This window comes from Larus michahellis, chromosome 3 (genome assembly GCF_964199755.1).
Source record: "Larus michahellis chromosome 3, bLarMic1.1, whole genome shotgun sequence".
In the NCBI taxonomy this organism is placed as follows: domain Eukaryota; kingdom Metazoa; phylum Chordata; class Aves; order Charadriiformes; family Laridae; genus Larus; species Larus michahellis.
The window spans coordinates 61374682-61476315 of NC_133898.1; the positions used below are offsets into that span (position 1 = coordinate 61374682).

The window sequence follows — 101634 nt, forward strand, 5'->3', positions numbered from 1 at the left end:
GACTAAGTAACTACTTTGCTTGACTCAATGCTATCTGAAACAGATACCCAAAGGCATACTTGAAGGAAAACGTAAGGCTAAAAGAAACCCAACATCCTCAGCTCTTTTTAACCCAATGAACAGAGAGTTTTGCATTCATTGAGAAAAGTTGAGGGTTTTGAGTTATAACCTTAATCAACTTGCATGTGGACTTCTAAGAAGCATGGTGTTTTAATTTGCCAGATCTTCTCAAAATGCCTTTTACCAGGGAAACTAATATATATATATATTCTTTGCTTACCAAACCGATACTCTGTTTCTCATTACACTCATCATTGTATCTAAATACACTTTTAAGCAATCTAAATTTTGTTTAAAATCTATTAAATTTGGATTAACTAATACTATCAATATAGTTAGCTGGATTATTTTTTCACACGTTCCTTTGTATTAAAATCAATTATGTTGTGGTTTGATGCAAGACCTTTTTGTTTGTTTTGGTGGGAGAGGCAAAGTCCAATTTCCTAACATGCCAGTACAGTTCTGGTTGCTGAAGACAAAGGGTGGGAAGGAGGCTGGTGGAAAAGATGGCAGGGGTAAGTGAGGTAAGAGGTGAGGGGAGGAAAAAATTGATTTAATAAAAAATGAGTAAAGAAACTTTAAAAAATTGATATAGGTTTCACATTCAGTCTAACAACACTGCTTCCTGCTCCTTTTTGATGGAGGCTAACACTGCATTATCAGTCTCTGTGGCTTCTGTGTCCCCACCACCTAGCAGAATGGAGCGATCTTCTTCTAGTGTAAAGACAGAGTTTTGATTTTGGCACGAATGTTTGACTACTTCATTGGGAGTTGAAAAAGTTTTGTCGCACAAGTTACATTTGTAGGGCTTGTTGGTCTGTACTAGCATGTTGTCCATTTGACTGCCTTCCTCAAAAGTACAGAGTTCCAGAGTCTGTTTGTCCACCATCGTGTACGTGTCCATGCTCTGGTTTAGGCACACGTGTCTGGCAGCCTGGTTAGCCCTACAAAAGCTTTTGTCACAAGTGCTGCACTTGAAGGGCTTGCCGGTGTGTATGTACATGTGCTCCCTCCAGTGGCTTTTCTGAATAAATTTGCGACCACAGATGGAACATTCGTATTTCCGTCTTTTTACTTCCCTCTCTTGATCTGCCTGCTCCAAGTTGTCTATGTCTGCGATATCGGAGGGGGGCGGTGTCTCTGACTGCTGCTGCCCATCAATTATTGGGGAGTCTGAGATCTGCTGCAGCTCGCTGTCACTAATCATCCCTGCTTCAGGCACTTCCACGGCATCTTTATCAGCTGTGTTGTTACAGAGAGACAAAGAAATATTACTTTCTCCCTGCTGGCTAGACGTGAAGGGAACTCCCGTGTGGATCTGCAGGTGCTCACGCAAACTGCTTCGCAAATTGAACCGGCGACCGCAGAGGTGGCAGGCATAGTACTTTGGGAAGCTGCCATTCCTTTTCATAATGCTTGGCTTGACATGTGCTATTGTGAGTGAGGCAGGCTGTTCATCTGAAGAAGATGCTTCCATGTTGGCCTCTTCTCCTGCAGGTGAATTATTACCAGCAGCAGACACCAATTCTGGAGACAAAGAAGATGGCAATGGGTCAGAAGTGGACATATTTGTCCGGGTCACTTGTGGCAGAGTCGTAGCTAACTGCGAGAGCTGTGAGCCTTCGGAAACCTGCTCTTGGTTCATCCGTGATGTCTGTGGCCTTGGTTCTCGCCCGAGTTTGTCAGTCGCTGACGTAACCTTAGTGGGATGTCTTATCTGGTGATCTGCAATCTGAATGCCATATAATGAAGATGCTAATGGAAAAACTTGATCCGGGTGAGAAAAAGTTCCCTGACTTGCAAGGCTGGCCTCTTGAATTAGTGGATATGCATGCAGAAACTTTATTCCTTGTTCTAGTCGAACTGGGTCAATGAGTTGCGGTGCCATCTTCCCAGTGTACATCAAATGCAAGAGATAACTGAAGATATCTGGCTGTATGTCAGTCGCTTTCAAACGGACACATTCACTGAAAAGTGAAACAAAATGATCAATAAGAGATAAGGAAAATGTTATTCAAACACAGATAAAAATTAGAGGCATCTACTTAAATTCAAAAGACAGAATCTGCAATAAATATAGAGAAATACTTTAACGTAAAAGAGCTAATTTTGTTGCCTACTTGAAAGATGACATTTTTTTCCTCAGGGAAGTAACTGGCTTGAAAGACAAAGCTGTCCCATTGCAATCTACACCTTTCTAAACTGCTGTTATGTTATAGATCTGTTGTCACACAATAATATATTTTATAAATTGCAAAGATATTTCCCCCCTTTTTTTGGTTGGATTCAAACCCGTCCGTAGCTAAATTAAAATGTGCTAGCACTGAACTCTACATTCACAATCCATTAAACTTTTCCTTGGTACTCAGCCCTGAAAACACATAAAATTCACCCGGCAACGTGCTTGTTTGGCTTCTATGACTTACTGCTGTTTACAGCTATAGTTCTGCAAATGTGTGGTATCACCTTGCCCCAACTGCATCACGACCCAGCAACCATGCAGGACAGGGTGTGAATCCCCTGAGGGACCTGATGCAACAGCTGCAGCCTGGGCACATCTAACCCATGGAGGATGGGCTCCTTACGAAGCAGAGTGCTAGCTTCTTCCCTTGAATAGGGAGGAAGAAGGCGTACCACTGGTGTTAGCCTTAGTCAGCCTAACAGTCCCTTGGTTACAGTGCTCAACAAAGGGAAACCCTGTGGCTCTGATGCCCTCTGCAGCCTAACAGACTGAAGCCAACACCATCCTCCAGCTGAGACCATGCCCTGCACATCAGCCTTAGGATACTTTGGACCGAAACACACATCACTCCTCTGGCTGAAGCTGGATCTCTGTGCAGAAAGAGAGGCAAGGTTCACATAAGAAAGAAAATCAGGAACATCTTGGTTAGGCTAGTTAGCTAACAGGAGATGATCTGGGATTCTCATTGTTTTTCAGAGTTACTTCTAGCTCTTACATTAAACAAACATTAAATAAAAGACAGAATCCAGAAACAGATGTGACTGCGGACTGCAGTATGAATGCTCTAAGCACAGTAGGCTACCAAGCCGAGGAGGAAATTATAGCCAATTCTTCCATTTCTTGAGGTGTACCCTTCTTGAACTCTCTCTCTGACTGCTTTTCAATTCAGATATATTACTCAAAAGTAAACTTTGCAGTGCTGTCTTCCAGGAATGACTGCGCACTCTTGTCGGAGCATCAAGACTGATACATCTGCCTGCAGTCCTGTCTCAGAAGTGTAAATGCACTTCTGTCCTTGATGTTTACTTTTGGCTAAGAACTCTTAGCCAAAGAGTTAAGAGTTTCACTCACTTAACATAAACTTTTTGAGATAGTTCAAGTAATTATGAAAAAGAAAAGACCAAAAAAAATCTCTTTAAAACAGTCTTACACTTTTGTTATCGTTTTAATGCCCTCCATGTAAGACTGCCTGCAAAAAAAAACCAACCCCAAACCCCACAAGTTCCCTTATTTTCCAGCACTATATAGTATTTTATTACTTAGCTGACTTTGGTGAACTGTAAAAAAAAGTGAAACATATTAACCTCTTTTTATAAGTGCATTTCTCAAAATTTCCTAGCAAATACTTATTAGGTTGTATATAATGTTACGGAAATGTCAAGAATAACACCAAGACAGAATAGAGGATAGTAAGTGGGGGAAGGAAAGTGCAAGAGCAAAGACAGTGACTTGTGCTAAATTATACCATTAGTGTTAATGAATCACAGTTCAACTTTAACATGTTTTAAACTGAGATTCTAGTTTGCAGATAAGACTGGATTCCATATTCCATATGTCACAGCAACAGGCAAAAAGAACATTTTCATGTTTCAAAATGTTACTAGACCCCCTTACCTTAGCTAACTGAACAACATTTAAACAGTGAACCTTTTTATAGTTACCTGGTTTGATGAACAAATAACATCTTGAAGTAGTTGGAGAAAGAAGCAAGGACTGACTTGTGTGCCTTGAAGTAGACATCACCAATGGCAACTGTGCAGTCACACAGGAAACCAAACTCTCTCTGAGCATTTAGTTGCTGCAGCAGAATAAGTCCATGGTTGGCCAAATCCATTTTTTTACACTCTGAAAAGCAAACGACTTCCATGTAAAACTTGACAGTAGATGCACGATGCAACAGTAACTGTCTTTTAATAGATAGTTTTCTCTAATATCCTCACGTCATGCTTTAGTAACACCTCTTAATCCCAAGCTACTGTATAAATGATATCTTATGCACAGGCAAGGATCTCTGTTCCATGACGGGCAATGCAATACACAAAGGTGCAAGTGATTTGCTGAGTCTTAAAGAGCAAAGCAGTGCCAGGGCTAAAGAGTTCGGAAAAGGCATGGCAGGGGGACTTGCATACAGAAACATAAACAGCTAAAGGACAGGAAGAAATATTAATAAGTAATAAACACATCTATTTGTAATTCAAAGAATGATGTATTTTGGCTACCACTTGTCTGTTCAAATGGGAAAAATAAATCTCCCTTCTGGTATCAGTCACCCTTACCTAAATGGGTGGGAGAGACAAGAGCAGAACCCAATAAAAGACAAGTTAGATAACTTTTATGTAAAAGAGAGAGATACTGAAAATTCAGGTTAAAAGTATATGTCCATCCAGCTGGATCCAAACCCAACAATAAATAATTAAGCATTTCTGATGGTTATGCCCTCTCTTGGGAAATACCAGATACATATCTGAGTCTTCCCAGGCTGAATCAGTGAATTCATTCCAGCTACTGGGAAGCCCTTTGGACTATCAGAACAGGAGGAGCCAATCTTTTCACACAACAACTATTTGTTTATTTATTGAGATCAGCTACAACAGCATTCTGTAAGGAGCCTGTGTGCCGGAGTGCCTTGCGCTCGCCTAGCAAATCAAGAAACCTGACGGGGGAAAGGTGCGGTTCCGTTCATCAGCACAAGGTAGGTGAAACAAGGCCACCAAGCTGAGCCCCCCTAAACCAGAGCTTCCGCAGCCCCCCCCCGCCCCCCCCGCGCTTCCTTGTGCCAGCTGCTGGAGGCTGCCCTCAAAGAGCTACCTAAGAACTATACATTTTTTCTCAAGGATTCGAGGGCAGCCTTGGAAGCAAAAATTGATAACTTGGGGGGGAAAAAACAGCCAGGGAAACACATTAGGGCAGTTGCATACGGTTGGGTGGATGAATATACAGCTAGTAAGATCAACAAGTGGATATAAATTTAACCAAAACAAATAGAGCTTTGGGCAGAAAAAGTGAAAGTATGAAGTAATGTAGGTCTGTACATAGCCAGGTATAACAGCAAAAGAAGTCAACAAGATACCTAGGCACCTTGTGCCCGGAACAGTGCAGATGCTCTATGAGCAGAAAAGAAAGAGAAAGTGAAACCAGAAGCGGATCAAAAGTGGCAGATTTATGAAGAGCCTTGGTTCCCCCCCCCTCCCAAATTTAGTAGGAAGTTATCAAAATTTTAGGTAAGGTACAAACAGCTTGTTTCTTCTACACAGTAAGAGTGTGGCTTTTCAGGAAAGAGAATAAAAGCATATTCCGCATATACCAATATGTTTAGTCATTGGAGAAACAAGTATTTCTACTTGCTGGAGAGTGAAGAATGCCCTCATATTTAAACCAAGAACCAGGCTGACCAAACGCGTTCCTTTACATTCACATGATTTAAGGTACAGTAGATTGTTTTCCTACAGTTAGTAAGAGAAAAAGACACAGGTTCCAACTCTCTTCAGGTCCATCCTCTCCTCCCTAAATTACTGTTTGAATAATTATGTTCGTAGAAACAATATGCTAAAATCCTCTCCCTCTCTCCAAGAGAGGGAGCACTCGCTGTCAGCAGTAACAAAAATCATGTTTATCATTATTTAATCCTGCAAGATGCTCCATGCAGGTAGACTCTGTGATGTTACGGAAAACACACTTTTTTTTTTTTTTGGTAGCTTTAATTTAGATTATTCTACATGCTACATTTTTTAATTCATTGGTGCTGAGTCTCGCTTGTACATGGACAGCAAAGCTTGTCAGGCAGAGCAAACCTTTGATGTGAGGGAACTCCACGCCAGAAAGGCATTCTTTCTAGTTATTATCATCCCAAGTTTGTTTATAGTTTAGCTTATAGTTTCACCCTTACCCAAACAACAGCGGAGGTGGCAGCTGAAGCTGTTACCCTGCCTCAGAGACCTGAATTAATCTCTTCCCAAAATGATCCGGTGTTTCAACACATGCGCAACACTGAAGTTTTTGTGTGTGTTTGAAAGATGGTTAAATGCTATGAACTGGAAGCACTGGATGAATTACACTCTAAGGAAATTATATGGCAGAGGAAGAGAGCAAGGGAAGCACTTTGCCTCCCTCTTTCACATAGAAGGGTACGTTACAGGCATGCCTATGTTCCGGAATTTTACCCTTAGCTGAACAAAACGATGACCAGCACCAGCACGGGCGTATTTTAGTGCTGTGTAAAACACTCCTTGCGCCCCCAAGCCCGACGGGGACGGCCCTTCCCTCGCGGGGATGACCGGCCGGCCCGGCTCAGCCGCATCGCAACTCTCTGAATTACCTAATTTTGCTCGACGGCGGGGGAAAACACCACGCGAGGCCGAGCCCGAGCCCGTTGGGAAGGCGCGCGTTTGCCTCGGCGACCCCGGCGGGGAGGCCGGTGGGCGCCAGCCAGGGGTGAGGTACCGCGAAAGGGCCGGTACCGCACCCCGGCGGCGAAGACGCGGCCCGAGGAGAAAATCGCCGGCAGGGCTGAGGGAGGGGAAGCGCGCAGAGACCGGCACCGCCCGGGCGGGGGACGCCGGCCGCGCTGACGGAAACCAGCTACCGGGCCCGGCCCAGCGCTCCCCGCTCCGCCCTCGTACCCCTCGGCGGACGCCGAACCTCCCGCCCCGCCGCCCGGCAGGCCCCGGAGCCCCGGCGGCGGTCGGAGAACCCGCGCTGGGGCCCGGCCCGGCTTCGGCCCCAGACCCGCCCGCCACAACGGGACCGCGCGCGCGCGCCGGCAGCGGCAGGCGGGAATGGGGGGGCGCGCGCCGCCCAGGCGCTCCCGCCGCCTGCCGGCGCCGTAGCGCGCGGCGGGAGGGGGGGGGCGTGGCTTGCCGCCCCCCCCCCCCGCGGAGTCACGCTCGGCCTCTGTGGCACACAGGTGACGGCGCCCTCCCATTGGCCGCCGGGGCGGAAGGCCGGGTGGCCGCGCGCCGCTCTCACTGGCTGCGCCCCGCCCCTCCTCCCCTCCTCCCCCCCCGCCTCCGCCCTCCCACCCCCATTCCCCCACCCTCCCCCCTCCCCCCCGCGCACGCCACGCGCGCACGGACGGACGGAGACGGCGCGAGACGCAGCGCGAGCGGAGCCGCCAGGGCGCGCGAGACGGGAACCGCCGCCGCCGCCGCCGGGGCCGCCCAGCCTCTGCGAGGAGAGAGAGACAGGCGGGGCCGCCCCTCCCGCGCCGCGCGGCGCCCTCCCCCCTCCCTCCCTCCCCCGCCCCGCCCCGCCCCGCGCCCTGCCGGATACCGCCGGACGGGAGGGGGGGGCCGCCCCGCCGCGGGCGGGAGGGCGCGCGGGCCCCAACCGGCCGAGCCCGGAGGCACCAGCACCCTTCCCCCCCGCCTCCTCCCCCTTCCCCGCACCCTCGGCGCGGCCCACCTACCCCCGGCGCGGCCCTCTTCCTCCCCCCCCCCGGGCTGTGTCCCGGATGGAGCCGCCCGGTCCGGCCCGGCGCGGCGGGGGTTTGTCAGGAGGCCAGGCAGCCCCGGCGGCGCCAGGCGCGGCCCCTCCGCGCCCCCCTCAACCCGCCCGGGCGCCCCTCACACACAATGAGGAGGTAGGGCCCAGCAGGCCCCGCCGCGCCGCGCCCCCCCGCCCGCCCGCCGCCGCCTCAGCCCGGGCCCGCGGCCGGTGCGGCGGGGCCGGGCGCACGTGCGGGCGGCGGCGGGGATCCCCCCGCGGGTGGCGGCGCGGCGCGGCCGGTGCTCACCTGGGGGGCGCGGGCCGCCGAGGCGCCTGGTGCCGCGCGGGCCGCCGCCGTCTCCGCGCCCAGCAGCAGCAGCAGCGGTAACAACGGAGTCAGCGCGGCGGCGGCGGCGGCGGCTTTTCCTGTCCGGTTACGTTAGGGTCACATGACCGAGAGCGGAGCACAGAGGCTGCAGCGAGGAGCCCCCGCCGGGGGGGAGGGGAGGCGGCGAGCGCTGTGGCGGCGGCGGCAGCAGCAGCAGGAGCCACCCAGCCCCCGCCCGCCCCTCCCTCCCCCGCCCGCCCGGCGGGACCGGCCCCGCCGCCGCCTCCCGGGCACCCCCCCGGGCCCGACAGCAGCCGCCCCCGGCCGAGCGGGGCGCGGGCGCTGCGGCGGGCGCGCTGCCCCTTTAAAACTCCCGGGGGGGCGGCCCTCTCCCTTCCCCCCTCACCCCCCCCAGCACCGCGCCGCTCGCCGCCGGGCGGGGGCGGACCCTCCGCCGCCAGCGCCCCCTCCGCCGCCCGGGCTGCGGGATAACGGGCCGGGCCGGGCCAGGCGGCTGCCGGCTCCTCAGCGGGGCCCGGCTTGGGGCCGTGGCGGGTGCGGGGACGGGACGGGACGGGGCGGGGCGGCGCTGCGCTTCGCTCGCCGCTGCCGCCTTCCCGGCGCCCTCGCCGCGGCGGCAGAGGCTGCCCGCCGCCGGGGGCGCCCGGCCTCGGCGCCGGGGGATACCGGGTGGCTGCTGCCGGGCGGTGCTTGGCGGCCAGGCGAGGTTCGGGCGGCGTGTGGGGGGACGTCCCTCGTGTGTGTCCGTCCCGTTCCGCCTCCCCCCCAGCTCTCCCGGGGAGAAGTGGCGGGCGCAGGTGCGTCCCTCCGCTTCCCGCCGAGCCAGCGGGGATGGGGGAGATGGAGACGAACCGGCGGCCGTAGGAGGGGAGCGGAGGGGAGGGGTAGCGGGACGCGGTGTTCCCGGGGCGCTCGGGCACGAACTTTGTGAGCGGGTGTCCCCGTCCCCCGGGCTTCTCTCCAGGTGTCATTTATAGCGCGGTCTTCGCTCGGGGCTGCGAGGCCCGGCCGGAGCTGTCAGGCGGGAGGTTACGGGTTCACTTGTCAAAAAGAGTCACTCAGGGCAGAAAAGTGGAAAGCTTGGCTTGGCTCGTTGGCAGTTCAGGTGGGCAAGTTGTTTGAACTGGATGTTTTTAACTCGTCTGTTTAAGGAGGGGATACATAGCAGTCTTCTCTAAAAATCCAATCTGCAGTTTTGGGCAACGGCAGATTTGGGTTGCAGTGGAGCACCGAGGGAACGTGGCTGCAGTCAGGCCTCGTTTTTTCCAAATCTAAAGCATGCTATCGGATTCATGGGTGCTGATAAAACTGCACAAATATATGCGCTAACGGACACTGTGATACATGAAAAAAAAATTGTTGGTCTTGCAAAAGTTATCGACTTAGAGTTGTTAGTGTGGAGCAGGGAGGCAAGAGTCTGGGAGTCTTTGGCAAGAGGCCGGGAAGTCCCTGAAGAAATGGAAGGGTGAGCCCTGCATGGGGCTTGAGCGCGATTTCTCTGAGTCAGAGGGTCGGTCTGGGCACGGCCCGCATCTGCAGCGTGTTGTAAGGTGACATCTGCTCACTGGAGCAGTGGCGCGGGCAAAACCATTTTCGGAGAGAAACTTTGTTGTTGTTGAAAGCCCTGTAGGAAGATACTTGGTCAGCAATAGTTAAATAGGGTTCCTTTGCACCCCCTGCCCCAGGGGCCTGCTCCTGCTGTCCTTAAGTATGCTTTCTGTTGTTCCTTAGGAACAGCATATGCTACAATGTCAATTATTTGAATTAGGTCCAGATTATTATTACCTTTTTTAAGGTACTTATCTAAGCAACTTGTGGGGGACTAGCTGTAGCTGGGACGATGCACAGTCATTAAATAAGGTGTGCTATGGAAAAAAGGCCCAGATTCTTTTAATTTAGTGTCTTGACAGCAAGTGTGCTGAGAGAGGGAGGAGGAGTCTTGTATCTTGTCTGGTTTGTAGATCAACAGATGATTGCAGTCATCCCAGGCTATTGTTATTTTTACAGGATCTAAATTGATCAAGGAGTAGACCAGTTTTATGTGAGTCTGACTCGGCCATCTCCCGCCGAAGTTAATGGAAGTCTATCTTGATAGACATAGCTTGAGTCCTTTTGCATTGTATAGCTCATGAATATTAATTTATTTATCCAAGTTAAGCTGCACTTGAAAACTAACTAGTTAAGTCCTAAAAAAAAAAAAACCAGCCTTAAAGCCCAGCAAATTATTTTTAATTTCAATGGAGCTGAAAGTCTGTTTGCCGCTGTTGCCGTATTTTGAATAAAGCAGCTGAACAGAAATGCATCTTCAGGACCTGCCTCGAGTACCTGTGATGTGCTGAACTACAAGGGACGCGTTTCTAACAGCTCTCTGAGTTCCGCTATGTGAGCGCATGGCAAAAGTTTATAGCCTGTATTTAACCAGTCGACTTGGCAAATTTTTTTCTTGTACGTTTCACTTGCATTTCAGCTCTGCAAACTAAATACAAAGTAAAGACAGGTAGATGGACATTTGAACTTAAGTCACTTTAGTGGTGGAAGATTGGTCTCATTCTCGTGGAAGATGGTGAAAGTGATATAATTTGTAATTAAATTGAGCAGACTATTTAGGAAAACCAGTGTGTTTCTGGCAGATATCTGGCAGGGTTTGTGGCCTGTTTTTTCTCCTCTGTGTTGCACTTGAGTACTTCTGTGTTGGCATTCGTGTGGGATTCTCCTCTGTGCTGTCTCTGAAACCAGAAAAAATTAACTTAGTTATTTTTTTTTTTATTAATAGCTCATAATTCAGCTTTAAAGCACCTTGGTTTGGACCGCAATACTTTAATCCACCAATAATGCAATTCTTAATTTAAAAGTATCCTGTCTGATTCAAGGTCCATTGAAATCTGTAGGAAGATTTCTGTGTTGAGTTTTATGCTGCCGAACTTCACACCTTCGATGCTGACTTACACCTGAGACATGTCGTCCGTGTCACAGGGAGCGATAAGCAGTTCATCTGTTGCATTCTGGACACCTGACTTAAGATGTGAATCTAAAATTTTACTTCCATCTCATCTTTTGAGGTATTTTTTTTTTTTTAACGTAGTTACAATCCATGCAGCTGAAATTGTAATTAAAATTTATCCTTGTCTCATTAAATGGTATTATTGTGCTTTTAGTGTTTGTATGCTGGGTTCCCCCCGCCCCTCCACTTTCTTGAGGTGCTTGTTTAGGACTCTTTTCCTATTTTTATGACTTCTTGAAAGGATTGTTCAGACTGATTCAGATATTGCCACGCACCTGAGAGCATTCTTAGTTGTATTGCTGCTGTTGCTGATAGGATCAGTCCCTAGGTTTTTGGTTTTGCTTTGGTCTGCACGTACCCAGATTAAAGGCAGAGTTTTGTCTGGTAAGATCATATTTTGCATTGTAAATGAGCATACTGCTGATGATTTAAGTGTTAATAGGATAATGAAGGTGTCTGCTAATCTGAGTAAAAAATCACTCGAGCAGTGGGAGGAACTTGATCCAGACAGACCCAAGTCCTGTTAGCATGTCTTTTTGGTAGAGTTCAATTGAAATCTGGAATGGAGTAGTAGATTTTTACTGTTATAGTCAAAACCTTAACAGCTCTAGTGATGTTAATCAGGCTCAAACTGCTTAGGTTCTCAGTGAGTGTTCAAACTTGACAGCATTTTTGAAAAATCAGGGAGCAGAGTCCCTGCTCTGAGGAGCACTTTGCTCACTGCTCTCTGCAGCACTGCTGACCCGCTCCTGCAGGACCATTGCTGGCTCTGCCAAAGCTGTGGGGAGCTGGGACCGTCTGTCCTAGGCAATGGGCAGGAACCCTTCCCTGAAGGCGTGGGGCACCGCTTCCACGCTGGTACAAGTGTAGTAAAACGTGAGTTTGTGTCAATGCTGTACATCTGTTTTATTAGTGCAGTTGCCATTTCTAGCACTTCCACTTCTGATGCATGTTGGCGAGAAGGCTCGGTGGGAAGCGCCACAGCTGCAGTAGCTTCTCGCTAGATGAGTAAATATTGTATCTCTGATAGTCTCCAGCCTTTTCATACAAGGCTATATCCTCCCTCCCTGTTAGAATTTTTCACACGCTCTGTCCAAATCTCACTCATCTTTCACACAGATTCGAAGCACAAAGCAGGCAAAAGTGATCCCCAGGAAACCCCTTGACGTGCGTACAGGCACAGCAGCAGTTGTGGAACAGCTCTGCTTTTTCTTGCCTTGGTTTCCTTGGCATGGGGAGGCTGTTGGGGTACAGTTGTGACAGGTGAGCGGTCAGCCCCCAGGCAGATCTGAGCTTTCACGTTGTTGTCAGTAGGTCTGGCTGTCCTAGAGGTGAAGGAGAACTATGGTGTGTAGCCACTTTTTGTGTGCGCTGTATAAGGTAAAAAAGTGAAGAAATAAATCTTTGTCATTCTGGAGGCTAGCAGCTGTTTTTCTAGTATCAATATGTTAACAAGGAATTGTTTCTACACCTGGTGAACAAAGCTTTATCAACAGCTAGTGAGTAGCTGCAATTTAGACCAGGGGAAAAGTAATAATAATAATAGTAAAAAAAAATAAATCATTTGCTTGTACAATGTGTGTCATCTAAGGAAATGTTTTAACTCTATGTATAGAATTTTTCTTGCTAGGAGTCTCATCTGCATCAGGAATTGTTGGTGTGACTGAACTGACGCAGTTTCTGCAGCGTAGATTAGCCCTCGACTTTCTGGCTTTGCCTTAGTCCCACATTAGCCTGTTACGTGGGCCCTGCCCGCTTGTAACTGGGAAAGTTCAAACGTGACTATGCATTCTTGGCTGGAGTGACATTTTTAGTTGGAGCATGACTGTAAAGTTATAGTAATATATGTGCTTGCGTGTTTTTTTTTTCCTTGGAAGAAAGGATTCAAACTGCAACTGTAGTGAGTGCATTTTTAAAGCCTGTGCAGCTGAGGTATTCTGAGGAGAAAGATGCTCTAAGGGAAATAGCATTGATACTTTGTTCACGTTACTATGTAATATCATCTAAATGGTGGCTTTAAGCTCATGAGATACTTAATATAATGGTTTTGAACAAATAACAATTCGACAGCATTGACTCAAGCTTAGTTAGGAAAGTTAAAAAGTATATAGGGGGCGATAGTAATTAGCAGTTACCATCATTTAGTAGTCATATTTCACCAGTTTGGAAAATGTACTTATTGAGTGGCTGGAGCTTGAAGATGGACATCAACAGGGCAAAGCACTAACAGAGAGAAACGGTGATACTAGCCGTAGCTGTGATGCCTTCAACAACTCAAAGTAGAGGGAAAGAAAAAAATGCTTCTCTTTGTTTCAAGTTTGTTTAACAAAGTTTGTTTAAAGAATCAGAAATGGGGGTGGTTGTCACGCTATGCGTGCGAGGAGAGAGGATTTTTTTTGTTCTTTTTCCCCAGTGCGACTAGGTCTGTCTAAGTCTTACTCCGACAAAAAAGTTGGAGGACCCCAAATAGTTGGAATTGCTTAGTTTTCTGAGATTCAGGCAGCTGGGGTTTATGTGTAGTACTGAGTTACACAGGGGATGTCAAGAAATATGTCACTGGCAGGCACTTTGGGGATGGGAAGAAACAGGCTACCTCCTACAGCGTATAGCTACGGCAAAATAATTTTCTAAGGTTAACAAAGATCTTTGCTTTCCTGCTGACTGTAAAGAATTGCAGTCTCTTAAAAATCCTTTTCTCAGCTGGGGCTATATACATTTCAGGACACTCTTCCCCCCTCCTAGATAGTTAAGACAGATAGTTAAGCTTTTTTCCCCCCAAGACAACATGTGTTTTGGGCAGTGGTTATGGTTTTTAAACCCCATGCATATCACTTGCTGTATCTGAGTACCTCAGACTCTGCATTTCTTTTTGGTAGTTGTCACGCTAGTATCATAAACCAGTTTGTAGACAAGGATAATGAGACTCTTGGCAGATGTTAAATTCTGTCCGGTGAAGGAAGGTGGTACGTCACAGATCAGGAGCTACCAGCCTGTAGGCTTTCCTTGCACATTATCTTGATGGTCTAGGAAAGTGCCTGAGAAAAGTAAACTGGCAAACTCAGTAAACCAGTGCCTCTTGCAATTTCAAAATTGGCCTACACATGAAGGATCCATAGAGTGGAAAAGGTTCACCACAACCATCATCACTACGGAGGACATACAGCTGTGTCTTGTCGTAATGTCTGGTACAGTCCTGTACAAGGCAACTTTGTTACTTAGCTATGGGCAAATAACTCATTTAGTGGGCACAAAGTATCTGTCTTGTTTTCCCCTTTGGAAACTTTGAGCTGAAGTTTGTTTGGTTCTTAGGGCTCCGGTAGGATGGGGAAGGAGAGAGACTCTTTCTTACATGTTTTAGTGTTCTTGTATTTTTGTTTCAGGCAGGTGCTTAAAGTCGGCGAGAACATCATTCTTCTCATCCAAGCTGGTATGTGCTGGCTGGACTGAATATACCTTTTTTTTTTTTTTTTTCAGAGAGAATATATGAGTTTTTCACAGGGAGATGTCACGTACATGCAGTTGCTCATCCCACCAGCTGGGCTGATGTGCTGAGCCGTGCGATTGAGAACAGGGACCGACTCTGCAGCCACTGTAGCTGTTACCCCACAAAAATAGTAGTGGAAGTCAGGAGTGCCTACTCCCAGCATTCTTTGCTGTTTTACAAATAGCTAGTCTTAGAACAACTTTGTAGCAGATCTGCCAAAGAAAATCATCTGTAAATTGTCCTTTACCTCATCTGATGGAAAAAAGCACAGATAGAAGCAGTCTGCGCAGCTGGGATCCTTATAAAGGATGGTCTAACAAGGTTCCACATGAACAGAATTTTGCCTTAACAAACAGTCTTAATTTTGTTAAAAAGGTTAAAATTTTAGAGTTCTAGGTATACTAGGAGTCTTCGGTTTTCTTTGTATAGTCTGTATTAATTGCTATTGCATCTTTGTTTTTTTTTCCCCTAGGTGACCCTTACTGGTTAGAACAGACCCATTTTGGTGAGAGCTCAAACTGTGCAAACTGTGTAGTGAAGGTGGTTCTTTTCAGTTACGCGATGAAGGCGTGTGGTGGACGAGGCAGACAAAAGACAAGGTTCTCGCAGCTCAGGCAGTTTTGGGCTGCTTCTGGAACTGGAGTCTCGTCTTGTCTCTGCCATAGAACTTCTTCCCGGTGAGGCCATGCATATACTTGCACAGGGTCCCCACAAGATTTCCTAAGTTTCCCTGAGTTTCCTAAGTGCTGTCTGGTCACAGGAGCGCTCTGCTCTCTGAGTATATTGTGCTGTGAAAGCTCAAGTTAGGTTCTTGATGCGCTCAACTTCTCAGCTTGGTCTTGGTTCTCTATGTGTAATATCGTGAGAATATTCTCACTTTGCAAGAAGTTTTACGGTTAGTTGTTAGAGCAAAAACCCCTCAAACTGTGACACAGCTGCCACTGGGTACATTGTGAAAAAGATGGATACAAAATCTTAATGTACAGTTGAGGCTTAACTGCAGCTGCAAAACTGTGAACAGCCACTCAACACAGTAAATGGGGTTGGGGGCTTGGTGGGAAGAGAGACTGCGATTTTATGGCTACGATTTAATGTGCTGATATAAACCGATTTAAGGTTTCAGAAGTAACCGTGCTTCTCTTGTTCTGAGGTGTTTGACTTGGTAACTCTTAAATACAGTCCCAAGACACAACATCTGAGGTAATCAAGCCTAGACACTTTATGCTTTTAAAGAGCATCTAAGGTCCTCAAATGACTTCGTTAAAGCCACTTTTCCTGATAGATGCAGTTGGCCTGCAAATCTATGTTCTAGCAATTTAGCTGAAATACTGAAAAACATTCAATGTGAGATGAATGGGAACTTATGTTCTTGAGCGTAAGTATTATACTCAAATGGGGGGGAAAAAAAGCCTATTTGTCTAAGGGGTGAAAAATGTTTGCTAGAAAAATTACAATTAAAATATAACCTAATTCTCTGTTACTGGAATGAAATGGTGCTTGGCAAGTTTTTCTACTGCATAAAGGATCTAATGTCCTGTTTCTATAATAACGCTGTATAAACCAGGAGATGAGTGATGAGGAGCTGCTCCGCAGTGTAGTACTCCAAGACTTTTCCACCAAGCTGTTCAGTTGACTGAGTCACTTCCCTGAGTGGGGGTGATGGTTCAGACCTCAGCAGGTCAGAGCTGTAGCAGCCACATTGTTCCAGAACCAAGGCCTCCGGGTATGACCTGTTCCGAGGAGACAGCCTACTCTGAAGAGGAGCTGCTGCTTCTCAAGAGGCTCCCGTGGCACTGGTAACGTAACTTACGGCAAAAGGATGCTTTTCCTAGCTCCTTCCCTGTGAATGTGTTTGATGTATTCAAGAGGAGTCTACTATCACATCCAGAAATACTGCTTTCAGGTGCAGAGACAATAGTAAGCTACTGCAAACATAATCGCACTTCTAGCCTGAATTTAGTCATGGCTCATTTGTGATGCTTCAGGAGGTTTTAACAAAATTCTTCGATTATGTTCCTGAAGCAATATACTAGACTAACCTGATTTTGCAAAAGGTGATAAAATAGCAATTGTGTAGTAGCTCCTGAAAACACGTTTAGAAAGAGAAGCTGCTGGGGAAAAAATTCCCTTACCCTCTCCTAAGAGTGGTGGAGATAGCAATCTACACTCCTCTAGCCTAGGAGTAGACTGAAAACAAACAAAAACCTTTTACCCTAGAGGATAATTAAGATATCTTACCCTATGCTAATTCACTCCTTGTAACTTGTACTGGTAAGAATCAGGTAATAGGATAAGACAGACAGTCTAGTAATAGAGAAATTTTGTGAACCTTACTTTAGTTTCTCATTCTGCTATAGCTTCCTCTGACAGATAAAGTTCAGCTAGTTCCCCTTTCATATAAATATCTTCTAAATAAATGTGTTCCCATACAAGTATGTAAATACCTTTTTGTGATGGGGTAGAACATAATATTAAATATATCTGCCAGGTATATTAAAATCCTGCCAGGTAACTTAAGGAGAAGAAATAGCAGTGCAGTTTCCAAGCTTGGGACAAGCGTCATGGCTATCCAACAAGGAGCTGGGGAAAATGAGGGAAAACATCATCAGTCAGAAATGCACAAAGTAGCAGAGTACTCAGCATCTTTTTAACTGTCAAGGGGACAAGGTAGTAGGGTCCTTCACTGAATTTATACAGTCAGCACAGAAGGGGTCCATCCTTCCGTCCTTGCTTATGAAGGAGACAAAGCTAAATCTCTCCCTGGATCAGTTCTGCATGCATCCAGGACTACTTCCCCTACAAATACGTTATTAATATCTCAGCTTTATACTAGCACAGCCATAGATAAAGAATTCTTTAGCATCACCAATACAACAGTTGGGAATAATGTTCACGGACCGATTTTTTTTTTTTAATTTTATTTAAGTAGAATATGTACATAATTACCAAGAGACACAATTAGACTATTTTCCAGAAGCATATGATAGACAGGAATTTTCTGGGCCATACGGTCTTTATGGTTTTGTCTGTTTTCTTTTTCCTCAGTTTCTTCTGTCATCAGAAAACTACCCTTGCAAGTTCAAACAGAACCTGTGGAATAGTAAACACATTGATACGAATTTTTATTTGATTTAATAATCCTTAAAACAGCTTACACTGTAAATGAGATAATCCGAAAAATTAACTATAGCTGTAATTCAGAAGTTACTTTGAAAAGAACTGAAGACCAAGCCTCTTGTACAGTACATTTACATTAATAATCTTGATTCTGAAATTATGAAGTATATAAATTTCACTTGTTATTACACTTTCAGTGTGATAGTGGAAAAAAACCCCACCAACCTCTATGGTGATGAGTATTACTATCATCCACTCGAGGCGCAGAGCGTGCTTTTCATTCAGGTGATTTCTCATTAGGTCTGTCAGCTCCATGCAGTGCTGAAGTTTCTCATTCATTACCTGCAAGAGATTCCAAATACACGGGAAATCTGGATTCCGTAAGTGGAATGAGATCACTAATGCAATCCACAGAAGGGCTCACTGAACAGAACTAGAAAGGTGTTACCCCTTTGCTATGAAAGAATAGAACATAAAGTCCTGTAAGGCAACATGCACAAGCAACAGCAGTCTCAATATAAAGGAGTCTGTTATTTCAATAACAGGAGTTTAGATGTGCATCTGCAGGTATTAAACTGCTTCTGGGTGATATCTACTCATGAAAACAGCCATAAGCATAAGACACAGCTTATCTGAACACCTGAAACGTAACTAAGGTTGCTATACCAGAAGAGGTAGTTTTTGTGCTTCTTACTCTGATTCAGCAGTAAGCATTATGTTGCCCTTCAATGAACTGACCTGAATGACCATGTCAGTAAGAAGACTGCTCCGCATCTCATTTTTTTTAACTTGTTTTCTTGCACACATTTCAGAACAAGAATTAAATCTCCTCTTCTTATAACTATTTAAAGCCTAATTTAGTGGCTTGGGAAATAGGCAATCCATTCATGTGAGGCAGGGTTGGTAACCTAAGCTGGGTAAAAGATGCAAGTGCGTTATGAACACGTGGAAAAGGGGATAGTGTACAGGATCCTATTGTTCTTTATTCAGTTTCTACAGTTAAAACAGACATTCATGGAGCAGTCTGTAACCCTGCTGAGCCAAAGACAGCTGATCTGAGTGTGGAAAATTTTCGTAAGAATAAGACGCCTACCTTAACTCTGCGATTAATGTTGAGAAACTGGCAAGTCTTGTCATAAAGCTCTTCCAGTTTTTCTCTATCCCAGTAGAAGTCCGGTGTTATTAGCAGGTCTGAACTCAGATTTATACGGTGTCTAAAAAGAATGGGTACTACAGTAGTTCAAAGTTCCTTTTGGTGATTATAGGACCAAATATTTACATAGCAGTTAAAAGAAAAAAGAAATTTTTCCTGTAAAAAGTATAATATGAAAAGAATCTAATTTCATAATAAAAATACAATTGTAGCAATTGTTTAAAATTGGTCCCATCTCCTGAAACTTTTCTGAGAACACTGTACTGTATAAGTTTTGAGCATAAATGACTTTTGCCTTACGGCAGAACTGCCTCCTGAACTTGTCACCTTCCTTAACTTTTGATAACTGCAGTGAAGTCCTTGACTATTCTAGTAGCTTGCTGAAGCTGAAGTAGTACCTGAATTAAAAGTTACTGGGGAGCTCCTTAACAGCTTGTTTATCTCCCAGTACCACATGCTGGCTACATGGACATAAGCGCAGGCTACTGTCTCAACATTATAAAGCCAAGAGCTGAAGTCTCCCACCCTTAACCTACTCCTCACATACATCTTTGGGCAATTAGAACATTGTTCATCACTGCACAGTTCTCCAAGTAGGGATATAAAATCCAATGTTTAAAATAGGAATTGTTTTTTTAATTTACCTCTTTCCTTCCTCAGTTTTTTTTGTAAAAGAGCACGTAATGCTCTGTATTCCCAACGGTCAAGTTTCACTTGAGAGGGGAACCCCCCCCCCCAATTAAATTCTTACAGTGTAGCAGTGGTTTCTGAGTAAGTCAAGGGAAGAATGGAACTCGCAGAAAAGTCTTACTAACTCTAGACTGTAGTTAACAGTTCCACCTACCCCTGTGCTTCCTCCTGGTATCCTTTGCATACTCTAGTATCTACTATAATTAGTCGTTATGAGACATATGTTGCTGGACCCAGGGAGGGAAAAGGGTGTGGAATTTGACCATTTGCAATATGCTGCTTAATGCCTGTCTGTAGTTGAGCTGCCACAGTGTGAGTGGTGAGACAGTGGATCCTCTGACTAACATAACAGCACACACAGTCTCCAGCCAAAGGAAGGCTGATGGAATTCCCCCCCACCCTGCTCCGCTATGTTTAGTGCATATTCTGGTCTTTGTATCATGCACAACTTAAAAATGAAGTTCTGTGTAATACAATGTTTTGGGTGTAACCAAAAAAGTTACCTTAATGCAAAGAGTTCTCCAATTTTCTGCATTACATCTGCATGGGACAGTTTCACCTTCCTTCGTGACTTCAGTATCTGCAAAGTAACAAGTTTTTCACTGCTTCATCAAGTAGCATGTACCAGAAGTTAAGTAATCTGGAGTTTTACAGTGTGAAATACATATGAGTTAAAATCTGAATGCATAACGTACTTATAAACATTTGAGTTTTGTTTGCTTAGTGCCTTGTTTATCTAGCTTTGTCAGAGTATCACCATGCAACTGTTCAGCTACGTTTTTCAATGAATCACTGAGTCGTCTAAGTATTTAGACAAAATCCTGGAGCATTTCTATGAATGATTTCCTGAACAAGAGATCATTTGGTTTTTCTTCCAACTATTGTTAAGTCATGACAGTGTTCTTTTACCTAGCCACAACTTAGCCTTTTTATAGACTTTTTCTTTACAACAATGCATTACCATTTATTTCCTTCATGAAAAAACAATAAAAACTATGTTTTCTCTTTTGAACCCTACGCATCTCATTTTTATATGCGACCTCATATGGGCTTTGTACTTTAATTAAGTCTCATGAAAAACTGTGGTTTAAGTAATTCACTCAACGTCTTCATTATATTCAAGTTAAAGCATGCTACTTTCAGCCCAAGCTGCCACACACTGCGTTTGGCCCGGTTTTTAAATGCTGCTTGTCCTGTTATGCATACACATTCAACAGTGGCAGGTGACAGCGGCGCAACACGGGAAACATTATTCCAATGGAGAACCCCACTCCCAACCCTTTAAACACTGATGATTTCTTGTCCCACCACTTTGCAGGTGTTCTGAGTGTCTCTACATTGATGGCTTTACCACCAAATGTGTTAAGCATTCAGTTGCTTTTTCCATATCCTCAGCTGTGTCTAGGCTGATCCTTTGCAAAGCAGAGGAGAAAAGGAAGGGAGAGGTACAAACAAGACCTCACCTCAGGAATTGACTGGATAGATTCCACGAAGTTATCCAATAACGATTCCCAAATAGCCAGCTTTACTGCAACACAGAGTCAACAAAGCAGAACACTGTGAGAGGTAAATATGCTTTCAAATAATCATAACTTTAAATCTGCCAACACGCTGCTTCAAGACACATACAAACATTATTTGCAGCAAGTTACCATTAGTATTCTACAATCAATGTTCATACATCTACGGACAAATCTGGGTTGGGCACTGACACAGCTCTACATGCAGAACCACCCCGAGTTCAGCTCTCTTCTCCCAGGGATCAGTTCAGATCCTGCAGAGTTTTTGCTTCAGCTCAGAGGTAGTGTGTTTAAGTGCTCTACTGTATGTACGAAGCCTTTGCAAACTACACTCCAAGAAGGCTGGAGAAAATGAGCTGTGTGGAGTCAGGCTGACTTCATGTGGTGCCACTCAAGCGTCTCCACTGCATTTCTAGTGTCCTGCAAAATTCTTGTTCTTCATTTGTCCAGTACTTGATGCAGGATGCTCAAACCACAGCGAGTTAGCTGTGTAGAACCACCCCCGTACTTGTTGAAGCTAACGTCAAACTTACACAACCTTCTTATTTTGTTTTTATGTGACTGTACTGTTCACTGAAGATATAACTTCTCTTCTATGGACACTGTTCAGCACAGGCAATGGCTGCACGAATTCTACTATGCCTCAGCTTGAGTCTGGGAAGATGTTTCTACAGGAAGAACAGGCTTTTGTTCTTTAGTCCGCAGATTCCCAGACAAGAATGATTTAGCAACAGATCAAAAACCAACCCCGTTCACTCAAAAAAGTTAATTAGGGAAGATTTTATTGTCAAAATTAACTCTTTCGTGTTATTTTTTTAATATTTTTTATATTATATATTTTATATTTTTATATAAATTAACTGATAGCATCATCTAGTCAGGACACTGATTCTAAATCCAATGCCAAGCATTTTTCACAGTCATCTTTTGAATAGAGAGGCCTAATCCAAGTCACTGACTTAAATGACATTTAATTTAGCCCTTGAAAAAAAGCCAATAGGCATTTCAGCTATCACCAATTATTTGACAGAGGTTGGCTTCTGCTGTGTCATAAATGTGACTTGGACTGTACTTGCATCCTTTATTTTTATTGAACATTATTGAACTGTTTTCCTTTATGATGTGCATGTCTCACACTAATATAAATTGGTACCAATTATCTCCTGAGAATAAATCGCTTGCTCCATTATATGTGGCAGTACTCTTCCATGCAGTGGCTCTATGAATATGAAAACTATAGAGAACAAAATATTTTTTTTTATCAATAGCTCTTCTTTCAACAGTTAAGAACCATTTAGTTATGCTGTACTCCTTGATCAAATGGTGCATCACTTCAGGCGTTCTGTTTCTTGATGTCCCTTCTGTTTAAAGGTGTGCTTCCCCAAATACTACAGGAATCCTGTAATTTACCCTAAAAGCAGTAGGGCTAGACAGACCAAATTTCCTTTAAAGGTCTTTTCGAGGACGGTCTTACTGCTGCTCGCTTCTACTCCCACTTCCTACCTCATTCAAGGTCTGAAGCAGCGGAGAGGTGTATTTCCTCACACAGCAGCACCACTGCTGAGCCTGACTTCTTCCCACTGCCTCCTGCTGTTCTCCTGCCATGGCTAATAAGCTTGGAAAACACTATCTGTGACTCCAGTCCACACCTTTGATACCAGTACACCTCACCACCTGGGAATCACTGCTCTACATTACTTCTTTAGCTGGCACCTGACTTTTTCTGTTAGAGGAAATGATGTCAGGATGAATTACCTCAGATTACTGACAGGTTTCTAATACTGGACTCTACACTTGTTGCTGCCCTAAAATAGTTCTCAAGGGTGGGGAACAGGATGCTCGGTAGAATGTGTACCTTTTGCAAACTGTCTCTTACAGTGCATTGTTCATCTTTAAGACGATTTACATTGAATGGGGTAATTACAATTTACAGAAAATGAAGTAAAAGCTTCGAAAACAAATCCTCCCACTGAAGCACAATCAATCTTTACACAGTTTGCCTTTATCACTGTACAGCTCCCACTTATAATGACATTTCACAAAGTCTGTAGCACAGACTGACAATTACAAAAAATATTAACTTACCAGAAAGACAAAGGGCATTTGAAAAAGCAAATTTCTGCAGAACGACTTCATCACTGTCCAGCTCAGAATTTAACAAGATTTCTCCTTTATGAAGCTTTGACTGGCCTCTGTAAAACAGGATTGAAGCATTTTCACTGACTAAGCCACCAGCGAAGGAACATTTGAAGAACAATCAACGATGCAAGAAAGGCTGGCTGTTTATTTATAGAAAGCATGCCATATCTATATGGATATAATCCCCATCCTTCCATTTTACTTACACTCAGCCTGACAATAACTAAAACAATTGACTGAAAATTAGTTTCTCAGTTTAAGACTAGTATTATGACCAAGTTTTCTAGGTTTAAATGAAACTGCAGCAAGCCTATGGTGGTAACTACAGCATTACTTATATACACACAGATAATTCAGAGTGCAGGAGAGAGGCCAGCATCCTGCTTACTCTTCCTCCTGTATTATGTTTCTGTTTTCCTTTTCTTCTGCCACTTTTATCAACATCACTCCCTCCCTGCTAAGATGTTACTTTCCCTGAAACCTCTGTTGCATAGGGGGCCAGGAACAAGGAAAAGGGGGCATGAGAGTCATTCAACTTATCATGTCAATCTCGCTCTGCAACTTGCATAAATACAACGGAATATGTGAGGAAGCATAAGTTACACAACTGGACAGTACATGCAGTTTTCAAATGGCCAGGAAAAAACAAAAGCCTGTCCTCTCATCAGATTACCTTAAATTAGCTCAACCTCATTAGCTCAGCTCCTAGTGTGATAGTGTCCTGTCTACGAGTTGGTTTTCGGTGCTGTTGGAAAATTACAGATAATTTTTGTAACTGTTCACATTGAGAAATATTTATGTAGAGATTATTTGCTCCCCATGATGAAAAAACATTATTTAACAAGGCAAGACAACTTGACAAGTTTCTCATTCCACAGTATTCAAGTTGTAACTTTCCTAGGAAGTATGTGCAGAATTACATCTTTGTATATGAATCTAGATGGCACTAAGGAAAGCTTATGCAGAAAATCCTCTTTAAAATCAGATTTGTCTCAATGCATATTTACTTTTTTCTATGAGGTACATAGTTTCTGTTTGGGATTGCTGAAGAACATGTTCAGCTGTGTGGGCACGGAGCTTCGTAATTCACAAAATCTAGTGCATAACCAAGTCACAAAGGCCATTACTTGCAAGTTTAGCAGCTCAGCAAAATTTGTCAATTTAGATTTACTCTTTTCTCCTTTCCTCATTGTACTCATTTGAGAAAGAGTAAGGAAAAGTGTATTTTTACTAGCTGCTTTTGCTTGAATTTATTTTAGATGTCTATCAGCTTTTATATCAAGGGTGCCTGAAGATACTTACTCTCCTATTCTATAGTTCATCTCTTCATTCTCCCAATGGACTAGTGCAACTTCGTATGGCTGAATTTCATGCTGCTCCAGCACTCGCATTATATTCTTCATCTAAGAAAAAGACAATTGCACACACAGGAACAGTTACCATGGAGTATACTATCACTCCACAAAGATTTCACATATAATAGGTTGATAAATACAACTTTCATGCTGAAGTTATTTAAATAACAACGAATAGGTGTGCCAAGTACAGATGTGATTAACAACAGTTTACTTCTGAAGCTATCTGTCGCTGTGTGGAAGAATTTGTAGCTATGAACAACTGCAAGGAATCTGAAGGCTAAAATGTCATTTAATGTCTGCATATATGAAACAGGGTAAAGATTAACCACAGCAGCAGTAAAGACAACGCAGACGTATTCAGTATTATAACAACGAGCTGTACAAGATTTTTGGGGATGTCTGAGTGTGGAAATGAATCTTTAGGATAAGTACATCAGGTGACTGTTTCTGCCAAAATTACTGGTTTGCTGCTAAAATCAATAGTTTCGTTTCAGCTAGCAGAGGTTGGGTTATATTACAGAAATCCTTTACCACTACAGAAATCTGTAAAAATGGTTTCAGCTGCCACATTCAACCCTGTAAACAGTTAAACATGCAATTTTACTTGCAGAAGGGATCTCATTGTCATTTTATACTCAAGCACACTAAAACATGATGCAGGAAGAAAGAGCCCTTTTCTCTCACAAAACTTTCTCCTCTGATACCTGATTTAGGATCCCTCATCCTTGTTCCTTTCCATGTGCTACAAGGCTCCCCTCATAAAAATCATTCTGCAATTAGAACAAATTCTGAAGTAAAAAAAGCACTCACCTACAGGGTTTTGAAAGGCATTTAGCTACACAGCAGCCAATAAAAAAAATCCAAACACACCACAATACACTTTTGATGCCTAAATTCTTTAGAGATGATGAATCTTCTACTACGTCATACTTAAAACACACTCTTCAAAATAATAGATAATAGTTAATCTTTCAGTGCAAAACTGTATGCTAGTAAATTGTTCATGAAGCATATTCTACAGGTTACACACTCAAAAAAAAATCTGTTGGATCACCTGCAAGAGGGATTTTCTTTGCAGTGCTGGCTTTCTTCATTACTTTCAAGAATTTTGGGTGATACTATTTTTGTAGGACACAATAACATTTTTCACTAAAAAAACCCAACCCTACAGCTGCAACTCTTGTTTCATAATCCTGAATTTAATATTAGCATGACTAGTACCTGCCATATATTCCAAATCTTGTGGTATACGAAGGATATGAAAAATTATTTTCACTTTTTAAGCAAGGCAGTGTCAGCTGTTAGGTCAGTCAGCCCGGCCAACCAGCTATGCTGTGTCCAGGGGCAGTTCAGCAATGCAAACCCCACTAAAACAATGCCAGAGTTAATAGCCAATCCATAATGTAGCATGCCAGACTTCAAAAGCGTGTTCACTTGGATCCAAGTCCTCCAGCTGGCTTTGTGAAGTCATTACTAATACAGTAATAATTATGCTGTTAATAGACTAACAGTCCCTTCCAGAACTACAACCAGCTTAGGCTTCCCAGGGCCAGTACAGTGCAAGATTTAACAAAGCTTTACAGACCGTAACCGATTCTGTGAAATTCATGCGTCTTGTAAGATGCATACTTCCAAAGCTCTTCCATTGCTCTGGATAATGAGAAATTGTACTTGAGTCATAGCTTTTTTATCTATTCAGAGGAATACAAAGGCTTCCACTGACTGATGTGAGTTTCATCAAGGCCCAGCCTAATTTTATAGAAGGCACTACCTGTGACACGGTACATTTCGTAAGATATGTTCTGGATTCACTAAATGCAAATTCTTGCTATTACAGGCAATCACGTCACACAATTTCCCTTTTAAAAAAAAAAAAAAAAAAAAAAGAGATGACACTCCACCTCAAAGCTAGCTTTGCTTTTTGCCCTTGCTATTTTTGGTGGGGAAGCTGTTGCACAACCTTCCTACGCAGCTATTTGAAAAGGGTATTTTACATTTTAAATTCCTACTCATGATCAGTCTGTAGTTATTACTTCTTCTGTTAAGTGTCCGTTAGTATAAAATAGTTTTTCTTCTCCTAATAGTCATTCAGGAGTACTTTTAAAAATCATTCACAGTGATTCTCTACGTTCTGTTTTACTGAATTACTTTCAATTTCTGTTCTACAGACCAGTTTGAGTTTGTTTGCTTTTTTTTTTGTTCGGTTGGTTTTTTTGTTTCATTTCATTAAAACAGGTGCATAAAAACACATCCTCTATTTAAGCAAGTTGTTTGGAAGTTAAAATTTTGACTCTGATTTCAGTAAGCAGAAAGAGGCAGTTTTCCTCTCCTTTTATAAATAAAGCTAGCAAGGGACCAACTAAAGTAACTAGTGCTGACAAGAAAAACGTGGTATCAAATTTTCAAAGGTACTTAAGCATGTACAACAAATGAGATTTTTCAGAGTACTCCAGTGGGCAGAGGTGCCCAAATCGTAAAAATCAAGATGAGTTAGTCGGCTAGTCTTTGGCAATACCTGTGAATCAGTAGCGTAGTTACAGCCATAGCATCCTAAGTGTGCTACAGGCAAGGTTTGAAGGGAGAACTAGTATCTTTTTGTAGGCCAGCTGATATACTGAAACCCCCCAAAACAGACAGGAAATCAGGAACATTTCAGGTCTGAAACAGAAAAAGCGAACTTGAATCCAGAAATTGTTCACGTCTGGAAACGATTGCTCTGTATTTTCATTTACTTTAATGAAAATCCTCCTGTGAACTTCTGTGCATCTCAGTATCATCTATTTAATACACCATTTAATTTCACATAATCTACCTGTACACAGATAAGCTCAATACTTTTTCTCTTTGCATCTAGAATCCAGTTTTATTTAACCATTTAAGCAATACGTTAAAAAAATTAAAATAACTATAAATATATTCATAAAAATAAATATGCCTGTGGCATACCCTTCTTGGGCAGCAAAAAGCACCAAATTATCATAAGGGATATGTCATTTCAGTATCAACATATACTAACAATGAAAACTTTCAAAAAACCATTCACAGGTTGATTTTTCTGATCTACTTCTTCAGGACACAGAGCTGCCAAGAATTTTCTGTTTGTCAATCTCACTAGATTAATGCTTCAGAAAATGTTATCCACTTGGTACGTTACACACGTATTTGCTAATTTTGGGCAACAAGTCAAGTTTCAAAGGTGATATATCAGCAAGCCACACACTTGGGGGCAGCAGCAGGCGAGCACCTGCACTCATTAAGGGACGAATCAGTCCTTTTCCTTCATGGAGAGATCCAAGCTCCCAAAGCCCAAGTAGGCTGAGCTTTGTGGGACTGACAAAACATCCACTTATAACATTTTAACAAACAGTTTTACTTTACTTACACTTTTCTCTTCCACATTCCAAAACACAACAGCCCCTTCCCTGTGAATTCAAGGAAAAACTGAGGTGTAATCATACCATTTTAGATGTTTTTCAATGCAATACTCACTGTATGGTGGCAATTTTTGTCACTGTGACTCAAGAAATTTAATACTATCTTCACAAAAACTATGTAATAGTTGCTTTTTAATCATAGCTTAATGAAAAAAAAACACAAGAAGTTATTTTTTAACCATTTAAATAATTCTGATTTTTTTTCTAAAATCATTCTGATTGGACAGTTATTCCTTGAGTTTCATGAGGTAATACGATGCAATGATCTAACAAGTTGCAACACTTCTTTCACACCATTGTTATTATTTTATTAATAACATTATTTTATTAATGTTTTGGGCATGATTTATAGCTCACCTGAAGAAAAAAATCATGCCAGGATCATCTTCTTTTGCAGATTTCTCAGTACCAATCACCAAAACATTTGCAGCATCTAGTTTGAAACAATTGAAAAAATCAAACAATTAGTCAAACTTCTAAACATGACGGCTATAAGCATATAATTCCAGGTTAACAGTTACATGCAAACATGTCAGTCAGTCCCTTATTTTATTTGCCTGATGGAAATGCTTGCCAGGAAACAACTACAATATCAAACTACACCGCTTCTCTGAAGTGTCACACTCCATAGACGGACTGAGCCACTATGCTGAACTTCACTGGTATCTTTAGTTAGTGAAATATAACAGCTTTGAAGAACAAAAGACTTAAGGGAAAACCGATGCAGGGCACAGTAAATAACCAGCAACAGAATGCAGAAGTGGACACGCAATGCGAGTGAACTATGGAAGCTGCCCACAGAGAAATTACCATTGAAATCTACCTGCCCAGAAGATCTTTCTCTTTTCTGTATAGTAAGGGACTCTTCTGCACTCAAATTGTGCTGACTTTGTTTTGACAGTCAGAAACTTGAAAAAGCATATCCCCAAGACAGGAGTGGGTACATCTGCACTCTCCTTTGGATCAGAAGCGTGCTTTCGAAACAAATCTTCCAGACACCCTCATTTACCACACTTCTGATGTGCATTGGAAAACAGTGTCAGAGTACACAAACTGGATTTTTTTTTTTTGCATTAAATTAAACTGAAAGAGGAGCTCCAAAAACGCACCTACGGTACTCCAACTGCTAACGGGCATTTGTACAAAGGACCAAACTTGAGCTAGTGTAGGAGAATGCCCCAAAACTTACAAAATGTAGACACCGGGTTCTCAAAACAGAGTTTGTTTTTTTTTCCTTACAGGTCCGCCCCACTGTACTACTAACGTAGACAAAGTTTTAAGTTCTGATGTGGTTTTGACCAAAAAAAGATTACTTTCCAGCATGACTAATTTTGTTGCAGAACTAGTGGAAATTGGATGAGCAAAAACCCCTACCTCTATTATAAAGTGAGACTCTGCAAAAAGGAATTTGCAGGGCCTAACACCTAAGCCTTAAAAAGTTCAACCCCTTTGCAGAAAGATCACAAGTCAAGTGACAAGGCATCAAATTCAGCCTGTGAACGAATTCCACTCTCTGCTTTCCTGCTCATGCCATAGAGGCCAGGTACACCAAGGCAGCAGAAAGAGATGACTAAGTATCAGATAAACTTTTGCTAATACCTGAATTGAGACCACACAGCTGGTCTGTATGAACTCTTTTAAGACTTTTCTTTCACTTGCTATTCCAGTTCAGAAACACATGCTTTGATGAATCACTAGAGCAAGTTTTGGGTGTGAAGTTTGAGTTCACCATGGAAGAAACATTTGTCTGCATTTTCCATTTGCTTTTTCAAATATCACCCTTCTCTTTATTCATCCACTCCAGCCAAAACATACGCAACTGAAAAGAATTTGCTCCATTGTAAGTAGAACTACAGGATCTGCCTCTAAAATGTTTTTAAAGAGATCAAAAACAAGAATAATGCTTAGGAAGAACACTACAAACCAACAAATCCACAGAGTAACTGCTGATTTAGATTTCTACGTGCTAGTATTTTTCGATTTTCCAAGATTCCATGTTTGAGTTCGTAACCAACCACTGCTACATGCACAAGCCAACCACCACAACACATCTGCTGGCACAATCCAACATCCTTTCATCACTGCTTCCTCCAAACTTTTGATAAACAGAGTATCTATTGTGAGGAGTCAAAAACACACCATAAAGAAATGAAAGAACTGACAAAACCCACGCTCCCAGGGTAAAATACCAGCAACATCTGCCTTATGGTAATTCAGTCATGCTGGAGACTGTACAAAGTTTCTATCCCAAAGTTGTGAAACCAGTGTTGGTTTTAATACAAAGAAACAACAAAGGAACATGAAGCTTATACTCTACAGGACCGTGTCTATCCACGTTCATCTTTCTGAGCAAGATGATCATTAGTAAATCTTGTGTTTGAGAGAGACCCACTGGAGCATTACTGCATTTGGATTATGAAGTTTTTGCGAGGCAACCAGATATTTGATAACCTCCACTGAAATGCCCATAAACACTATCTGTCATTGTCTTAGCTTCATATAATCTGTTCATTCAAAGGGGAAAGAAAAAAAAAAAAAAAAAAAAAAAAAAAGGCATTCTTTGCCAACGTATGAAAATCACAGCTGTTCTAGGGCATAAGGTTCCCTAAGCTATAAAAAGCTCCATTTGTTTTTCTCTCGTAGTATACTTCAGCTATTTCCAAGCCACACTTTCCCAGGTCATCAGAGACACTTTGTATGGAAACCAGGACCAATTATTTTGCTGAAGCCTAGTTAAGTGTAGCATTCAAGAATTGCTAAGATATATTTTGCCCAATTAAAAAAAAAAAGTATAAACTGCACTCTCTTTACTAGAACTAAGCATTTATGTATATATCTTTTTAATTTCACTTAGTCAGCAAGATTCTCTCTTACATGCCTCCTCTCTGACCCTCAGTGATTTACATTAATAGAAATGTGTGTATGGAAAGAAGATGCAACACAAATAACAAACCTGTTTGGACAGCTGAAGCACTACGGTGCTTCACATTACTGAAAGATTAATTAAAATAAAGAAAAGTTTCAGAATTTTTTCAGTTAGTGAACTTCTATTGGGATTATTTGTATCAGAAAATTTCCAAATTTATTTTTTCCTGCATGTATCTAATTTTTCAATACTTCTAGTGTTATTGTAATTGTGGGGAAATTTATCATAGGGTAACAGTAAGTGCTGGTTATACTGCTATTCTGAAAGGTTTAGTTGTGGTTTTTTTAGGCAAATGGAATTTTTTAGCAAAGCAATATTTTTATAGGCAGTATTATATATTCCAGAGTATTACCAGAATAAGAATACACGAAGTTATAAGAATTATGTACCTCACCCATATTTCATTTCCCAAGGTATAACATTGCTTTTAATATGTTTCAAAAATCTACCTCTAGGCAAACTTGTTATTTCAACATATCCATGTGAAGTCAGGTCATGACACAGATTACCAAGATGATATTCATCTGCTGTTGCAAAGGCTGTGCACTGCATCAGATTCTGTGCCAAAGGAATAAAGATTTCAGTTAGGGCAAGGCTGAAGCAAGATGTTCATAAGACAATCGTTTGCCTCAAATTTATCATGAGTGTGACATTTTTCATTTATTCACTCTATCCTACAATATCATTGCTGTGCTGCCAACCTGGTGTACAAATACTATCGAGATTACTTGCTCCCTGTTAAGTGGGAAAGCAAATCACAGACTGAGATGAAATCAGGGGACATGAGTAAGTCACACCAAAAAACTTTGTGATAGAGCAACAAAGTGAACCCTTCTTCCCTGAATGCCGATCAAATGCTTTAACAGTAGAGCTACACTTGCTACTGCTCTCCCACCCTACAGTTTATGACATACTTGGTTGACCATTGAAATCAAAAGCAAGACACCCCTAATAGCAGCTTTAACATTCATATTTTAAAGATAAATGGAGTTCAACAATCCCAGCCTGCTTGTCAAGCAGAAGTTCCAACACTAAACATCATGTTTTTCCAAGCAGAAAGCTCACTGCCCAGGTAAGCTCCAGGGTGTGAGCCAGCACAGCACCGCAGCACAGAAAGTCTCAGATCTTCTGGGACAGTTGTAGGTGCTGCAGATCTAGTGTCCCCCCTTGAGCTGAATCTTGCACTGACAACATAGTCCTGACTGACACCACAGTCAAACAGTCTACAACAGTCAGAATTTGTCTCAATATCCCACAATCATACATAACTAAAATGCCATATTGAAACAAATGACTGGAAAAGTGATACTGAGTTGCAATGAAACTGACTCATGCATGGCAAAGAAATCAAAAACTCATCTGTGTAAAGATTTTCTTCATTAAACAAACAAGTCACAATAAACTGATCTACAAATTCTACTACTCATTTTAAGTGGATTTCTTTGTTCTGATACCATGTATGTCCCACGATAATGTTTTTCAGTACAATGTAGTGGAAGATATCCAAAAAGTGATGTGTCTCATTATGGATCAGTCACTTCCCAGCTTTTTGTAACTAATACAAATGGGGATGTAACTAACAACAAACGAACAAAAGAACTGTGCTCATCTGCAAGCATTTATACCCACAATACATTTCAACTTAAAATCCAAATTATATTCTTGCAACACTCATACACCATCAAACAGCAAGGCTTAAAAAGGTGTTCTACTCCTTGGGGGGCTCGTTACCAGCCACCAGAATCACGGCCACACATTTAAACCTTCTTTTTTTATGTTAAAATTCTGTTATCACTTCCAAAGCTATGCTTACACATCATCTTAAATCAGTGATCACTAACAGAAAGTAAACTTTAAAAGTAATTACAATATTGTAGACAACTACAAGCAATTTTGTAGGCATATTTCCACGACTGTGCTATGAGGCTGAGTTTAACAGTGGAAGAGAACTGTGTTTTCAGTTCCCTTGCTGCAGTACCTTTGAAAAGTTGCATTATCGCAATTTGATCTGTATAAATCCATTCTCAATCTCTAAACTGCAAATGCAAATTATGTACCTCAGGTTCTTCCAGAAAGCTCTGGTTATTAGAAGTACTCATGCTCTGCCATGAAACTCTTCTGTCAAGAGCTAAGGGGAGCAAACTTATCTTCTAGCTAGTATATAATCTGAAATTATCTTGCTCTATGCTTCCCATAGTTTATTACATGTGCCCTTGTTCATTTCAAGGTAGATACACCACAGGACAGATTTTCTGTCTTACTGCTGCAATTTTAGTTTCAACATGAACACTTTACATTTAGTTAGAACCAGAAGTTTGCTGCTTAGACTACATGCCTGAAACAGCATTTTGAATGCACACTAGTTTGTCCACAGGCTCTCTTGATGTCTAAACTCCCATGATAGCTGGTGAAGATATAGCCAACACGTCTGTACTCTAATGAGTGAGTCAGCTAATCCTAAAATAGATGTGTTAACTGGCCGGTCAAGATTAACGGCATGCTTTCTGCTACGTCATTTTCACTTGCAAACTTGAAAATAACAGACGACAAGATCTGTACTGATGCTAGAAAGAAACTCCAGATACTCAACACCTGGCTGAGGCTTCACTGAGATTCTATTCAGAGCACCACAACAGCTACCCTTAGGAGTAGCCATCCTAACTATCTTAACAACTCATTTTCCCTATCATCACACCCCCAACAACTGCACAGGCTCATGGAACCACAATTCTGCTTAGCCCACCCCTTCCACTTTAAGCATACAAAAATTTTTAAGAAAGGAAACCTGTGAGATGAACTCAAATCCCCACATCACCACAGGAATCAGTCTTTACCTTAAGCATAGTAAATACTATATACATCTTTACTTGATTTTCAAGCTTTTTCTAGACTACATGGCTAGAAATGCTATACATTAAAAATTAGCTCAGAGGCTTTTCATGCCATCAGACTTCACAAGATCAACTAAACTGAGTAGTGATGCTATTCACTGATGAACTAATTACAGCTGTTAACTGCTTTCAAGTAACTCCTCCATCTATCCTGAAAAACTGGTCTTACGACCCTTTTTATCACTGCTGGTGCTCAGCACTCTGCCTGTAAACAACATATGAAGACCAGCGCTGGGGAGGAGTGGGAAGGACCTCATTCACTGACTTTTCTGCAAAGAAAAGTGTCAACTGTCAGGCCCTTCCAGACAGAAACTACCAGAGATCGGAGGAGCCTGCCCCTAGGTTAACTGCCCTGGCAACAGGGCCTGCATTACTGGAGGGCTCTTCGGCTGCCTCCACACATGCACAGGAAAGTAGCACCAGCTTTTTCGTAACACCAGGATTTACAGAAAACCAACAGCACGCTGAAAAACCTCAAGGACTCATCTTGCAGAAATCAGCCACATCTTTAAGTTATTTCTCCATACCACATATCTATAAGGAAGTACACAAATAAGTAAAAAAAAATGCTTATTCCAAAATACTGCCGGCCTGCAGTAAAGGTGACAGCCTCTCCATACCCCTGTAGATGGGGCTGTGTATCTGACAAAACCACATGGGGTTTATTCCAAAATAGCAAATGTTTTTGTTAGGTCTGAGTTTATGTGATTTCTGGCACAGCATTTTGCCATGTGGAAGCTTGCTCGGAAAGTAAATTATTTCAGTATATCAGGCAATATTTTCTCCATTTCTTCACAATGAAAGAAAGTAAAAATAGCAGTGCATATTACTTGCATACATATATATGAAAATGTCAAACAAATAAACTGTTTGCTGCTATTTAAAAGCCTCGACAATCTAAAAAAAAAAAGTCACTCCAATTCACTCAACAACAAAAAGAAGCAACCTCTGAAAGTAACGTCACAGCATGAATAACAAGCTTGAAACATTACATGGTTTTTCAGAACTAATATTCTTCACTTTGTTTTTTCAAAGCAACAGGAAAATTCAAGTGGGAACTAAATTGTCTATAACGGAGTCTTTATGTTACATTAAAGCATACTCCTGCCCATCACACAAAATATGAAACAAGCTTAAATTACGAGAAGGCAAGCATGTTTCTGTGCTCACATTCAGTAAATCATGTAACAAGACACATTTTGCAATGTGGAAGCTATTTCTGAAAGCACAATACTTGTTTCAGTCTCATCTAGAGTACTATTTTATTAACAATACCCTGGAAGTCAGTTGTAGCTTGAGGAGAACAGTAACACTTCTGACACCAGGATTTTCCTCGGAGATCTTATATTCAAGTATGCTTAAGATCTGCCTTGGATAGTATCAAGGCTTGCACAGAACTATCTTAAGGAGAAACAGCCACAAGTATGCAGTGTTCCACTTAATCATTTCTCATTTTATTCAAAACAGTTTGCTGCTGCAGTTACTCTGTAGGCCGAGGAGCCTGGAGATCTACACATGGAATAATCTTCCTCAAGTAACACCGGCTACATCTGCACCTCCATTTCCCATCTGAAACTTAACCTGAATATAATCTTAATACGGTTTGCTTCCATCTTGATTTCTGTTTGAGTGAAGCCTTAAAACTGCGTAGAACTGGACAAGCAAGGATACCTAGGGAAAATTATTGTGAAAGCTAGACTTTGTTTCTCAATATTAATGTGATTTGAGAGCACTGGTTAAAATTATTTTTAATTGATTTCATCTTTCCGCTTTGATAACCACTTATCTTCCCTCCACTTTTGTTTCCACATCGCTAGTAAATTTCCATTTTATCTTCAAAATACCAGCCACACCAGTTTCTATCAAGCTTGTTTCTGTTTACAGAGTTCCAATCTCTCTGTGGCCACACTAGGGTTAATAATGAAATCCTCCTCACCAAACAAACATGTTAATTTCATTAAAATGTTAATCTAAACACAAACCTGAATCTAAATTAAATTGATGAAGTTCCCTTAATGTTATGCAGACTGTAAATTTTATACTTTACCTCCATGTCCGACAGTAGTGGCTGGTTAGTTCTGGATGGCTGCTTGGTCCTTGGTGCTTTTGGTGGCCTCTTAACTGGCTGGTTACTGTGTTTTGGAATAATTTTACCAGCTGATACAACCGAGTAAAATCTTGATGATACGTTCCAAAGCTTTTTAATATGCTCTGTATTGAGATTGTAGTTTTCCGTCACCGCCACACCAAAACGTTTCCAGGGTGGAAAAAAAACCTCCCCACTCTGATAATAAACATTTTTTCCCAAAGCCGATACATTTCCTTGGAATAACTGCCAATTCTTGACTTGCACACATTGACTTGTCAAACAAGGGGAAGCAGTCTTCAGAGCATACAAATTCCAAGATTTTGCTGTTCGTTGAGCTCTTCTGTCAACTTCATTATTCAGCTGTAATAGTGGACATCCATTTTTATTAAAGCTTTGGCATGTTGTTGTTAAAGCATGGAAAGATCTAGTCCGAAGGCGCAGAAGTTTCAGTCTCATTGCTTCCCTCAGAACTGTATTTAAAACAAACAAACAAATTCATCCATCAATGCTTTGGAAAGAAATAATATTATTTTCCCCTTATCTAAAAGGTGACCCATACTCCTTTTGCATGTGTTAGTACTCCTAAGCACATAAACACTGTTAGGATTAAACGGCTTTTTTTTTCAACACTATAGAAATACACTTAATTAAGATCAAAACACATTATTGAGCTGTGTGCTTGCAACACATGGTGGAAAAGTGAAATTGGTTGCTATGTCAATATGTAAGCAGGCATCTTTTCCCTCCGTTGCTCATTCTGTGTAGCAGTCTGCACTCTCAGTAACCCCACCGACAAAATTACTCAGGAGCAAGCATGCACCTTAAAGAAGACATCAGACTCTGAGAATCATTATTTTATACATAATAAAAACAACAATTAGATTATTACGTGCTTGTATGGGAATGTCACCTACAGAATATCCACACTGATCGGCATCAGCTCAAACTGCTGTACCACAAACAGCCAAGCATGGATCCAGCTCCGTTCATCTGTCATGAACGAAGTGAGAACCAAGTCAATCAGATTACCGTCTTGATCCTGTTAGTACATACCAGTGTGCAACAGGGACCACAAGGCCTGCTTGCAGATCTACTTGTGCCGATGGAAACATGACACAGTTCTTATTCTGTTATTTCAGACTAAGAGCAAGCTTATTATATTTATGCTACATTGTATGAGTTAATCCAATAAACTGCAGAAGTATTCACAGACTGAATACCTCAGTGGGTGTCTTTCACTTGCTGAAAAATCAGTGTCAAGTCCCCGCCCCCATCTGCTTTTATTAATGAAGACCATTTCCCTCATGACACAAAATCCATCTTCAGCAAATTAACCAAAAAAAAAAAAGTAATTCAGTTGTACAGATTGAAAGAACTGCCAATTTCAGAGTATTTTTCAAAAACTGTGTAAAGAAGGATCCTCGATACCACCCCACACATTTAACATAACAATCCAAATCAGCATTTTCTTGTGAAAACAAATCATTGTGGAATGACTGGAAAAAGCCTTTCATCCTGACGAAGATACCTAGATGCTAGCACAATACATGCATAACTTGAAAAAAAACCCAAACGAAACCTCACCCTGATATAACTTAATGGAAAGGGAGCACACTAATTCTGGTGAAAGAGGCATACAACTCCAGGGGGAAAAAAAAAAAAAAAGACATAAAACACCTTTAGAGTACCACAGAATAAGTAACTGATATTGGGTATAATTTTATATGCTCTTCACTTGTAGCTTTTTACCCAATTTGCAAACCTGTTATTTGCATACTTATCAGAATAAATCAATTATTATTTTCATTTTAAACTTGTACTGGATTTAAAAAGCAGCCCAGAAGAGTCTGCCCAGAACAAGGCACATTTGCCTTCTTAAAGGCTTGTCACCTCTGCATAATCAAGAGGGCTGAAAAACTCAGTAACTGCAACCCAAGGTGGCTGACAGCCAGGGCAAGGGCAGAAGTCTCTGGAAGCGTGGGCTGACAAGAGGAAGGAGACTCACAAATGCCAGGCAGATCCATACTTTCTTAGCCAACAAAAGCTCGTGTCGAATCACAGTGATCCCAGATGTGATTTTTCAACTGTACAAGCTTAGGGCAAGTTACAAGGAAGCAGTGACCGTATGGACTTCCACCCAGGAGCCTCGACGCTAGATGCCTGGCAGCAAAGGCACCTAGCCGGCGAGGGCGGAACTGAGCAATATTCTAAATAAACGGGATAAAGCGCTACCACCACAACAGCAGGCGCCATCTCCGGGCGGCAGGAACACATCCGCCCTTTATTCTCCAGCGCCTCCTTAACACAAGACACACTTTATTCACACCCGTTCTTCCAGCTACGGCCAGCCCAAGCTTACCGCGGCAGAGCGAGCGAAATGGGCGAATAAGCCGGGCCCACTCAGCCAGCGGCCAGGTCAGGCCTGCCCGGGCCCTCGGAGGCCTCAGCCTCCGCAGGCGGGGAGCACCTCCTCCGGTATGTGCGGGGCAAGTGGTGCAGCCCCGCTCCCATTGGCTGCCTGCCGTGACGGGCAGGAAACAGGCCTCCAGGCAGCCAATCGGGAGGCCAGAGAGACCCCGCCGGTGGCGGCGGCCCGCGCGCGCCTGACAGGCGCCCCTGGCGGGCGCAGGGAGCCACCACCGCCGGGCCCAGCGGCGGCGCGCGGGGGGTGGGGCGGGTGGCGCGCGCCCCCTCCCCCCGGTTCCGTTACACTGCGCCACCGGCGAGAAGCGCGCAGCCGGCGGGGCCGCGGGACCTGAATACGAGGGGGGACGGGGAGCGGCCCGGCCGCCTTCCGGCGGCAGCTCCGGCCGGGGCAGCCCGGGATGGGGTGGATGGGGGAGGAAGGGATGGGGCAAGAAATCAGACCCACCAACCCTCCCGCGGGCCGGGCTCCTTCTCACCCTCGAAACCGGCTCCCCTAGCCCGGCCTGCGGGGCCTTCCCACCAGCGGCAGGAGCAGAGCCGGCGGGGAGGGGGGGCCAGGGCCCACCTCCTCCCGCGGGCGCTGCAGCAGAGCAGGCCCGGCCCGCGGGCCTCCGTGCCGCCGTCCCCCCTCCGCTCCGGGGGGTGCCGGCAGGGACTCCACAGCCCCCTTCCCCCAACACAATCCCCCACGCAGCCCCGGGAGCCGCCAAGGGCCGCCCCGCGTCCTCCCCTCCCCGCGGGCCCGCCCGCCCGCCGTCGCCGCCGCCGCGGCGGGAGGGGCGAGGCGGTTGCCGCCGCGCGCCAGCACTGACCTGGGGGAGGGGGGGGGCGCGCCGCTCTCTCCGCCGCGCGAGCCGCCGGCCCCGCCCACCGCCCGCCGAGCTCCGCCAGGGCGCGCGGGCCGCCAGGCCCCGCCCGCCCGCTCGCTCGCGCGGCCGTCGCCGTGCTGCGCGGCGGGCGCGGCTGAGTCAGCAGTAACGTCCGGCCGCTCGGCCCCGCTTCCGGGGGGCGGCACCGCCGCCTAGCAGGGGCGGAGCAAGATGGCGGCGGTAGCGGCGCTACCCGTCTCCCTCTCGGGCAGGTTTAAGGGGTCCGTCACGGCCTGTCGCGCTCGTTACCGGCAGCGGGGTAGGGGGCAGGAGGGAGCTGAGGCACCGGCTGGTGACAGCCCAGCCGGGAGCGGCCGCTTTCGGGCGCCGGGGCCCTCGGTCGGGGCCTCCGGCTTAGCGGTAGGGGCCGGCTCTCGGCCTTCTCGTTGTCGGCGCGAGCAGCGCCAGCGTCGCGCCGTGGACGAGGCGGTGTCGCCGGGAGGCGGCGCTGTGGGCCCTGGGCTGCCGGCTCCGCGCTGCCGCCGCAGCCGCAGGGGCGGGCGCATCTCCGAGCCGGTGTCTACTGGCCTCGCCCCCGCTTACCGCTGCTGTTGTCCCGACCCGTTACTGACCGGCACGGGCCGTGGGAGGGTGTAGGCGGTGTGTCTGTATTCCCCAGGTTTCTTTGGGTTCTCCGTTGGGTTCGGAGTCCCTGAGACTGGGGCTCCGAGTGACGGGATGGAAACCTTCCAATAAAAATAATTCTTCAAGCGTTCTGTAGGGATGGTCATGTTTTGCTCGCTGGCCTTCTCGTATATAAACAGTGTTCTGGGAAAACGTAAATCAAGTATGTAGTGGAGAGCAAGTAGCGTGGATTTTGTTGTTGATACAGGATTCACTTAAACTTTAAACAAATCTCTAAACAAATTTTCTTGACTTTACATCTGGGTAACAGCAATTGGAGAATGCATTTTAGCCTAGAATTAACTGCAATTTTCACTCTTTTGGCAGGGCCAGTCACTTAGCATTTTCTTCCCTGAAAAGACTGGTGTTTTATCTTTTTCTTCAAAAGTAGACCTAAGAACCTGGGCAATTTGAGATTTGTTTGTTGGTGGTGTCCACTGCTTTAAAGGCACATAAACTTACTTTTAAGACCTAGCATTTATTTTAAAAAATAGAAGATATTTCATCATTTCCTCTCAGTAATAAAAATTGGATCCTCTCCTTTTTAGATCCTTTGCATATTTTACAATTAAAGACAGACTGCCCCAGATCCTCACAAGAGTTATTGATACTCTGCATCGACATAAAAATGAATTTTTTGAAGAACATGGTGAGGTAAGAGTAAGGTATCTTTTTGACTGGGATTTCCCACCCCACACCTCACCCCCCACCCCGAGACCCCTTCTCTGCCTTGATTTTGCAATTTTCTTTCTACAGTCATTACTTGTCTGCCTTAATCTTTTTGTCTCTTGTTTTTTTTTGTTCTTTATAATTTCTTTCTTGTAGCTATTTTTCATTAATTGTGCAACTCGTCTTTCTGTCTAACCTTTTTCTGATCTATCTGTTTGTCCCGCCACTGAATGAACAACACTGTTCTGCAACTGCTTCACTTTCTCAGGTTTTTGTGTTGATGCAGTGTAAGAGACTGTAGCATCTTCTAACATGGCAATGTTTCAATTCTTTGTTCCCCTCTAATAAGGAAAAAGTCCAATCTAAAAAGAAATCCCATAAGCGATTCGTTTTAGGATGTTAGGTGGAAAGTGAGCTTCATTCACCAAAATGTGTTTGGTTGAATCAAGCTCTGATTTTTTGGGAACTTCTATTTGGCAATTAAAACGTACCACTTATTTCTTTCATGAAAAATTGATCTGTGCGTCTACAGGAGTAAACGTTCAGAATAGGATCTTCTGTTTTCCACTTATTTCAGAAAGGTGTTGAAGCAGAGAAGAGAGCTATATCTTTTCTCTCCAAACTGCGGAATGAACTGCAAACAGACAAACCAGTGACCCCTTTAGAAGATGAGCTGCCTGATGCTGCACTGTGGAACCAATACCTAGACTACCAACGAAATTTATCAAATGGAAGTGGAGAACCAAGTTGGTTTCAGTCCCCATGGTTATTTGTGGAGTGTTATATGTACCGAAGAATTCATGCAGCATTAGCACAGAAGTAAGTATTTACTAGCTTGGTTCATTACTCTGCAAAACATTATTCTTTCCCATTTTTATTTTAGGAGAAAGGAAGAGAGCTGGGGAGTAAGATAAAGGAAAATCTTAAGCTTTTGCCATATTCCTTTTTCCCCTCATGTCGCACCTCAGATTAAAATTAATACTTTTTCTGTGCAGCAGAATTTGAAGCTCATTAGGTTGTTTTATTCTTTAGTTTCTGTAACTTGCTCTATGCAAAAACTCTTAAGCTTGACTGTATAGCTTGACCTTCTTGCAGACTGATGTGCAATGAAATATGAAAGTTATTTAGCATTTCAAAAAGGTTTGTTAGTCTAGAATTATCTCTTAAGACATGTTGGCCTGAAACACAGAATGTGAGAGCCGCTAATCTGTTGGGCATTCAAACTTGTTTTGCTTGAAATCTGAAATTACCATTTGAGAACTGTTTCTTAGAGCAGTAGACCCAGCTTAAGCAGCCCCTGTTGTTCATCCTACACCATCTTCTTAGTTACAGCAGTGTTTGCAGACCATATGTTGCATCGGACTTTGGGAGCTGATCCTGGTTAAAAATAACTTGACAGGAAAAACTTCAGCTGGTACTATGGAGAGGTGCCAGTACGATGTAATGGGATAGGAATCAGCAGTTCATTCTGCTGCCAAAAAAATGGAAAGCTTCATGTGTACTGGATTTGCCCTTAGTTTTACAGTGATACAAACACAGTAATGGGACTCTGCTTCTGCTGGTATATTGTGTAATTTGAACTCTTCTAGCAAAAACTTCAAATATGAGATGGATCTGCTGGATTGTACTTAAAAAACTGAGCAGATATGTTCCATTAGTAAGCTTTAAGTTTCTTGATCTCCATTATTTAGCTGCTCTTAAGCATATGCTTGGGTGGAAGTTCAGTCATTTGTCAAAAGGTGTACATGTCGATATGTCTCATAAGATGAGTGTACGTTTCTTATGTTTTACAAGAGTTGAGTTGTTCTGTCATCTTTGTCATGTTAATTTTCTAAAGTCCTAGTAAAAAAACTTTCATAGGAATAACTTCATTTCACTGTAAGAGACTTTGGTATGGGAAGTACACTTCAGCACATATAAACATGCTTAAAATGGGGCCAGCAATTCACTACATCATTAGTTCATTTGTATGTTACATTTTAAATTCTCTGTGTCTGAAGACTGGCGTTCAAAATTGTCACTGTATGCGCAATTCCCAGGATTGCTGTGACTGAACACTTGCTCACTTTCAGAATATATTGGTAGAAATATAAAGACGTCTTATATACTGTCTGTTTCAGCGAGATACGATATCAGGCTGTTACTGAGATGCGTGAAAATCTAGTATGACAAATTAGAAGTGGAAAACCTAACTGGGGCCCGTAGTACGGCCTAAAAAAGCTGAGCTTCGAGCTTGCCCTTTCATCTGTGTTTCATATGCTGTCATGGAAAATGTGGCAAGTATGTTAATATATTTGTTCTCCTGTTTTTAGCCCACCTATTGACAACTTTGACGTATTCAAGGAAGGAAAAGCTCAAAATTTCTTTGAATCCCAAGAGGCTGTTATTACCTTATGCACTCACTTTCAGGAACTTCTTAAAAACATCAAGGATCTAGATGAAAAGCAACTTCAGGAGGAATTTTTTAAGCTATTGCAGGTAAGCTAGTAGTGCCTAACTTAAGAATTTAAACTCTCTCCTGTGTAACAAATAAAAAGTTGAGGTTATAAAGAATCTGAACTTCATATGGAAATTAAAATATAGCTCTTTTGTTTGTAAAAATGTGATGAAATCCTGACAGCCATACTGTATTGCTGCTGGTTACTTGTATTAAATGTGACATTTTAATTACATATTTTCTTCATTATGTATTTGAAAACCCAGCTTATTCTCCCTCAAAACCAGTATCACTAAAACATTTTAAGTCAAGTTCCAGATGGCCTTTTTGTTATTTAACTATAAAATTTTAAAACAGTTCATTTTATTGACACTCTAAACATTTTTAGACTTCTTTGGAAAAAGAGTTAGAAGTCATTCTAGGCCAGAAGTTATTTAAAAGGCTTATAACTACATTATTCTTGGAAAATAATGTCTTTGAATAGAATACGAAATATCATAGGATTATAAGTAAGTCCACTAGCTGGCAACAGTGCACACCAAGTATTTGAGGAATCTTTATAAAGACCTCATTAGTGCGTACTTAAAATACAAGTTCTTACTTGGCTGCATGTAATAAAAAGCCAAACCTGCTTTATTACTCCCTTTTCTATGTTTCCACTGATATTTTCTGGAATTACATTATGAAGAATATTTGTGTTTTAAGCTTTGTGAGGAGTGTATTTTTGTTGATCTAAATCTTCCATCTCTGTCACTTCTGATGCATGATTCTGACACCTGCAGAAATACAGAGCATTGTTTGGTTTCTTCCACAAAATCTTGTCTATATTAACACTTCTGTACAAGAAGTTGAATTCTGTTAAAGCTTGGAGGAAAATGTGGAGTTAAAGCCTTCATGTCCCTAAAATAAAAACAAACAAACAATATCTTTAGTGTTTGTGAAGTTTAGAATGTAACTACAATGAGACTTACCAAATGTTTTTGTTTTTTCCTCCTTCTAGGTGTCATTGTGGGGGAATAAGTGCGACCTTTCTTTTTCAGCTGGTGAAGACAGCTCTCAGAAATCTGGTCCTTTACAATCCCTGGAAAACATGATACCTTACATCTTAGTGAATGATATGGAAGAACTTTGGTCAATACTTGTAAATGCCAAAAAAAGAAATACAGAAAAAAGTAATGTTAGGGTTGACATAATCCTGGATAATGCCGGATTTGAACTTCTAAGTGATCTTGTGTTGGCTGACTTCCTGTTATCATCAAAGCTAGCTGATGAAGTCCATTTTCATGGAAAAGGTATTCCATGGTATGTGTCAGATACCACAAAGCATGATTTTAACTGGACTATTAAACAACTGCAGTCAGCTAATCATATGTGGATGTCTAGATGTGGGATAAACTGGGAGGGCAATTTGAAAAAGGGAGTTTGGGTTTACCATGATCACATGTTTTGGACTTTGCCACATGACTTTTCCAGTATGGCTGAAGTTGCTCCTGACTTGTACGCTGATCTGCAGAAGTCAAACTTGCTTCTTTTCAAAGGTGATCTAAACTATAGAAAATTAACAGGAGATAGAAAATGGGAATATAGTGTTCCATTTCATCAAGCCTTGAACAAGTTTCATCCTGCGCCTCTCTGTAGTTTGAGAACACTGAAATCTGACACTCAGGTTGGCCTAAAACCTGGACAAGGTGAACAAATTCAGGCTTCTGAACCTGAATGGATGGTAAGTGGAAAATATGGGATAGTTCAGTTTGATGCTGCTCGCTAGTTAAACGGTTCCTAATATTCTGAAAGAGAGATTCAGTCTGAGTTTTAACTACTTTCTCTGTTCCGTGGTTGGGCTTCGGCAAAGATTCTATCTTGTTTGCACTTTTTCCTCCCAAGTGATTTGTTGTTTCTGTTCCACAAATTACTTTAATGTTGTGCAGAAGTTTACAAACCGTCTTTGTAAAGACAATCTGCATTTCAATATATTTTGTTTTCCTAATGTCCAATGTCAGGAGATGTTTAGGATGAACATGTAGTTGTCCATATTTTTTTTTCTTCCTGAGTGGGTATGAGTTTATGGCTAACAAGTGAAAAACCTGCCTTAGGAACCATTTTCGCAATCCCACATTAGCATGTATTTACTTATTTCAGGATAATTTGTGCTCTGTACGCCATGCATTGCATGAAAATTAAGTTTAGAGAATGCACAAATTAATTCCAGATAGATTCTTTGCAACCCATTGCAGGATCATATTTTAAAACTGTTATCTATCGTGGTAATTCTCTTTATTTGTAAATGTATTTGTTTTTTTAAGAAGGATGCCACAATTTTCATGGGAAAAATGCAACCCCAGTAGCACTGAGAAATATATGCGAGAGAAACATACGCTATACAGGTTGCTGCTAACGAGTTGTTAGATGCCAATTTCTTCTTTTTTACCCTGGTCTCAAATTACTCAGAGTTTTGGGGAAAATTTAGGGATATTTTAGTCGTTTTTCAGAGTGAAGTGAAAGGAAAATGGAAATGCACTATCAATTTATAAAGGAAAAATTAAAAATAGATTCTGTCAAGTCTTAAAGTACTTCTGTGAGTTGAAGTAGGGCCTTCCATAGGGGACTGATGCAATGCCAGTGATAACCACAGGTTTGTTAGAAGATGGTGGCAGAATTACCCATAGAGTCTGACTGAGTTATGCTTTTGTCTAGAGCTGCTAAAATGAGGTGAACTTGCCCGTGGTAGCCAAGGTGGTTATGTTGTAGGCAACAGGAGTAGACAGCAGAGAAACTTTGTTTTGCATTTTACATACATCTTACACAGTGAAAAGGAGGGCACAGAAGTGGCCTTATTTGAGTATGTTCTGGAAGTGGTGCTTATAGCAAGGGAATTTAAATGACTGTGTGGTAGAAAGTTGATTTAGAAAGACTTTTGTGCTTACAGTTAACCTAAGACAAGAGTAAGCTTTGGCAGGCCAAAAGAAGTGGGAGGGCGAAGATAGGACAGTATTTTCTACCTATTTCAGGCTTTGAAAATGAATCTGGATTCCCCTTTTGGTTGGTGAAATCACTAGCAAAGCATGTCTTCTGGAGAGAATCAGCTGCAGCTTGTGGTGTTTGTACAATAAAGATCTATACAGTGAATAAATATGCTCCAGCTGCTGATAACTTTCATTATTTGTGTTTATGTTCTTCTTCTTATATCTGAAAGTATATTACTATTTTAAAGTTGCAAGGTCAGGTATTCAAAAACTAAGATGCTACGAATTTTGGGAGGCAATGTGATATTGTAGGTAGGGCTCTACTTTTGAGACCTGGGTTTAGTGTTCTCATCTCCTTTGTATCTCTGGCTTAGTACTGCTAAAGGATGAATTGTTGCTCATCCTAAAGCACCTGATTAAACTGCATAAATTAGAAATCCAGTCAAGAGAGTTGAACGTCTCTTTTGACTGGGCAAGAGCTCAGGGGGCCTCCAGCTTTGGTGCTTTGATCAAATACATAAACAACACGATGAATCTGGGCACTGGAGCATCAGTTTCTCCTCCGTGAAAATGCTGTTAACTTGTTTCAAATGCACTTTGAAGCAACAACTTTGGGTAAAGAACAGAGGGATGTAAATTGTGGAATACGTGCAATGAAAGCTTCCTGCCTTGTTCAGAGGGGCAAAATGATTAGGGGAAGAAATCTGCATTGCCTGTGGACAGATTGTAAGGTGCTGACTTAATTTGCTGGAGAGGTTTAAAAGTGTGTAATGGACAAGAAGAGAAAGGATCGTTTCACTGTTGAGGCCAACCTTGAAGAATAGATTTGCCTCTTACACAGTCCTTATATATGCTGAGAAACTTGGTTTCATTTTTCACTGATTGTTAATCTGTCTCTCTGTGCCCAGGTTGCTTTCAAGCTGGGAACTCACAGTGCAGATCATTGAGCATTAATATTCTGAAGTTATGATAAATAGAAGCCTACAAAATGCTAAATCACTTAGGAGATGCAGCAGTATTCGCTCAGTATTACTTGAGTCATCTCATTGGAGATTGTTGCAATAATGTTTGTGAGGAAGTAGGGTGGTGATTTCATGAGTACCGTAAGACATGGAATTCTTAGATTAGCATTTGGATGGTAATATAAGACATGATGTCACGCTGCGGAAAAAAAAAAGAAATAAATTAAATTAGTTCTATTCTCCAGTTGATTAAGTGAGCACTTTTCATCTTTTGCCCCTCACAAAGTTTATATGGTAATATACAACTACATAGTTATGTGAGGAATGCACATCTGTAACTTCCAAATACTTAATTGCTTGACTTCTGTAGCTGTAACTGTAAAGTGCTATTTATAGACAAAACTGAATATGCAGCATACTTTTCTGTTTGTTAATTCACTATATTTTTGTAAAATTTGGATTGATTCTATGAAAAAAAAAAAAAGATGCTGTAATGCCAGTGTTATTTTCTTCCATGCCACAAAGTAGTAGTGAAGACAGATATTCCTACAAGGCACTGTGCCCTGCTGTTGGGTTAGATATGGTTTATTTGGAGATAGGGAATGCTTTTGTAGGTACTCAGTGTTAATTACTCATGTAATATAGCCTCATGAAATGGCAGCTTGTGCCTACTGCATTTAAGTGGAATTTACTGTTACACAACCTAAAGCATATGTCATAACAATAGCATATGCTATAATACAGCATAATTTTTTTTTCTTGAGTATTCAAGAAAGTTGCTTCTGTACGTCTGTGTTACAACTGATGCCCAAAATGCTTGCACGGCATAACTCAGGAGCTACTGAATTGTATACCTAAATTCTTCAGATTTTCACTTTGTGTGCCATTTGCATATTTATAACTAAAAAAGAGCATTTTCAGTGATTCTGAGGACCACAGCAGAACATCTTCTGATTTCTATTTTTTTTTTTGTTCTACCTTTTGAGCAGCTGTATTTGTGAATCAGTTTGATGATGAAACAGGAGGAAAAGTAATGTCACAGGCACAGCAAAATCCTGTACGCACATCTGTCTGAATACTTCATAATTCATTAGATAAGACTTATACAATAATTCTGTAAGTATATAAGGCTTCTGAAAATAAACTTATGGGGAAAATAAGTTGATTGTATGACTGGAAACTGAATATTGAAATAAATGATACAATTTTGTGCAAAAGTCAAACATCATTATGTGATTATATTATTTCAGACACTGGGACAGCCAACTTAAAATAATTCAGGTCTTAGTTCTTGATTTTGTTTTCTTTGAAACAGAGTTTATACAAAAACCTGTAAAGCATATTTATCCAGTGAGGTTTTGAAAGATACAGATGCAAGAGATGGGTATCATAAAGTGTTCTTCTTCATCAAGACAGGTCATTATTAGGGCAGTTTCTGCCTTGTTACTCTACCAATATTTTTGTTTGAATTTCAAAACCTTGAAAAGCATTGAGAATGTCTTAAAGTTTATCTGGTAATTACTTATTACGGTTGGTGCAGTTGATGGTGTCATTATCAGGATCACTTCCCAAACTGATAGATACTTCATGTGTTCTCAGTAAAACTGAGTGGTTTAGTGTTACAGCAAGTGTAACACTAAAATATTTCCAAGTCACTTTGTTTTACACTGCTTACTGATGTCCCATAAACCCTAACTATTGTTGTTGAAATATTTCCTTTAAAGTTTGTTGTGTATTTGTATTTCATGGTGTGACTATCGATAGGGAGAGGCGAGGAAGGAGGGGCAGAGACATTGCCCTCTACATCAAGAAATGGGTAGAGTGTGATGAGCTGTCTCTGAAGAATAGTCACGAGGAAGTTGAAAGCTTATGGGTAAGAATAAGAGATGGAGGCAACAAAGGGAACCTTGTGGTTGGTGTCTACTACAGGATGCCCAATCAATGCCTGTTGATGAAGCCTTCTTACTCCAGCTACAGGAGGCATTGCGCTCTCAGGCTCTTGTCCTGCTGGGGGACTTCAACCACCCTGACATCTGCTGGAAAAGTAGCACTGTGAGCTGTAGGCAAACCAGGAGACTCCTGGAGTGCATTGAAGGTAACTTCTTAAGCCAGGTAATAGCCTCAACAGAGGAGAGGCGGTACTGGACCTGATGGTCACCAATGCAAGTGAGCTAATTGGTGATGTTACGATTGGAGGCAATCTGGGCTGCAGTGATAATGCACTGGTGGAGTTCACAGTCCTGAGGGATCTGGGTCCCTGAGGGACTTGAAGAGTCAAGTTGTGACCTCGAATTTTAGGAAAGCAAACTTTCAGCTCTTCAAAGTTAGTCAATAGGACCCCCTGGGAAACTTCCCTCAGGGGCGAGGGAGCAGAACGGAGCTGGCAGAGCTTTAAGGACACTTTCCACAGAGTGCAAGAGCTCTCGATCACGAGGTGTAAGAAATCAGGAAAGGAGGGCAAGAGAACGGCATGGCTGAGATGAGATCTGCTGGCCAAACTACGGGGCGAGAGAGATGCACAGGGAGTGGAAGCAGGTATCCCAGGAAGAGTATAGGGACGCTGCCTGGTTGTGTAGGGATGATGGGGTCAGAAAAGCCAAGGCGCAGCTGGAGCTGAACTTGGCAAGGGACGGAAAGAATAATAATAAGGGCTTCTACAGGTATGTCAGCCAGAAAAGGAAAGTCAAAGAAAGCATACCCCACTCCTTGATAAGCAAGACTGGCAAACTGGTAACAACAGACAAGGAGAAAGCTGAGATACCCAACAACTTTTTGCCTCAGTCTTCACTGGCAACCTCTCCCCCCACACCTCTCGAGGGGATGGACCACAAGGCAGGGACTGGGGGAGCGAAGTCCCACCCATTGTGAGAGAAGACCAGATTCGTGACCGCCTGAGGAACCTGAACATAGAGAAGTCTGTGGGACCTGATGAGATGCATCCCAGAGTCCTGAGGGAGTTGGCTGACATAGTTGCAAAGCCACTCTTTGTGATATTTTAAAAGTCATGGCAGTCAGATGAAGTCCTCGGTGACTGGAAAAAGGGAAACATCACACACATCTTTGAAAAGGGTATAAAGGAGGACCCTGGGAACTACTGACCTGTCAGCCCCACCTCTGTGCCTGGGAAGACCATGGAACAGATCCTCCTTGAAGCTATGCTAAGGCACGTGGAGGACAGGCAGGTGATTTGAGACAGGCAGCGTGGCTTCACCAAGGGCAAGTCCTGCCTGACCAACCTAAAGGCCTTCTGTGATAAGTGACTACATCAGTGGAGATATATATTGTGAAAAGGTTTTTTATTTACGTTTCTTTTTGAAGTTTGGCTCATTTGGCTTTGTTTCCACTGGGAAAGAAATATAAAATTCCTATTCCGTGTATGGAAACGGCTGTACAGAAATCCCGTGTATTCAGCGCAGTGCTGCTGAATGCTGACACAGGGCGCAGGAACATCTCCAGGCTGTCACCCCTGAAGTTCAGGCACCTGCGGAGAAAGGCTTTCTGCCCCCTTACCTGTTCACATGCAGAATACTGTGCCGGAGGTAATCATATAGAATTTCCTTAAAATAGCTGAGCAAGGCTCAATCTTTCAAATGCTTGTGTATATGAAAATAATGCAGCAGAGAAGGACCTGCAAACTGGTAAATCCATGCTTCCCTTCAGTGGTGGTGTGTATAGAAAGGTTGTTCAGGAAACTGAGACCCGGCTTTTAACAGCCATTCATGGCCTGGAATAGGTTTCAGCTCTTATCTCCCACCTCCCAAGAAAATGTCTTAGCTGGCGTAGATGAGGAATTGTACTGGGTACAGGTCCTAGATGGCTTGTATACATATAGAATTGTTATTTGGGTCTAGAATCTGTGTTTGTAAAGTACAAAACAATTCTGGAAAGGGGTTAGGGTCCAGGAGTGCTCCCTCAATCTGGCTAAAGGATCCCTTCACCTGCTCTTCCTTCTGTCCAGCAACTCTTGTGTTATCTGTGTAACGGCCCTATTCCCACCCAGGGAGTACGTGTACCCTTGGCCTAAGGTCAGGGAATTAGGAGACATAAAGTTCAAATTCCTCCAGGCAGAGAAGGGCCTAAAACTTGCTGCAAGGGACCTAGTATCTTTACATGAACAAAAAGTGTCCCCGTTTCTCTGTAATTGGCTGTGTTCTTGATTTCCACCAGTTCTGAATTAGAGCTTTTGGGACGTGTTGGATATGCAGTTCTGACGGCACCAGTGGTGTTGGATTTGGCCCTTAGAGGTTTTGCTGCTACTTTTCTGGATTCTGATGGAGCATTAGGAGGAGCTGGTTGCCCAGTGCAAATCAAGGAGTTTCCATACATATGCGGAAACCTAAGTTCCACATACAGAGAATTTCCAAAATAACTGCATGAATTGAGTTTAGACTCTCAAAGACTTTCTATGATCTGGTTTACGTTCCCGAAACTGAAAATTACCTAATATGTAATTGTCCTGACTTCCTTTTTTTTTGTTGTTGTTTTTTTTTTGTTACCATACTTGTGTTTTGATAGCTGCAAGTATCATTTAATGGAATGTTTTACCTTTGCTTCCGTTTAACATTGTGCACTTACTGCTGATGCCCTGAGCTGGGAAGCAGCTGTGCAAAGTATTTTATTCTGTGTCCTCTCTCTCCTGTGTCTCCATAAATAGATAGACAGAGATATGTTAGTCTGTGCATAGAGCATTTTTAAACAAATATTTGCTTATGTGGATATTATCTTAGTACTCCTCTTGTTTCTCCCTCACTAAAACATAGGTTGTTTTTTGGATATAACACTTGAATTTACAAGTAAAGAAGTTCAATTGTAATTTCCAAAACTTCAGAATAGATTTTTTGGGAAGCGTAAGTACAGTGTGTATTACACCATTTTCATTATTGCTGTTTGCGTTGTGTTTCAGAATTAACTTTTTGTTTTCAGTCCATGGTTATTCTGCCCTTACAAGATAAGAAGGCATCTAATAATACTACCATAAAAATGTTTGATTACTGTTTTATCATCCAAAGATATTTAATATCTGCCCATGGGCAGGCTAAACTGTTTTATTGCTACATAGGAGATCTTCAGGAAAACTTCTCCAGAAGTGATTTCTTTTTTCCCTGGGAAATGGCTTGCTCAAACATGAAATATGGGGGGGAAGTCATACTTAAACAGATTCTGTGTTAAAATCTCACTTCTTTCCCAAGTCTGATTAGTTCCCCCATGTGCATATTGCATTTTCTCCACCCCATTTTGTCCCAGTGGGGGAATCCAGGCTGTAAAACCAGCTGGCTTATTTCCTTCAGAAGAGTTACTGACCCCACAAGATGTATCAATCAGTTTAGCCGAGCTGTGCAAATTCACACGGGATGAGGACAGTGTTAAACTCAATGTTTCGGGGGCGGGGGGGGCAGGGAAGGACTCCCATTTTAGTTAGGCAGAGAGAGGAAGAGCCAGACTTAATCAGACTAGTTAATCCTTCTTAAGCTTGTCCACTATCAGATTTACAATAGTAATTGGTATGACGCAATTTACACACCCACAATTTGCACACATGCACATCTTAATCATATTAGTGATATTGTCTCTCCACTGTCCCATATGAGCCTATTTTTTCCTGATAATATAATTGCATTAATACATTTCCACCTTGAAGTCTGTAAATGTGTGATGAAATTACTTCCAGAGAGGCAGTACCTCCCTTTGCTAACTGAAGTGGTATTTTCCAGCATCCCTGGAAGTGTTCCAGGCCAGGCTGGATGGGGCTTTGAGCAGCCTGGTCTAGTGGGAGGTGTCCCTGCCCTTGGCAGGGGGTTGGAACTAGGTGATCTTTAAGGTCTCTTCCAACCCAAACCATTCTATGATTCTATATGTTTAGGATTTGTACATGAAATCATCTGTCACTGGTCGTGAGACGGACTTCTGCGTCAGCTGACAAAAAAGAAATTGGAATAAGTCCCGTCTTGATTTCTTCATTATTTTTGGAAGTAGGTAAGGTGAGGATGAGGCCCTCCTCAAGAAAACTTTCTGTACTACAGGATGTGGTACCAGTGATTTGAGGGGGGCAGCGGAGGAGCGCAGCTTGGTGTTGGGACACACTGCACTTCTGGAGTTGATACCCTCCAGAAGGCAAGCAAATGAGAACCATGGCAAGTCATGCCCATGACTTTCATGCCAAGTATTTGCAAAAGTGTGGCTGTTTTAGTTATTCTAGCTAAATTTGTAGATAATGAAGTCTCTTTTGGACAAATACATTTCATCTTCGTTTTTAATGTTGCTAGTGTACAATTCCATTCTATCTCATCTCTAGCTGCCTTTAGGTAATGAGTGTCTGAAATGGGCATAAGCATTCAGGAAATCATTTGGAATTCATGTGCATGGTAAAGCACAAGTACTTTACCTCCTCAATATGGTGTTGATGTCGATGGCTTGGGCTTAATAACAAAGCTTTTTTTACAGTGTTTGTAAAAAAAATAAATGTTGTTTTCAAAAAGAATATTAAATGTTTTGATTTGGTCTTTTAATCAATTGTTATGATGTATTTTTTAAATTACAAGATCTGTGAACAGTAGAATTAATGAAGCAAAACTTCATCTTCCCCCTGAAGACCTGGTAGTTTCCCTCACTTCCTGATGGAGTATTTGGAAAAAACCAACCATCCCCAAGCAGAAAAAACAGCAGATTATAATAATACACGGAAGTGTACTGCAGGCTTTCCATACAGTTGGAGCATCTCAGTGTTCATTCTGTGCTTGGCAGTCTGTATTTCACAATATTTGCAGGAAGCTAAGCATCATTCTGACTCAACCTCTCTCAGATTTGCTTGTGAATTGTCAAGGACTTGGGAAAAAAATTTGCTAAAGAAATATATGTCCGCATGCTTAAATACTATGATTACACTTGGTTCTTTTGAAATTGTGTTAAAAATACAATGCTGAAAGATGCCTTTTTTCATAGAGATTCTTGGGTTTTGTTTTTTTATTAAGGAAAATATTTAAAAGCAATTCAAATAATAAAAATAAGAGCTGACCTTTCATTGAGTTGATCATTCCATTCTTAAAAATGGGTTTGGCTCTGAGGACTTTCTGAATCCTTTCTTGAAGAAATAGTATTTTAGGGACCTCTTTCCTAGATCAGGTCTACTACAATGTCCGTGCAACTGTACGTTTCACTCTTGCGGTGCTCCTGCAGGCCCCAGAAAGCTGCTCCTTTTTTTTTTCTTTTCTTTTTTTTTTTAAGCGGTGCTCTTTTTTATGTTACACGTTTCCTTTTTCTTTTTATTAAGTTCTCAGAAGTCTGCAGACTGATATGCTAGCAAAATGCAGATATTGACACAGAAATGTCATTTTAGCCTGTGGCATACTAAGCACTTTGAAAGGCAGTCTAAACTAATTTGTGTTGCTTGGTAGGGAATCTGGTTCAAATGTCCAGAAACATGGGACTGTTGGGGTACTGGGAACAATTGCTCTCCCTCCATCCATCCATACCCCACAAGATACAAAGTACATCTCTTCCATGGAGTGAGGGGAAAGCTATCCACACCATCACGTGGCTTTTATCTCTGAAGCTATTCAGATATGTCCATTCTCATTTACTTACAGAAAATTCAATTAGGAGCAGCTATTTAGGAACCTGCAGATCTACCTGAATTGTTAGGTCTTATTTTTGAGTGTACTGGCTACAGGAGCTGGGGTTTCACATCCCAGATCAGTTTTACTATCCTTCCTCAACACTGAGCTCTTTCAAGGAAGGGAAAGACTGTAGTAATTTTTTTAGGTATTATTTTTTGTTTTAAAAATTAGAGTGACTTTATTAAGTACATAGATTCAAAAGATCCTGCATCATTCTTTGGTCAGAAAGGCTGAGAACATCCTGTCCGTGTATTTTCTATGACACAACATGAAGAATCTCATTCATGATAAATGACTCCTTGAAATTATTTTTAACTAAAAATCCTGAAGTAATCCTTCCTAAGTAATTATTTCCTGCCCTTGTTAAGGAAAAAGAAACATGGAGTCCTTTTGAGAACTCTACCTGTAGTATTTAGCAAACAAGCCTAAAGCATTTTTAAGTGTTAGCATCCTGTAATAAGGTACTTTGTCAAATGGCTCGAAGAGCGGGTATTGCACCCCCTCAAACCACCCCATTCTTTTTTGGAGTGCTATATGACATTTCCACTTTTCTTCATCCTTTTTTTTCTTGCCCCTTTTGTTGTTACTCTTGTAAGAGTTCCTCAGATTCAGCATTTTTTTAAAGCCAAATAACTTCATAGATGCATGGTAAGAAACAGCTGTGTAAGTATTCTCTCCCCACCACCACGGCTGTAGAAGTGGCTGAAGTAAAGCTCTTGAACCATCCGTGGCACTGCAGGCCTAGCGATGGGGAAATGCGCTCAAACCCATGCTGAAGAAAGTTAGGACAAAGTTTCACCATCATTTAATCCTGCATCTGCACGCTGCTCTGGTAGTGGGACAGATTAGACTGCAGTCAGATGCTGGACAAATCCGGGATGATATTTTTGTCCAAATTTGCAGAAAACATTAAAACTTGTGCCAAATTTATGCTGGTTTTATGTAAGATTGCCAGTACAAATTTAACCTGTCAAAACTACTTAATAGATTTGAATTGCAGAATGAGTTTACAGTGGATCAGCATTTTGCAGCATGTGGTGGTAACAGTTTTGATCCAGCACACTGAGTCCCATATTTGAAATTATAAAAACTTTTGGTTGGGCTCCCAAGGCATCAGCATAGTATTTCTGGTACCTCATGTAATAGAACAGTCACAGACAAAGAATTGGGGAGAAAAAAAAAGGTCAGGAACATTATCCTCGTAAAACTATTAAGGCTTTGTGTTAATGGAGATTTGTATCGCTTTGGAATACACTTTGGCTTGGGAACTGAATGGAATTAAACTGGGAGCTAGGGATTGCCTGGGCGTTTCTCTCTGAGCCATATGGAAACAGCCTGGATGCACAGTTCCCCTCTGGCCAAGCTCCCTGCTCTTTTCCTCTGGCTGCTTTCTCACTTGGGTCCTTTTGAGAGTTTAGCACTGCAAAGCTAAGGTCTTGTCTCCCAGGCTGCAGCCGCTGGGCTCAGGGACTGTCTCCCTTCAGAGACGCCTGCAGCACATGCTGCTCGCAGCTACCTTCTCTGCACCCCCATCCGCTCTGTCAGCACCAGATAATTTTGATTCAGAAATGCCCCACTGGTTTCACCCTCTACTATAGCAACAGAAAGACCCTTTATGTAGACAGTCCTCAAGAACAACGGTTTTCATAACACATTTTTATACCCCCTATGCCCTCCTGTGTTGCTTTGCCTGTGAGGATGAAGTGGAAACATGCCATCAGGGAGCTTTTGTCACCTCATGCGCTGATGGCGATTGCATCTGTCCCCAGACGCTCCCCGAGATGGGGGCCGGTGGCTCCTGCTGCCTGTGCCTGCACAGCATCAGCCCCACATGGGTCTCCATTTACCCCGGTCTCTTCCCAGGACTGCCTCCTTGCGTTAAGCAATTTTTCTCCTTTCCTTTATGAGTTTAGAGGCAGATTCCAGCTGAGGCATGGCATTGTCTAGCTCTGTGCTTTAGCAATGTAGCATTTTAAACAGGGTGATGATCCACACTGGCACCCCTCTGCTCGGGCAGGGCTCTTCCCTGACCTCGGCAGCAGCGGTGAAATGGCATCAGGCACACAGAGAGAAGGACCAAAAAAAAAAAATCAATTAAAAAAATCTGTACCATCCCTAGCTTTTCCATTTTCTTCTCGGCAAAAACAAATAAGCCAGGGTTCCTAGGAAAGGTGAGACACTTTTTGACGCGTGGGTGAGTACAGACATGGCATCAGGCTCTGGGGCAGGCCTGGGTCAGCACCCACACACCTGGAGGTTTAACCTTCTTTTACCGCGACCTGCAGTTCCTCTCTTCCCATCTTTATCTACTTTATTTGGAAGGGACGCAGGAGAAGCAAGAGGAAAAGGAGAGTGTTGTCCCCTTCCCCTCAGCAGCGGCAGCCGAGGCGGGCTGCCCGCCCCCGGCCGCAGGAGGGAGCTGCTGGGCGGGAAACCCTGCTTGGGTCAGAGCGCGCTGGCCTTCGCGTCTCATCTTGCCTCCGTTTTGACTTTTTTTGAGGAAAATTTTGAGGCAGTTTTCTCAGGTTCATGAAGTTTTGCTGTGTAATGGCTATTTGAAAGTGGAAAAAAAAGTTTCTGTGAGCATCCCTTTGCAGAGACCGTCCACTATCAGGCACCGAGCACTGTCCCCGGCTTTTCCTAACCAGGGGACGCCATGGCGACCCCTAGGCTGGGAGCCGTGCGGCCCGGCCCAGACCTGCCGCCCGGCCAGGGGAGGGCGCAGGCGGTGCCGCCCGCTTCGCGTTGCCGTGGGGACGGCGGCACCGCGACGGCCGCCATGAGCCGCGGCGCCAGGGCCGGGCCCCGCTCGGCCTCCGCCGCCCCTCGGCTGGCTGACAGGGGCAGCGGCGCGGCGGCCGAGGTACCGCGGGGGCTGGGGAGCGGCCCGGCCCGGCCCTGCGGGGGCGGCCGTGGTTTCTGCGGGCGGGAAGCCGCGGCCCGCCCCGGCACCGCGTCCCCGAGGGAGAGCGCGGCGGCCGGCAGCCCGGGCGCGGAGGAGGGGTGCGGCGGCGGCTGCCGGGCCTGGCGGGCTGCCCTCGGCCGGGCCTGGCCGCTGCAAGGCGCCCGGGGGCTCCCGTGAGAGCCCCCGAGGCTAGCTTGGCCCGCCGACCGGCACAGGGCAGAGCTGGGCGGTAACAGAGGGGAAGGCAGAAAGGGTACAGGGGTTTGGGTTGTTTTGGGGGTTTTGTTAGAGAATAAACCCACGATTTTGGAAAAATCCCGCCCCCCGCTTCACTTTTCAGTAGCTTTCTGTCGGCTGTTTCTGTGGAGGGTGACTGAGACTGGCTGTAAGCCGCCCCTGCGAGTTACCTTTTCAATTTTAAATATAAGTAACCTTTTTTTTTTTAAAAAAACCCCACAACTTTTGCAGCTGCAGAGCTGTGCCCGGCAGTTGGTGTGCGCTTCAGCTGCAGCTCAGTGAACTTCAGCTGATGGTTACAGCTTATCTTTACACACTCAAGGACGAAAGTTTGTGTTTTTTTTTTCTTATTAAGTGTTGCAGAAGGGAGTATCTCTCATGGGGCAGGAATTTATAGTTATCTTAAGAATTTCTTCTTTGCATTTCTTCTTCCTTTGAAACTGGTTTGCTGGCTTTGATGTGAATTTAAAGGAGACGCTTGGGGATATTGCTTAGAAGGATCAAACTCTTTTGTACTAAAGATACAGCAGAAAACTTCTAATGATTTTGTATTCCAAAGGATAAACAATTTATTAGTGTGTGAACAGCTCAGTGTCTCTTTAATAGTTAAACATCAATTTAATAATTATGCTGTATTGAGACAAAACCTACAGAATTTTGGTAGTTTGTTATGGCAAAATCAACTGCCATTATATTAAATGCACCTGTTTTGACCTGATCACAAAGTTTTTGTTAGCACTGCTTAGGTACAGAGTTGACAGCAACCAGCTCCACATGCAACTGACCTGAAGTCAAAGAATTGCTGAATGCTACTTTCGTGACTCAGAAGTACATTAGAAGCTATGTGTAAAATGTGGGTTACAAACGGTAAATCAAACTACAGCACTAATCAGTCTTAATTGTGTATATACCACCACAGTTAAATATATCTAAACTGTTTGCCTTTCATTGACTGTAGGAAAGTATAGTAGGCATCGTACAAAAATTGCAAGAGTGTTGACATTGCATGATGGTTTGTTTTTTAAATCTCTCATTTAAGCTATTCTCTTACAAAATTTATTTAACTCTGTTCAGCACTGATAGATTAAAAACAGTAGAACAAGTGGTTTGCAACAATTCCTGCATAAGCACTTAATTTTGTCACATTTTTCTCCTAAATTTTGTCTTAGCAATTACAGTGTTTATTATTTTGAGATTAAACACATCAGCTCCTTCTTGTTATTAATTTTGGAAAAGCTGTGAGACAAAGCATCAGGGGAGATCCAAATTCCTTAATTTAGCCATACAAACAAAGGATGAAGTAAAACAAAGAACGTGTTAAGTAGCATTTACAGTAGGTGGTGTATCTCAGTAATAGCCTTGAGATGACTGCTGTCCTTCATCATAAAAGCATTTATTACATTTAGATGCAAAGTCACCTCATCCTAACAGGAAAATGAAAGATGAAAACTCTTTAACTGTTGCTTGTAGTATTAGAGGGTAAAACTAAACTTTTGATGATAATAAAACTTTCATTTGGGCCCATTAATCAAACTTGAAATTGGCCTTTTCAGTAGATGAGCAACACCAGAGAGTGTTTTTTATCTTTCAGTAATACCTTTGAATGAGTACTGCAAAGGGAGGAGAGTAGAGCTAAGCAGTACCCTTCTGAAAGGTATTTAGAAAATCTTTTTGGTAATTTATTTGAGCTGTTGGGAATACTTTACTTAGTTTTACGTGTTTCTGGAACAGTACACTAATGCATAAAAACTCCACAGGCATATAACAACAATAAAAAAAGAACTTTTGAATTGCACACACAAACTGCAAGCAATGAGTTGTGCCTAGTTACAGGCAGAAATCATAGAGGGGAAAAGGGGCTTTCACTGAGTGGGGAGTCATCAAAAGTATTGGGTATTTCTGGCATTTTATAATGTGAAAGGGAAACTGACAGGACTGAATGGTCTTGAAATGTTACTTGCAAATTTCAATTTATGCTGATAAAGCATTATCAATGCAAACATTTTTAGATCTCTGATAGGCAAAGTATTATCTAGAAAGAAGTTAACTTTACCCAAAATACATACAAGTGGGTTAATTTGTGAATAGCTTTTTTTCCCCTAAATGACTCTGATTCATTTTAGTCTGGTTTTGCATGTATTACCCTGAAAAGAAATATATTCTAAAACTTGTATATCTTTATAGTAGATAGATTATTTTGCAAAATAAGATAAAGATTGACTATTGCCTGCATGCTGAAGTAGAATTTTCTTTTCTTTTTAAATCAATTTACATAAGACAGTTTTGGAAATGGCCTTGTTAGAACATACTTTGATTATTTAATCAGAAAATTAAGCCAATTAGGTTGTGGATGGCAAGAAACTTTTAGTATTAAGTTTCTAGCGGTAGTTAGAATAGTTACAATCAAGCATAATCTTTAAGCTGCCTTTCCCAGCAGTTTAGCCCATACACAATGAATTTCCCTTGATGCCTGTTGTCCTGAAAGGCACCTTAGCCTCCCACAGATCCAATAGCAAGGTTGTGGATATTTTCTTGTGATTTCTTAGGGAAATGAATTCCGCGTGGAAATTTTTCAGCTGCACATTCTTCTTAGTACTTCATGTTGGATGTCATCTTCATTCTGGTTGCAGCAAATAATAATAAACTATGCTACTGCATTTTATTTTCAGAAATTAGAAGAAATTTTTTGCATGTATACACCCATGAATATTAATTTTTTGTAGGAAGAAATATTACTGTTTCAGGATATCTCATTGTGTTTGTTTTCGGAGTATGAACTGTCATGACACTGGGATTTACAGAAATTATTGAATAGCCGACTGAGTCCACCCAGTGTAGTAAATCCTATATAAACATGTAGGTAAAAAAGGGGCCACTAGTTACCTTAACATCGGCGTAGAAAAAAAGATGTAGTTCACTTAAGATAGATCATGTGCTTATTGCACAGGTGTTTTTTGTTGTTTTTTTTTTTTTAACTTATCAGTGTAGAAGAGATGCAGGATAAAAGGGGAGATGAAATAAAAACTTGAAGCACATGAAAAGCAGTGGCAAAATTAAGTGATTACTGCACAAAGCCAGACTGCAGCTGAACCAGTGAATGTAACCCAGAGAAGTCCAAGTTAAGATGTCTGTTTTAGTCAGATGTGGGTTTGAATATTGTGGAGTCCATCAAAGCTCATATGCTACTAGAGAAGCTTTCCCATAGCGTTCTGCTTTTATGCCAGTAAAGCAGGTCTGTGAAAAATTAATGTCATGTGTCATCATAATGCAAATCTATTTAATTTTCAACCTCTTCCCCTTTCCCCCCCCTCCATTTGTTCTGTAGAAGCAAAGGAAGAACGGAGTTAAGAAAGGTTTGTGAGTCATTATTTTTGGTATGCCAACCGCAATGTGCTTAGGTGCTTTGGAAACAGAAAGAAGAAATCCCTGCCTTGAGTAGTGTCTGTCTACTGTGAGCAAGGGGCAATGCATTGGCAAGTCACTCAGGGTAGTGGTCAGTGCCAAAATGCTTACTGAGGGCTTTCTGTTTCAATAGAGATTTTTAAAATATATATTTTGGGAAAGGGGGGTCAGTGGCAGTAGTAGCAGCCTTTGGCGCGGGGTGAAATAACAAGGAAATAAAAGAAAAGCTGAGAAAAGCAGATTGGGAGTGAGTGACTTGAACAGTTGGCCAATTTCAACGTATATGGTGAGGTATAAAACTACTGAATGTTGTTGAAGTTCTGTTGTTTCTGAATCAGGTGAAGTTTGCCAACTACAGGCCGGATTTCAGGGAGGTGAAAGTAGTTATTTGGTAAAAAATGAAAACAAAAAAACCCACAATAACAACAATGACCGTATGTTGTTGATCTTCTAAAGAATGCCTATTGGTCCAAGTAGATATTACTCTTTAAGTATTGTGAATATAGGTTTAGCTTTTGTTTAGCATTTGAAGTGAAATGAAAACTTCATTTTGTTGCAGGTAAGTTGAACGGGATGAAAAAAGTTAATAAGATGAATGGGAGAAACACCAAAAACCTAGATTATTTCGAGCCGATTGAGGGATAATATATGAAAGCTTCTCGTCTACTGTCTCTTTTAACACTTTCTTCATTCTATTTTCTTAATAGTAATAAGTATAAACTACATAGTACTCATGAAACATTACAAATCTGAATTTTTCCAGAGATATAGAAGTGCCATATCTGTATCACAAATTTTGCCCCGAGTAATCATGCCAAGTTAACTGCATTGTTATAGGTATGATTAATGATCAGACTTGTGAATGGCTGCTGGCAAGGCTTAGAAAATTATTTACTTAGATATTAAAGCATGCACATTCCCTGCTAAAAATACGATAATCATACTAACTTTTCTAGCATGATGTCAACACATATGATTAGCTTCATATTTACTTAGGCACTGGAGGATGCAGAGATCTGCTTCTGTTAATCTCAGTAAGACTGTAAATGAGTGAAACGGTAATTCACATTGGCTTTTGCACCTGGCTTCATTTAAACCTCTTTTAAATCATTCTAGATGTGTAACTGCATGTTTAAAGTGGTCATCATTTTAAAATCTAGATTTGTATGACAAATGTAGGTTTCAGAAGTTCCAGCTGTAAAGGGTTTTATTGTGTTGATTATTGCTGCTGAACAGAGGGCTTCTTTCTTCATCTATGCTCTGAATTTTTTTTTATTTTGTCAGTTTTTAGATGTATTCCTTCTTTCTGTAGAAGCATAAGTGTTTTGTTTATTTAGGGAAGAAAAAGAAAACATACAGCAATACAGTAATATAATAACATACATAAATAACATACACAGTGTTACTTTTTGTGAGCTCCAGCCATGGTTTTGGAGCCCTGATGTATTACAGAATGAAAAAAAACTCTCTACATCAAAGAATTCCATGTGATTGTACAATGTGAAACAAGTGGAGTAAAGCAAAAAGAAAGACAAAGCAGCAAAGAGATGGCACATGCCTTCTCTTACTCCCTCAGAATGGTGATAAAGTGTTGAGAAAATTAGCAGCCCTTTTATCTCAGAGATTGTGTGTTAAGTTGCACATGGCCATGAGCTGTACCACATCTATCAGTCTGGCTTGATGAGACTGGCAACTCCTTTGTGAAAGAGCCCAGCTGAGTGTCTGTGAGGGTGATGAATGTGATTAAACTTGATGGATCTAATCCAGTGTGTACTAGTGCATTACAGAAAGATTAAAGAAGAGAGCTGACAATGTTGTAGAAAGTAATCTGAGGTAATTTATCTCTTGCTACAGTCCAGACCAGTAGTTTTGCCCAGGGATTTCTGTGTGCGTTTCTTGGTAGAGGCTTCTTTTGGTAGATGTTCACCTATTTAGAAAGCTGTTATTTTTTTTTTTCTATTTAGAATGGGTAGGACCTGAACTTGTAATTTATCTCAACCTGGAGACCAATTCTGTTGTACGAGACCATGAAGTGACGACATCTTATCTCTGTCTCCGTTGTAATATCTTGTTTCCACAGCGGTCATTAGCTGGAGGAGATTTGCATTTTGTAATGCATACCTAAATGCACTAGGATCGCAGTTTTGTTTGTCCTGCGGGGGAGCTGATGGAATAAAAATCTCATGTTCTGTCCTCTGCCATGTGTGCTCCCAGCATCACCTTGTCTTGTTCTGAAGATGTTAAATTTCAAAATTTTGTAGTCACTGTCAATTGAAAACAGCATTCTGTCTAATGAAAGTCCTATCAAGACCTCAGGTCTGAATTTTCATATTGAAAGATTTAAATAATAAAGGCCAAGAAATCCAATGCATTTCTGCTGCACTGTGGAAGAGCAGAACCACCCAAGAACAAGAAAGCTTACTATAAAGAATATAAAAGGGACAGCTAAAAGAATTGTACAAGTGGTGTGAAGGAGACTGTGCTAAAAGCACAGAGCCCCTGCCTGCCATCTATCAGAAGGGCTTGAAAAAGGGTGAAAGGAAGTCAGTGTGGTGATTTCTGGGGACCAAAAAGCATCATTCAGAAAGCTGAAGTTGCACACAAGTGAAGGAATTCAAAAGAACCTGTAGCCGTGTCAGATTAGAAGTAAGAGTGCAAATGGGCAGGCCAGAAAGTGACTTTGAGGAGCAAGTAGGAGTGTCTGAGTAGGCATGGACTCTTCAACCTGGTAGAGAGACAGTGAAGGTGAGATATGATAGAAATCTGCAAAATCATGAGTGGCACAGAGAGAATTGGTAGCCATTGCTTTTTTTTTTTAACCATTTATTGCAACGTAACAATGAGGGAGCATGCAGTGTAACTGAACTCTAAAACCTGAAGTGTTTCTTTGCATAAGAGACACCTGAGACCTCCCTTTGGGTTAAAGTTTACATGGGTTGAAGGAGTGACCAGATAAGTTAGTAGAAGAGGGATGTTCTGAACGTTGCTAAACACATTGAAACAACTTGAGCTGAAAATAGTGGGAGGCCATGGGATTGTTGAGGGGGGATACCTTGCGTGCCAATATACTTTAGCACTGATGTTGCTGGGTGAACTTGCAGATGAAAGTGGTGACTGGTAGAAAAGTAACTGCTTATCCTGTTTTCCAGTAAGGGTTGGGTACTCTGGTAATAACATATTTGGAGTTAAATGCCCTTGAGCAGCTTAATCAAAAAAGCAGTGAAACAAAAATGTTCTGAAGAGTCGATGTCTAATGGTTTTGTTTTCATGCTATCTTCCCAGGAATCTCATGATCGCGTTCTCTTGGATATTCCTGTCACTAGAGAGCAGATGAATCACTATCGAGCTGCAGCTGAAACTGCTCAAAGTGAACTTGCAGCACTTTCAGTGAAGTATGATTGTGCCCACTCAGAGGTACATTTAAAAATACTACTAAATCCTTCTCCAAACCTGAGGATTCTCTACAGTCACTTTCTGCAGAGAATAAAAGTTTGCAGAAAGTCCAGAATTTCTTGCTTTTGATACGGAACTTATGTTTCTTATAACATAGAATTTCTATACAATTTTTACTCTGCTTTCTTCTGTGCTCAACAACTGATTATGAGCTTATATTTGAAACATTTGAAGCAGTCTAGCTTTTTATTACCATCTAACTGCAATCTGTTGTAATTAAACCCGAAACTTAATACTTCTAAATTGTGGTTGTGTAGAAGTTCTGATAGATGTCCTCCTGTTGCTAGTGAGTTAAGATATAACTACCTATCCTCACCTATTCCTCCACTTTTGTCAAGTTACAGCTCCCTAAATTTGTTTTCATCACCAGTGAAGTTGTGATGGAGCTAATGAGCTTGATTGTAACTAGAGAGGCTGAAGAACACACATCCATCTTTTTCTGCTGTCCTTGCTGTGGGAGTGGTGGTTCTTCAGAGAGAGGATTTATTAGAGGATAATTTTTAGAGTTTCTGTATTTTCACACTTTTTTTTTTAACATATGACTGAAAAAGATTGATTTGATCCAGTTCAGCAATGCAGGCAATGGTCAGTTTTAAAATGGAGTCAAATTTGCCTTTAGGAGATATGAAGTGCTTACATTTAGTTACATACATAGATGTAGGTGCATACATTCATAAATATTCATAGGTACGTACAGTTCGATTGGAACTTGTGAACATTTATCCAACTAGTACTTTAAACATCTGTACCTTTTACAAATGTGTATTTCTATTGCATGTTGCAGAGTACTTTGCAATATACTTGCATAGCACATGAACATTAAAAAAAGGCTCTATCAATGAAATACAGTTTCTTTAATTGTGGATAGCTGAATATGGGAAAAAGCAAGAACACGTAATATTGTATGAGAATGAATTGTTAATACAATGTCCAGTCATAACTATGGGGGAAAGTGTTCGTCATCTAAGCCTGAATTTGACCAGTTGATCCTGAAATTATTGCAGAGTACCTCTACGTTTAATGGCTATCCAGGATCTGTACTTTACATTTCAATTCTAAAAGGCCATACGGAATCTCATGTTCTGATAGAAGGAATTTATTACTGGAAATGTTGAATGGCTTTATTGCCAGCAAGACTGACTGATTTTATAGATTCCTTCAGCATTGTGCTTGCAAAAGTGAAAGAATAGTCAAGAAAGCAGCTGTTCGTACTCTTGTTAATAAGACGTTCATGACCCAGCTGAGGTCAGAGCTGTGTTCTGCTGAGTGCTCTGTAAAACTCATGATATGGGATTATTCTTGCTTTTTCTGCTATTGGAACTAACCACAAAGACAATGGACAGAGGAAAAAATATCACATTTTGCAGATGGGGAGTTGAACCACAGAGAAATTTTAAGGTTGTGAATGCTTTCAGCTACCATAGCTTGGTCCAGCTGCCAAGCAAAGCAATCCTATTGTTCCTTTAGCTGCTCATTTCCTTCCCCACACTGTCCCATCTCTATCTCTTGTGTTGGCACAACATATGTGTAGTTTTATGGTGCGCTGTGTTGTTGGGGAACTGATGCAATGGAAAAATAAAACCTCTCCTCGTGGGTTGTTTTTCAGTCAGATCAGTTTTCCAATCATATTTCACCTCATAGCAGTCTAGGTGCTTCTACTAGCACAAAGGGTGTGGAGTATGGAAATGAAGCCCGTGAGCCTGGGGCAAGGCAGAGCAGCTTTTGTCAAAATCAGTGTTGCTTTATGGCAGCTCCAAAGTGTCTGATAAACCAGCACTTGCAGGTGAAGCATCAGCTCATCAGAGAGTATGCTGCTGCTGCAAGAGTGATCCTTCTACCTGACTCCTCGGTGTTAGCCTTTTATCTGTGACGAGGCCAGCTCCCCTTCCTCCTCTTCCACTGTAGAAGGTGAATTCTTTTCTGTCAGCTGCATTAGTTATGTTGTTTGTGGAGGAGTCAGAAAAATACTAGAGTTGGTGTGAAGGAGAGGACAGGCGTGCATGGCTCAGAGCAGGAGAACCAGGGCCTCCCTTTTGGAAGGCAGTCACCACTCAGTTGGCTCACCAGCCTCCTGGAATTTCTCTGAATATCTTGGGTTTGGTCACACTGGAACCTTCTGTCAGAGCCACGGATTTCCTGACATCCTGAATTGCAGTTTAACGTCTTTAAATATTTATTGCCTTAAAATGTTTGCCACAAGTTAAAGGCCCTAGCACACTTCATAAAGAGCAGTTAATGTGGCTTAATTATTTGCCTGTTAATTTTATGTAGTAGGAGATAAATGTTTTGGATTGCATCTTGCTGTTTATGATCGGGATTGTCAGGAAAACTGAAACATGCCTTAATGCTTCTTGTGACAAAAAATCCACTTTAAATTACTTGTTCCTTTTAACAAAACAAAACACACTGAAATTTTATGCGCCTGGTGTGTCTGTCTCAAGCTCAGTGTTTTAGAGAAGTGTGTAGCAGAAATAGTTCAATGGAAAATGGTATTTTTAACTAAAAGAGAGAGGAGAAAGTAAAGAAAAACAACTGAACTCCATGAACTATTGGGAAGTTCTAGCATCATCTCTGGAATATGTTCTTGACATTTGGCAGTGATGTCCCTCCTCCCACCCTTCCTTAAAAGGCTCTCTTGATGTTTCTGTGTAAATCCAGCTATATTTTTTGCTCTGATAATCCAATAAATTACTATTTGCGTAAGATGAGAAGAGGTTGCTACAGCACAACTCTCCAAAAATTTATTTGCCTCTGAATATGCTGCAAATCATCAAAAGGGTCCACCCACATAAAACAGGATGCTTTGCTATTACAACTCCCTGCAGCTATAGATTATCTGTGGAATTGTGCACCAGAACCGGGAGCAGGGAGGAGGCAGGCAAAAAAGAGGGAATAGTGGTGTTAATTACTGTATTGTAATGCAGATGCATAAGAGAGGCCAGTTAAGGCTGTGCATCAGAATTCAAGGTGGGCTTTATCTAAATTATGAATTTGTAAATAAATTTATCTTCCTGTAAGAGATTATCTTGAAAAGCTGTATTGTATTACACAACAGCAGCTTCTGGTTTTACAAACCCCTTTCTTCTATTGCTTTTTCCTAGTTATATGAAAATAAAGTTGCGTATCTCCACTCAGTCTTGTGATAGAAGACTCTTAGTCTCTTGTTCCAAAATGTGTTTCTTGCCACATTACTGAACTTGTAATGCAGTCGTGTATTTCAGCCTGGGCAAAATTATTCTTCCTTTTTTAATGAGTTTTCTCCTTTTCTGTCTGTAGCTTCTTGAACTCAGGTCCAGAATGGTCTCTAAAGAAGCCTCTTTTCAAGAGCTGAAGGCTAGAGCTGAAAGCTACAAGGAAAACAATGCTAGACAGATGTCTCGCCTCCTGTCTTTGCAAACCCGAGTTCAGGAGATGGAGGAAGAGGCATGTGTGCTCACCAGTTCTAAAAATCAGGCTGAACTGACAGCTCAGGCAGCATTCAAAGAAAATGGGGAGCTGAAGGAGGAGCTTCATGAACAAAATGCCAAACTTAAGTAAGATTCACGTGAGATGACAAATAATTTTTGTTTGGGATGACAGAATGGTGCAGTTGTCAACACAGAAAAATACGTTGGTGGACAGACTTTATTGCAGGTCTGAATTCTGTTACAACGCCTTGCAGAACTGTTGTAATTAAGTGTGTGGAAGGTACTGAAATTTGAATTTTGGTCTGACTTTTTGACCCATAAATGGGGTTTTGAGAGTTTTGTCTTTTGACAAAAGTCAAAAGTCTTATGAGTCAGCTTGTTGTAATCTCATTGTTTACAAAAGATGAGCACAGAGGGCTGTTTGTCTGAAGACAGTAGAAACCATACGTATGGTTTCCTCATTTAGGTATTTCCATGTATGGCACTGAGGCAAACTTTGTGCCTTTCATAGCATGCTTGTGATGGGCAGTACCTGCAACTATGGGTTACTGCCCTGGTCTATCCTTATCATGTAGCATCTTTTAGAGACACTTACCTGTCACTTGACATGCTGCATGGGCCATGCAGTGGTGACTGTGCTGCTGCACCACTCCAGTCTCTTTTCCCCTCTTCTGTGTCATAGCTGGAGCCATAACAGTGCCAAGTGAATTTCTTCCTTAGCATAAAGCTGTCCGTTAGGTGCAGCGTAAGAAAGAAAATATGGTATAATTCCTAGTTAGTAGCATCCTGAAGGGAGCATGTTACTGTTTGTTCAGCTTCCAGCAATGTTAGCTTTGTCTGTCTTTTCTTCTGCTTTCTTCTGGACATTGCTGTGGGGGATTTGTTTGTTTGTTTTTAACGTGCATACTGATTGTGTAAAACTTTCAATAAAAGGTGGTATCCTTAGCTATGCTGTTAATAGCATAGTGGGTCAGAGCACTGATTCATCAGTTCTGCGTAACTGCTAATATTTTAGGACTGTGGGATGGAAACCCACATAGCAACGTTGATTATGAACAAAATTGATTGGTGTGAAAATATTGTGAACTCTAAAATTCCAAAATCAATGTCAGTCATAGTATGTTAATAGACACCTTATGACTTTTATAATGGATTTTTCCCATCATTACGAGGCTAGTATCCCTGTCTCTCTCAATATTGTCTAGTTAAAAGCAAGGTGAGTGTTCACCAGATGTCTGTATTTCCCAAATCAGTGTTTTGCACAGCTCCTCCAGGTTTTGTGTGTTAGAAGTGGATGATCAAGTTTTTTTAAAATCTAGAGAAATCCATTGCAGTGCACTTGTCTATTACCAGCTGATTTGCCAAAAGCCCTGCCTTGGAGAGTGCTGATGTTGATTGCCAAACATTTTAGATATGATCCCAATATAAGCGATATAAGAGATAGTTAAGCCAAGAAGTGTATTATGCATCCTAGCAACATAGAAAACATCACAGTCTCTGAGATAATGCTTGTTAAGATTCTTTAAAATGCTACTTCTGGGGAGAAAAAAAAAGAAGAAAAAAAGGAAAAAAAATCTCCTATCCTGACTCACTGGGAGAAAACTGCCAAAATACTGTTTATCTTATTAGTCTGTTGTTACAGTGGTATGACTGATTTTATGTGTCACAAGTCTGTGCTGTCACTCCCAGTGCAGTCCTGGCTGCTCTGATTTGCCCATGACACTTGTGTCAGCACTTCTGTTTATGTTGCTGCATGGTGATCAGGACCAAGGAGCTGCTCCGGGAGAGGAGCGAGCCAAATAAAAAGCTTAATTTCCTGCTCTACCAGTCCCAGCTCCAGTTTGCTGTGTGCTTGGAGCGTACCACCGGAGTGCTGGCAAAAGGGAAGGGACAAATGGAGGGTGAGTCTGCCCTTCTGGAAGAAACAAACATGTTGGATTGGTCATGAAACTACGGTGTATGCTTTCAAAGCTTTTTCTCATCCTCAGCTAGTGGTTACATGTGTCACTTAATAGCAGTCAATCTATTGACTTATTGAACTTTAGTTTCTTGGTCTGGCCGCCTTAGTAGTACATGGCAAATGACTGGTCTTATTTAGCTCTTCGAGAAAGATTTTCACTGAAAACCACTAATAAAAGGGAAGATAAAGCCAATAGGCATGAAATGCACGTTTGCATTCTATACCTAGGGATATAGTAAAAAATGTTTAATGGATTCTGTGGTTGGTTTCCAAGATGTACACCTCTCCTATTGAAAATGATGCTTTTCTACTTAACAGATCTATTGCCAAGGTATTTTTAGAGCCTGAACTGTGAAAAGCTTCTTTTTTTTTCTTCTTTTTCCTCCCGTTCTCTTTGCTCATTAGTTCTGAAGAGCTAGCAAAACTGTGAAAGAGATGCATTCTACTTTTTTTGTACCTGATTGGCAATTTTCTAGGTGCTCACACCTTTATGGCCCTACTAGAGGTAATTAGGTTATTCCTAGAGTTGTCAAGTACGTGCTTTGTACTTCAGATTGTTTATTTTCAGAAGCAGGCATGGTTCTTTGTGTGATGTGCCTTGATTTTTTTTTTAGAGCCACAGAACAGTTTGCGGAGTTGATGGTCAATCTCATACAATGTTCTAACATATAGGCAAGCATGTCTGGAACCTCATACCTTTTCACTTCTGACATACCCCTTCTCAGGACAGCAATTTAATGACCATCTCACAGCTTAGTTTTGCTGGGACTATAGAGGGGAGGAAGGTGCCCGGAGGTGAGGAAGCTGTGAGGCACTTATTTTCTGAGGACCAGCACCTGCTGCAGAAGGCAGAGCTCTTTTGGTTCACGGTGTGTGCTATGCAGTAGTACGTGGAACTATCCTCATCCTGTCCAGAGCAGTAATTAATATTTTCCATTCCTCTGTTATTTTTCCACTCTCTTCCACTTTGCAGCATTTACAGCCACCATGCTGATTTCCCTCCTAAGGCAAAAAACATCTTAAATTTTTTCATGGACCATCTCTGTTGCTTAGTGATTTATAACCATTTAATGTACTATGTTTGCACTCACTGTGCATTTCCTATAGGAGTATCTTGCTGCTTTTTGATTATGGAGTGATGCTCTGTTGCCTGTTTGATTGCCAACCTAGAGAGGAAGAAATCAGAAATGGGAAGGAGTGAGTCCAGAAATGACTAGCATGCCCACCTTGAAAACAGAATAGTGCTATGCTCTGATAAGCAAATGAGTTTCAATAAAATATTTGCTCTAGACAGCTGTTTGGTGATATTTCACGTCTCATTTTGTTCTAGTCTTCAAATCTTTGTGAAGAACTTGATTTAGAAAGTACCTTGCTTCTCAACTGGAAGCTCAATATTTTGTCTCTTGCAGTCTACCACTGAGTACCTCTCTCATGGGTGCTATATCTGAGAGGTATTGGAGTTGATATTTGGATTACGCTAATGGTCATTTTGAGCTTTGTTGGCTATTTTTGTTAATCTGTTTCTTTGTAGTTTTTCAGAAGTGATGCTCAGCATTGCGGCATCATGAGCAAGATTTGAATCTGTATGTTTGCTACCTATGCAGACTGAGGCAATGCTTGTTTGCCTGGACTTGTCTTTGTCCCTGGCAACGGGAGGGATATAACCACATTTATGCCAATGAGTTAAACTGACCCCTCTGTTATTTGGTTGGTTGTTCTTATAGAGCATTTACAAACTAATACCTGCTGTTAAAGGCTGACAACAGATGTTTCACGTGGGATATGTGTCTCCATGATAGGCACCTTTTGAGAGTTATGAAACTGGGGACAAAAGCTGCTTTTTCTTCATACTTTTTTGGTAGTTCCTTGATATTTTCTTTTTCATTTGATTCCTTTCATGGGTAATGTTATGCTGCAGAAGACGTATGTACAGCAAAGTGGTGTCTCCCATCTCTGCTTCTGCTGCTAAACTTCCCTTTGCAGGTACTCTGGGTGTCCTACACTTCTATTAGTCCAGAGGGACTTCTCTTTCCCCGGAGTTTGTTGATCAGCACTGTCAGCTTCGTTAGAGATGGGACGTGAAGTGCTTTTAGCATATTTTACTATAATTTGAACACTCTCTTCCACTTTACTTTTTCTAAGCTTCTCCTTGTAGCCTCCGTGTCTAGTATCTTGACGGCACTGTTTATTGATGTCACCCAGTTCGTGTGTTTTATTGAAATCTTGTGAGAATGAGGTTGGGATCATAGAAGATTCTTTGAAGTTCTAGCCGAAAGCAAAGATGAAGAAATGTTTACACATAAGGCAACAATGAAAATTATATATATTAAATAACAGATAAAGAGAATCATATGTAACTTTTAAAATTCATTTTGTGGTATGCAGAAGCTAGCAATAATCTTGGGATAATGTCTTTTGCCTAGAATTCTGTTTCAGAGAACATTCATCCTGATGTGTGTATTTTTTTTCTGCCTGATTAGTAAATATTTGAAGGAGTATGAAGAAAGCATGACTCAAGCTTCTAAAACCAGCAGAAAGTATGAAGAGCTCCTTACACAGCTTTCTGGATTCTTGGACACAGACATCAGTGAAAAAGAGAAACCACAGGAACATTTAATGTCAAAGGTGATTATGTGTAGGCAAAGTTTTCTGTATAGCGATTTAATAGAAGAATATTTGTTTGTCAAAGAAATAAAGTGAGTGATGAAGACAGAAATATTTGTGTTAAATAATGATTTGCAGACAGTGCTATCGTTTAAGACGGACTTTTTTTTCATATTGGGCTGATTTTTCAAAGCTGCTGAACACTAATAGACCTCAGTGAACTCAGTCTGCTCTTGTCTGCATAAATATTTTATCAGCCTGTAGTTCCCAACAGCCCTGATTAGATAGTTGGTTGAAAGCTTTCCTGAAAACAGTAACACTGGGAGTCACTAGTTCATGTGTAAACGGTACCACTAGATCTTAACACTTATCTCAGCCGATGTATCATTAAATAGAGAGATCTGAAATGGCATCCTCTAAAGCAACCTTAACTCTGCCCTGTAACAAAATGCTGTAAATAACTGTGTGGTGTTTTTGAGACTTAATCGTAAAAACTTTATTATTTTCCTTCAGAATACTTCTGAAGTTCCAAAAACTAAACTGCCATTTAGGAAAGAAAAATTTTTTTATATTCTTTTAATCTTTATTGATGCCACTGAAGGGTATTTTGCCCTAATTTTATGCATTTTTCTCATTTTCTGCCTCGTCTTTGCTATCCCTATTTTTATTTACTTGGGGGCATACTAGGTATTTTGGGAAATTCTCTTTCATTATATTCATATTATTATGAGAGTTCTGGCTATAAGGAATACTTAATTAATTAAGATTATCTATGTACGTATCTCAGTGATTTCTTAAAAGTACTTGCCCTCATAATATTACAAGCATATTGAGATTGTAATAGATACTCTAACAAAATTTGGCAAGCTGTCATTAGAGGCAAAGATGTTTGTATTAAGCTGTAACTCTTACACACTTTAAATTAAGGAAATAACTGAAGTTTAAAAAAAGTATATGTTGATGTCCTGTTTTAATAATGTAGTAATAAATCTAGTTGGGAAATCTAATTTGTGCTGAAACCTGTGGGCATTAGGAAAACTTAGCAACTCATTTTTCTGTTTGGGGTCACGGCACGTCTATTTAGCTTCTTTTACACATTATGTTTTTATTTAAGACACAATTGATCTGGCTTAGCCTTAACAAACGTCTTGACTGTAGGAGTCAGGGTACATTTTTACCTTATGCACTCTTTGATGTGCCCATATTCATCTATTCCACTTCTTGGAAGTAGCGTAACGTACCAAAACAGCCCAAGAATCCTCCTGGAATTGACTCCTTTTCCAAGGTGTCAGCTGCTCAGAACAGCAGCCCACCAGGTATTTGACCCTGCCCTTGAAAATGCTTATGAAACAGCTGTTACTAACCCAAATCTCCCCATGCCTAAACAGTTTCAAGCATAAAATGCAGCTTTCAGTTTCTTGTTCCAAATAAAAGGCATAAATCTACAAGCCAAACTGAAATAGTCTGCTTTTCACATGAAGTTAGTTGCATGATCTTTTTTTCATTTTCTGACTTGCTTCATGTCAAGCGCAGATATGCAGCGACAGTAGCTATCCACCTGTTTAATCAACCATAGAGATGGCGTGGGAGTAAATCTGAACCACATTACACTGAGGTGCGGGTTTCTGGTGGGAATATGGTTCTCATTTTAGTTGTCTTTCTACTCTTTTTAGAAAGGAGTAGTAGAATGCAATTATAAAACTGACCTAGGGGTCACCAGAGATACTGTGTCTTTATTGGCATGATTAGGAGCAGGTATACTGGGATGAATATATGTCATTGTTAAGTGCTTTAAAAATGTTACTAATATTTGAATTATTTCCAAAGGTCTCTGAAATATGTAAAGAAAATCTGACACTAAAGGACCAGGTTGCTGCTCTTCAAGAAGCTATCAACATCCATGAGATGGAGTCCAAAGCTAGTAGAGAAACTATCATGAGGCTTGTTTCAGAAGTGACCAAGGAGCAGAAAAAGGCATCAGAATACTATCAAGACATGGAAAAACTTAGTAAGGTACATAATTGCATGATGTGTATGTTTGTCTAGTTTTCAAATGTTTTCTCAAAATTTCAAAATGATTTTCAATAAGAGTTTATGAGGGGAAAAAATGCTTCTGAAAGACTTCAGGTGATTAGGGTCTTTCCTAAAAAGGACATTTTTCTAAGGTTATTCTCAACTCTTTGAAAGCTTGAGAATATATGGATATTAAACAATAACATTGTGTACAATAGATCTGATTTAGATTTGGTGTCTTCTGATGATGCTTGCAAATTTGTATTTTTGCTTCCTTCATATTGTAGCCTTTGCTGTGCTTGCACAAACATGTAAATAAACAGATGTTTATAGAGTTAATGAGTGTATCTGAGGCATCAGCATGGAAGAATGAAAAAAAATGTTCTCTTAATAATATTTATGTGATATTGCAAGTTTCCTGAGGATTTTTCTACTCAGTTTCTTTAAAAATTCTAATGAGAAATTGAAAGGAATTGGTAGGACACCGTTTTATTCTTTCTCTTAAGGAACTGGAAGCAAAGTGTCTTGGCTTCCAGACACCCACCCCACATTATCTGGTTTCACTGCGTTATAAACTTGTATTTCATAACTATAAATACTCAGTTGTCTCATACCCAAAAAGTTGTAATCAGTAGGAAAGTACTGATTTGCTGTGGGGGACCCACAGAGGAAATCTGTGCAGCAGGAATGATGCCGAAAAGAGAAATGTGAGTTAAGTTTAAGACAAATATTCACTAAATTCACCCAGGTATGATTTGGAAAGGAAAAGGATATGATTTAAGGATTTAATTGCTCTAGGAGAACTGACCATTAAGCATTTTTGTGCATTGCAAAGCACGGAGGAACAAAGTGAGCTTCTGTAGCAGTTTTCCTTATTACTTTGTACTTTCATTGATAACTGTGGAAAGGGAGCAGTTTACTAGAACCATAATGAACATTTCACAGGTACTAGAGCAGTGTGGATAAAGCTGATTGCCAGAACTTAAGAAAATAAGAGAAAAAACTTAGACTACCAAATATGTAGCTGAGTTGTGACCGAGTTTGTGGAATTTTTTAACGCAAAGGCAACCATGTGCAAGTAAGTTTTCAAATGTAATATGACATTGTCCCTACCCTCCTGGCATTACCTTTTTCCTGAACAGAAGACCACCACCATACACTTTAAAGGATATGGTGTTCTGATTTCGTTGTAGGCAAAATACTTGGGAGATGAGAAATAGCTGACAGCGTGCTCTGGAGAAGAAAGAATTTGTTGTGGGGAAGATAAATGTTACGTACCACAAGGGTCATAAATTTTACTTACTGATGAAAATACTTCTTACTAAGCTGTGTAAAATTTTCTAAGACTCAAATGGGACTGAGAAGCTGCACCAAAACCTTAAACAGGTCTTTTTTGCAAACGTTTTGTTCTCATGCTTGACTTCAAACACAGGTGTGTAAGAGCAGAGTGTAGTTTGCTCACTAAGTAAGCCAGAGTCAGGAGATGTTTTAAACCAAGATGAGGACTTCATTTGTGACTTGTTTTGCAAGTTTGCTCTGACTGCCAAAACATTTCCAAAGTTGAGCTAGTTGTATGAAAAATATTTTCCTATCATTGTTGTGCATATGCCAAATACATAATTTATTTAATCCATTTTGCAGAAATGTCTTGGTAAATTATTAGCATTGCCTTTCAAATGAAGCGTGTGCCATCAGGGCTTATCTAGAGGCTGCAGATTCCTCCAGTGCTGTTTCAGTCTAACTACTTAAATTTGCAGATACTGAGTAAATCTGTTGAGAAGGTTTTGTGTTCACAAAAGCATATTAAGAAATCCAGTATTGAAAAAATAAGTGAAAAAAAAAAAAGCTTTAAATTAACTTATTTAAAGGAGGATATATGGCATCCCCGTTCCCCTGATGGGTGTCTTATTAGTTTACAAGCAGGGCATCACTGATACCAAGTCAGTTTGACTTTGTCGTATAGTTTGCTGCACAGTTTAAGCACGTGAACAGACTAGCACATGTTGTGACGTTCTCCAGTAAAGGTCAAAAGCAGAAATCCATACTGTTCCTATCCCAGAAGACATGCACACACACGGTGGCTGATCCTAGATTGTTTTCTGAGCTTCAACTAATGGAATTGCCTGTAGCAGAGTTTATCCAGCACAGACTGAGTACAAGTGACTCTTGCCTGCGTTTGCCTGAAGCTCCCAGGGCCAAACATATTGGCCATCTTCTGTATTACAGATTAAGATGGTGGCCCATTTCCCCCACTTTTCTCTCAAAAGTCTTCTAAAATGTATAGAGGTGATCACACTGTTCTGTCAGTCTTCTCCAGCAAGCCTCAGCCACCGCACTGTTCCCTGACATCTCTCTGAATCATTGTCAAGTTTTTCTTGCCAGGTGTTTCTTCACTTCTGCTCCTTGGTATTTCTGTGAACTCCCTGTCTTGACCAGGTGCATTTCTTTACGTCCCAGGAGTCAGCAGCTATCTAATGAAAAATTAAACAGATTGTAGATTTCAAAATTCTTGATGAAGAAAATGAAAGCAATTTGGTTAAGTTTTAAGGTTAATACTTGAGAGTAATTCAGAATGTTCTTTAGTATATTTGATACTTGAGTATTTGTTGCAGTTAGCTGGTTTTCATTGGAGGAGCATTAACAAGTAAACGATAAATTTATCTGTTCCCCTCTCAGCCTCACTGCATCACAATAGCAAACAGCAAACTAATAGCGTCTCAAAACTAGTATAAGTAACAAAAGAAAGCCACCAAGCTTTTTTTGTTGTAATGTATTACTTTTCTTTTATAATTCTGAACTTCGTTCATTTCTGACCAAATATTGCAAAAGCTTGCTCCTGGAATTCTGTAAATATCATGCATACCTTTATTCTGGCAGCGCTAGATTTCAAATTTGCATTTGATGTAAATAACTTTTAAATGCTGCCAAGATTTCTTGACTGAGAATCAGAATACCTGGTATTTCTTTCTGTATGTCCAGACAGTGATTGTTGATTATTATATAATAATTACAGAATTATAAAATTATTTGAGAATGTCTGTAGGTCCTTAAGAAATGTCTTATTTGCTCTAACCAACTTACTTTCTAGTGTTTAATAAATTCCTATATAGTATTTATTTAAGCTATAGAAGAAGATGCATATATTATTCTTCTTCCAGATGAATTTGCCTTTCATACAGCATTGCCATTGGTAAACCACAAGAATTGGTAAACTGACTTATTCTGTTTCACATTTTCACTGATGATTCAACCTGGAAATATTTGTAATTCCCCGTGAAGTGTTATTTTAAACATCTGTTTTGCAAAGATGTGCACCATGCAATGTCTTTAAAGAACATTTTAAAAATATAATCAAGCAATTTTAATTAATATAAATATATCTGCATGTACTACTGATGCAAAATTAACCAAGAAAATACTCTTTAGTATTCAATACTGACTTGTGTTAAATTATTTTATTAATGAATAAAATTTATCTAAGTAGCATCTAATCAGTATACATTTCTTAAAATCAATTGATTGTGTGAAAACATAGTTAATTAAAATGAAAACTTATTATTTAAGGAAATTGATTAAACTTGAGAAACATGCATATGTGTTGAATATACCCAAATACTTTTGTTGTAGGAGACACAACAAATGATTTTAGCTTTTTCTTGTCCCAATAGATAAATAAAATAATGAGATTCTCAGTTCGAACCTGATTTATTTTACTTTATAAGATGTCATTAAGAAAATACACATTAGGGACAGGTTTCAGCAGGCATCACAAATGTTTCCAGGCTGAATCATCAGAGAAGATGGGAGATAAGAGCAAGCTAGTTTACAGGCCTTGTGATACAACAGTGGTAACTGGTACTGCTGGTGTAAGAATTCACTTGGATACCTGCATTTTCTTTTATACCTTATTACTTCTGTTAATGTAATGTGGTTTTATTTGTATATGTATGTGTGATTGACTTGTGTAACGTGTAATGAGACCCTGATGCTGATTCAGGTGCCAGTATTAATAGAACCATAGAATCATTTAGGTTAGAAAAGACCTTTAAGATCATTGAGTCCAACCGTAAACCTAACACTGCCAAGTCGACCACTAAACCATGTCCCAAAGTGCCACATTTGCCCATCTTTTAAATACCTCCAGGGATGGTGACTCAACCACTTCCCTGGGCAGCCTGTTCCAATGCTTAATAACCCTTTCAGTGTAATTTTTTTTCCTAATATCCAATCTAGGTCTCCCCTGGTGCAACTTGAGGCCATTTTCTCTTGTCCTATCACCTGTTGCTTGGAGAAGAGACTGACCCCCACCTCTCTACACCCTCCTTTCAGGTAGTTGTAGAGAGTGATAAGGTCTCCCCTCAGCCTCCTTTTCTCCAGGCTGAACAACCCCAGCTCTCTCAGCTGCTCCTTATAAGACTTGTGCTCTAGACCCTTCAACAGCTTCGTTGCTCTTTTCTGGACCCGCTCCAGCACCTCAGTGTCTTTTTTTGTGGTGAGGGGCCCAAAACTTGACACAGCATTTGAGGTGGGGCCTCACCAGTGCCAAGTACAGGGAGACAATGATTTCCTGAGTCCTACTCACCACACTGTTCCTGATACAGGCCAGGATGCCGTTTGCCTTCTTGGCCACCTGGGCACGCTGCTGGCTCATATTCAGCCGGCAGTTGGCCAACACCCCCAGGTCGTTTTCTGCCAGGCAGCTCTCCAGCCACTCTTACCCAGGCCTGTAGCACTGCATGGGGTTGTTGTGCCCCAAGTGTAGGACCCATCACTTGGCCTTGTTGAACCTTATGCAATTGGCCTTGGCCCATCGATCCAGCCTGCCCAGGTCCCTCTGTAGAGCCTTCCTACCCTCAAGCAGATCAACACTCCCACCCAACTTGGTGTTGTCTGCAAACTTACCGAGGGCACACTCAATCCCCTCATCCAGATCATTGATAAAGATATTAAAGAGAACTGGCCCCAATAATGAGCCCTGGGGAATACCACTCATGACTGTCTGCCAGATGGATTTAACTCCATTAAAGTTAGGTAAATGAGCAATTAAATTTGTGTTTACTTACAACCATAATAAAATGTTACAGCACTTTTGGGATGTGGACCTGTTATGTTTTGTCTGAATCTGCTTCAGTTGTGCTGGTGGTTTTTTTTGTTGTTTGGGTTTGTTTGTTTGTTTGTTGTTGTTTGTTTTTTTTTTTTAAGAAGGGAGAACTAGATGAGGTAATTCAAAGCCCTGGAACACTGAGTTTGACTGCCTGAATCACTTTGGAGTAGGTAGTGTTCACTCAGACATTCTAAAGAAATTCACAGAATCACAGAATGGTTCGGGTTGGAAGGGACCTTAAAGATCATCTAGTTCCAACCCCCCTGCCATGGGCAGGGACACCTCCCACTAGACCAGGCTGCTCAAAGTCTCATCCAGCCTGGCCTTGAACACTTCCAGGGATGGGGCATCCACAGCTTCCCTGGGCAACCTGTTCTGGTGTCTCACCACCCTCGCAGTAAAGAATTTCTTCCTGATATCCAATCTAAATCTACCCTCTTTGAGTTTGAGGCCATTACCCCGTGTCCTATCATTACAATCCCTGATAAAGAGTCCCTCCCCATCCTTCCTGCAGGCCCCCTTCAGGTACTGGAAGGCCGCTATAAGGTCTCCCTGGAGCCCTCTCTTCCCCAGGCTCAACAACCCCAGCTCCCTCAGCCTGTAAATTCAAAGTTGAAATAGATTAATTATTAGCTATACTATGTAATCTGACACTTAAAAGTGCCTCAGAAATAGTAATTAATTTGACTGGTATCCACTTCGAAAAAAAAAGATTATTGGATGAAATGACAGACCAACAGACCTTATATGTGTATAGGACATGTTAGTTGAAATCTTGAGAAATATGAAAGAATAGAGTATATTAAGGAAGAGATATCACAGCTTTAAAAAATGCATTGTAGATATTGAGATCAACAGAGTGAGAATATGTATTAATATGTATTATTACTTGAAAGATCTTATCCCTTCTTGTTTACTCTGTTTCATTTGTCTGCCTCTTTAATGTGATCATATCTCCCTCACTTTGTTTTGCAGTGCTAAATGCAGCTCTTTAGACATTCCGTATGGAAGAGTCCCTCTCTTTCTCTGCTTAAAAGGGAAGCAATTTTCTCCACCTGTTACAGCTTGAATGCATTCTCTGTGAAGGCAGCTGACCTAATATTGAACACATGATTTCTTGTGAGGGAGGCCTTGCCAATGTCTTGTGCAATGGTCTGGGTACTCTTACATCTTTTCTAGTCTCAAGCAGGTAGGGTGCTAGTGGGTGAGCGTGGGTAGGCTGTGTCCCAGCCTGAATGAGTAACTTTAAGTACCGCGCTGTGCCATATGTGACATTTTGCTCTGGTCTCGGATAGTTGAAGAACATTTGGTGCTGCTTTCTACGTCTGCAGGTGAGCACGGCTGTGATAGACCTCCTGCATCTCTGGTGTCTAACAACGCGTCTAACAATGTGTCATTGACATGGTCTACCCAGGGTAAATCCACCTAATGTCTAATGCTGTTCTCTTTGAACATCAGTTCCCATAATTATTCCTGTTTTCAAAATTTGTTGTGTGTCAGTGTTAGGTAGCTTTTTTGACCCTACAAGCTGGGTACCAAAACCTTCATATAATTCAGAGCTATGGGACATTAGCCATAAGCGTTGAGGAGGCAAAGAGGAAACATGAGCTGTTGCGGTTCCATCCTTTTAGTCTTCTGTGGTGTAAATTGTTTTATCCGCTTGCACTGATCACTTAGGCTCTTACAGGTTTCCTTCTAGTTGGGATACCACCTTTACGTGTTGCAGTCCCTAAATTTCTGGATACCATTCAACATTCAGGCTGCCCTTGCTGAAGCTAGCCAGTGTAAATGCTCTCCATTCAAGAGAGGTTTCAAGGAGGATTGTTAAAAATTTTAATTTTTTTAATTTTACGGGTTTTCATTCTGTAAATTGCTTGTGGGTTTTTTTGTTTGTTTGTTTGTTTTTTGTTTTTGTTTTGTAATGTTTGGGCATCAACAGGCTTGCAGTTCCGTATTTTATACCTTGATCTTTTGATTCAACTGTGTTTGTTTGCAGATGTTCACAATTTGAAACAAGATTGTAATTAGGTAAGCTCCCTGGTACTGGCAAACTACTTTTGCGGTGTCTTTCTGAAAGGGAAAATACAAACTACTGAAAACTGTCATTGAAAAAAAACACTCTTTATTCTTTGCTCTAATTACCATAATGGAATTCTGAGCACAGGTGGGAATTTTCTATTAATAGGACTTGTTTAGACTGAAAAAGAGAAAATGGCAAGGAATCATGCCAACATTTGTTTCCAAGAGAGTTCTACAATTACTTTAGAAAGGGGTAGTAAAAAATAATTTCCTAAATGACAGGGTTTGTTTTGGTTTGTTTTCATTTTGTGTTTGCATGTTTGCCTTTTTGAAGCTATTTAAAATTTTTAGTATTTTTAGTATTGTATATTTATATTTTATTTCCATGGGTGACTCCCAAACTCCATTTTTGTCCATCCCCACTGCTGATCTACATAAATACTCTCAGATTTACTACTTGATTGGCATATATTCCATTAATACAAATGACATACCATGCTACACAGCAAGCACATGTAGACCCTGAGAGACCCCCGAGTGGTCACCATATTCACAGCTGCTCTGAAACAATTCTCCTCCAACAAAACTCCAATGTACACAATCTTAGTTTGTATCATTCCACTTATTGAGCCTCTACTAAATAACTGAAAATTCCAGAGAAATTTAATCACTCTCTATAAATACGCCATCCTTTGGCATAATTTTGTCTTGTGTGAAGTAATACTCTTTCCCGTTTGTTCCTATGAATCAGTTAATACCCTGAGAATTTTTATTTTATTTCACTGCAAATTTTATTCTTGTATATGAATGTGTAAGCACTCTTAACATTGGTATTGTCGGGAGAGGAAAGAGGTACACAAGTTGACTGAACGAGAGATGATTTTTTCTTTATATGTAGATGGGTTATTTTTCTTTCATTTTTCTATCATCATTTGCTTTTGCGTCATGGGTCAGGATACACAGTTCTGTCTGCCCATCCCATCCCATTCGTTCCCCTCTGAGGATAGTACTTCGGCTTTATTTGTGTTACATCTTGTTCACCGTTTGTTTTTGAAGTCCATATTATTTGAATGAAAAAATAAGATAGCAATAGTTTTACCAAAAAAAATTGTTTTTTGTTTACTTGCAAATTTTATTCATGTATTTCTTCATGCAGGCCAGTGCAAGAGGTTAGTCTATAGTGTGATTGCAGCAGACTTTGGGCTTTCATCAATTTCAGTGGGTGTTCTCCTATGAAGCCCTGATGTTGAGCCCATAGGAGCAATATTGGGTCCTAATTTCTCTACCTGCAGTACCTGCTTCTGAGTTATTCCCTGCTTTGTGAGGGGAGGGATTATAAGAAACTTTAAAAACTTGGTTTAATCTTTCATGTATTTTAGGATCTTGACAGTGCTACCATAGAAAGACAGAGTTTGGAGAAGAAGATCAGAAACCTCCAAGATAAACTAAGTGCTAATCAGAAAGCTTTGGATGCCTCGAAGCTGGAACTGCACGATCTGAAGAAATCTTCCAGTGAGCTGGGTGGAAGCTTGAAGAGCAGCAGAGAAGAGGCCAGGACTGCTCAGAGCTCTTTAGAGGCTTTTAAAGAGCAAATTGCTACCCTACTCGGTGGTGGATCTGCAAAAGTTAAACCTTCCGAGAAGGCCATTTTGGAGAGGATCCAAGAAATAAATTGCAAAGAGCAGAGTAAAGAAATAGTAAGTTAGCAACTACTGCACTCACCCAATGTGTGTATTTATTCTCTTTGTATTCTTTTTCATTTTATTTATCTGTTAGAGTGTTTGTTCCCTGTGCTTAGGTTTTGAAATTGCAAAGCCCTTTCATTTTGTTGTCTATTGATTTGAAATAATAGGTGAAAAGCATCTATGTTTTATTAAGTAGGAGAAAGTCAGAAATGAAATTAATAATAGGTGCTGTTAACAAGAAAATACATGGAATGGCCTTTCAGTTAAGACATAATTTTGGTTTTGTGCCACTTAGCAGACATCAAAAGTGGCTGCATGGTCGCTATGATTTAGTGGAACATGTGAACAAGTATGGATTTGCTGCTAAAATAGTGACTTCAAGGACAGACTTGTTCCTCAAAGCAGACATAATTGATGCGTTGCCCCAGGCAACTTCTTTCCCTCCAATCGTCAAAACCTGCAACTAAAAAGAAAAAAAGTATTTTTACAATTACAGTTAAATATTGTTGAAACTGTTAACTGTTCGCCATCTAGGAGAAAGGCAATAGGAAGGCAGCTAGGTGTGCTAATGCTCTGGCTGGATGCAGTTTGGCTGGTAGTGTTTGCAAAGGTGTGCTTGCCTGTACGGGCAGAGAAGGGACAGCTCAGGAGGAAGGTGAACCAGAATATAGTCTGACCAACGTCAGTATCCCAACACTGCACTGAAGTTTCTCACTCGCTTACATGAGCGTATATTAATTTTGCCAGTGAGGACTATTATATAATTAAAAGTCACACACTAAATCAAAAGCTGTTTTTACTGAGCCACTGAAAAACAACTTCTGTGTCCTTGCCAGATTTTAAGATTCTAGAATCTCCTGCTGATGTGATAGTTTTTTATGTTAGCAAATTTTTTTGTATTCTGACCAAAATCAGAAATAGGTCTTGAAAGTACCCCTGTGCATTCTGATTAAATATTTTGTTAAAAAACAGCTCCCCCATACCATAGTTTGAGAGTTAATATGCCAAATTTCAATGAAAACAAACTTTGTGAAAATTATTAAATTTGAGAGGGCTCCACTGAAGTGGATGTGTGGCAACATCATTTTAATATAGAAGCTCTTTACAGTTTTGCTATATGTAATGGAGTGTTGTTTCCACAAACAAAAAGCTTTCAAATTGAAATCTAATGAGAATTTTATGGGCATGTGTGTTTGCACTATTTGTTGTTTTGGCATACAGTACACTCTGTTGAGATGTTGATTATTTTGAGAACTGCTGAGAAAGGGAAATTTAAGTTGACTGGTAGCTATTGAGTGAAAAGGTTTTGCTCCTGGGAATGCTTTCAGGTGATCTGCTGCTTTTGTAAGATTCATCTGCGGCTAAGTCCATTTACTTAACTGCATTGAGCAACTATTGGTCTCTTTGTGGATATACTACAGTATATGCATAGTGCGTGCTACTCATTTCAGTTCTTATTGTTCCTGATATTATTCCTTCATATTAGCTTTACATGCTGGCTTGCCCACTTGATCATCCTGCAGACCGGTGATATTGGGGAGGATTCAAACTCGATATTTATTTTGTTGCAGATAGGAACTTTTCCAGCTGCTTGAGAGAAATGCGACTGGTTCTCCAAGTAACAGCATTGCTTGGAGAAGTCACGTTCTGTTGCAGAGAACTACTGTAAAATATACAATAATCAACTATTCTTTTTCTAAACAGCTGTGATTATTCTTATTTTAGAGGTAAAGATACTGATGTTCAGAAAAACAGGTAGTTTTCTATAACAGTGTTAAAATTCATTTATTTGGGTGCTATGCTCTAGCCTCTCTCTCTCTCCTAGAAAGACCTGCTGACTTTTGCAATGCAAAGTAACTCCCCTTTTTTTGGGCGGGGGTCTGAGGATGGAGACTGATTTGCTTTTCAGTATTATTGCTATCAAGATGAAATATGTGTGCTAAAAGGAAGCCTTTATTACTAAGGCAGCGCAGGTATCAGCTCCAATCTGCCACTGCCTAAATCTGTGCTTTGGAACTAAGATGCTAGTCTTACAGTTGGCAGCTTTTGTTTGTTTATTTTCATATAGTAGAGGAGCTATGTCAGGTGTGTCTAGTGTAGCATTCTGCCTCTGCTAGGAAATACAGTAATTGCCTGCTATACTTGTGTCAGTACTCCTCCAAAATGCTAGTCCTTTCTAAACAAAAAAAAGTTGACTCAGTTTCCTGAACCATAAGTATTAGCTTTAAATTTAATACTGCTTGGTGAATTTGGTGGTTGTAGTTGAATGATGAAGTTTTGTGGATCATTGTATTTGCTAAGTATGTTAAGTGGTGAAATTTTAATGTTTTACTGCTATGACTCAGTTTGAAAAATTTATTTGCATTGCCCCAGAGTGAACTATGTTACTAAAGTACTGCTGGCATCTATTCTCAGAAGAGTTTCTACATTAAGATTAGGGGCTTTGAAATAACTAAGTTAAAATGCCAATATGGTGCACCTGTGAATCTGTTTCTAGTAGAACATAGACTGTCACCAAAAAGTTGTTTTTCAGTGAGCTACTTTTCTTTCTGCAAATCAGAATTTAAAAAAAGCATTTTCTAAGGTTCCATTTGTAAGGAATATACATGTTGGTATCTATGTGTCAATCAGATTCCTATTGCATCTCTGGGTGAATTTCTTTCCAGGTTTGGATATAACATCAGTGTTAGGATATGCATGCTTTACTATTAGTCAATCAAGAAAAAGGTTAATTGTCTTCAGATAGGATTTCTTATAGACTTTTCAGTAAACTGTCCTGCCTTAAATAAAAGACCCATAAAAGCGAATCATTAAAGTTCTTGGCAGGGCAAATTAGCCTGTAGCATTGCTGGTGCCCAAGTTAGCTTGTTTTAAAACACCCCCTTTGTGGCTGCAATCCAGCAGCAATGCCAGAACAGCTAGGGGTATGAATGTCAAGTGCTTGCTGATGGAAATTAAAAATGTGTGAATAAATACGCTAATGTATAACAGCAGGAAGTTTACAGTTAGGTCTTTCCCTAAGAAAAGATTGTTTCATTTTTGACAGGGTATTTCTGCAAGCAACTTGCTTTTGCAAACTAGATTAGTGGGATCAGGAAAAAACAATGCAAGAATCTGAGAAAGAGGACCCTCCCTGATTGAGTGTTTTGATGCCTTCTCTAAACAGGTTTTGGTTTTTCATTTTTAAATCATCACTGCAGCTTCTCTGGGAGTTTTGTGTATAGGATCATATATACCAGATGAACTAGCAAAAAGTTTATCTTTACGTCCAAGCCTTGTCAGCTATGTCTGGCTTACCTCTGCACATGCACCTGTCAAACAGAGCTGTGAAAAGTTTAAATTTTAAAAGCCCTGTGAGAAAATTATTCACTGCAACTGCTATAGTCAGATTTTCTGTGAAATCTGAAATTCTCTTGAAGGTTGTGTCTCCTAATTACAGTGATTTTGGTATCTGAAGGGCATCTGAGTTAGTCATAGTCTGTATATTAGCCCTTAGCATTAACATTAGCAAAAATCATAATTTCATTCGAAAAAAATCAGCATATACTCTGACAATGTCCAGTGATAGCTATTCTATTGCAGGATGAAGAATCTGCTTTGAATCAGTGTCCTAGTGATCTCTTCAGCAGTTATAGTAAGATGTGTGTCATCTGAATATGTTTGGACAACTCTTGAGAGTTTTTGTCATTTATTATTTGTAACATACCAGAGGAGTTCACGGACACCTGGAGTCCAAGGCAAGCAAATATTCTCAGTTCATACAGAGCTCAGCCCTAGTTATGAGGTCGCTGGGTTCCGGTCCTTTCTGTTTAATAAATTTTGTTGCGGATCTGTTGCAGCAATTTAAATTCATGTGGCCAAAAACGTTTATCTTGACTATCTACAATTCATCTGATTGTAGATTATCTTAATTTTATCAGGTTTTGTCATTGCATATTGAATTAAATGCCAAAATTGATTAGGCTTTACTGCTGCTCCCATTAAAATCTTCTGTTCTTGTTTCTTGATGATTTTTATGGTGATGTCATAAGTGCATACTTAGCTTTAGGGATTTATCCTCTTTATCCTTCCAAACAAAAGAATTGAGTGGAAAACAATTTGTGAAATTAAATTAAACATTGATAAAAGCAGAGTAATATACGTACTGACTTAGGGCTGACCAAGAAAACCCCAACCAACTAGAATGTGAGAAATTATTAGGAAAAAAGTTGAGAAGAAAATGAAAACCATAATTATGCCACTGTATAAATCCATGGCTGCTGCATTCTGAGTAGCACATACAGTTATGATAGTTCATTCGAAAAAAGGGTCTTCAAAAAGTAGTGGAAAAGGCCATGAGAGTGTCTAGAGGCTTCTATGCAAGGAAAGACTCAACAGACAAGAACTTTTCAGCTTGGGATGGTGAGTGCAATGCAGTAAAGCAAAATACAAATTGTAAGTACCATGATAAGAGATGTGGCAGCTCTAATGCTTTTCAGCTAGTAGGGATCATAAAAAAAAAAAATTGTACTAGGTGCGTATCTGTGTGCATATATGAGTACATAGAAAACAGTGGAAGTTTAAGATAACATCTTACCAAACCAGAACAGTATAGCTTATTGATTGTTAATATAATACTAAGAAGATGAGAATATTTAGTTGTGTTCGAAAAGAAGAAAAACAAAAAGCCACTATGATGTGAAGGACCTTGTAACTTCATTCTACATGCTGCTTTTTGGCATTTATCCTAAGTCCATCACATATCTGTGCCTGTGACTTTTGGTCTGTTGAGGGAAATGTCCTACCAACTGCATAGCTGTGGCCCACTTTCTGTTCTGGTGTGCTGTGGGGCTGGGCCTGGGGCTTGCACATGCCCTCTTCTTAAAACAAGAGAAAATAAAAGCTTAGCACAAGCGAAAAATAAAGTTCAGGAAGATCTTACTGAGGGTTATTTAGTTGCAGCAGGGGTGAACCCTGCCATCCCAAGGTAGGAGTTGCCTCTGGAAATGGGTATTTGCAACTTGTAGCACAAGAAATAAAAGGTGTTAGTTTGAAATCATCTGGTAGCCACATTAAAACAAAAAGCAGGAGGTGTTTTTTTGCAGGCTGGTTGATCAAGCTGCACATGCCCTTGTCACAGAAAATTGTGGAGGTCAGAACTGCAAGACCAAAAATGCAGCCTTTTTAAGTTGCTGGATACAGACATGGGTTGGGTAATAAGGGTGCAGCTCTGTTTTAGGAAATCTCTAAGTTGTTGATTATCCCTAAGCCAAGGATGAAGGTTGTTCCAGGATGCTCTGGAAGATAAACTGACAGCTTGGTGGTTTTCTGGTCTCACTTTCTGTGGTATGATCCCTCACCTTCTCATGCTTACGGACCTTTGAAGCCTGTGAAAGCCCCATGCAACTGGGTTGCTTCCACAGTCGCTCTGCAGCCTGACAAAGGGGCCGTGGCTTCTCTGGCAGCAGCATGTTGCTGTGTCACCAAGTTACTGAAAGCTTTTTTTTTTTTTTTCAGTCTTGCTGAGTGATATGTGATGCAGAAAAACAAAAAGTGTGTGCGTGTTTGCAGTTTTATTATTGTTTAGTGTTTTCTACCACTGTATGAGCAGCAGTAATTTCTCAGTGTTTTTTAGGTGAGTTGGGTGCAAACTATTGTTTGTATTTAATTGCAGGATTTCGTGTGCTTATAATTCATTTTATTAACAGGAGACAAACAGATGCTTAAAATGAAGAGTCTGCTTGGAGATGAGTGTCTGAATATGGAGTTACAAATGCAACATAATTATGTAACTGGAAGTGTTTTCAGAATTGTTAGTCTAGTTTCTTGTTATGATGAGATTTTATCCTTTTAGCCTTGGCCTTTGCCTTGGATTCCAGAAATTATTATTTTTGGTGTTTTTTTAAAGCAAAGTCTTTTAGTTAAACACCCTTTAACAGCTAACAATGGGGAAGCACTCCTCTGAGACTTAGTTATCCACATCTACATTCTCACCTACAAGCTTGCATACATTTTCTAAATCACTTATCTGTTTTTTTCACTCAGCTCCTCGATAGACTAGTGAATTTTTGGCTGATTTTAAGGAATGTTAGCTGATTGCCAGGTATTGCTAGTTTGCTAACATCTTTGGAAAGTTTATGTCTAAATTAGTTTGTATTAATTTTTGTAGATGTTAGCTCCGTTTAGTCAGTTGACTCATCTTAAAGACCGTTTCTGCTGTTCACGTTTGGATGTCTCACATGTTACCACTTCTGCCATTTTCTCCTGGTAATTACAACAGATTTTTCTCTTTTTGTCTTTTTAAATGCATGTATTTTAAAGATAGATATTTTATGCTCTTTTTAATAATTTGAGGATGCATCTTTCATATCTTTCTGACATTTCCACACTCACCTAACCCCATATGTTTTGTCGGTTTGCTTGCTCCCTAGATGGTATCTCAGCTTGAAACCCAAATAGCTAAATTGACTGAAGCTTTGGAAAATCAGACAAGACTGTATCAAGAAGCTCTGGAGAGGAGCAGGAAAGCTGAAAAATCTTCTGAAACTTTCCAGGATCAACTGAAACACTTGGAAGAGGAATTACTGTCCGTAGATCTGATGCAAGATGGTTTGAAGCTTGAGAAGCAAAAAGTAATTGCATGCATTGTTTTCTTTTGTATAAAAGTCATTAAAGATTGTATTGCATTGATCAGCTGGAGTATTGCAGTACTACAAGTAATGCAAATTAGCAAAGTCAGGTGTCATATAGGGAGTAGTAATATCTTTTCTTTGACTGACAATTTTAGTTGGAAAAAGTAGCAAAGCTTTTGAGTTCTAAATCCATTTAATGTGAACAAAAACCCAGATTAAAAGTAGTCTCTGTAAATACATTAAAAGTCCTTCAAGAATTCTCTGATCTCAAAGCTTTCTCTGATCTCTGTCTTTCTCTAATGTATCATCTGGTCTGCAGCCTCTCAAGATTTTGCAGTCTTTGATTCTTTTACATCCTTAGACCATCAAGGCTACCAGGATTTTTTTTTTATTAATTGTGTGAATGAATACACTGTTAGCCTATAGCACACTGAGTTTGAAAAATGACATAGTACCTGGGAAGCTAAACCAGCCATCCAATACAGCTAAGAAAGACAAAGTTGTAGCGTGTTACCAGGCCAAGATCAATGCTTAGAAAGTTGAATTTGCAAAGAATCAACGATTTGGTGCTGTCTGTTTTGCATTGGTTTATGATACAATAACTTTTGTGAATGAAGCATCCACCACCACATTGGGAGCAAACCAGAAAATGGAGCTGTCCTTCCCCTCTGCTTCCTCTGTGAAGAACATGTGGCCCTAGTTTCTTAATTCCTCTCTAGATCTTGCTGAAATAAAGAGATTTTTGTTGTGATTTTTTTTTCTGTTAATGAATAACTTCAGTGTTTTCTGCTGCTGCTGTTTTTAACTTTTTGAACCAGAAGCATCATGAAACAAAAAGAGATTCTTGCTATGTTGTATAGTCTTGGGCTCAAGCAACAGTTATGGAACTGGTTTGTTGTTGTTTGTTTGGTTTTTTTTCCTCTTTGTTGTTTCTTTGCAAAGATTATGACCTGCAACAGAAGTAAGAGAAAACAAAAGTAAATGTAGGCTCTGGATTTTGCAAGAGAGGCTAATTGAGACCAGGAAACTAATGCAATTTTAAAAGAGCTAGCAGGATAGGACAAAATCAGGAAAAAAAAGATTAAATAATATTTGGTATTCACATCAGTAAACCAGATAGAGATACAATTAAGATAATCTTTAAAGCAATTTGCAAACCAGTAACTGTTATCTCTAATAAAACTTGCTGTTCCAAAGATAGGCAAACGGCTGATCATGTTAACATTCCTGCGTCTCTTCAGACTACATCAGATCTCACCCCTGGCATTGCTGATACCAGTTTTACATGTTTTAGGCTCACAGTAGTGGGCAACCGCAGCGCTTGCAATTAATTGGGATGTAGCTGTCCTTTCTAACTTCTCCCTGCCAGTGCATGGTTGTGTAAAGCAGCAGAGACACAGACGGGAATGGGAGTCAGAAGCAAGACACAAATACCTAGTGCTCTTCTTACTGCAGAGGAGCAAAACCAAATCCAGTCTTGCTGAGAAGATAAATACAGTAGGTCCAGGGATTTATGAACAAAATAAACGTTGACTAAAAAAGTACAAATGGAGAATTTGCAATTATGTCGGGAGCATGTACTACAAACATACCCTTTCAGTATGTTATTTCTTGTAGCTAGTGGACGTGGCTATGTGTAGTTGGTTGACAGTGTAGGAGGAATGGCTTTTAAATTGTACATCAGAATTTTTCATGAAGTTTTATTATTCTTTTACCCACTTTTTCACATCTTTTCTTAGTATCTGAAATTTCTGGAGCAACTTAATGAGAAGATGAAGCTGGATAGCCTAGCAGCAGAGGTTGGATTTGATATGAATGTGGATGCGATTCTAGCCCGGGTAGAGCAGTTAGTGAAACTGGAAGGTGATGCAGTGATTGAAAACAAGACAATGGCATATAGCCTAAGAAGGAAGGTAGGCAAAAAGGACATATCGTTACCATTTGCTTCAAAGATAAACATTGTTATGGCTATATTTCTATAGTGGCTTGCTGGAAGCAGCAGATTGGAGCTTCGTATATGTACAAGGAATTTCAAAGATGTCCATTACTTAAAAAGAATTGGTAAGGTTTGCAAACTGTGCAAACAGACTGCGTATTAAGCAACTAAACCCACAAGTTGGTTAAATACATGATAACGCTTTTCACAACTTCTTAAATATATAAAGTTATGCATGTTTATATGTCTGTATATATCTACTTTTTAATACACATTTATAATATACTTCTGTAAGCAACTACTGTTGATATTTAAATCTCAATGGGTATGCTGGGAAGGGGGGCCTCTTACTTCTCTAGAAACTTAATAGGATGTCGGTTGTAATTCACTAAGAATTTCAAGATTTCCAACAAGAACTGTGCACCTTTAGGAGGAAATCTGTTCAAATTTGGTCAGACACCCTCCATCATCCTGTTACAATAGAGTGAAATCTTCTGGTTTTAGGCTTATCAGAATGGTTTAGAGCTTAGAATTAGGTTTGTTTAAGGTTTAAAACAACATCGTATTTTTTTCTGGAAGCAACTGCCTCTCTGGCAGGACGTATAGTATGTATGTTAATACTCCTCAGATGTTCCATAGTAAAGCCTGGCAGCTCAGCTCAGGTAAACTGAAAACAGGTAGCTCCCTGAGCACCAAAATTACAAAACTAAGCTGCTGGGCCTTGTATTGGAGCAGTGTATGAAAGCTTTCTTATTTCTGTGAGTTGGTTCTCCTTCTTGCACACTAGTCTTAATTAACTGTTTAAAGATGGAAATATTGTAAGCTACCACCACTGAAACCACTGTCTCCTTAATGAATCTCTCTTACCTCTTGCATTTGACTGGTGTCTCATATTTCAGACAATCTCAGATGTTTTGAATGATGCACAAGTATTTATGTTCACTATATGTAAATTCATTCTAAAAGGTAGTGCACAAATTCAGGGGTGGAAAAGCACAATGAATTGGTAATATAAGAGATACCAAGTTAGTGTATATATGCTTCTACTGCTTTACCGAATTTTCAAGAGAGGAATAGGAGTTCAGGTTAAATGTGCAACAAAGGGATTAAATTTCCAAAACAATCTGTCTAGTACTATTGTCTTTCACATCTATTTTTTTCAAATATCCTTGTGTTTGTAAAACTAGTTGAAGACTCAGAAAGAAAAACTTGAAAGCAAAGAGCTGCACGTGAACCTTCTGCGTCAGAAAATAACCCAGCTGGAAGAAGAGAAGCAAGTAAGGTCTGCCTTAGCTGTGGAGAGGGATGAGGCCAATCTCGCTGTCAGAAAGTTACAGAAGATGATGGAGAGGCTACAGAAGCAGCTTAATCTGGCAAGGGAAACAAATACTGATCTCAAAGCCAAGCTGTCTGAAACCAATGAACTTAAGGTGAGTTAAAAGGTTACATTTGTGCTTCTGTCCATTTTTCTATTCCAGTTGGATATAGCTGGAGTTCATTTACAATAAATGTGTTCATGGGGAACTGCCCAAACCCATGTAGATGGGGAAAGCAAATGTAATATTACAATGTTTTGGGTATTTTGCAATTTGTCTTGAAATACTAAGTAGCATCTGTAAAGTACAATGTAAATTTGCAGGCTAGTTTAAGAAAAATGCAGTATATGCATCCCTTTCTTTCTTGTTAATATTGCTGTAATCTTATATTTTTCCATATGTTGCTCACAGAAGATCTATTCTGACAGGTATGGAGGGGAAAAAAGGCTTTTTTTTCCCCCACATAAACAGGGCAAGATGCTAAATTTTCATTGTCCCTGTGTTTTATTACATTGCAGCAGTAATAAATTACCTTTATTACCTGCTTTAACTCAGGTGAAAACAAGTAGTTTGCGGTTATTGATAGCTTGCTACTGCTGGAACAAAGCAAGATTGATTTCATGTGAGTTTCTGTCTTGTGGTTGATGGAGTGAAATAGATAAGTAGGTGCATATTACAACTGAAGGATTTTTACCAGCAAAACATGTGGCAACTCTTTTTCATACTATTTTTCCAGGGGCTATCAGAGAGTGAACTCTTACTGTGGGTTTTTGTCTGTTCAGTTACCTCTTTTCTCAACACCTGTAGAGAATTAACTGTCTTGGAAACTAAAATCTTTTTCTAAATTGAGTTGAGAAGTTAATAACTTTTCAGTTCACATGTACATGTGATTTCATCAAGAACCCATAAGACACCACATTAAAGTGCTTACTTATGATTACTCCTGAGTGTTATTTTTTTTCATGTTAGATTAAAAAGTGTGACAAATTTAACATTACTATGTTATGCAGATCAAAACTTTGGAGCAGAACAGAACAATAGAAGAACTCAATAAGTCTCAAGGCAAATTGGAAAGAATGAAAGAAAAGGCTGAGAAACAACTTACTTCTGTCAAATCAGAACTTCTTTTAAAGGAGCGTAAAGCTGCTGAAGACAAAGAAAAAACCAAAAATACGTTAGAATCAGTTACCAGTGAGATGAAGATGCTTAAAACAACCCTTGCAGAATTGGAAAAAAGAGAGAGAGAGGTGGGTGTGTAGGTATTTGACAAGTGCCAGCTGTCACTTAGAATATAAGAATGTGGTATATGTGGACCAGTTATCCAGCTGTGATGAAAACTTTTGTGAACGTTATTAAACAAGGAAATTTCAGTTCACACTTGTGAGCCAGAGTGGCAGTTGCGATTCTGAGAGGCAAAGCTACTTTTCAAGTTATATATGCAACAGAATAAATAATAAATACAGACATTGTTTTATTTGCTCACTGAAAAATATTGTATCACCTTTTGGAGAAGTATAAAATGCTTTAAAATCCTGGTATCTTTTTAAGGTGTGTTTTTTCCATATATCTTAGGTATAAAACTTGTACATTACCATGCATGGGTCATAAATTCAAAGAATGTCAGAAAAGACCAGAAAATTCAAAACAAAACAAACCAGACCTAATACTTAATGTAATTATTTTGGACCAATTTGTGACATATAACTTTGTTAAACTTTAGGTAAGAAAAATTTTTGTGGTAACTCACTTTGGGGCGGGTATAAAGAGTTTGTGGGAAACACATTAATAAATGTGTTCTATTCTAATTTTAAAAAATTGAGAAGTATGGATGTCATTGCCCTGCTTATTGTGTCGTATAGCAACATTATAGGTGGCATAATTGTTAAAGCCAATGGGCTTTTTTTGAAGTAAAATATGTGTAATTTTAAATTCCTTATTCCAACTGCTTAGAACTTTGTTAGTTTTTCCAGCTAAAATTTTTACGCTATATGTCTGCCTTAGCAATGACTCCGGATAAAATTTAAGAATGCTATTTCAAAAAATTAGTCTAGGAAAATACTGGTTTGCTCACATGGAGGAAAGCCCAGCAACCTGGGGATCTTTCTTCCTGAAAAGCTTTAGCACTGTTTTGTTTTATAATGAAGGTTAGAAATTTGGCAGGAAAATTTAATTTTTCATATGTCTCATGAGAAAACAAAGCATCCTGCACACAGAAGTAGTTATGAATTATATTCAGGAAATTATTCCATGGAGTCGTACATTGAGTACTTGCTAAAAACTCAGAAATGTTGCATTTTTTCTGACTAAACCCAAGGCGTTTCAAGCCACTTGAATACGTTTGCAGTTTAAGTGGGCTACAAAATGCAGAATGCTCAAGCACAGCATAGGACTAGTTCCCAAGCTTTCTGGGTACTGAATGAAAAGCGTCAGCTTATAATTCGTCAGCATCCACAATCATCTGCATCACAGGAACATTTCAAATATGTGCAGGTGGAACTGGGAGCAAAGCTGTTTGCGAAACTGATGCCTGGTAGTTGTGCAGTGCTGATTAGCAGTAATGACATTTTGAGACTATAAGAATTGCCAGTAGTATTCATAGCATACTCTCCTGTATCTTAACAGTTTACTTAGCTAAAATCTGTCCTTAAAATAAAGCTACTGTTGCTAGATCAGAGAATTTGTTCTAAACTCTCTGTCTCTCTCTCACTAACTAACACTTGAGGTTTTTTTTCCTGACTTCTCCTGAACCATTACCTAAGGAGGATTCCTTCCTTATCCCCAACCCTGTGTAGTTCTTCACCTGCTTTGGACTCACTCATTCTTCCTTCTCAGGGAAGCTAAACAAGACCAGGCTTCTCTCACTCTCTGTAAAAGGTAGTGAATGCAGACATCAAATACTTCTCTGAGCAGATGTGCATATATTTAATCTGAGTGTAAGCACAGCCATCTCATCTCTGTGTGTGTGTGCATGTTAAGAAAACTAGTAGAAACTGAAATTGCTGTTACCTGATGGAGTTGTTGATGTGGCCAAGTTGACCGCTTGTACATGCATTTGCATGTTTTTTTCAGTTATACCCTGCTTTTCTTGGATATCACTATGTGTAACATTAAATAACATCATAATATTGCATGGCTATTTTCCATGCTGTTGAAATTAAAAGTATGCAGAATTTAACTACTGCCAACTGGTTAAGACATTGATTTGTCTTGTGATCATAAAGAAAGGCAGAAGATAGCTAAGTGAAGTCAGAAATTAATATTGGATTCAAATAATTTAAAATTAACTCATAATTGGGATTTAACACAGTGTTTCTAGTTGTTTTTCACTCTTTAGACTAGTAATTCCTACTAAGTTTAAGAGGAAAAATTAACTTTGGTGTTTCTGTGTTTTGTCCCTTTTTTTTAAATTTTTTTTTTGCACAGAATGCACAGAATCAAAGCATCTAAAAGCATCTGTTAGAAATGAAGTCCTGTAAACAGGGTGTAATAAAATTGCCAATGTGCTTTAAGGTTAACAATTAACTGGTGACTGTAGCAAATAACAACAAAGCATGCATAGTCTTGGGTAGACATATAAAACTGTTAGAAAAAAATGGTGTTCAAAGCATTATTAAATCATACTACAGAGTAAAAAACAGAGAGGTAAAGCTATATGTGAAGAGTCATAAAAGTAGAGATTACTAGAATGGATGTATTAGAGGGGAATTACTTGTATATATTGAAATGTTACAAGAGTAAGTGTAAGTTTACAGATACCCGTACTGGATTTCCTCTGCCTGTGGGGTGAACAGAGAACTCTTCTGACTTCATATATCATTATTGCATATTTCTGAATATAAATAAATATCAGCATAGCTGCCATTTGTTTTAATAAGACTAGATAAAGGGTATGCATACTGACTGATGAGGAAAAGATGTTCACAGGGGCTGATAACAACAGTATGTGACCACTGCAGTCAACTTCAGATTAAAATCTGAATATATTTTATTTTTAGAGAAATTTAACTCAAGTCCTGATTTGCAGTAGTACTTGGAGCAAGAATATAAATGTCAACATTTCGCTTGAGATTTTGATGGTTTTGTTATAAGGATTTTTTCCAGTCTTAGTTTCCTCCCCCCCCATTTTTTTTTTCTTTTTATTGGAATAAGATCCCTTCTACTTTCCTGTAGCTACAGGGTAAAACCAAAATGCAGTGTCTAATTTTTACTTCTGCTTCCCCTCCTAGTATCTTGGATTAATGCTCTAAATTTCATTCATTTCCCCTCTTTTACTTCAGATGATTTTACTCACTGGATGGAAGGTGCAAAGAAAAATTATCATGAGTGCTTACTGTTGTAGCAAACCTTTGGGTTTGAGTCTTTGGTGATGTTTATCTTTTATTATTTCTCTCCCTTACTTCATATTGTAACTATCTTAGAAATATTAACTGCTATTGAAGAAAGCCTTAAATAGAGAGTTAGCTGGTACTTCGATTAGCTTGTAGTATTTCAGCAGAACTGTTCTGTTCTAAATACCTCTGTTGTGTTGTTTTTAAAGCTGAAATACTTTTCTCATCTATTTTTTTTTCTAGGTCTTAAATGTTTTAGAGCAAGGTTTAAAAAAGTTATTCCTGATGCGCTTACAGCACTATATTCACTTAAGATTATAAACACACATCTTGCTCTGCATGAGATGTGATAGTGTTCTAAAGATCGTCCAGCGTGTATCGTCTATTGCTTCCGGAGTTTTTAAAATTCAGATTGATGTCCTCTGGTGGGGCACTTTTACATCCAAGAGTGATGTTTCTCTTTGTCAGTTTATGTGGAGAGTTTCTCTTTGTAGTCAACCCTTTCCTGCATTTTCACTGGACTACAGCTTTGTCTGCACCGTACTTTATATGCCACAATATAATAGTCAGAAAGGTTGTTTTTTGTCTAAGAGTTATTCCATTACAGTGGATAAAAATCCTCAATTTAAAATTTGCATAAATGAATGGCTTAGAGGATTTCTTTAAGGGCTCTGTGTGCTTTCCAGTTTAGGTTATCTGCTGATGAAAGTTATTGAATTCTTAACATATTTATTGTCCATTCAGTATAGCTGTGACCTGCTTTCCCCATCAGAAATAGAGTGTGAGATGGTTGTGTGTATGTTTTGTATTTGTATCTATTCCCTCTGTCAAAATTCTGCCCGATCAATAATCTGCATCAAATTTAATTTGATTGCATTTGATACATGGTTGTAGTGCTATTTGGTTTACTCACAATTGCTGTAATTCTGTTGAACATCTTGCAATAGCAAAAATATGAGAGCAAGAAATTTGGTGCAAAGCGCAGACCCTGGGATCCGTTGGGTTTGTTGTATAGGTGACTTGTGGGGGTTTAATTCATCCAAAGACTAGATCTTTGCAGAGGGCTGCTTGATCTTTTAACACAAAGTACGTATGGAAACAGATTCCAGCTGTGCTGCCTGCTTGTCCTGAGATCCAGATGTTTTAAAAAAATCTTTAGCTTCTGCTAATTTGTACTTGCCTAGCATACTGCCAGAGCCCCACATCACTGACCTTCCTTGCTTGGTGTCAAAGAGAATGTATGGCAACTTGGGGGTTCTTGGTGTTACATTGTTCCAACATTTCATCCAAGACATTGCACTGCCTTGGTAAGACAGGATAGCTGGGACTGAATTCTCAAATCTTTCTGCCGTGTACTGTCTTGATTTCCATATTTGTTTTTCTGAACTGATGGCAGCTCCTTAGGGTTTGTACTGGGATGGAACAAACTGTCTTTGGCAAAGTCTTGGAACAGAAACCTTGTTTTCAGGGTTTTTGCAGCTTGCCTCACAGATGTTGCGACTGCTTGAGAGTTGTTCTGCACAGTATTCTTGGGCATGGACAAGTGTCTCAGGAATGCTTTTATCTCTGTTTCAGGAGTGTGTTTATCTCCTGCTTACCATTACCCGTCAGCGTGATCGGTGGACTGAGGGTGCTGCCACACCAGAGCTTGAGTCCGGCTTCTTGATGGTTTTGATGTTTCTGTGACATTTTGAGTCTCTGTCATGTTTGGGAATAGGGATCTTGATGTTCAAATAGATAGCAAGACAAACATATTTCCTTAAATAGGAACATTTTCCTCTTTTAATTGTGCGTAGATTATAAGGCATTGGTCATTTGGGCTGTGTAATGCATTATTCATTGAAGAGGCATTGAAGTTTGACTTATAATGATCCATATTGTGTGTTGAGAAGAGTAAATCAGCATTCATGTTCATCTGATCTTAAGTTTTCAATCTGGTTGCTGGTGGAGTCACTAGTGATGACAATTACTTGTGGATGTCTGTCCATGTGGAACTGCAGAGAGAAAGCTGGTTTCTTTAATTACTTTGCCAAATACCCTTCCTATGATATATTTTCAGCAGCTGCACACAGAAGAAAAATGAGCATTTCCCAGGCTGCATCTTGAATTTTGGCTGCATCCTGATTCCAAGTCAAAGTCAGACGGAAGGGTGTGCCAAACCTTCACCTTTTGTCTAACTTCCTCCTTTCTGCTGTGGTTTCCACAAGAAAGTGCAGCGTGAAGGGGAGTGGTGGCAGGCAGTGGTCAGGAGCTTGAGGTCAGGACCAGCAACTTCACCTGTGCCCACAGGGATGTGCCCACCAGAGTTTCCAGTAGTCTGTATAGTTTGCAGTCATCTGGGTCAACTACAACTCCTCTTCAAGTCTTTTCCTCAGTTTTCACTGTTGAGGGAAGATACGCCTGTGAAGGATACTAAAGAATACTTGAAACTGCATTTTGTGTTCAAGGTACTTAACATCTCAGCTATTTACTTGTTTTTTTTTTATTTGAGGTACGCCCCAAAAGGCTGTTTTCATCCTCTTCAGCTCTCTGTATTGAGCAACTGCAGAAATTCCTATATTTTGCGCTACTAATACAAATGCTTGTGTTTGTATGCATGCATATATGTATATGTTTTTCCAGGCACTTGCTTTGCTTGATATTTAATTTATTAGTAATTCCTTTCTGCTTGCTCTTGCAGCTGGCAGACTTCCGAGAGGTCGTCTCGCGGATGCTGGGCCTCAACACTGCCAGCCTGGCTCTTCCTGACTATGAAATCATTACACGTCTTGAAGGGTTGATTCGCTCTCATCACCACCACTACTTCCCCTGTGTCTGCCTCAAAGACGTGACAAGGGCACCAGAGGAACACTCACCAAGAAATATACAGCTTCTTCACTGAAACACGCATTTTGTAAGGAGACAGAACAAAGTAAAATTTTTTTTTTAGTGCTCCCCTACCTGCTAGACACGCATAGAAAACAGATATTTATTTCTGTTCCCTGCTCTACAGATACCATCTTGGGCTGATTTTTAGTGTTTCAGTAGGGAGACTGAGCTGAATGGATAGAGTAAAGCCAGCAGCCTAGAGACAGCAAACAGAAAATCCCTGGGCAGCATAGTACTTCTGGTATGAAAATGATCGGCAATACGTGAACAATGTATAGCCCATCATTTTCATTGCAGAGGCACTGAAGGTATGAGCCACCGGAGGTCAGTTCACAGTCTTGGGAAGTACTTGGTAATGAGTGTCAGCTTCAGTGACATTCCTTGTGTTTTGCCTCTGGGTGACAGGGATGAAATAAAATGGGGGTTGTCCTGCTGCTGTTCCACTTGCAAAATGGACCTCTCTGCATTTTTACACATGAGGACTTGAGCTTCAAGAGAGTTAGCTGAAAGTTAGATAGAGGACTATCACAATTTTGGAACAAGGGATTTTTTTTCTTCTTCTCTTGTTTTCCTCAGTCTGCTCTTGTGCCAAAACAAAAAGTTACGCTTTTTCAGCAAAGGCTCTTTCACAGGCTTCAGCCATGTGCCTGATGTAGATATATTTGGTAAAATTGCATGTTGTCCTTGGTCATGATGCCTTGAAAATTTTTCTTCTGGCTCCTGTATTCTTTGGGCAGTTAATCCATAGGCCAAATGAGGGGCACATCTGAGTTAGTAACAAGTTACTTTAAAATGCTTATCTGCTACAGAAAATAGTTGAATTACTGAAGTTTTTATTTTCAGAAAAGCAACGATGAGGTGTCCAAAATCACCTCTTCATCACAAAATCTGCTTGTCTATTACCCTTTCTGAATGTTGTTAAACTTCATGATTTTTTTTAAAGAAATTTGAACAATAAAACTGTTTTAATGGCACACTCAAACACGATTCTGTTTTTTTTTCACTTCTCTCTTCCATTTATATATTTTATATGGGTGTGTAAAACAGTAAGGCTTACCTATTTATTTCTGACCATTGTGAACTTCCTAAAGTATCTCAGCAAGTGATAAACCACTCACTAAAACTGAGCACATTATTTTAAGAAAAATGAGACTTTTTCAAGTAACTGTGGTAATTTTGGTATCTGGCTAGGGACTCAAAGCATTATAGATTGCTTTTATTTCACTTGCCTACGAAGAATCATTTCTCAGTGACCTGTTAGTAAAAAAAATAAAAAACACCCAAGCTTTTGCAAAATCAGTCATTTGAGGAGATATGGTAAATCATATATTCATATGCTCCTGTG

The 101634-nt window shown here is 40.7% G+C and overlaps 3 protein-coding genes across 10 annotated transcripts; 1 reads left to right on the top strand and 2 right to left on the bottom strand.

Moving 5' to 3' along the window:
- Positions 1-478: 478 nt before the first annotated feature.
- Positions 479-8184, bottom strand: ZBTB2 (zinc finger and BTB domain containing 2). Of its 2 annotated transcripts, none has more exons than XM_074580413.1 (3): positions 8034-8184; positions 3964-4147; positions 479-2027 (listed from the first exon to the last, which is right to left on the bottom strand). In XM_074580413.1, the coding sequence occupies exons 2-3, from the start codon at positions 4134-4136 to the stop codon at positions 665-667; spliced, it is 1536 nt and encodes a 511-aa protein (XP_074436514.1). In that variant the 5' UTR covers positions 4137-4147; positions 8034-8184; the 3' UTR covers positions 479-664. The 2 variants fall into 2 exon arrangements, with proteins under 2 accessions (XP_074436514.1, XP_074436516.1); XM_074580415.1 differs by lacking the exon at positions 8034-8184 and adding an exon at positions 6618-6748 and having other exon boundaries at positions 523-2027.
- Positions 8185-17439: 9255 nt separating this feature from the next.
- Positions 17440-39251, bottom strand: RMND1 (required for meiotic nuclear division 1 homolog). 5 transcript variants are annotated; one of them, XM_074580417.1, is made up of 13 exons: positions 39117-39170; positions 36792-36867; positions 35836-36347; positions 31347-31455; positions 28329-28404; positions 27920-27959; positions 24482-24582; positions 23126-23232; positions 20984-21048; positions 20024-20100; positions 18771-18891; positions 17903-18019; positions 17440-17650 (listed from the first exon to the last, which is right to left on the bottom strand). In XM_074580417.1, the coding sequence occupies exons 3-13, from the start codon at positions 36331-36333 to the stop codon at positions 17618-17620; spliced, it is 1344 nt and encodes a 447-aa protein (XP_074436518.1). In that variant the 5' UTR covers positions 36334-36347; positions 36792-36867; positions 39117-39170; the 3' UTR covers positions 17440-17617. The 5 variants fall into 5 exon arrangements, 4 of the variants coding, with proteins under 4 accessions (XP_074436518.1, XP_074436517.1, XP_074436519.1 ...); XR_012586204.1 differs by lacking the exons at positions 36792-36867; positions 39117-39170 and adding exons at positions 18416-18590; positions 38237-38570 and having other exon boundaries at positions 17486-17650; XM_074580416.1 differs by lacking the exon at positions 36792-36867 and having other exon boundaries at positions 39117-39251.
- LOC141740909 (damage-control phosphatase ARMT1-like) lies at positions 39220-101268 on the top strand. 3 transcript variants are annotated; one of them, XM_074580412.1, is made up of 15 exons: positions 39220-39394; positions 40346-40451; positions 41044-41285; positions 42779-42944; positions 43904-44626; positions 64268-64399; positions 67715-67971; positions 72286-72430; positions 74237-74422; positions 82925-83242; positions 89641-89841; positions 91581-91754; positions 92965-93207; positions 94104-94340; positions 100102-101268. In XM_074580412.1, exons 1-15 carry the CDS (start codon positions 39345-39347, stop codon positions 100300-100302), a joined length of 3381 nt encoding a protein of 1126 aa, XP_074436513.1. In that variant the 5' UTR covers positions 39220-39344; the 3' UTR covers positions 100303-101268. The 3 variants fall into 3 exon arrangements, with proteins under 3 accessions (XP_074436513.1, XP_074436512.1, XP_074436511.1); XM_074580410.1 differs by lacking the exons at positions 39220-39394; positions 40346-40451; positions 41044-41285; positions 42779-42944; positions 43904-44626 and adding an exon at positions 57192-57304; XM_074580411.1 differs by lacking the exons at positions 64268-64399; positions 67715-67971; positions 72286-72430; ... (5 more) ...; positions 94104-94340; positions 100102-101268 and having other exon boundaries at positions 39327-39432; positions 43904-48051.
- The last annotated feature ends 366 nt before the right edge of the window (positions 101269-101634 follow it).

Bases quoted from the DNA above. Each gene is read 5' to 3' on its own strand.
- ZBTB2 (XM_074580413.1), bottom strand. From the start codon at position 4,136: ATGGATTTGGCCAACCATGGACTTATTCTGCTGCAGCAACTAAATGCT. The intron at 2,028-3,963 runs GTAACTATAAAA...TTCACTTTTCAG, and splicing joins TTATTTGTTCATCAAACCAG to TGAATGTGTCCGTTTGAAAG.
- RMND1 (XM_074580416.1), bottom strand. From the start codon at position 36,333: ATGAGACTGAAACTTCTGCGCCTTCGGACTAGATCTTTCCATGCTTTA. The intron at 27,960-28,328 runs GTGAGCTATAAA...TTGAATTCACAG, and splicing joins GGCATGATTTTTTTCTTCAG to GGAAGGGGCTGTTGTGTTTT. The intron at 17,651-17,902 runs GTTGGTGGGGTT...ACTATTCCACAG, and splicing joins TAATACTCATCACCATAGAG to GTTCTGTTTGAACTTGCAAG.
- LOC141740909 (XM_074580412.1), top strand. From the start codon at position 39,345: ATGGCGGCGGTAGCGGCGCTACCCGTCTCCCTCTCGGGCAGGTTTAAG. The intron at 67,972-72,285 runs GTAAGATTCACG...CTGCCTGATTAG, and splicing joins GAACAAAATGCCAAACTTAA to TAAATATTTGAAGGAGTATG. The intron at 94,341-100,101 runs GTGGGTGTGTAG...TTGCTCTTGCAG, and splicing joins TGGAAAAAAGAGAGAGAGAG to CTGGCAGACTTCCGAGAGGT.